Source organism: Podarcis melisellensis (genome assembly GCF_964234715.1).
Source record: "Podarcis melisellensis genome assembly, chromosome: Z".
Taxonomy (NCBI): Eukaryota; Metazoa; Chordata; class Lepidosauria; order Squamata; family Lacertidae; genus Podarcis; species Podarcis melisellensis.
Genome location: NC_138547.1, coordinates 22,236,381 through 22,375,999, shown reverse-complemented (window position 1 = coordinate 22,375,999; position 139,619 = coordinate 22,236,381). Strand labels below are relative to the sequence as shown.

The following is a 139,619-nucleotide window of genomic DNA, read 5'->3' as shown; positions in this document are numbered from 1 at the left end:
TCTGGGTTATTTGTGGGGAATAGTTCATTCATTTTTATTTTTTTTTCAAAATATAGTCTGACCCACCACATGGTCTGAGGGATAGTGGACCGGCCCACAGCTGAAAAAGGTTGCTGACCCCTGCACTAGGACTTGGCAGACCAAGGTTTAAATCCCTACTCAACCCTGAAGCTCACCTGAGTTGGTGACTTTGGGCTGCTGGCAGACAGTCTTTCTGCTTAACCTACCTCACAGGGTTGTTGTGAGGATAAAATGAGCTGGAGGAGAAAACTGCACACACTGCCTTGAGTGCCTTGGAGGAAAGGTGGGATGTAAACATACAGACAAATACATATGAATGTGTGACACATGCAGATACCTCAGAAGTCTTAAGAATGAAAGTTCAGCAGCAGGGGAGGAAATTTATCCATCCATCCATTTATTTATCTGTTTACAAGGCATGTTTCTCACCAGCTCTTATCTCCCCATCTGCAAAAATATCGGAAGCCTCATGTAAAAGCCCAAAGCCCTTTCTGTGCTCTTGAAAAATTAATCCAGGACAACCTTGCACTGCAGGCCTTTCCATTCCCAAAACTAGAACCAACCTTTACATTATTTATTGGCCTGAGGAAGTGCTAGTGCAAAACATGCTGTCACCAAGCACTCAGTGCCGCTTTCTGCCTTACTTGACTCTTCAGTCGCCACTCAGATCATCGCAGTAAAGTGGGTCACCCTCAGAGAAGCAGCTGAGATGAGAAAATACCCATGCATCCCCCCCCCCCCTTAAGAAAAGGAACCTTAGCAACGGGGACAGTTTTGTGATATTTGAGAGCTCGCCTTTGAGACGGACCTGAACCCTCCAGAATAAAGAGATACCGTACTTAGAAAAACACTGTGATGACTTCCTGCCCAGGACAGCTTCACAACACTCACTGTTTTGCCTGCAATATCAGGTGGGGCAGAGACAGATTTTGGGGATATGAGTGAGGACAAAATATAGGTTAATAATAACCAATAAATATAGGTGGTTATTGTTATTATTAGCCCCCTTGGCTCGGCATCTTGCGCAGGGGAACTGCCTGTACTGCCCTGTTGGGTGGGGGGATTCAGCCACCACCACTGGAGGGGTGATCCAATAGCATGTTGCTTTTTAAAAAAATAATTTTTATTAATTTTCCAACATACATTTGTAATATCATGTCAAAATTTATCACATATTTTCTCTTTTAGACTTCCTTCAGCCTCTCTGACAATCATCCATATCCAATTTTTTAATTACGCATTTCCTAATTTTAATATTGCATTTTATATACCCTCTCTCTCTTATTTTCTTTTATACAATATTCCTTAAACATTCACAGAACTTCTGGAAATCCCACTAGTGTTATCCGCTCATCACATATACTTTCCAGATAATCTGCAAATTTCCCCCAGTCCTCGATGAACTTGTGGTCTCGTAGATATCTAATCTTCCCGGTCAATTTATCCAGTTCTGCATAGTCCATCAGCTTCATTCTCCATTCTTCAAGCATTGGTAGTTGCTCCTGTTTCCATTTTTGGGCCAGTAGTATTCTCGCTGCTGTTACTGCATATTGGAAAAGTTTGCAATCCTTTCTGTTTATTTCATTTCCTACTATTCCTTGCTCAGATATCTGCACTGTGCTGTTGTGGCTAGACTGTGGGACTAGGACCTGGGAGACCAGGGTGTACATCCTCACTCAGTCTTGAATCTCCCTGGGTATCCTTGGACCAATCATTGCTTCTCAGCCTCACCTTGTAGGACTCTTGTAAAGATTAAATGAGATGGGGAATGTTATGTATTGAAGTGCTCACCCTGGCCACCAAGGGGATGGTATTGTGTATATAGTTTTCACTCAGGTCCACATCAGTTAATTTAGGCGGGAACCCTGGGCTGTTGTTACAATGTCGACAGCGAGTTGCCTATAAAAGCAGGCCAGCTGAGCTGTGCTCAGTTCAGTTCAGTTCCAGCTTACTTATAAAGAACTACTTGGAGAAATCTCTGTGTCGTCTTCTTTGTCAACCCACTACTAAATACTGGATTGGATGGACATCAGAGCACAGCCAGATTCGGACACTCACTGAGTGGAATCCTTGAGCTGAAACACTGAGCAAAATCACTGAACAGAACCCAATTCAGAGCTGACGGTATTGGCTAGAGCACTGTGTTCCATCCATCGCCCACCACGTCAGCATCGGAACCATGGCTTCACTTGTGCCTCTACTGCCATTCGCCCCAGCCTCTGAATCATGGGACTCATACTTTACCTCGCTCAGTTTGCCTGCTACCTCCAAGCAAACGAGCTGATGGAAGGGTCAGAGGAGCGTAAGTGGGCCTATTCCTCAGCCTCTGTGGGCCCGAGTTGTTAGAGACGGCCCCAGTTTTGGTTGCGCCACTAGCAGTCCAAGCAGCGCCATGGGACGAGCTACAGGAGAAGCTTAAAAACCACTATGCCCCAAAGCCGTTCAAAATTGCTGTCTGCCATGCGTTCTACCACCAGGACCAGGCAGAGGGGGAGTCGAGCACCATCTACATCGCCGCCCTCCGACAGACTGCACTGCACTGTGAGTTCTGAGACTTAGACGATGCCCTGATGGATCGACTGGTCTGTGGGGTTCGGAACAACCGTCTGCAACAGTGTCTCCTCGCCAAACCAGACCTCACACTGCAGAAGACCATGGAGGAAGCTGTGGTCTCAGAAGCAGCTGAACTCTCCACCCAGGAGATTCACAAGGACAGCAACCCGCATCCTGCTAAGAAGCCAATCCCAGCGCACCACAAGGAGGCCAGCAGTAACGAGGCGTCCCCCAGCGACGACGATGACATGCCCCAGACAAAGCGAGAGCACGGGAAGTTCAAACAGGTACAAGGACAAATCAGAATGTGTTGGGTGTGGAGGCAATCATTCCCATATCAAGTGTCAATTCAGAGACGCCATCTGTCAGCGATGCTCGCTAAGGTCTGCCGATCTGTTCCATCCAACCCGCCCCCTTCACTGTCTCACAAGTCCAAGTCTTCACCCTGGTCCACCAACAGAAGCTGTTTGTTTGCCCTCACCAACTGCTGCTGCTCGTCTGGATTCACAACTGGCCAAACCAACTTACCTATGCGTCACAAGCTACACGTCACCGTGCTCATTGAAGGAGCTCCGTGTGGCATGGAGATTGACACCGGGTCTGCCTTGTCTGTCATATCCTGGAGCACCATCAAAAGACTCGTGCCCAAGCTGTCCAAGAGGCAACTCGACCCACACTGCATACATATACGGTGCATACATATACGGTGCCCATCTCCTTTAGCCTTGATCAAGCTAAAGCCACACCAGGTTCCGTTCGCTCTCAAAGCTAAGGTGGATGAACAACTTGACAAGCTGATTGTGCAAGGCATTTTGGAGTCAATTGACCATGCCAAGTGGAAAACCCCCATGCCTGTGAAGCTGGACAGGTCAGTGAGAATATGCACAGACTATAAGTGCACGATCAACAAGGTGCTTCAGCAGCACGCTTATCTGGTTCCCGTCGTCTACCAACCGTTGCATTCCCTAGGTGATGGCAAGGTCTTCGTTAAACTAGACCTTGCCCAAGCCTATCAACAACTGCCTGTCGACGACGCCTCTGCTGAAGCTCAGACGATTGTCACCCACTGAGGGGTGTTCTGGTGCCGCCGACTGCAGTTGGGGGTGAGCGTGGCTCCTGGCATCTTTCAAAGCCTCATGGAGCGTCTCCTGCAGGGGCTTCCGGGTGTGGTGCCGTATTTTTATGACGTGTTGGTATCCACAGACTCAAATCAGCAGCTGTTCGAGCGCATCTGCGCTGTGCTGACCAGGTTCCAGGAGGCCAGGCTCAAAGTGAAAAAAGAAAGTGCCAGATCGCCGTTCTGCAGGTGGAGTTCCTGGGCTACCTTATTGATGCCTCCGGTCTTCACCCAACTGAATCCAAGATCTGGGCCATTCAGCAGGCCCCGATTCCAAAAAGCAAGGCAAAGTTGCAGGCGTTCCTGGGACTGCTGAACTTCCACAACATGTTCCTGCCCCACAAATCAATGCTAGCCGAGCCTCTACACCGCCTCCTCAGCATGAAGGTACCGTTGTCCTGGGGTCATCGGGAAACTACGGCCTTCAACGCAATCAAAGCCCTCCTCTCATTGGACAGTGTGCTGGTACAGTACAGTGAAGCCAGGCCGCTGGTCCTTGCCTGCGACGCCTCGCCCTTTGGCATCGGCGCCGTCCTCAGTCACTGGTTTCCAGATGGTAGGGAAGCACCACTCGCCTACTTCTCCCGGACGCTGTCTCTAGCCGAACGGAATTATAGGCAGCTTGACAAGGAGGCACTGGCACTTGTGGCTGGCACAAAGAGGTTCCTCTGTGGGAGAACCTTCGACCTCATCACTGACCACAAGCCGCTCCTGAGCCTTCTCATCAGTGATCGACCAACTCCACTGGTCCTCTCGCCATGCATGCTGCAATGGACTGTCTTTCTGGCAGCTTACAGCTACCAGCTCGTCCATTGCCCTAGAAAATTGATGGGCCACGCTGACGCTCTCAGTCGTTGCCCTCTTCCAGCGCTTGTGGAAGAGCCAGCTCCTGCTTCATCACTCCTCCTAATTGAGGACCTCCCAGCAGCACCAGTATCGGCCACCAGTGTAGCCTCCGCATCTACCCAGGACCACACCACCAACCATGTACTCAACTGGGTGTGGAGGGGTGGCCGGAAGGGTCTTTCACACCAGAGTTCCAGCCGTTTGCAACCAGACAGCACAAGCTCTCGGCTCACCTCGGCTGCCTACTGTGGGGAGACTGAGTTGTGATTCCCCAGAGACTCCGCCAACGCGTCCTCGAGGCTCTGCACATCAGCCACCCAGGGATCGTCAAAATGAAGGTGTTGGCTTGGTGTTACGTCTGGTGGCCTAACATAGACGATGCCATCACTTCTTGGGTTGACTCCTGTCAATCATGCCAAGAGTCGAGACCTGCACCGTCGGCACCTGGGAGATGCCCAAGGCACCTTGGTCGAGGGTGCACATCGATCTTGCCGGCCGCTTTTACGGCCGGACCTTTATGGTAGTGGTGGACGCCTATTCCAAATGGCTGGAGGTGGCCCTGATGCCCTCCACCACTACTGAAGCCGTCATCCGGGTGCTGTGGGGCCTGTTTGCAACTCATGGGTGTCCTGATGTCCTCATCTTGGACAATGTACCTCTTGGGGCTGGGCATCCGCCATGCCCTAATGGCACCATTTCACCCGGCCAACAACGGGCAGGCAGAGAGAATGGTGGCTCAGCAAAAGAGGCACTGGTCTCCTGGAACAGAGAGACTGGCATGAGCGGGTCACTGAATATTTGCTTGTTCAGCACATCACCCCTCATGTAGCCACAGGGCGGAGCCCAGCTGAACTGCTTATGGGCCACCTCCTTAAGTCTCCACTTGACCGGCTGCACCTGGACTTTGGTGTGGCCGAGCCCCCAGGCTGTACTAACATGCCACGGTCCTTTATTCTGGGGAATCAGGTTTTTGCCCAGAACTTTGTGGGGGACATTCCTTGGGTGCCGGCCATGGTAGTGGGAGTCATGGGGCCCTGTTCGTACCAGGTGGCACTCGAGGACGGACACTTTTGGCGCTGGCACATAGACCAGCTAAGGCACAGGGTTGGGGATTTGGACACCACCACTATGTCCCCAACTGTGGCCCCAGCTCCAGAGCGGTCACTAATGGAAGGCGAGGTTCCACTTACATCTTCCTTACAACCTGCGGGCATGGAGCCGAGCCAAGCCATTTCAGTGCGTCTGCCCAGCTTTCCAGAGACTCAGACCACTGCTGTGCCTGATGTCTGCTGAGTATGTTCGTGGCGGTTCCTTCAACAGCAGTGGAGCCAGGGACCTCGGGCTCAATGCCACATTTGGTCACACCACAGTCGCAGCCAGAATCGGTACTGGCCCTTGGCGGTCTGGCAGGGTTTCCAAGCACCCAGCTTATTTAAAAGATTATGTTCACCGGACAAACTGCACATGTAATGCTGTATGGTGAATAGGGTCAAGTAATACATGATGGTGAGTCTTATGGACAATATAGTTGATAATGAAACCGTTATGCCTGTGAATTTGTAAAATTGGAATCGGTATATTTAATAAGGTTATTGCTGTATGTAATGGAACCTCTATGATTCTAACTAATGCCTTATCTTGGTAGGGAGGTGTGTTATGTATTGAAGTTCTCACCCTGGCCACCAGGAGTATTGTGAAGATAGTTTTCACTCAGGTCCACGTCAGTTACTTTAGGCGGGAAACTCTGGGCTGTTGTTGTTACAATGTTGCCTATAAAAGCAAGCCAGCTGAGCTGTGTTCAGTTCAGTTCCAGCTTTCTTATAAAGAATTATTTGGAGAAATCTCTGTGTCGTCTGCTTTGTCTACCCACTACTAAATAGGGGAGAACCTTGTATGCTACCTCGAGCTCCTTGGAGAGAAAAAAGTTGAATTTAAAGGCAGTAAATAAATAAATTGCTGATTTGTTGAGTCTCCTTGATTTCTGCCTTACCAGTCCCCAAAGGCACCGGCCACTACTGACCACCACGCTGGCCAATTGGAGACACTGGCCACAGGTCTGAGTGAGTTAGGGAATACGAATGGGACATTACTGGATTCCAAGGCTCATCATCTTGGAGGGCCACAGGTTCCCTGCCTGGACATGAAGTCCAAAAGGAATCACCGCAGAACTCAAATACACCAAGAAACTTCTTCTTTTATTTTATACAGTACACCTAAAGGCCTTTACAATGGACGACAGAGAATGAAAGTAAAACTTTCATCTAAAATCATACAATGTAACCTGTAGCAGTTTACAACATAAAAAGAAATTTACAACATTAAAATTTCAGATTGGAGTGCATTCTTAACTACTCAGGCAATTCAAATCCGTCTGTCACCTGGGGCTTGAATCAAGATCACAGTTTATAGGGTTTTTTTTATCACACGGCATGTGTTAATGAGCTTACCAGTGCCACAGTGTTGGTGTTGTCACCTATGCTGCCTCATTAATTGGTCAATATAACTGTTTTACTTTCAGATAATTGTCACCTTCTGTTCTTTATGCATTTCATTTCCCTCTGGTGATTTCATTGCCCCACACCTCACCATGTGTGTACATGCTTTCCAAATCGGTATCGTGCTTCATGTATCTGAGGAGAGTAGGTTGTGGTTCCCAATTAGCTTACAGCATACTGTATTAAATTTGTTAGTCTTCACCTTGCAACAGGAATCTTCCTTGTTTTTGCTACAGCAAACTGACACAGCTGCAAATCTCTTCTTCCAACCCCAGCTCTTTGTGGGGTTACCTTTGAAGGTGACACGGGAGCTACAGCCAGTATGTTTCCGAGTCACAATTCAAAGTGCTGGTACTAACCTTTAAAGCCCTAAAAGGCCTCGGCTCAATATACCTGAAGGAGCATCTCCACCCCCGTTGTTCAGCCTGAACCCTAATCAAATCCCAGCCTTGCAAAGTGACTTGGAACTGGTGTTGCTCCAGCAGTGGGGGTGATGAGGGCTCGGCTGGCATGCTGCAGGCTCCGAGCCCCCCCGAGCCCCATGCCCTGCCCCCTATGGAATATGGCATGCACATGTGTGCCCTGGGTGCCATTAAAGTATCTTCTGTTGCTGAGTAGTATCTACACTCACTGGCAGTGGCTCTCCAGGGATTATTGCCAGCCCTACCCGAAGATGCCAGGGATTGAACCAGGGACCTGCCGCATTTCAAGCATGTGGTCTACTTACTCCCAGGCTGCAAATCTATGCACGCTTACCTGGCAGTAAGTCCCATTGCACTGAACCTGTTTACAAGTATTGGACCTCTTTATTCAGCTTCCAGTAATACAGGTTGAAGTTCCTTTGGGTGAACAAGCTTTCTATGTACACTGCAGTGCTAGGACTTTCTAAATGTTTAGGTTTTTAAAAATTTAAAATATAAAAATAAATAATTTAACTTTTAATATTTAAATCTATATAAGAAGATTAGTTGCTTCACAGAAAAAGATTCACCTCAGAAGTGTTACAACCAGTGGCGGAGCTTCATGCTCCGGCACCAGGGGGGTGGAGAGGAGGCGAGGGCGGGGCTGGCACATGTCCTGGGGGTGTGGCGCACGGCCCGCAGGGGTGGGGCGTGTGTTCTGGGGGTGGGGCACACTGCCTGCAGGGGTATGGTGCCCAGCGCGAGTGGGGGGGGAGCCGCAATGGCACCCCACCAGAATCATGCTGCCGGGGGTGGTGCACTCCCCCCGCACTCCTCTTCCTTCACCAGTGGTTACAACTACAGTTCCTTATGTGTCACAATGAGTTAAACAAATAATATGATTCTGGCCAGATGATGTTCTGATTGGGTGAGTGAGTTCTTTCTCCCCCCCCCCCAAAAAAACCCCACACCATTTCTAGGTGACGTGTTTTCTTAAGTCAGCAATTTCTAAACTCTAGGCCAGAGCACACTCACATGCAGCAGGAGAACTGTCAGCAATAAATTCTCCCATGAACCCAAAGTCTTTGTTATAGTCCACCTTTTCTCCATGGTCCTCACAGTAGCACACATGGCTCAGCCTTCCCTAACCTGGTGACCCCACAGACAGTTTGGCCTATGGGTCCCATCAGCAATGGCCCGTGCAGCCATTTTAGTTCAAAACATCTGGAGGGCACTAGGTTTGAGAAGTATATACAATATACGATATCTTTATTGTCATGGTCCCATGCAGGACAATGAAATTGAAAAACTACATAAAACTACATAAAAACTACATAAAAACTACATAAAAACTACATAAAACTACATAAAAACTATATAAAACTACATAAAAACTACGTAAAACATTCAAAAACCTCTAAAAACTCTGAAACCCCATTTTAAAATACACTATACTATAGAGACCCCTTATGCTGCATTTAGAACCAGAATTGCATTTGCGTAGAAACTGTTTCTCAGGCGGCTAGTCCTGGCCTTTATAACCCTATACCTTCTTCCAGAAGGCAGAAGCTGAAGGAGATCATTTCTGGGGTGCGTACTATCCTGCACTATCTATGCTGCTTTCTTATGGCACCTAGCAGCACAGATTTGATCTAAGGTGGGAAGAGTGCACCCAGTTATTCTCTCTGCAGTCTTTACAACCCTGGATAGCATTGTTTTTTCCCTGGCCGTGCAGCTCCCAAACCACACACACAGACCATAAGTTAATACGCTCTCCACAGTGCAATGGTAAAATGCCATCAACAGGTCCTTTGAGAGATTGTTTTTCCAGAGGATTCTCAGAAAATATAACCTCTGCTGTGCTCTCCTCACCAGGTCTTTGCTGTTTTCTCCCCAGGTTATGCCCTAGTTTATCTTTACAACAACCTTGTGGTGTATGGTGGAGTATGAGAGGCAAGCAGAAGGAGATGGCCCAAAGCCATCCAGTGCCCTTAATGGCTAAGTGGAGATTTCATCCAGGGTCTGCATGACTTTAGTCTGTTTCACCACATTGGCCCACCTATGCAGTCAGTGCAGAGATTGATACCCATGGCTTTGGATTGTGGGTTGGGATCTGTGGAATGCTCCGCACAATGATCAGAAGTTTCTGTGTACACACTGTACCTTTAAAGCACACTCAAAACCCAGTCTTTCAAGGGATTCTCGACACTGTTGAGAGTTGCTGGGAATTGTAACTCCAAGAGAAGGAAACTACAGTGCTCAGATTTTTTTTTGAGAAAAATAATGTGCTTCATGTCGCAGGAAGGTGGTAGCAATCCTTCCATGTGCCACTAGGTGTCAGGGCTACAGCATAATAAGAAACCGGAGATGGAAATGTAATTTTTCCCTACTGAAAGCTGACAGTGGTTTGGTCGTGATTCCCCATTGGGCTGCATAGATGCATTAAAATAACTCCCGTATACCATTTTAAAAACCCATCTGCTGCAGTGTGTGTGGCAAAATGTCAGAGCTGGTAGTATCAACTTTACCCTACACTTGTGTTGCAAGAAGAGTGGGGTTCCTTCCACGGATGGATGAAGGGGGGTGCGGTGGGGGTGGACTGACCCGGGTGTTTTTGCTGAGGGGGGTGACATTCGGCACACCAAATGTCCGCCATTGGCGGCTCGCTCCGCCCCCACTTGCAGGCTATCCCCCAAGCGGCTATCCTGTGCCTGGGAGGGCACCCTCCATGCCCCGCCCCCTTCAGGAGTGCGCCCGCCCTGGGCAGCGTGGGCATATGCTCTGCCACTGGTTCCTCCTAGTCTCCCCTCCACCTTTCCTCCTGTTCCCCACTTATCTAGCAATTCGTGAAAACTCCTATCAACTTTCAGAGCATGATTAATTTTTGACCCCTACGTCTTCTTCTACATGTCGCTGTTACCATTTTTGGATTCTCAGGGTAGCAGTTATACAGTGGTACCTCAGATTACATATGCTTCAGGTTACAGACACTTCAGGTTAGAGACTCCGCTAACCCAGAAATAGTACCTCGGGTTAAGAACTTTGCTTCAGGATGAGAACAGAAATCGTGCAGCGACGGCACGGCGGCAGCAGGAGGCCCCATTAACTAAAGTGGTGCTTCAGGTTAAGAACAGTTTCAGGTTAAGAACCGACCTCCAGAACGAATTAAGTTCTTAACCCAAGGTACCACTGTATTACAATTCCCACAGTAGCTTAACACTTTATCCCTCTTTACAGGGAACTCTAGGAACTGTAGCACTGTGAGTAAAATAGGGGTCTCCTGACAACTCTTCGCACCTTTAAGAACCTTTTTATCTTAGCCTTCAAGATCTAGCATGTCTGTGTCCTCTAACGTAATCCATTCTTTAAGCCAGCCCAGCCCTGCAGCCATATGATAAAGTTCTAAGTCGGGGAGTGAGAAGCCTCCTCTCTCCTTCTTATCTATTAACAATTGATGTTTAATTCGCGGTTTTTCCCCACCATGATAATCGATACAGGTGGCATGTCTATTTGATATATGATAAAGTGAGGGCCCATAAGGGTTTCTTGAATCATGTGATAAGAAAATCCCTGTATAAGATTTGGGAGAAATATAAAAGGTTGTTAGAGCCACAGATACACTTGTGGACCTCTCCTGCAGAAGCCATAGCAGTCAAAGAAAGGAAAATGAAAAAGGAATGGTCCACCTATCGAGTACTGCTAGAATTTGTAGAAGATAAGCTAATGCTGAAAAAATATGATGAAATTAAAAGCCACTTGACAGATTGGCTCCAATATTTTCAAATAAACCAAAGATTGAGTTTAGACAAGAGAGATGGTCTGGCAAAAGGAACATCTAAGTTTGAAAAAGAGCTAACTCATAATAAAGGAAAACATATCTCAGGAATATACAACTATTTATTAGAATGGGAAGTGAAAGAAGAGCAAGTTAAAGTTGTAATGGTGAGATGGGCACAAGAGCTTGGATATAATATCTATCTGGAACAATAGGAAAGATTATGGAGGAAGGAGATAAAATTCATGGTGAGCTATAATCTTTATAGATGGCACCACGCTCCAGCAAAACTTGCTAAAATGTATAAAGGTAGATCACCAACTTACTGGAGATGCAAAAAAGAGTCAGGGACATACTTACATATGTGGTGTAATTGCACAGTCATCCGTGTATTTTGGGATAAATTATATAATGAATTCAAAAAGCTATTTAGATTTACATTCAGAAAAAGACCAGAAGCCTTCCTCCTAGGAATAATGTCAGCAGAAATTAGAAAAGATATAAGACCATTGTTTATGTATGGAACAACAGCAGCCAGAATATTAGTGGAAAGAAAGTGGAAAAATGAAATAACACCCACGATAATAGAATGGCAGGCTCTTATGATTGAATACCTTGAACTGGCAAATATGATGGGGAAAGTAAGAGGGCTCTCAACCAGAAAGTAGTATACAAAGAATGGAAAATATTCAAAGATTACCTAAAAGCATATTGTTCAAATAACAATCTCTTCGCGGAACCAAACTGATCCTTGTAAAATAAAAGGTGTAAATGTTAATTTACTAGAGTAAAAGATAAAGGGACCCCTGACCATTAGGTCCAGTCACAGGCGACTCTGGGGTTGCCGCGCTCATCTCGCTCTGTAGGCCAAGGGAGCCAGCATTTGTCTGCAGACAGCTTCCAGGTCATGCGGCCAGCATGACTAAGCCACTTCTGGCGAACCAGAGCAGTGCACGGAAACACCGTTTACCTTCCCACCGGAGCGGTACCTATTTATCTACTTGCACTTTGACGTGCTTTTGAGCTGCTAGGTGGGCAGGAGCTGGGACCGAACAACAGACACTCACCCTGTCATGGGGATTCAAACTGCTGACCTTCTGGTCGGCAAGCCCTAGGCTCTGTGGTTTAGACCACAGTGCCACCGAAAACAAATCAGGGTAATAGAAGGATGTGTGTTAAACGTAAATAACAATACAAGTACAATGAGAATTGGAAGTCCTTTCTTTAGAAATTCACTGAATGATTGTATAATAATACAAAAAAATGTGTATGTTTTCTTTCTTTCTTCCTTTTTCTTTTTTTTGTCTTAATCTTTTCTTTTTTATCTCAGTGTATGTATATATACACAGGTGGCGCTGTGGGTTAAAGCCTCAGCGCCTAGGACTTGCCGATCGAAAGGTCGGCGGTTCGAATCCCTGCTGCGGGGTGCGCTCCCGCCGCTCGGTCCCAGCGCCTGCCAACCTAGCAGTTCGAAAGCACCTCCGGGTGCAAGTAGATAAATAGGGACCGCTTACCAGCGGGAAGGTAAACGGCGTTTCCGTGTGCAGCTCTGGCTCGCCAGAGCAGCGATGTCACACTGGCCATGTGACCCGGAAGTGTCTGCGGACAGCGCTGGCCCCTGGCCTCTTAAGTGAGATGGGCGCACAACCCCAGAGTCTGGCAAGACTGGCCCGTACGGGCAGGGGTACCTTTACCTTTACCTTTATGTATATATATATATAGGGACACGGGTGGCACTGTGGATTAAACCACAGAGCCTAGGACCTGCTGATCAGAAGGTCGGCGGTTCGAATCCCCGCCACGGGGTGAGCTCCCATTGCTCGGTCCCTGCTCCTGCCAACCTAGCAGTTTGAAAGCATGTCAAAGTGCAAGTAGATATATAGGTACCACTCCGGCAGGAAGTTAAACGGCGTTTCCGTGCGCTGCTCTGGTTTGCCAGAAGCAGCTTTGTCATGCTGGCCACATGACCCAGAAGCTGTACACTGGCTTCCTCGGCCAATAAAGTTTTGCAGTTTGCATTTTCCCTTCATATCCCAAGTATTATCTGCATGCTACTGTTCATTTATATCCACCATTCACTAACAGACTCTGGTACCCTAGAACTATGACATCCCTACCCAAAACTCAGGCTGTCGTTTCAGTACCAGCCCAGGGCTCGTCCTGGCTGCCTCCGTACAAGGCTGTGGGTGGTGCGTGTTCCTTTGTGGCTTGTTTTTAAATCAATAAATGGAATTGCCAAAGTATCAGAAGAGGCATTTCATAACTTAATAAAAACCCAGTAGTACCACACTAGAATGGGCTGCCTTTGAGGGCTGATAAAAATTTATACAATAACCTACTGTTTTTGTGGGGAGGCTTTTGGTGGATACAAACCTGGTAAACCTTGGTTTTTTATTTATTTTTAAATCTAGCATTTGGCTTGGGCCTGGGGAGGGACATTTATGGTCTGGGGCTAGAGGGCCATAGAACCATGGAACTGTAGAGTTGGAAGGGACCCAAAGGGTTACTGAGTCCAATCCCTTGCAATGGATCAGGTCCAGTGGTGAGAGCCAAAGATTGGAAACAAGGGGATTTGTTATCGTTCTGGTCAGCAACTCTACGTAGCTAGGCGTTGCAGTCTCAACTCAATGGAAAACAGCCCAAAATATTACACTGGATGCTTGGTACAGCTCACTCTGGAATATAGCTAGAGTGGATAAAATCACATATCATATGAAATTTTGACAAGGACTAGGACCTCCAGACATTTCTTTTTTATTATTATGTGTCATTCCTTTATGACATATAGAATGGAACCATCATTTTCAAGGCAACCCTCTTCACAATCTTGGCACTATGTTTGATGATCTAATAACGTTGATTGTCTTTAATTTTGCTTTGTTGTTTTAACTCATGTGTAACTACTCATCCTGCCTATTTTATAGATTTATTTTTCATCTTTTTATTTTTGTCTGTTGTTATAATTGTTCTCTGTTTTATATACATTATAAAATGAAATATTTTTTTCAAAAACCACAAAAGAGGGATCTCTTTTTTTTATGACTACCAATTACTGCAGTGCAGAAATGTCACATCTCCTTTTCATTCCCCTTTGCCTTTTCGTAATCAACAGAGTCTTCTTTGCTTGTCTTTGTCCAGCCAGCCAGAACAGCTGAATCCTCAAAGGGGGAAAGCATTTTTCAAGGACACAAAGGAAAATATGCAACCACATTCAAGCATATAAATTTCTCTGCTGGAAGCCATTTGCAAACACAATCTATTTCCAAATGCTGACAACTCATACCAATATGACCAACATCTCAATTTGTATTATTTCAAGAAAGCAGATGTGTGTGGCTGGAACAAGCTCCAGGAACAATCAGCAGAAATCAGTGCTATGTTAAAGATGAATTAACTTTTTTCTTTAAAAAAAATTCTTTTAGAATTTGTATTCCTTTAACTACGGTATGCCATGATGTTCAGCTTCCTGTGATGTTTGTATGATGATCATGACATTTTGATTTGTTTTGCCCACTTGGCTCTGCAAAATTAGATGTATTTCCAAACCAAACAAACTTTGCAGCTGACGTTACCTTTGACGAAAGCAGATGCAATGAACATAAGAGGAAGAACACCTTTCTCCAGAGGTGAAACACAAAATATTTGCATTGTGACACAATAGCCTTTGAGAGACATCAATGCATTGTTCTGAAGTCAGAGTTACACAAGGCAAGTTATAGGAATGAAGCAGGTAGTAGCAACCTGTTTATTTGGACCAAAGATCCAAATATATTTCATTTGTCACCTCACCCCACAAATCCCTATAATTTAAAAGTCAACGAGGTTATGAGTTTGGGGCTAACCTTGCTGACACTGACTAGTTCTATCACAATAGCTTTGCTTTGAAGCAGTGGCATAGCATGGGAGGGGCACAGGGGCAGTTGCCCTGGCCACAAAATCGTTAACGGGTGCAAAATTTCAACACCTGGTGCTGCCTCAATACAGCTGTGTGCTTTTGGCACTGGGCTCTGTTGAAAATCGCTTCTCAATTTGAACCAGGAAGTGACCTCTCCAGAGTGTCTCTTCTTTTCTTATCTCTGCAGCTGCAATCTCCAGGGTGATGTGGATGCCATTGGGCGGTTCAATGTGCATGCATACTCCCTCCATTTCCGTCCCTCCCACCCACCCCTCCGTGCGACCCCCCTCCCCAAGCACTGGCAACCCACGCTACACCACTGCTTTAAAGTGCTACCTAAAGGGAATCCAGGACTTGACAGAATAACTTAATCTCAGTGACTATGGGGTTGTGGGGTTTGTTTATTTGTTTGTTTTACTAAATAGGCAATCAAGTTGCAGGACTGAAAGTCTGAGTGCTGAGCTCCACAGGTGATGTATGTTTTGCACTGGATGAGATGGTGGCAGAACTGCAATCAAACCTCCCAATTTAAAATGGATTAATTAAAAGCAACCTTGGCAGGGGTGAATGAGCCTGCTGCTCCCTACTCTACCACTGCCAATGGTTGTTATGAGGATAAAATGAGGAAGGGTAGAACCCTAGAACATAATGTTATAATAAATTGATTAAGCAAACAAACAAGCATGGAACAGCTCCCAAAGGTAGTGTCAGTTCTCACAGGCAGTACTTCTATGTGAGAGTATTGCCAATAAATGCTGTGAGGGTGGGAACCAGCCCAGGCTCTTGGAAAGACAAGCAAGACAGAGCGAGTATGAGGTGGTGGTTCTGCCTATTGTACCTCTCATCACCTCTTCTTTCAATCTGGACAGCAACAGCCCACATGCTAGGAAGCACACTGAGGCAGGAGAGCTTCAGTTTTGGAACTGGCTATGGGTTAGTACAGTGACTCCTAACCTTTTTCAGGCCCCATTGGTTCCATAAGCTCATCCCCAGTGCCCCCTACCCTGCCCTATAAAAAGCATTAATCAGAATAGTGCAGCAGTTCCTCCCAGAGCAGGCTTCTTCAAGTTGGAAGATAGCTGGAGAATTCAGGACAGGTAAAAGCAGTATGTGGACCGAGAACTCCCAGAAGTGTAAGCTGGATTTAGAAGAGGCAGAGGAACCAGAGACCAAATTGCAAACATGCGCTGGATTATGGAGAAAGCTAGAGAGTTCCAGAAAGACATCTACTTCTGCTTCATTGACTATGCAAAAGCCTTTGACTGTGTCAACCACAGCAAACTATGGCAAGTTCTTAAAGAAATGGGAGTGCCTGATCACCTCATCTGTCTCCTGAGAAATATCTATGTGGGACAAGAAGCTACAGTTAGAACTGGATATAGAACAACTGATTGGTTCAAAATTGGGAAAGGAGTACGACAAGGCTGTATTTTGTCTCCCTGCTTATTTAATTTATACGCAGAATTCATCATGCGAAAGGCTGGGCTGGATGAATCCCTAGCCGGAATTAAGATTGCCGGAAGAAATATCAACAACCTCAGATATGCAGATGACACAACCTTGATGGCAGAAAGTGAGGAGGAATTAAAGAACCTTTTAATGAGGGTGAAAGAGGAGAGCGCAAAATATGGTCTGAAGCTCAACATAAAAAAAACGAAGATCATGGCCCCTGGTCCCATCACCTCCTGGCAAATAGAAGGGGAAGAAATGGAGGCAGTGAGAGATTTTACTTTCTTGGGCTCCATGATCACTGCAGATGGTGACAGCAGCCACAAAATTAAAAGACGCCTGCTTCTTGGGAGAAAAGCAATGACAAACCTAGACAACATCATAAAAAGTAGAGACATCACCTTGCCAACAAAGGTTCGTATAGTTAAAGCTATGGTTTTCCCAGTAGTGATGTATGGAAGTGAGAGCTGGACCGTAAAGAAGGCTGATCGCCGAAGAATTAAGGCTTTTGAATTTTGGTGCTGGAGGAGACTCTTGAGAGTCCCATGGACTGTAAGAAGATCAAACCTCTCCATTCTGAAGGAAATCAGCCCTGAGTGCTCACTGGAAGGACAGATCATGAAGCTGAGGCTCCAGTACTTTGAGAAGAGAAGACTCCCTGGAAAAGACCCTGATGTTGGGAAAGATGGAGGGCAGAAGGAGAAGAGGGTGACAGAGGACGAGATGGTTGGATAGTGTTTTCGAGGTTACCAGCATGAGTTTGACCAAACTGCGGGAGGCAGTGGAGGACAGAGGTGCCTGGCGTTCTCTGGTCCATGGGGTCACGAAGAGTCGGACCCGACTAAACAACTAAACAACAACAAAAAAGGAAATTACATAGTTAAATTATGTACTTTCCACAGGGGCAGTGATGGTCACCAACTTAACATAAGAACATAAGAATAACACATCTAGTCCAGCATCCTGTTCTCACAGTGGCCAGCCAAGATCCCTGTGACCTGAGCAGGACCTGAGCACAAGAGATTTTGCATTCCCGTTGTTTCCAACAACTGGCATCTGGAAGCATTTCTGCCTCCAACTGTGGAACTAGAGCATAGCCTTCATGGCTGGTAGGCATGAAGTCCTCTCCTCCATGAATTTGTTTTTTCAAGCTATTTAGGTTGGTGGTCATCATTGGCTCCTGTGGCAACGAGTACCACAGTTGTGCTGCATGAAGTGCTCTCTTTTCTCTGTCCATGTTCCCAACCTTCAGTTTCATTGGATGTCCATGAGATCTAGTGATATGAGAGAGGGTGGTGGCCCTTTTCTGAACCTTTTCCAAGTCTAAAAAAGTAAAGGTAAAGGACCCATGACAGTTAACTTGTCTGCAGACAGTTTTTTGCAGGATCATGTGGCCAGCATGACTAAGCCGCTTCTGGTGAACCAGAGCAGTGCACAGAAACACCATTTACCTTCCCACCGGAGTGGTACCTATTTATCCACTTGCACTTTGATGTGCTTTTGAACTGCTAGGTTGGCAGGAGCTGGGACCGAACAGCGGGAGCTCACCCTGTCGCAGGGATTCGAACTGCAAACCTTCTGATCGGCAAGCCCTAGGCCCAGTGGTTTAGACCACAGCACCACCCGCTGTCTACAATATCCATTTTGAGGTGAGTCAACCAGAACTGTAGACAATACTCAAAATATGGTTGCACTATATATTTGTACAACAACATTATGATACCGGTCGTTTTATTTTCAATTCCTTTCCTAATGATCCCTAAGCATGGAGTTTGCCTTTTCACAGCCACTGCACACTGGGTTGACATCTTCATCAAGCTATCTACTATGACCCCAAGAGGGTGTACATCCCATGAGGGTGTACATAAAATTATTATTATTATTATATCAATATGCATCACTTCACACTTGTTTACAGTGAATGACATTTGCCTCTTAACTGCCAATTTACCCAGTTTGGAGAGGTCATTCTGGAACTCATTGCAATCTCTTTCCATTTAACAACCCTGAACAATTCAGTGTCATCAGCAAACCTGGCCACTTCACTGCTCACTTCTGACTCAAGATCATATATGAATAAGCTTAAAAGGACCGGTCTCAATATGAATCCACTGTGTACATCAGGGTCGTCCCTGATCGATCCTGGATGATTGCATGATCCCGATAGATCGCCTCCCCAACCCCCAAAGGTCAACAACATTGGGTCTTCCTCCTCCAAAAAAGCTCAACCACCTTGGTCAATACAATGGGTTGATCACTGCCAGTTTTTATTTAGTGGGAGTAGATCGCAGTCTCTTGGAAGTTGGACATGCCTGACATATACCTATTTGCTTGTTGAGATGCTGAAAGAATTCCAATAGGTTTGTGAGACAGGCCTTTCCCTTGAAGAAGCCATACTGACTCTACCTCAGTAGGCTTGTTCTTCTATGTGCTTTATCTTTATTTTATCTTTAACAATACTTTCCAGCAGGTTTCCGGGGACAGACATTAAGATAACCAGCCTGTAATTTCCAGGATCTCTCCTAGATCCCTTTTTTTTAAAATTGGCGTTACATTGGTTACTTTCTAGTCCTCAGGTATGGAGGCTGATCTGACAGACATGGTGCATACTTTCGTTAGAAGAGTGGCAAATTCACATTTGAGTTCATTGAGAGCTTTCGGGTAGATGGCATCTGGATCCGACGGTTTGTCAGTTTTTATTTTGTCTGTTACGCCTAGAATGTCATCTCTTGTCACTGCTACCTGTCTTAGTTCTTCAGACTCAACTCCTGCAAATGTTAGTTCAGATAGATTTTTAAAGAGGATTGGACAAATTCATGAAGGGTAGAAGATTATAAATGGCTACTAACCATGATAGCTATGCTCGGCCTCCGTGGCTGGAGGCAGCAATGCTTATGAATACCAGTTGCAGGAAACTACAAGAGGGCAAAGTGCTCTTGTGCCCAGGACATGCTTGCCAGTTTCTGACGGGCATCTGGTTGACCACTGTGAGAACAGGAAGCTGGCCTAGATGGGCCACTGGACTGATCCAGCAGGCTCTTCTTATGTTCTTGTATGTTTTTAGCTTTTTGTATTTTTTTCTGTGTTGTTTTAATCTGTGTAAGCCATCTGGAGTCCTGGTCTGGGGTTAGATAGGATATAAATAAATATTACTACTATTACTATTACTGCTACTACTAGTTGCATTCCTGTTGAGATACAATAGGCACTCACTGTCGGGACTTCTTGGAAACATTTGAAGACATTTTTGTTCCTACAGTGAGGTCTAGCCCACCCATGAGAGCAGGTAAGGTGACCACTTCAGTCAAAAGGATGCAGAGGGGCAGCAGATCTGGCCTCCAAGGACAGTGTTACCTGCTGCTGCTGCACTCCCCCTCCCCCGCCGCCCTTGTTTCTGAGGTAGGTCTTCATTCACCCTTTCGTCCCTGGTGGGTGGGGAGGCCCTGTTCTGTGGTTTGCCCCAGGTGCCAACATATCTTTGACCAGCCCTGCTAACAGGCTTCCCCAGCTGGATAAATGGGTTTTTACCACAAGTGTCCATATGTTAGGTTCCTAGTTTTGCTTTGTGTGTGTTTAAACAGTTTTTAATTTTGGGGTGTGTAAATCAGATGGTAGTTAGAAGGAAATTAATAGAATGATTGTAAAAAAAACAACAACAATATACCCTCCAGCATTCCTCAGATGGAAATAGGGACATTTCTCACTCCCCCTGCAACTGACCCTCCACAACCTGCCCATTTTTTGTCCCTCCACCCAGCAGAGCATTTCCTATCAGAAAAAAGGGGGGGAGCCGCTACCACTACAGCAAAGGGACACAGCACACTTAATCCCAATTTTATTTTATTCTCTGAGAGATTTGCAAAAAGAAAAGCACACACCAATAAATAAATTTTAGAAAGGGGAAAGATTAGACACAAATGTACAAAGCATTTTAAAAACAAACAAAAAAACCACAAAACCTCGGATTCTGCTGGTCATCTCTGCCAGTCCCATATACTGTAGTCTATAACTTTCATCTGCCATTCTTCCACGGTGGGTGGAAGAGACCAGGGGAAGGAGATTGCGGAAGAGGATTGGAAGAAATTCAAAGATTATCTTAAGAAACATTATAAAATTGTTGAATGTTAAGATGATGTTGATTCTGAAATTAAGGGGTTGCTAGGTGTAATTATCACGTAATATGGAAGGAAACATTAAGAAATCTAATTAAAATTAAGGGAAGGATTTGTTGAAGATAATAAATTTGAGAATGGAGCGCAGTGTGGAAAGGTATGAGGAGGTCGGGAAAGATATTTTCACGAATATAAGGGAATGAAGTTATACATGTGATTATTGTTTGTTTTTTCGATTTTTTCTCTTTTTTCCTTTTTATATATGTATTTTTGGATTTTACTTTTTGTGTCTTTTTTGTGTGACTTCTGTGTTCTATAAAACTTGTGAAAATGCTAATAAATATTCTATAAAAAAAAACAATAAAACCACAAAACCAAGACACTTTGTGCTCCGCTCCTCCCTTTCTTCCTGCTTGGGGGGGGCTCTGCCCTCTGCCTGTGCCTCAGGGGCTGCACATCATGCAGTGCTGGGCCTAGGCACTGGCAGCCTCTCTTCCACCTTGCCCATTCTCCAGCAGCTGCTATGAGCTGCCCAAGGGAGGTCAGCATTGGTGGCCACGGAGAGGCAACAGAATGCTTTCTTGCAAGGATGGAAGACTGACGAAACCCCAACTAAAGAATCATGGCAAGAAAAATTGATGGACTATGCAGAACTGGCAAAACTGACATACAAGCTATGGGACAAGGATAACTGTGAAGATGAATGGGAACCCTTTACAAAGTATTTGAAGGCGCAACAAAGAGAACTGGACTCCTTGGCTGGTTTTGAATAAACATTCACAAACTTTTTATTGATAATATAATAATCAGCTAAATAGTTTGAGGATCTATACAAGTGTGTAACATGAAGGAAACAGCATTTTTACAGAAATTAAAGACTGGAACTGAGGGAAGTTGGGAGGTGGGGGTGGGTGGGTTCTGTGGGGAAGGGAGGGGAGGGAGAAAAAATGGGGGAAAGAAATAAGGATGATATGTTTCTGGGCAATATGTTTTGTTTTAATTTTGAATAAAAAAGCTATTTTTAAAAAAGAATGCTTTCTTGCAGCTGCAGCCGCCGCCGCCACCATCCCTCGGAACAAGCAGCGGGTCATTCTCCTCTCTGAACTCTGTAGCAGCAGCACCGACAGAGGAAATAGGGACATTCCAGCATCAAATCAGAAGCCAGGACGGCTTTTGTAATTCTGGGATTGTTCCTGGAAAATCAGGACACATAGAGGGTATGCAATAATCCATTCTCACTATATAAAGCTCCCAGATTTTTATGTAGGACTGCCTTTGAATAATGCTGAAAAGTACCATGTAGTGGCCACCAAAATATAGCTATGAGACTTTTAACCAGAGCAGGTCATTATTCACTGGCTTTCTGTTGGCTTTCAGGCCCAATTCAGTGTTGTTTGGTGTTTGATACATTAAATCCAGATGAGGAATCCTTTTCAGCCTGGGGTCCATACCTCTGAGGGAGCACATACCAGTGATGGGTGTGGCCAGAGGCAGAAGTGGCTATAGCAACAGATATGACACCTAGCCTGGGGCCATAGGTTGTATTCTAGCCATGCAAAAATCAGAGGATTCTACACATACACACAAACACTCTATAGATATCTCTCGCCATCCAGACAAGCAGGAGGCATTATCACAGTGCAGTGATGCTCAGGGGTGTGTGTATGGGGAAAGAACACAGCTTGGGGAAAGTCCTGAGGGCCAGGTAGATGTTTGTCATCCTGCCCACCAGTTCAGGGTTTGAATGGAGGGCTTTGCTCCATGTCCTGCTGATGGCAGAGGCGCCCAGGCTGTGAACCCTCTGCTATAGGAGGCATGTCCATCTTCCTGGTGGCATTTAAATGCTGGGTAAAAATGGGTATTTTTCCATTGCATTTTTTGAGGTAGATGTTTGTATTTCAGTTTGTAAACATAACCTGTGAATCCTGTGTTGGGGAAAGCGGTGGGCAAAGGGGAAAGAGTTAAGTACTTCCACTACCCCTCCACTTAAAATACCTTCCTCACCGCAATGCTTTGCATTTAATATTAGACCCCACCCCTTGCTTTTTATTACACATGCCTGTGCTTGCATGCAATGCTTTCTTCAACCCTGGGACAATGGTTCTTTGGCCAGACTGTGCAACCTTTGTATTTGCTAAATAAATGATAGGTTCATCTAGCAAACAATAGCTAAGTCCAGCCCTACAAATGTGTATAATCACAAAGCTCTGGAGGTGGAGCAATAGAAGAGCTTGCAGCTTTGGGCGTGGGGTGGGTTCCCTTTCTTGGTAGTGTTTGTGTTGTTTTAATTCCAGGCAGAGTGTTTTAGGAAAACAGAATGGATGTCAGATTTCCAAGTCAGATGAACTTAAGAGAAAGAAAGAAAGAAAGAAAGAAAGAAAGAAAGAAAGAAAGAAAGAAAGAAAGAAAGAATTCTTCTGGATCAGACAGAAGTCAAGGCCTTTCATGTCCAGCATTGTGGCCAACCAGATGGCTGTGGGGGGAACCCACAAGTCTGACTTAAGGGTAACAGATTTCCCAGCAACTGTAATTCAGAGATCTACCTGGAGGTAGCATACAGCCACCAAAATTGGTAAAGGTAAAGGTACCCCTGACCATTAGTTCAGTCGCAGACGACTCTGGGGTTGCATTGCTCATCTCTCTCTATAGGCCGAGGGAGCCAGTGTTGTCCGCAGACAGCTTCCGGGTCATGTGGCCAGCATAACTAAGCTGCTTCTGGCGAACCAGAGCAGTGCATGGAACCGCCAACCTTCTGATCAGCAAGCCCAAGGCTCTGTGGTTTAGAACACAGCGCCACCCGCATCCCTACCAACACTGGTAGTCATTGATAGACTTATCCTGCATGAATAATCCCATTTTATCTCATGATGTCTTGTGGGAGGGCATTCCATAGTTTAACTATGTGCTGCATGAAGACATCCTTCCTTTTCTTTGTACTGAATCTTCCTCCATTTCCATTCAGAGGGAGAAAAATGTCTATCCATTTCCCACATACAATGCAAAACTGGCAGGGAGAGGCAAAGAACCCAGCAGAGCCAATGATGGGTGGAGCCAACTAATTCCAGCCCACCTCCCCACCCACCTCTGTTTACTTCTAGAAGAGACAATATTAAACGGGGGATGCTGGCAGTGTCTCCCCTACCTCAACTGGACTGGTTTTAAGAAGGCAGGCAGGTGGCGAGTGACTGAGTGCAGACTCAGGTTTATTTGTAATTTATTCCATAAAATTTGTACACCGCTTGTTTTAAAAAAAGAGAGAGAAAAGCAACATCCCTTAAAGAGGCTTACAAAAAAGATAAAACAATAAAATTATCAGTAATAAAAAATAACAACAATTAAAGACTTTTGAAAAGTTAAAACAATAGTCTAAAAGCAGATTCAATCCTGCCCCTCCTGGGCAGGCTTGCCTAAGCAATGTTTTTAGCAGGTGCAGAAAAGAGCACAGTGAAGACACCTGCCTTCACTGGCAAGGAGTTCCAGGGTGTAGGTGCTGCTACACTAAAAGATTTGAGTTCTTACCAATGCAGAATGGATACTGTATTATGTGGCATCTGTAATAGTTCCAAGTCCACCGATCAAAGCAGTCAAGTGGGCATTTATGGGGTTGGCAGAGCAGCCCTTCATTTCCCTGGATGGATTCAGTCTCTACTGAATCCTCTGTGATGTCTCTCTTATTCATTTCCCTTCTAATCTATTTAAAAAAGACCAGGAGTTGTAACCTTTCCTTGGGGAGTTTGCTCCAGTCCATTGATAATTCTGGTTGCCTTTTTCTGATGTTCATCAGCTCTACCATATTCTTTTTGAGATATGTATACCAGAGCCATGTATGGTGTTTCAAGTTTGAGTGCTTTGCTGAATCAAAGAAAGGGTCGAAGAAAGGGTCATTTTAATAGTGGCATGAAGTTTAATCCTAGTTTAAATTAAGCACAGATTATTCTGACCTAAGGGTAGCTGAATCCAGCCTGTAAACTATGTGGTCTATTTCTTCTTCTTCTTCTTGATTTTTATATATTATCATATATTGTGTTTCTAACACTGTTTTGCTTGTAAGTCTCCCAGGGAATATTTATTGAAGGAAAGATATATACAGTACAGTGATACCTCAGTTTACGAACTTATGGTAATCTCTTCCGGAAGTCCGTTCTTAAACCAAAGCTGTTCTTAAACTGAGCTACAGTTTCCCTAATGAGGCCTCCCGCCACCGGTGCCCTTCCACCATTTGGATGTCATAGTGCTGGTTAGGCCTTCTTGTAAACCATAGCAGAAAGGTCAATTTTGAGTACCTCTCTCTGTGTGTGAGTGAAGAGGTCGAGAATGTTTCAGGCACACAGACACACTCACACTCAAATCTATCTCTTCTAGGTGAGGTCGGCAGTGAAATGGTTGTTGTGCTTCCATTTTATTTTACCTTTTGCTAAGCTTTCTAGGAGTGCTCTTTGCTTTTTCCTGGGGGGGGCGGGTACTACTCCCTGATCCCAAGGGGAGGGGCTGAATGGCCCCTTGGCTTCCTGGAGGGAAGTGAAAGCTGCTTCCAATGGGCTGATAGGACTTTGGGGTTTTGCAGGGGAAGCAGCAAAAAACAACAAAGGTTCACAGCAGAAATCAAGGGGAGGGGAGCTATTTTCTTCCTGGCGTGGTAAGAGGTCTTGAGGGTCTGAGTCTGGCAGACACCTGAGAGTCAAGGAGGCAGCATTCAGATCGCTCTGCCTCCTTATCCAAATGTCATCTGCTGCTGGTGGGAGAGGGGAAAAGGACTCAGGTTGCTGCCCTCACATACAGGGCAGGGAGGTCTGGAGCAGCAGCTGCTGCCCCATAGGATTTCAATCCTTATGGATCTTCTGAAGGCAGGCGTGTGTGTTGCCTGGGGGGAAATGCTGCAGCCATCTCACAAGAGCAATCAGTAACAAAATAAAAGCAGTAACAATATAACAACAATTTATTATGATGGATTAAAATGCGAGAGCTTCACATGGTCTTCTGTGGAAGTAAATGCGCGTGGGCACACTGCTTGCGAAACCCCCCCCCATCTCAAACGCATCAACCTGTTTACTGATGGGGGGAGTAGGAAGGAAAGAAGGTAGTAGGAAGGAGCCATTTTGCTGAATCTTTCTCCCCTTCCTCTTTCACTGAGCCCACCCAATAGCAGACTTTTTTTTTTTAAGAAAAGATAAAATAAGCCACCCAGCTCTTGAAAATGTCCCACCTTCTTTGAAATTCGTTTTGTTGTATGAGGAGGACCCAATATTTGCCAAGCAGATGCCTGGGCGGAGGTAGTGGGGAATCCTCGCTTGCTCCAAGCCTGCTGGCTTAATGTAGACTGGGTAAGTTTATTTGGAAGGCCCGTTGTATTCAATGGGTTTTACTCCCAGGTAAGTAAGTGCTAGTGACCAGCGGGCGGGGGGGCGCGAAGCCGAACAGCGCAATCCTCTCCATACCTGCTCAGAAGTAAGCCCTGCTGTGCTCAGTGGGGCTTACTCCCCGGTGTGTCATTGCTGAAGAGGGGCGGCGGCGTGGGGGGCGGGGAATCATGCATCCGCACAGGCAGGACAGGAATTGCTTTTCTCACCTTCACTTTTGGGGACTTACACTCTCTCCATTCCTCCAAACGTGTCTGATCACGCGCTCAAGACCAGTTTTCTACTACTACGACACTGAGTAGTGGTGGCGAAACATTTTTTTACACGCGCAAGCATTTTTCACCGTACAATAGTGACCTATATTTTAGACGCCATTTCACCCATTTAGATTAACCCACTGCTGCCATGGAGGGGGGGCGTGGATTATCCCTGATTCTCCCAATCTCGGGGTTAATCCGTCGCCTCCCGTCGTCGGCCAAGCCTCGGTGAACACACCACGCCGCAACCTTCCGGGCAGGAGGAAACGGGACACCTAGACAAGTGGGGGGGGGGCGATTCCAGAGCCCCTGAATCGCCTGCCTTCCCCCAGCCAAGACGCGGCCGCTCGAATTTTTCCTCCTAAATCCAACCATGACTTCAGAGGAGCTGCAAGTGCGCGCAGTTGTTGTTTCTCCTGGTGGGCGAGGGCTGCCATTACTCCCCCCCTCGGTTTCCTTGGGAGGAAAACAAAGGCCCCCAACACCCCCCACCCCTCGGCTGCAGGTGCTGCACTCCTATGCCCTTCGTATTCAGAGGCAAGGCCCACCAATACATTCTGGGTGATTGACAGCTGGGCTGAGCCCGGATTGCAACCGCCGGAGCGGTACCTTTGCAGAGCGGGTGGGGGGCGTCCCCATCGCTCGCATCCTCCGCGGCCTCCTTCCTTTTGCACACACAGCCTACCACCCTCCGGTAGGACGGAGACGTGAGACCCCCGAGGCAGCTTCCGGTGGAGAATCGGAGCCGTGCAAGGCGGCGGCGGCGGCAGCGGCAGCGGCAGCGGCGGGGACAGCAGTTCCGGACGCGCTGCCTCCCCGCCCGCCCGCCGTGAGCGTCTCCAAGCAGAGCCGCGCGTGTTTTGATCCAGGCGGGAGGCAGCTCGGCAAGGCGGAGGGGCGTGGCGAGGCTTGTCTGGGCTGGACGCGGAGGGGGAGGGTCCCTCTCGCTGCGGCAGCAGGAGGAGGAGGCGGCGGCGGGATGACCACGGGGGAAGCTAGAGGAGGAGACCGAGGAGGAGAGGCAGGCAGCGGAGCAGGAGGAGGCGTGAGGGACCGGCTTGCAAGCGAGCTACAGCGTTAGCAGCCAAAGCACCAGCACCAGCTCCTCCTCCTCTTGCCGATCCGAGGAGCTCGACCGGCGGGCGCGATGGCACTGCGGAGTCAGGAGCAAGCGCTGTCAGAGAAGGGGGCCCTGGAAGACGAGGGGGAGGAGGGCGAAGGAGGGGAAGCCGCGGCTGGCGGCGCTGTGGTGGCCAGAGGGGGCCCTCCGGGGGCCGCGGCGCAGGGCTTCACGCCCCCCGAAGGAGGCTTCGGCTGGGTGGTGGTCCTGGCTGCCACCTGGTGCAACGGCTCTATCTTCGGTATCCACAACTCCTTCGGGATGCTCTACGTCTTGCTGCAGGACGACGGGGCCGCCGAAGACCCCTCGCTGAAGTTTAAGACAGGTGAGCGTCGGTAAGGGGCGGCTGCAAGGGTTAGGGGAGACCACTGCGCGGCTGGAGCGAACGAACGACGCTGACACTCCGGCCTGCTGGATTTAGGGGAGCCTAGGCAGGCGGGCCAGAAGTAGATGGTAGTAAAAAGGTGTGGGGGTTTTGGAGGGGGTGGGAGGTAGGATGCTTCCTTCAAAAGTTCTGCCGGGGAGCTTGATCGGCGAGCCACCCTCTCAACACCCCTGTTTAGGGTAGCGGTGTGGAGTCCATCGCCTCAGTCATAGCTGTCAACTTTTCCCTTTTTTAAAGGGAAATTCCCTTATTCCGAATAGGATTCCTCGCAAGAAAAGGGGACAGTTGACAGCTATGGTGCCGGTTTCCTGCCACCGCTCCCCACTGCTTGAAAACTTCCCACAGTTGCAAAAGCTACTCTGAATCCCCGGAGCAATGACAACAAAAACAACAGCGAAACGTGTACAGCGCCGAGCGTGCTGCCGGCGCCTGATAGTAAATAATAGCGGCAGTGTATACATTCACCCACGAGGAGGAGATGTGCGATTTGGGTCTCTCTGAGCATCAGAGCGGCTTGGAAGTCTTAGAGCCTCGCGGTTCCTTAGCAGCAGCCTATTAAGAACAGGAACACACACACGCACACACATTTTGATCCTATTTTGAACGTTTAAAAACCTCCCTCTCCCCTCTTCTTTAGTGTGCAGGCCAATTAACCCTGTTGCATGCAAGTAGTGTATTTTTCGGAATCATAGTATTAATTCTCTAGTCCTGCTACCTAGCTGCAAATCACATTTGTATTCTCTATCTGGAGATGGTACTTTACACACCTCCTCCCCCTAGGTAAGCTTGGAAGCCAAACTATAGGGAGAAAATGTGGCGACTGTGTAATGCTAGAATGACTCTAGGAGACCTGGAAGCTCAGCCTGGCACTCACCCCATCTCAGTCTCATTGTACATCTTGTATTGAGAACATTTTAGGTACATTACGTAGACCAGCGTGTGCCAACAGGGTGGCAGGCAATAGCCTACATAGCTGCAAGGTTCCAAAACGTCATGGGAACTTAGCCATACTGGTCAGGACTGATGGGAATTGTAGTCCAACATTTCAGGGGTGAACCAGGTTGACGAAGGCTGGAATATACTGTTCCTTCCTGGAGAACCTATAATCTTTCTTGGTTGACATGTCAAATGAGAAGTGGGGTGGTGGAAGAATCTGCTGGTAACGGAAGTCCAGGTAAGATGAGGGCCTAGAGCTTGGGATAGTGGTGGAGTCAGTGAACCTGTGGCCCTCTCAGTGTTTTTGAGTATAATTCTCATCACTGCTTACTATTGGCCATGCTGTTGAGGGATAGAGTCCAGCAACATCTGGAATCCTATAGGTTTCCTACCCTGCCTTAAGAGGATCATTTTATACCAGTGATGAATTGTAGGTTCCAGTTACTGTGAATAAGGAAGTCAAGAAATTATGCACAGTGGCTTTGGATCATTGTTGTGATTTAGTTTTGTTTTGGTGGTGGCGGTGCTGTCAACAGTTTTATTGTTTAGCTCCATCAAAACAGTTCTAAACTTACAATGCTGAAGTTGTTCACCATTTAACATATCTGGTTACATTTGTGCCCTCCAGATGTTGGGGCTTGAACTTCCGTTAGCTCCAGACAGCATTTCCTGAAGAGCACCAAGTTGCCAAAGGCTACAACAGATGTATCTGAGTTTAGGAAACTTTGAAACCGTAATGTTGAAACTACCCCATAAATCCGGATGGTGAAAGACTTTGGAATGGAAGCAAACTGAGTTTGTTTAGGGTGTTCCTATACTGGCTCTTGATTCTTGGACAGGAGTTCCGATTTCTTGTAATGTTTCACTTGTAGTTTTGGTGGGTTTTGTGTGTGTAATGGAATTAGCAGCAGGGTGGTTGATAGCTCCACCGCCCCCGCCGCTTAATAGGAAAACATTTAGTTTAACACTGATGTATGTAAACAAACAACTCTTGTGAACAAGGCCGGGTCAAGCAATATTGCCGCTCCAGGAGAAACTTAATTTTGCTGCCCTAGGCCTGCACTGTGTCGTTTTGAGGCTGGGAGAATTTACCATACTTCTGGAAAGGCTTTTAAAAATGCAGGCCTTTCCCCTGTGAATGGGGAAGGGACAGGAATGACAACTTGGAAAATTTATCCTTGGGATGCATCTATTCCCTGTCCCTTATCTTAGTTGTCTCAAATTTCTCAGACATGTGAGTGTAGCCAACCATGTCCCCTCTAAAGCATTTTGAATGTGGCTCCTCCTGAATGCCAGCTCTCCATAGAAGGCTGTCTCTGCATATGAATTTTTAAATGTATACACACACAGCTCTTGCATCAAAATGGCTATTTTCAGAATTCTGTTTCTACTTGGAAGGGGAAAGTCTGCAAGGGCTGAGGGACTGTGTGGTGCCGGTTGCTCCCAGGATGAGTTCTCCCTAGTGAAATCCTGTTGGGTATCACGTGCAACTGAACCATTTCATGCAAGGTGCCTCATGCATATGTTATTAATTATGTAACTGGCAGCAATTGCTTATGCAAAAATGCAGCAGTTCCAGGGTTTTCCCATCCCTGACTGGGAATTCTCAGACATTTTTGGCTTGCTTCTTTCAGAGGTTTGGATCTTGTGAAATTCCCTCTTGCTTGATTTTCCACTAACGTACCTTGTGGTGCAGATGAGTCTCAACTTACGCTGGGGTTATGTTTGAGGGATAGCGCGTAAAGCCAACATTGTTCATAATCAAAACACATCGGGTTCAATGGCAGATGAGATTCCCAAAGTCTTTTTCTCCTGAATGTGCCCCCCTTAATTAAAAAAAAATATTTTTCCAGGCATGTAAAGCTGAATGTGCACAAGTTAAATGTGTGTAATTTTCAAGTTAACTCTGCTATTTTTGTGCAGAAGGAATTGCTACTAATTCATTTGCTGACATACACACTTAATATTAGTTACCGTACCTTATAATGGCCTTGGAAAAGAGGGAGAAAGCCAGTACGTCCAGTTTAAACAAGCTCCTTTACCTGGTCATATGGAGATGATTTCAACTCTCCACAGGTGACATAGTCTCTCCCCCCCCCCCATTACTTGAATGCATTCTGTTCAGAAACTTCCTGCTAAGTTTATGGTTATGTAGAAGGCCAGGCCCCTGCTACCCAATAGACCCCAATGAGTCTCATTGATCTTTCACTGGGTTTTGTGAACAGATACACTGGGGAATCCCAGTCCAGATGAATTTGAGTATGTTCTAGGACTCACCATTTCATCAGTGTAAATTTCATTATTTTTAGCTTTTTCTTTTTTCAAGAAAAGTGTAGTAGCAGGGTATTACCATTTACCAAGGTATACAGGAAACAAAAACAAATAATAATAATAATAACAATAAGGTTTTTAAAAAGAGTAAAGGACCCCTGGATGGTTAAGTCCAATCAAAGGTGACTATGGGGTTGTGGCACTCATCTTGCTTTTCAGGCCGAGTGAGCTGGCGTTTGTCCACAGACAGCTTTCTGGGTCATGTGGCCAGCATGACTAAGCCACTTCTGGCGCAACTGAACACTGTGACAGAAATCAGAGCGCACGGAAATACTGTTTACCTTCTTGCTGCAATTGTACCTATATATCTACTTGCGCTGGTATGCTTTTGAACTTCTAGGTTGGCAGAACCTGGGACAGAGCAATGGGAGCTCACCCCATCGTGTATATTCGAACTGCCAACCTTCTGATCAACAAGCCCAAGTGGTTCGGTGACACACCAATACAAATCAAGGCATCCATATTTCCCAAGCTGCTCTGGATGGTGAATGCTAAACATCTAAGTCCAAAGCATAGGAAATATAATCCCACCAAATGACCTAGGGGCGTTCTGGATCCTGCACCCTCCTGAAATCATGCACTTTGTGTGCAATTTTTCAGTAATAGCCAAAATCCAGAAGTTCTTACACTGCAAAGACAAATACAGGTTTTTTAAAAAAAGTTTTTCTGTTGCTGCGCTGTTGAAATCATAGCTACAGCTAACATCTATGTCAAAAGCTCTTTTTATTTTATGCATTTAAAGGAGCTGTCCACTTGTAAAAGATTGTAGGGCTGCTGGAAGTGGTAACGGTGTGGAGATATGGTTCACATTTTGATTCTGGGCTGCTTCACATGTTGAAAGGCAGCAAATGCATGTTTCTCCTGGAAGTCTTGCTCCACCCAGCCGAAACTCAAATCTTGTTTCCAGATTGTTCCATTTTTGTTTCTCTAATATGAAATGCTTTTAGGCATTGATTACTTTTTGGAGAGTGGGGCATGAGAGAACTGGTTGCAATAGGAGTATACTTGAATTTTTGCAAGAGTCGATAGTTCCTTTGGAGGATAGTTCCTCCACCCCCCCCCAAGCAACAGTCTTCTGTCTTTTGAGACATCGTTTTAGTCCAAACTTGCATTTGATTATCCACTTATGGTTGTTTATTGTATGCTGGTTGTGCTGTATTGTGACTTGATTAGCTTGGGCTGCAACCACAGATGTTGCAAGTTGCTTAATGATTCAGGGACATAGGCCCTTAGGTACAAATTTGAATATGCTGACCTGCATGTATGGAGAAGAAGTTAGAATACAAGCCAACTAATTTCCAGTCTGCAACACCCCTAATAATTTTTTCAGCTAATTTGTACCTTGAGCCAGAGCATCAGCTCCTGTTCAATTGGTTTACTCTAGTTAATTTCCCAATAGATCCTGCTCCTTATCAATTCCCTTCTCCTCAGTTATATGTATGTAAGTAAAAGTTAACAGTTCAGTTACTAAACATCATGTAAAATTCATAAATATTTAAATCAAGTTCCTGCTGTAAACATTTCAATATGTAATAGCAATAAGAAGTTCAAAGAATTACAGCTCTCTCAGGTCGGCACGCAAGGCCATTAATATGGTGATAATGCAGGGTACCAAGACTTAACCATAGCCCACCAAACCCTTCATGTCAACTCTGCCCTCTCATCATCACAGGCTAAAACAGAGGTAGGTGAAAGAGGCAGCCTTTTTCACTACCCTGACTAATATAGCCCAGCCTATAAAGTGCTTTCACAGGGTACCAATGGTGCATTTTGAGATAGTAGATGAGCTGCTCCTGGCTCCTGGGGAAACGTAGGTCTATGATCCATGTGTTTGCAAATGCATTTGACACATTTCTGCTTTACATTCTTTGATGTACAGTCCCATTGTAGTTGTACAACTAAAATGTAATGAGTAAAGTGGACCAGTGCACCAGGGTTCACCTACCCAAACTGCTTTTACTCCCCGTTCAGCAGGGTAAAGGTTATAGGGAATAACGGGAAATTCAGGTCAGACACTGTTGTTCCAAATAAACTTGAACAGAAGTTAATGAGCTTTGCCATTAACTGTCTTTTGGTTCGTTGACTTTTTTTTACAAGAAGGCTGAACTCAATGCTGAAAGATGCAACGCAGGTTCTGGCAAAAAGATGTAGTCCTGTCAGCTTGCCTCTTAATTCTCCTCAAGTGAAAATGGAATTGTTTTTGTTTCAGCCCATCAGGCACCACCAGCAGAGTAACAGTATTGTGTTGTGCTCTCCCTGACAATAAACCTTCGAAGTCAGCTGTGGTTATTCCCATTTTGCACATTGGGTATGGGAGAGACTGAGAGTAGGAACAATTAAATGCTCAAAACTGTACAGTGTATTTGTAGCAGGGCAAATGCAGGCATATTGGATCCCAGCCACTGCTGCATTTTAATAAAATGAAAATCTGAGTCCACAAACCATTGAGATACTTCTTCAGTATTCATTATCTGTGGTGCAGTATTCTTATGTGTGTGAGGCTGAATTCTAAGGATTGCTTTGGCTTGACCATGTGACTGAAAATACTGAATTTAACACAATGGGAGGCAGTGGAAGGGAGAGGGAAGGGAGATGGAGAGAAACAGGAGGAATATGTGATCATTTTAGTTATGCATACTTTGGCTTCATTGCTGCGCAGGATGGCTGTGCTGGCTGGGGCTGATGGGAGTTGTAGTCCAAAATAGCTGGAAGACACCACACTGGGGAAGGCTGCACTAAGGTTCTCAGGGCAAGACCTAAACTTTCTCCCAACAGTGGTCCTGAGTGCACCTCTGTTCAACATGGTTAACAGGCAGCAATACAAGTCATTTCTGCACTTACCTTGATCCCCAGTTCACATACTTACATACATATTATATAGCTGCCTGCCAACTGCTGCAAGTACCTGGCAGGCAGCAAAACAGAGTAGTAAATGGGAGGATCTGGGGACTGGATTATAAATCAGAAGCAAGAAAAGTTCACAAAATAGGAGGAGTAAATAGCTCTTAAGGACCCCAGGGATTGAAACTCATTTACCAATCACAGCTCTGACCTCACCCATTGGCTTAAAACACTGGCAGACGAGTTCAGTTCCCATAAAATGACCCCCCCTTGCTAGATATTCCATAGGCTCAAGGAGACGGACAGGCCTCTGTTTGAGAGCTTAGTAATGAAGTGGACAAGGTAAAGGGGAGGGGGCAGAGGCCGGCTGTCCTGTCCATGTTTATGTTGCTGGAACGTGGCAGAGCTAGGAATGCAAGTTGGACCCAGGGACTACTTGAATCAGCAGCTAGTATGCCTTCAGTGAAGAAATAGCTTCCTAGGGAGGTCATGTGGTTAGAAAGTTCCAAAATGACTACAGTTTTTTTTTGTAATTGTGTCATTGAATGAAAACATATTTCAAATGGCTTGTTTGCTTGCTTGTTAGTTTAAAGCGGACCTTTTTATTCTAACTTTTGAGGGATTTTGTACGCATTCGTTCTTTTTTTGGTTTGGGGGGGATAGAAACCTATTTTTACCTATTTGAATTTTCACTTTAGAGGTTCACTTTGATAAGAATCCTGCAATTCCTGTCTTGCAAGGCCTCTCTTGCTTAGCCAGTCTCCCACCATTCCTTCCAGCCCCAAAGCTTCATAGACTTCCGTCACTCAGGAAGGTCCTCCCCCCTCAAACCTTCTGTTCTAGTGTGGAACATAATTCACATGCCTGAGCCACCTGGGTAGATTCTTCTTCTTCTTATTTTACACATTAGTTTCAAACAAAGTTGTATTTAGTTGTGTGCATTAGTTTTCTGCTTCTGCCAGCTTGTTATTTAGCTGACCTGGTCTGAAATGGGAGTCCTGTTTGGAGGATCCTGCCTTGAGGCTAAGGACTGTTCTCCCCTTTGTCCTAAGCCTTTGTTTGAGCTGTACGTCTTTCGACCGCAGGTGGAGGCTTGCACGTTCGAATGCCTCTCTGTACAAAATAATCCTCTGCTCACCCCCCCCCCCAAGTTTTGGGGACAGGACTACACTGGTACCTCGGGTTAAGAACTTAATTTGTTCCGGAGGTCTGTTCTTAACCTGAAACTGTTCTTAACCTGACGTACCACTTTAGCTAATTGGGCCTCCCGCTGCTGCCGTGCTGCTGCTGCGCGATTTCTGTTCTCATCCTGAAGCAAAATTCTTAACTCGAAACACTGGCGTAGCGTGGGTTGTCAGCACCCGGGGCAAGGCAAGTAATTTGCGCCCCCTAAGCCGTGGATTTGCGCCCCCTAACCCTAACCCCCAGATGTTGTGCCCGGTGCGGCCGGCCCCCCCTGCACCCCCCACGCTACGCCGCTGACTCGAGGTACTATTTCTGCATTAGCAGAGTCTGTAACCTGAAATGTCTGTAACCTGAGGTACCACTGTACTCTAGATCCATACATGTAGTTTACCTTTGCAGAGTGATTTTTTAAAAAATATGACCCAGCAATCTATTGCATGGGCCTCCCCCGGCAGCCTAAAGTGGTATAGCAAAATGCATGTTGACTACCTTAGGGAAAACAAAGCCTAAATTCTGGTCTGTTCCATCCTGTGGCCACAGCATTCTGCAAACTTTTTTAAAAAATTGCTGGAAAAATTCCATTTTTGTATGCATTTTTGTATATTTTCTGAGCTGAGAACTGTGTTGCAAAATTCAGAGAAGTATAAGAAACAAAGAGATAACAGTGCTCTGTTCTATGCATGGGAAGTACAGACTGGGCCAGTTTGCTTGAGTATCCTTAACTAGTACTGGGAGGCTTGGTTCAAATCCTCACTCAGCCATGATGCTTGTTGAGCGTGTCTGTCTTTCAGGAAAGCCTGCCTTGCAGGGTTCTAGATTCGTGCTGGTCTGATGCAGTAGAAATATATGTTAAAAATTTAAAAAATTATCCAGTAGCACCTTAGTGACCGACTAAGTTTGTTCTTGGTATGTTCTTGTTCTCATACCAAGGTATCTGAAGAAGTGTGGATGCACACAAAAGCTCATATCAAGAATAAACTTAGTTGGTCTCTAAGGTGCTACTGGATAATTTTTTTAATTTTTTTTATTTATTTCTACCTTGCAGGGTGGTTCTGCTGGGTGGGAGAGAACTTTGCATGCCTCCTTAAGTGCTTTGGTTTGACATGAATGAAGCAAACCCTGTGTGGCAATATATTTCTCATTTTCCAACTGCCCATTCTTATTTGGTCAAAATAGAACCATATACCCACAAGAAGTAGGTACTAGGAGGCTTGGAGAGTCCCCACAGTTTGCAAAAGTGCAACAAAATGAAATCCCAGTCAGAATTGAGCATGCCCAGTAGCTACATAATTCTTGCTGAGGATTGGAAGGGAGTAGAAAGGGGATTGAGGGAATGGAATGGAATATCCTGGAATAAGGCATGACTGACTGAGCACTGTACTGCTGCATCTTATTGCAGCTTCCACGTCTTAATAACATATGTTCTTGAAAGCTGCTTATCTCCCCGGTCTTTACAGGAAAGACATATCCTAACATTGTATTTTTATGGGACCACCTCATTGAGATATAGAAGAGTTGAAAGGGCATATCACTGGGCATGTTAGTGCCTATACTTCCGGTAAACGTTGTATTTTACTTTGAAAATCTGCCACAGGCTAAGCATGGGTCAGAAATTTACTGCAAGTTCCTTCTCTGGCACTGACTCACTTTATGGCCTTAATCAAGACACTCTGTGTGAGCTACCCTTGAGTTTTCCTTGTTCTTTTGGTGTGTTGAGTGTTGCACCTTCAGGCTGAAGTCTGCCTATCTCAGTGGATTGAGTGGCTGGACACTTGGGCCATTCTCTCATGGTCTACGTGCGGCACAGTTTTATGGACACAGTGTATGCCTGTAAAAATAGGACTTATGCTAAAGAACATCAACAGATGCAAGGTGTGGACCCAACCCAAACAATAACAGCGCACAGGGCTTTGATTATCCGTGTTTCAGCCACCTCTTGCAATGTCACGTTCTCCAGGTTTTGATCTTATACAAGACAAGGTCCCTTTAGATCAAAATTAGGACTAGGCTATCAAAACAACACTGGCAGTTCGTTTGTTTACATATACTGAACAATATACTCCTTTTAAGTGAAGTAGTGAAGAAGACAAGCAAGTACTGCTGTGACTCCAAACACACCCTTTAGTTGGATTGCTGTCTCTTCCCATCTCTTCAGCTTAGAGAGCTGCCTTGTGTTTGAGTCAGATCACTGGTCCATCAAACCCAGTATTATCTACACTGACTGGCAGTGCCTCTCCAGAGTTTCAGACAGCCCTACCTTAAGATGCCATGTGGGATTGAGCCTCACGTAGAGCAGATGCTCCGTCACTGAACTGCAGCCCTTCCCTGCAAAACCAGCTGTGCTGTTTTGGAGTACTGTTTTTGCTCCAGAGAAGTGTTCAAAAAATAAATAAATAACTAGCAGCAAAAACTATTGGTGACATCTAGCAAATTCTGATGAGAACACACACAAAACAATCACACATTGCCAGGGAGATGTTGGCCTGAATTCTTGGGTTCTGACTCATGTTGGAACTGTAGCTCTACCTCCAAAAGTCCTTAACCTCCAAGGACTGTATGCTGCTCATGCAAGGAGGTTTTTTACTGTTTCTTCAATGCATTCCCATCAAAATGCTGACCCGTATTATTTTCCCCTTTCATAATTTTTGTGGACACACACACACACAAAACACACTGGAAATGGCAAACCTGGATTAAAGCGGATGAAACCCTGAGAAGAACAATGTTGCATGCATGCTGCAGAAACAAGCAAACAAGCAAGCAAACAAACAAACAAACAAACAAACAAACAAACAAACAAACAAGCCCTTGCATGCATGAGTGACATAGAGTCCACAACAAACTCTCCTTGTGAAGTTATCCTAAGACTCCAGGCCAGCCCATCAGTGCTAGCAAAGTCCACCCCCACCATCTGGGACTTGTAAAAGTGCCATAAGGTTATCTTCTCTTCGCTCTACCTCTCCTGTAGTTTCATGCCACTTTTTCATGTCTTGGTATCTAGATAACATTGCTCTTGGGGGGGGGAGGTGTCCAGGTGGCATTTTCTAGCTTTCTGCTAGAGCTCATCCCCCTTTTTTTCAAAAAGAGACAGCACCATGAAGATGGAGTGGGGTGCGTGCTCACCACTTGTGAAATCGGATAAACTAAAGCAACTGCTCAACATTGCCACTTGTTAATCCTGATCCTGTACGGGATTATAACTTTTTCAAGGAGCTGCAGATGTCTTATTATACTCATGCTGCCTCTATTCTCACATGCCAGGGCTGAAGTTCACAGTGGGTCTTGGAAATGATGTGCAGTTAACCTGTGCATCAGGGGCCAGAAGAAGGATTTGCAAGGAGACCTGGTGGAACAGAAAGAGGATCTTCTCAGCAGTAGCAAGTCGGAGCTGGTAATGGGAAAGTCCTTGGCTGCTGTAAAGGCTTTCCTGTCAATAAATGCACCTTAAGAGGCTGTCTTCTCTTCCTGCTCCTTGGCCAGCTTCGCCTTTCTCCCAGGTCTAAGCCAGGTCAGCAAGATGCTTTTCAGATTCTGCCTTCACTAGCTTTGTGAAAACAGGTAGCTGAATTATTCCCATTTTGCAGACCTGCACCTGGGAGGGAACACCTTATTCAAGGCCGCAGAATGAGGAAAGGTAGGGCTGAACACTTAAGTGCTCAGAGTGCTTATCCAGGGATTGTAAACTTCCCCATGTTTTTGGAGGCCAATCTGTTTTCCCAACAGTGGGCTGCAAAAGTGCTGTGCCATGCAGCAAATCTCGTGCAATTCTGATGCAGCCAGAACAAAGTTGTCATTAGGCAATTAAGCACCGTGGACTCTTTGTTAGAAGCATACTGTCTGCCTCTCATAGCAGTGTGGAAAACAACTTCCCTCTAGGATATGTTGGCAGAGATTTTTATTACAGTGTCAAGTATAGGGATGCCTCTTTGGAATCAAAGGTGCACATCCAACATTATATTAAAATTCCTATAAGCTTGGAGAAAGTATCAGGCACGGAGCAAAAGTGCACAGGATATTGGAGTTGCTAAATGTGTAGGACACTTGCCAGTGCACTTCGTTAAGTTCAACCCTGTCTTGGCTGATAGAAGATGACCTCAGAGGCCTTTTCTGGACTACATTATCCCTTTTTTAAAAGAAAGAGAGAAAGAAAGAAAGAGAAAGAAAAGAAAGCTGAATGAGAAAGCTGAATGCATGTATGGGCACCTACATTTAGATGAAAGAAATTGTACCTACAAACCTGCCTGTGCATTCCTTCTAATTTTCCTCCTGCCTAACATTAATTTGCTTGGAAAGAACCCTGGGAGAAGAGAGAACATCCCTTTGTGGAGTGGGTGCATCAGTTTTTCAAATATGTATATGCTCCCTTTTTAAAACAACATTTCCTCCCTTTCTGTGTGCAATTTATTTGCACACACAGACACTAATAATAATAAAAGAAACTTCACACACACAAAAATGGGTTGCGTGTTTCATCTACCCTCTCCTTCTTCAGTTTCCCCCAGTTACCTGAGGGAGGGAGGCAGCAGCCATATACCACTTCAGGCCATTGGCCCAGCTAGCTCACTATTGTCTACATTAGCATTCATCTGCCTTGGGTCCCCAGATGTTCTTGGACTACGACCCCCATCATCCTTTACAATTGGTCATGTTGGCTGGGGATGGTGCTCTTTGTAATCCTAGCAACAACTGGAAGACCCAAAACTGGGGAAGAATGCCTTTTGCAGGCAGCAGCTCTCCAGTTATTTCAGATGCTCTGTCACCAGGCTACAGACATCCCTGAGCACAGTATTCAGAGCACCAAGGCAGCAGCAACCTTCGCCACCAGACAATTGCGCTATAGAAGAGGCCCAGACTTCAGCTAGGCACCCTTCTCAGTAGAGTCCTTAACCTTGAATGACTTGTAAGCGTACCACTAGCCTGAAAGCTGCTGGTGGCAGATGGAGAATGGAAATTCTTGTAGAAACAGAGATATTATGAGACATTCTGCTGGGAGGGAATGGCTTTCCAGAGGCAGGCCGAAACCCAGCCCGGGGACTTTTCTGTGTGAGGTCCTGCTGGCTTAGAGAGGAAACCCTAATGACACAGTGTGCTTGGGACAGCAGCCATTTTGAAGCCCAGCTGAGTAAAGCCGGCTGTATCCCGCCACAGATTGACCACAGTTCCTCCTTCGGATGGCTTGCTGCGAAGTGCTGTGGAAATGGGTGTGCCCTAAGCTCCCCTTCATCAACTTGGTACCTCCCGGATGCTGTTGGAGTACAACTTGCATTAGCTGCTAGTCTTTTCAGGTGGGTAAAGACTGTTCCAAGCAAATGGGAGATAACTTACTAATATCTTAAATTACTTGTACTGCATTCATGCACCACCACTTCGGCCTGAATCATAATTTTCCTCTAACCCAGCCTTTTTGTCAACCCATTGGAAGCATTGCACTCATTTTTCTCTGGGAGGGTGGTGGAACAAGGTATGGCAATTGGTAGCAGTGTTATGCAGAGCATAACACGTGGCTATGGGTATGTCAACACTTCCACTTGTCCTGCCACTCCCACCCCGCACCCCGGATAAAGCACTGCTTGCCACTGAATCAGAAAAAAAACCAGTCCTCAGAAACTGATTGATGTTTGTTCTGACTGAGCAGTAAACGGGTTTTTCATGGAAACTGGCAGGACAAGTGGAAAACCTCTTGGACCTATGCTTTCTAGGCACGGGGCAAGCAGATGTGCGGATGAGCCCTTTAGGGGAATCAAATCTTAAGTCATTTGTTTCATTTACTTGGTTTCCGCTTACTGAATTTGTCATGTGTCAGCCCCTCTCCTGTCCTGATTCTCGCCGTCCCCAGTGGTCTGGTGTTATTCCCCAAAGACATCTGGCCCTCGGCTTGAGTTTGCCATTTATTTGACATCCAAGTCATTACCTGATCACTGGAGGGATATTATTTCTTTTGCTGTATAATTTTTTATTAGCATTTTCAAACATTTTCACAATAATCTTAATATCAAATAATTGCATTGTTTCATAGCTGACTTCCCACCCCATCTCCACAGTGCTTTTACTCAAATCTTTTTGACTGCATTATATCTTTATTTATTACAAGTTTCTCTGTTACAGTTATTTTATCATTTTTATTCCACTGCCTTTATCTCGAATCCTGCCCGCGATTTCATTTGACTATACCATTTTTTTAATAGTCCGTGAAAAGCCTCCAGTCTTCTATCAGCGATATTGTTTTTTACCTTGCCACTGTGTGGTACCTTTTGCTCCTTTCCCTCCCCTGATTCTCTTTCTTTTGCCAAAATGTACCAGGGTTGGGTTTGTTGATGATTTGTGGTTTATGTCCTGTGTTGCGTTAAAAATTCTCAATAAAAACTAAATTACCGACAACAACAATTGGAGATATCACGGTTTGAACCTGGGGTGTCTTGTTTCTGCTGGATCACTATGTTGCCATTCCTTCTGAAGCAGGTCTAGAAGGGCTTGATTTGTATGTGAAGGGGGGGGGAGTGCAGAAATAGGGTTCAGGGTACTTCTACCTCTTCAGTGCTGGGCTGCTAGAAACAAAAATAAAATGAAACAAAAATAAAAACTAATCCTATAAATTGCAAGCTTTCTAGTGATGCAAACATACTTGAGGACTCATTTTATGCACACTTAAGAACTGTGACCCTGGGAAGACCTGAAAGTTATGTAATCAAGGCAGCAGGGTGGGTGGGTGAAATTTGAGAAAAGCAATGCAGGAGTTGGGAGTGCTGTGCCAACTCTTCCTTTCTTTGTTCCTCTAGCTGTCTCCATTAATGTGCATTTGCCATAAATCACCCAGAGGGTGTGTTCATTGCCCGGAGAATCTTCTGCTTAAGACAGGCTTTCTAACCACGTTCTGAACTTTAAATGCCAAGGGGTGTTTGAATTCTTCAAACACCATCTACTTGGCGGCGTTTCCTGCCTTTGCTCTCCTCACCCCCCCCACTTCCCAAACCCACCCAGCCCTGCCTTCCTTTGAAACTGAAAAGAAAATAAGAGAAGTGAGAGAGAAAATGAGAGAAAATCGTATTGTAGCTCTGGGCGAAAAAGGAAGGGAGCAAACGGGGATAAACGAGCAGTTAGCAGCTATTAAACAGCTGTGTTAAAGTGGCATGGAAAAAGAGCATTTTCCATTGCAGGCTGGTCCACTAGGATGAATGGCTGTAGGAAGAGTGAATGGTCAAGGAAAAGCTGTAGCTCAGTAGGTAGAGCATCTGCCTTGCGTGTAGAAGACCCCAGGTTCAATTCCCAGTGCCATCTCCACGTAGGGCAGGGAGCAGCTCCCTGTCTAAAATGCTGGAGAGCTGCTGCCAGTCAGTGTAGACAGTACTGAGATAGATGAACCAATGGTCTGACTCAGCAGGAGGCAACTTCTTATGTTTCTAACGGGGCACAGCTCAGCCAGTCTCGGTCTGCCCCATAGCAAGCCTCCACCTGTCCTGTCTTCTTTCTTATATCCTGTCCAGGAGGTGGCATAGGCTGCCACCTTCCTCTTTAGCTTCAACATTTCCCTCAGCAAGGAGGAAGAAGATGGGAATAAAACAAGAACCTATTGGATCTGGCTTTGACTGCTCCTGGACTCCTGTCCCGCTAGTTCTAATGGGCACCAGACACCACTGGTTAGTAACCTCCCAGCTAATACCCCTTTCTGCAAGGCTAGACAGGTGGTCATTAGGGTCAGATCACATACTGATCCACATTCCTTGTCTTGGACGAGAGCTGCAGCTCTGATCCACATGGAATAGGGTCCCAGATTCAATCCTGTCTGGCATCTCCAGGTAGGACTGGGCAAGGTCCCCTTCCCCGGTCAATCTGCTGCCAATCAGAGTGGGCAGTTCTGAGCTAGATGGAGCAATGGGCTGACACAAGATTAGGCCTGTCATCGTGGTGTTGAGTTCTAGCTTAGCTGCAAATCCATTTATTCTCCGAGCCTTCAAATCCTGCCCACTTAAAAATCAATGTGGGATTGGGCACAGGTTTCTTTGATTGTAGGATTACACACCTAAGCTGCAAAAACTATGCCTGGGTGCAAGCATTGATGGGGAACTTAAGAAGCAGTGAGATCTTCTCAGAGCCAGAGACCTGCTTCTTGACCTCCCAAGTAACCCAGTTCTTTTCTCCATAGGAGTGACTGGCATCCATTGCCCTATATGGGAGACAAGGAGGTACTGAAGCAGGACGGTCCAAATTTTCATACCAAGTGGGCTGCAAGAGTATTTCAATATGGAACCCATGGGCCACACACTGCTTTGTTGCGTGGGGATGGAGGTAGGGAAGGGGAAGTGGGCCCAAAATTTGACACCTCTCCCACAGCCCTTGTACTGTGAGGCACTGGCAGGGCCGGGCCCTTAAAGCCTTCCTACCTCCTTCCTAAAGCTGGGGTAGTGCTAACTAGACTTTGGGAAGGATGTGGGAGGACTCTAGCATCCTGTCAGAGCCTTAGGTCCTCTTCCCAAAGCCCAGAGCCTCATTTACCCTCAGCTTTCAGAAGGCGGCACGAGGGCTGTGGTGGTGGGGGCATCAAATGTTGCCAAGGTCCTCCAAAGAAGGCCTTGAGGGCCACATGTGGCCCTCGGGTCACGTGTTGGACCGCCCTGTGCTGAAGATTGGAGACCAAACCTACTTCTTGCCCTAATTGTTCATGGACGTTAAGAAAATAACCTTAGATTTGGATAGCCACTTCCTGGGTTCTGTTGCTTGGTCACGCTACAGTAGCAGACTGTAAACAGCTTTAATAAAGTGAATCTTTATATTCATTAAAGATAAGTACAAGAGCCACTTTAAAACTCAACTTTAAAAGCAGTTTAAACTCCTTCAGAATTGTTCTTACTTTCTGTGTTTATACAGCAAAACTCCCTAGTGAGCAAAAGCCTGGCAAAGGATTATCTCGATCTGCCTTATTAGTTTTGGCATGAGTTTTTTTTAAAAGGGGGGGTTGTCCAGTACTTTAAAGTTCTTATAAAATGTTTTAACCATTTCCCTCAAATACTGAAAATTGCAAAGAAAATATCTATATATTAGGGGTGGTCTAAAGGAAGATCAGGATATATAAGTAGGTTTCTGGGTCATTTTTGGTGGATTGGCAAAGATTTCCATCCCTCAATTGTTAAGCAAGAGCTTAAAAAAGCAAAAAAAGGTGTGTTTCTGAAGTTAATGGACCTTGAGGAGAAACAGAAGTGTTGCAAGATTCAGGACACAGAAAAGAAAGTCCTTCATGCAGTGAATAGTTAAACTATGTGATGGCCACCAACTTGGATGGCTTTATAAAAAGATTAGATAAATATATGAAAGACAGGGCTATCCATAGCTGTTAGCCACAGTGACTGTGCTCTGCCTCCACAGTTGCAGGCAGCAATGCCTCTGAAGACCAGTTGTTGGAAACTACTGGAGAGACGAGTTCTCTTGTGGTCAAATCTTGCTTGTGGGCTTTCCATTGGGGCATTTGGTTGGCCACTGTGAGAACAGGATGCTGGACTAGATGGGCCGTTGGTGTGATCCAGCAGGCTCCTTTATGTTCTTTTGTACAAAGGGATTGTTAGTTCAGTTCCAGTGTTGAGAACAGAGTCCTGGGTCCCACCACAAAGCTACTATTTCACATCAGCCTGCCTTTCTGAGCCACCGTTTTGCAGCTGGCTCTGGACCAAGGTAGATCCCCCAAATCTGAAGTCTGTTCACCTCCACTATACCTCTTCCATAGGCTTTGTGTGCCATGTTTTAAGCATGCATTTCCATGTCACTTTCCAAACTGCAAAGAGCCAATTTTAGCTTAGTTTTCTTAGTGGATTTGTTGCACTGTAGATCTGAAGTTCTGAGATGTGCTTGAATCTCTACTGCAAAATACTGAAAGTTGGGAGGCCCCCAGAGTCTAAAGGCTGACCTCATAGCTATACCACCAGCCATTTTTTAAATAGTTCTTTTGAGTTTTTGCTTCCCCTCTCCCTCCTTTGCATAACTTGTCTGCTGAAGGATGCTAAAGCATTCCCCAGGTTTGTGGATTTTGGAGTTATTTTTTATTTACCTGGCTGCCATTGCTTTTTATGTGCCTTGAAATATAATACTTAAATAGCAAGAAAACCTGTTGGTAGAAAGCTTCAGTATTACTGAGGCATGTTCTCAGCAGGATTTAAAGACTAATGCAGGGCAGTGAGGGCACGTGGATTTGTATTAAGTACAGTGGGGGGACATGTTTGTTTGTGTGTGTGTAAGATTTGTAGGTGCTTGTATGAGAATGTTAATGTTTTATATGAATTTTTAATAACGTAATGTATCCATGTTTTTAAATGAAAGTTGGAGAACTTTGTAATAAGCAACAAAAAACCACAAAACTTTAAGAACAGCACAGTGCAGCACACAAGGAACAGCATGGTCCCAAATGGAGGCCACAACTTTGGGATTGTTATGATTATTTACTGAATTTACATACCGCCCGATACCCCGAGGCCTCTGGGCGGTTCACAGAATTTATAGAGTATGCAAAGGTTATCAGGTGCAGAGAGAGAGAGAGGGAGAGAGAGAGAGAGAAGGGTAGATAAGAGAGATCATGGGTATAGAGATGCTTGAAGGTGTTGCAAAGTGATGAAGACTTTAGCTTTGAATCAAGATGCTCCTTGTTTGAATCTTTCATTTGCCTTTCAGTCTTAGGCAAATGACTCTCACCACCTCTATAGTGTTGTTGTTATTATAAGGAAGGAGGTAATATATGTGAAGTACTTAGAAAGTTTGAAACAGAAATACAAATTTTTCATTGTTACTATCAATGTTTACATGGAATAAAAGTGAAATTGCTTAGAAGTTGGGAATGTTTGTATGAAGTCATTCTCTTCTATCACCTCCCAACCATGCAATTTCCCCCCCCCCCTCTTTATGTTGTAAATTGTTCCTTATCAATTGGCTCTTATTACACAAGCAATTAGCTTAATAGCACTCTCAGAATTCTCATTTGAGACCTGCAGCTCCTTGAACATCTTAATTTAATCAGCAAGCAGCCAAGCCTTGTTAAGATGACACATGGCCAGGAATTGTAGCAAAAGGACAAGAACGGGCTATCTGACAGAACAGGCCTTGTGGTCCTGAATAAATAATTAGAAAATAATGATCCCTGAACATGGAGAGGCCCTGGACGAAGAGGGCTACTGGTCTGGACTTAAGGGAGGAAACCCTGCCCTAGGCTGTGCCTCATAGAGGCATAAATAAAGTAAGGCCCATTAGTTGTGTAAGAACATAAAAACAATCCTGATGGGCCAGGCCCATCTAGTTCAGCTTCGTGTTCTCACAATGGCCAATAACTAGGGGGAAGTGTGCCTTAGCTATCAGAAGTTCGAGAGCAGCTAGTTCTCTTCACGGGCTCAGAGCTGACATGATGAGGGAGCAAATAGGTCTGTGCTCTCTGGATCCACCCCATCCCGCCTCACAAGAGGTGGGCAGGTCCAAAGTGGGGCTCTTGCTTTGTGCAGAAAAGCTTCTCATGTGATGAATACAGTGGTACCTTGGGTTAAGAACTTAATTCGTTCTGGAGGTCTGTTCTTAACCTGAAACTGTTCTTAACTTGAAGCACCACTTTGGCTAATGGGGCCTCCCGCTGCCACTGCCCCGCTGCTGCATGATTTCTGTTCTCAAAGTTCTTAACCCGAGGTACTATTTCTGGTTACAGATAGGTAGCCGTGTTGGTCTGCCATAGTCAAAACAAAAAAAATTCCTTCCAGTAGCACCTTAAAGACCAACTAAGTCAGTTCTTCGTGGGACGCAGGTGGCGCTGTGGGTTAAAGCCTCAGCACCTAGGACTTGCCGATCGAAAGGTCGGCGGTTCGAATCCCTGTGGCGGGGTGCGCTCCCGCTGCTCAGTCCCAGCGCCTGCCAACCTAGCAGTTCGAAAGCACCTCCGGGTGCAAGTAGATAAATAGGGACCGCTTACCAGCGGGAAGGTAAACGGCGTTTCCGTGTGCGGCTCTGGCTCGCCAGATGCAGCTTTGTCACGCTGGCCACGTGACCCGGAAGTGTCTCCGGACAGCGCTGGCCCCTGGCCTCTTGAGTGAGATGGGCGCACAACCCCAGAGTCTGTCAAGACTGGCCCGTACAGGCAGGGGTACCTTTACCTAAGTCAGTTCTTGGTATGAACTTTCGTGTGCATGCACACTGTTTTGACTATTTCTGGGTTAGTGGAGTCTGTAACCCGAAGCGTATGTAACCTGAAGCGTATGTAACCTGAGGTACCACTGTAATCCCATGTGCTCAGGGATCTGAATGACTGAAAGGTGGAGAACCCTCACACACACAGGCTGTGACTGCCTGAAGAGGGCTAATGTTGCCTTCACCAAACACAAATTGCTGCTTGTGTGGATCTCCTGATTTGCACCGTTTTCCGCCACACAGCTGGTGGGGGGAGGGGGAACCTGTTGCCGGCTGTGGTGTTTGGGGTTGCCTGGAGTTGGATCCCAGCCACCTCCGGAGGGCCATAGCACCCCCCACCCCACCCCATGCTATAGCGATGCTAGCTTTCGAAGTAATCAGACAAACTGGGGTGTGTTGCATGAGTCACACCATTATTTGCAGGGTTGTGTGTGTCTGCACACACCCAGTCTCCACTGGTCTCTGGGCAGAAGAAGCAGATATCTTGTGGATTGGGCCTCAGATTAAGCACAGAAGGCCTCCATTCATCTTTCTGTGCTGCTTGGGGTGTGTTGCAAGCAGGCTATTTGAGGGCTGGAGTCTCGCTAGGCCTGTAGAGAGAGAGGCCTCATCTGAGCTTTCTGTTGCAACTTGCAGTCTGCAGAGCGTTGAAAATGGGGCTTTATGGCCCAACTGTCAGTTAGAACCCGAGCAATATTCCGGAGCTAAGAAGGAGCTAATCCTAACAGGAAATACCTGTCGGTAGCCTGTATATCTTGCAGAAATTTGGGCACCGGGTGCAGACGCCACCGCCACTTCCCTCCCCACCCCCGGCCCCCAACTGCCTCTAAAATTAGCGACCTGGGAAGCTTTCCCACCCTCCCCTTCACTTGTACAGCGAGCCTGTTATTCGGTATTGCTTGGCAGAGAGCCAGAGGTCAATGACTAGAATAACAGGGGATTTGTTTGTATCTGGCCTCCTGGTGTCAAAGTTGCAGAACGTATAATGTTATGCTATAAATAATATCGAAACCCATGGCTAGCAAACAGTTCAATCTTGTTGTTCTGAAGAGCCTCCCAGACTTGAGAAGTCTGCTTTTAAGTTGTAAGAGGCTTTTCTCTCTCGTCTCCCTGCCACCCCCACCCCCTTTTTGGAGCAGCAGTCTTAAGAGCAAGGCAGACTCCCCCGAGGCCATTTCTTCCCCTTGCGCCTTTATTTATTTATTTATTTATTTATTTATTTATTTATTGTATTTATATCCCACCTGTTCCTCCAAAGGAACGCAAGATGATGTACGTGGTTCTACTGCACCTATTTTGAACACCACAACAGCCCTGTGAGGTAGGTTAGGCTGGGAAAGGCAGTGGCTGGCCCAATGCCACACTTGGTGAGCTTCATGGCTGAGTGGGGATTTGAACCCTGGTCTCATAGAATTAGAATTGTAGAGTTGGAAGGGACTCTGACGGTCCAATCTAGTCCAATCCTCTGAAATGTAGGTCCTGATTTGACACTCTAACCACTACACCATGCTAGCTCCTTTGTCATAGCAGTACACATAGCAGTAACTGCATGCTTTTTCCTTAAATACTTTTTGCATGAAAAGGAAAATGAACTTATGATATCTGGGTTTGAGGGCTGAAGATAATATTGGTTTAACAGGAAGCAGATTTGTTGGGTGTTATCTTGGAGTGGGCTACTAACACGAGTTTGACCAAACTGCGGGAGGCAGTGGAAGACTGGAGTGCCTGGCGTGCTCTGGCCCATGGGGTCACGAAGAGTCGGACACAACTAAACAACTAAACAACAACAACATCTTGGAGTGAATGTGTTGAATAGGTTTGGTTGGGTTTTTTTTGCATTTGGCTAACAGATGAAAAATTAGAAGTTCTCTTTTTCCCTTCTTTTTATTTTCTCTTAATCTTTTTTCTGTGTTTTTATTTATATTGTAGATTTGTGTTTTAGTCTTGATAAAGATACCTGATAGTAATATTAGTATTCTTGTCCAAATTTCATCTCTCTCTCTCTCTCTCTCTCTCTCTCACACACACACACACACACACACAAACTTGCATTTTACCCTGGTCTTTGCTCCCTATCCACAAAAAGCCCACACTAGGATTTGGCTTCTGGGTTTAGGCCCACCCACTACCAGAATGTTCTGCTCAACCATTGGTTGATATCACCCTCTTGGCTGCATCCTTGCTGGCTCATCTATCTACACATGATGGGGCTAGGTCTACACAGTGGCGTAGCGTGGGGGGTGCAGGGGGGCCGGCTGCACCGGGCGCAACATCTGGTGGTTAGGGTTAGGGGGCGCAAATCCACGGGTTAGGGGGTGCAAATTACTTGCCTTGCCCCAGGTGCTGACAACCCACGCTACGCCACTGGGTCTACAGCAGGGACTTTCAACCCCTTTCAGCCCAAGGGTTGCATTCCCTTCTGACCTACCATCTTGATGCCACAATACTGCAGTGGCCAAGACCAGAAGCAAAAACTGGCAGGAGCACTGAATGTAAATACTACCGTCGTACAGTACACTCACACACCCCATCTCTCTCCTTCACCCAGGCAAGCAAGAGGCATTTAAAGCCAGGCAGAGACATACATGGAGGTTGAGAAGTAGGGGCAGTGAGGGGTGTGGTCGGGGAAGAGTCTCAGGGGCCAGATAGGGAGGCCTGAGGTTCCCCGCCCCAGGTCTAAAGTGAAAAGTCTACATGCATATAGCATGCTTCTTACTTTTGACCTTCCCATGCAATGAGTAGGTGAGGATGGCCCAGCTGGGGTGACCTTGATCTCACATGACACCTGGCTTGAGAGCAGTACATGTGAAAAGGATCTAGGAGTCTTGGTTGACCACAAACTTGACATGAGCCAACAGTGTGACGCGGCAGCTAAAAAAGCCAATGCAATTCTGGGCTGCATCAATAGGAGTATAGCATCTAGATCAAGGGAAGTAATAGTGCCACTGTATTCTGCTCTGGTCAGACCTCACCTGGAGTACTGTGTCCAGTTCTGGGCACCACAGTTCAAGAAGGACATTGACAAACTGGAACGTGTCCAGAGGAGGGCAACCAAAATGGTCAAAGGCCTGGAAACGATGCCTTATGAGGAACGGCTAAGGGTAGCTGGGCATGTTTAGCCTGGAGAAGAGGAGGGTAAGGGGTGATATGATAGCCATGTTCAAATATATAAAAGGATGTCACATAGAGGAGGGAGAAAGGTTGTTTTCTGCTGCTCCAGAGAAGCGGACACGGAGCAATGGATCCAAACTACAAGAAATAAGATTCCACCTAAACATTAGGAAGAACTTCCTGACAGTAAGAGCTGTTCGACAGTGGAATTTGCTGCCAAGGAGTGTGGTGGAGTCTCCTTCTTTGGAGGTCTTTAAGCAGAGGCTTGACAACCATATGTCAGGAGTGCTCTGATGGTGTTTCCTGCTTGGCAGGAAGTTGGACTCGATGGCCCTTGTGGTCTCTTCCAACTCTATGATTCTATGATTCTATGATTGTTTGGGTCCAATGTATTCATTCATTATTTCTGGCCACCAAAAGCCAGTTTTCATTTAAAACAAAAAGAGAAAAACAAAACACTTTCTGTGCTTCCCAAGGATTCCTCTCTGTGCGCTTTTTGGGGAGCCCTGACTTGTTACCTGGATACTTGCATGCTTGTACTATGTTCAGCATCCGGCTGCTGTAGGCGTTTGTGAAATCTTAAATCTGATGGTTGTGTGTGGATTTTTGTAACAGATTTTAGTCTACTGTGCTGCTGCTAAGGAGCTGCGTGCCCATATTCCTGGCATTAGTCAGAGCTGTGAGCAATGGGAGTAATAATGCCTTGCTTGTGCAATTTCCAGAGAGTAGCTGTGTTAGTCTGCTACGGCAAAATCAGCTAAGAGCCTTGTGGCACCTTAAAGAGTAACACATTTTATAGTGGCGTGACCTCTCATAGTCTAGAGTCTGCTTCATCATGCATCAGATGCTGTCATTTGATTGCCATAAAACTCTTCCACTAATTCAGTTTGTGCAGTGTAACCACATGTGATGTAATCAGGATGGAAACACAAAAACTACTGACAGATTTAACAAGACCCATAAACAGGACATAAGCAATATAATTGATAGAAACAACCATACAATATATTAAAAGGACCAAAGGTAAGGTTCGTAGCTCTATGGGTACACCATCTGCTTTACCTGCAGAAGATCCCAGGCTCACTCAACCCCTGGCAGCTCCAGGTAGGGCCAGGAATGTCTCTTGCCTGAAATCCAGGAAAGTCACTGCCAGCTTCCTGTAGGGGTATGTGGTGGACAGCAGAGCCAGATCAGAGTCTGGTGATGCAACACCTCAGAATTCCACCAGAATTCTGGAGCCTCTCACGGATTGGCTACCAAGACAGACAGATGGGGTGTGGGGTGGCAGGGTGGGAGCCAGCACTTTGGGAGGGAGAATAAAAAGAGCATTTTCTGAGAAAGTTTTCAGATATAGGGTTTAGTTTGAGAGATGGGGTTTGATCTGAGATGGGAGATAGGGATTAGGATAGGGTTTGTCTGAGACTGTTGGTTCAGATCTGAGCTTGACATCTGTCCTAAGGAGAATTATCTATAGCAAGAGCAGGGGTAGGCAACCTAAGGCCCAGGGGCTGGATGTGGCCCAATTGCCTTCTCAATCCAGCCCGCAGATGATCTGGGAATCAGCGTGTTTTTACATGAGTAGAATGTGTTCTTTTATTTAAAATGCATCTCTGGGTTATTTGTGGGGCCTGCCTAGTGTTTTTACATGAGTAGAATGTGTGCTTTTATTTAAAATGCATCTCTGGGTTATTTGTGGGGCGTAGGAATTCGTTCATTTCCCCCCAAAATATAGTCTGGCCCACCACATGGTCTGAGGGACAGTAGACAAGCCCACAGTCGAAAAAGGTTGCTGACCCCTGAGCTAGAGGAAGGAGCCTTGTAGCTTAGAGAGTCAGGGCCGCTTAGATAGTAAGACCATGCTGATTGTCTTGGGAGAGTATGCAATCAGGAGTTAAGTGGAGGGCTGAGTCTGAAGCTGTTTGTAATATAGACTATCTGGGTCTCATTCCAATCAGGGGAGAATACTTCTTCTAATCTAGGTAAAGAAGACTGCCAAACCAGTAACAGGGGGTGTTACATACCCCCTCAGGGTCTGTTATACTATTTGGAAATACCCCTGGAGTAGGATTGTTAAGAGGCTGGGTAACTGACAAAAAGGGCCCCTAACACATGAACCAAAGTATTAAGCTGTGAAGGAAGTTGTGCTGTGTCAAAAGTATTTAACTGTAACACCTGTCATAACTAAGTAAAGGAACGAGAGGGAAGTAACAGAAACTGAGTTAAACATTTTACCACCTAGAAACCTGAACACCTACCTGAAGTGTAACAACTTATTTTTAGCAACTGAAGTTTAAGAGAAGCTGTGCTTTTACTACTTTGTTTTAACTCCTGCAACATCTTTAGATTTAGTGTAATTAACAACTCCTGACCCGCCTTTGTTTTATTAACTTTGTTTTGTAAATAAAACCTTCCTTATTCGTTCAACTTCTGACTCCAAATCACTTAAGTCTTCCCTTCCACAAGAACCCAAAAGGATTACCTGTGGTAATTTAAAATTTTGATTAATTGGTGCACTGTGTGGTAAGTTCGCAACAGGTTTAAGTTAGAGGTGGGATCTGCTACATTTAATTGGAGTTAGTGATAGGTTCGTTACAGGGTGTCTCTTCCCTTCCTCCTGGCTGTTTTCATTTCCTGAGTTTCAGTTAGATGGTTCAAAAGAGAGAGGAGGTAGTGGTGGTAGCTGATTTTGCATATTTGGTATTTCTACTACATGCTTTCATATTTCAAATATCTTGCAGCTGCCTGGTATAACAGGGTCTTTCTCTGTACTATCAGCAAGCAGATGCATCAGTCCTAGAAGCTCAGATTGGACTAGCATATGTGCAGGGAGGAAAGAACCCCCTGGTGGGGGTATCCATATCAGCAACTGTGTGCAGTGCATACATGTGCGTGAAATGCCCCATGGGTCTCTGTCAATGAAAGCTGGCCCATTCACGGCCAGGGGTGTGTACAGATCCTCCCACCCCTGTCCTAGATACTTTAGTTTCATATTCACTTCCACATGTTAAAAATAAACATGCACTTATTTTGGGAGAAGAGCTATTGTGCAGTGGCAGAGCTTGTGTTTTGCATGCAGAAGGTTCCAGGTTCAGTCCCCAGCATCTCCAGGTAGGGCTCATTGTCTGAAAAGCCGAGGAGTTGTTGCCTCATATGCACATTCATTTGCTGTGCTGGGTGAGGGGAGAAGTTTAAATCTCTCAGCCCAGGGGTGCAGTGGGGGCAATTCTTGCATCATGACACTGAGCGGAGGAGAGGGAGAGATTTGGAGTTGACAGTAAAGCGAGGGACCTCTGGGTGTAAGTGAGAGGGGGCCCAGCCTCAGTCAAGGTCATGTCCCAATTTCCCTTATTTCGGTGTTGGAGAGTATGGTCACCCAAAACATCTTGACAGGCACCAGGTTGAGGAAAACTGATCTAAATAATACCGATGTACCACTGGCAAGGCAGATGGCATTGTTTTGTTTTCATCTGAAGTGTGTATTTGGCCTCTGCCTGCTTTGGTACTGGAGTGAATATTCTTTAGTGAAGAAGGTAGACATATGGGAAGCTGTCTTATATAAGTCAGCTGCTTGGTTCATCTAGTTTGTTATTGTCCACACTGCTCCCCAGCAGCTCCCCAGTATTTCAGGAAGGAGTCTTTCACAGCCCTACTCAGAGGTGCCTGGATTTGAACTTGGGACCTTCAGCATACAAACAGGTGCTCTGCCACTGAGCCACAGCCAACCTTTCTCCCACCATCTCTTGGGCTGGAATGTGTGAATAGTCCCCTTGCTTCTCCTGAAGAATCCATGTCAGAAGGTGGGTTTTGCTCCAAACGAAGATGCTGGTTTTGCTTGCAGAATTTCCATGTCCTCCACTGTGGAGTAACATGCCCCATCTACATTTTTGGTTCTGTCACAACACGCTTTCTTGGTGGCAGGGGGGTTATTTGCTGTAATAGCTCAATTTTGACATTTTTTTCATCATGGGAGCCAAAGTCAGTTAATCAGCCTTGCACTCCATCCTGCTCTGCATCTCACAAACCTGCTTGTACCTCTGGGCCATTGTTAAACCTTGCTTGCTCAATGAGAGCCGGTGTCTTGGACTCCTGCCACTCTCCCCACCCCACCTCACCCAAGTAGGGAAAGCGGAAGAGAATCCTGTTCGTTACCTGCTTAACACAGACAGCTTTGCAAAAAACCATTGCAAAAGTCTGCCTGTGCTACAGGCAGTGTGTGAAAGGAGACAAATGGCTTAGCTGGGTCGTTTAATGGCCTATGTAGTTGTTGTTCTTTAGAACTCTTTCACCAGCATTGAACAATAGTTTCTGTTTGCAGGGAATGAACTCTGGTTGACTTGCCTTTTTTAGGATAAACTTGCAAAGGAAAGTGACCTATATAATACAAACAAGGGGCCTGGTGGCCTGATAGAGTTGCTATCCTATTCTGCACCTCTTTTTTTAGCAGAAGGTAGACCAGGATAGCATAGTAGAGCTCAGGGTCATTTGCAGGAGATCAGCAAGTGCCTTTGACTCAGCTGCTCTCTTTCCTAAATTAGGCTACACTACCTACCAGAAAGCTTGAGTGGGGAGGGGAGAACGACACCACACATGAGCTCATGATATGAGCCTGCTGGTTCAGGCTAGTGGCCCATCTAATTTAGCATTCTGGTGGCCCAGCAAATGTCTATGGGAAACCAGCATGCAGGATTCAAGCACAAGAGCAGTCTCTCCCTCCCACCCTTCCCTGCCCATGGATTCCAACTACTGGTATTCAGAGGCATTTCTGCCAATCTCACAGGCAGAGCATAGACTTCATTATGGCTAGCAGCTGTTGATAGCCTTATACTATCCATGTGCTTGGGGGAACACTGGTCCTTAAGTGCCCCCTGCACCACCAATGCCACTGTTTTGTATTTATTTATTTATAACCCACATTTCCCTCCAAGGAACTCAAGGTGGTGTACATGATTCTTCCCCTCCTCATTTAATCCTCACAACAGGCCTGTGAGGTAGGTTAGGCTGAGAGGCGATGGCTGGCCTTGGGGCACCCCATGAGTCTCATTGTTGATATTTACTGAGGGATCTGCCCGCTGCTGTTTTAGAGTACAGCGCAAAGATCCCACAAAAGGCGTTGCAAATGGTGTTCCACGAGAGATAAATTAACTGAGTCACTGAATCCTCCTGTGAACCCAGAGTACCTGGCATTGATAGGGCAGCAGTATGCTCTCTCACCACCCCGTCCCCCTCCACACCCTTCCAGAACTGTTTTTGGGATGCTTTCCAGAATGGCCCTGGGACTTGAGTGCTGATTCTGTGGGAAAACCCCACAGAATTGGCCCCACCTATGGGCTTACATCATTTGCATGTAGCACATCCCATAAAAGTGATTCCAGCATACCTGAGTAATGCATGTAGTTAGGAAAATTAAGCTGTCCCTTTGATATAATGTGTGAGATTTGTGATAGGGTTTTTTATTTTAAAAAGCTTTATAGCAACCACTGGATTTTGTGGTGAGGGTAATCAGCAGTGGGAGAACGCTTATTTAACTTTGGCTTCCTGTTTTCTGCCCTTATCAAACCCCCCCACCCCTCTACAACTGCCTGTTAAGTTTTTTGTTTTGTTTTTACTTTAATTTGGGGACAACTCAGATATACATCCAAATGAGTGCACCAAGGAAAGTTTAAGGCAGCTTTATTTGGTGGAACAGAGCAATGGCTGTTGGAGAGCCTTCCAACGTGGATTCCATAGGCCCAAAAATTACATAGGCTTTTATAGAGGCCTTGTCTCTGCTCAGCTATACACATGCATAGAAATGAAGTCATGTTCACAGATGGAAAGCATGCCTGCATTATCCAAGCTGATGCCTGATTCAGCAAGAAGGACAGGGTGCCTCTTTTTCTATTACACTAGTTCAAGGCTGAGTGTTTCTTACTCAAACATATTTGACACATTATTAATATAGTCTGCGTAAGCATATTTTCCTTAATGCATTCTAGGTAAGGTGACTCAGTGGATTCCTATTACAGGGACCACTCAGGTATACATCCAAAAGTTTTGTGAATGTGCTTTGAGTTTTCTCTCTAATGGTATGGTTTGCTTATAACCTAAACTGTGGTCTGGTTTGCTTATAGCCTAAACTCTTATCTTATTAAACCATGGTTTGTTTGATCACTGAAACCTTGTCCAGAAACTTAATTTTAGTTTGTTTACTGCAACCCACAACCTCAAACTATGGTTTGCTGTTGGCTTACGCACTTGGTTTGTTTTAACCATGACATGGTGCTACACGCAAATACAGCATCCTTCCTTACTTGACTTTGTCTGTTATCCCAGACACTTGCCAAACTACAAAAGTGTGAGTCAGGAGCAGCTGCAAAACAAGCCAAGATTGGAAGAAAGAAACCATGGTTCCTTTGGTGTTATGTGGTATAGCTTGTGGTTAATTCATGGCTGACTTAACCAGCCATGGTTTAGCATTACATGCAAACCAGGTCAGTTTGCCTGTGCCTATAGAACACCAGTGCTATAGCAACAGGCACTGCCCAACTGCTCTGATGCCCCCTCTGCCTTCTCCCGTTGGGGAATAAAACGACTCACTTCCAGTTCCTTAATATGGGAGGAGGTTGCACCACTTGACTGTGGGGCACTTGCACCTGCAGTGGCATTTGAGGGAGCAGGGAGGCATGTTCCCTGCATGTTAGGGGAGGCTGAAGCTTGCAAAGACTGGGTTTGCTCAGCTAACCAAGCACTACTGGTGGGAGGAACAATGCCTTTCAGCTGTTTTCTTCTTTCTCAAAGCAAGCAGTAGAAGGAAGTGGCAACCAGAGGAGCCAGCCAGTGTCTGTAGCAGGATTTATAGCATTATTGACATGACTTGGCCAACCTGGCGCCCTCTCAAAGTTTTGGAATACAACTCCCATCAGCCCCAACCGGTTTTAACAATATTCCCACATCACTTTCAGAATCTTATGGTTGTGCTGACTGGGACTGATGGGAGGTGTCGTCCAAAAAATCTGTAGGGCACCAGGTTGGTGAAGGCTGCTGTAGGCAAACACATGTGACATGCACAGCTCTTTTGGATGTACGATTGTCTTGACTCAGGTGGGAGGAATCAACTGCAATGTTTAAGTGTGTTTGTGTGCGGCATTGGGGCCAAACTGGGCTTCCAGTCTTTGGTTCCTTATTCCTGCCATGACACAGTAATTGGCAATGGATAAGGGTTGGATAACGGCGTTTCCGTGTGCTGCTCTGGTGCCAGTTCGCCAGAGCAGCTTCGTCATGCTGGCCACGTGACCCGGAAGTGTCTGCGGACAGCGCTGGCTCCTGGCCTCTTGAGTGAGATGAGCGCACAACCCTAGAGTCTGTCAAGACTGGCCCGTACAGGCAGGGGTCCCTTTACTAAGGGTTAGATCACTGCAATGTGCTCTGTGCACTGCATCTTATGCAGAACGTGGCGGCTAGGTTGCTTGTGGGGGCAAACTGTCACCGGCATATAACCCTTTATTGTGGGATTTGCACTGGCTGACAATTTGCTACTGGGCCAAGTTCGATATGTGTTGGTACCAACATATAAGTCCTTATACAGCTTGGGACCAGGTTACTTGAAAGGCAGCCTTATCCCCGTATGGTTTAAGAGAGAGTCAAAGCCCACTTGGCAGTAACTCAGAGCAGGGCTTTTAGTGAGGCTTCCCCTGTTCTGTGGAATAGCATCTATGTCAAGATATGACAGGCACCCACTATCTGAACTTTCTGGAAGACATTTTTGTTCCAACAGGTTTTCTCAGCAGGATAAATGAGTCTATACTTGTTAGGGTTTCAGTCTTGTTTTTAAATACATTTGTTGTTTTTGTGTTTTTAAAACTGTTCTTCATTATTTTACATGTAAATGGCCTTGAGAAAATTAAATTAAATTGTAATAATAATAACAATAATCTGGAGACTTTTTAATGCATTCCCTATAATGTACTGGGTGTGCAGGAATGCAAACAAGCTCTCTTTCTCAAGCGTTGTGCAACACAAGCAATCGAACTCCCACCACTTATTTATTTGGCACACGCTGGAGAAGGATCAGCAACAGTCGCAATGTTCCTGATGGCTGTTTTAGCAAAAGTACATCTTAATTTCCAAAGCCTTGTATAAACAATGGGCGCTGTTATCACCCAGTGGGAGCGAAAGGGAGTGGGAAGAGATTGATGTGGGGAGAAAACATGCCATTATAGTGGGTATGCAGGGAGCGTAATAGAGAAGGGAGGAGAGGTGGCTGCTATGTAAACAGAAGCAGGTGCTTTAAGATGGCGTGTTCTTATTCCAGAACCAGAATGTCTCAATCTTCCTCTTCAGGTTGGCCTTAAGAAAACAAGTCTGGACTTTGAAATAAAAGGAATCAGAGCATAGAAGGAAAGGAAATTTGATCTAGGCTATCAGTGCTGAATGCTGAAAAACAATAAGAACATAGGAAGAGTGTGCTGGATCAGGCCAATGGCCCTTGTTGTCTGGCATCCTGAGTGGGCAACCAGATGAGACATGCACAATTCAAGTGCAAGAGCACTGTTCCCTTGTGCCAGGGGTGCCCACTTGAATAAAATATTGGGGGGGGCGGGCAAGTAAGCCCTGCCACACATAATCACATGATGGGGTGAAAGCCACACCATTTGAATGGTGATGCCCATCAACTTTGGGGTGCCCAGCCCCCTCAAATATCGGCTGCTATGCCTGTTGCAGTTCCCAGACATTGCCTTTGGACATGGAGGTAGCACATAACCATTGTGGCTAGTAGCCATCAGTAGCCCTCTCCTCCATGGATTTTTCTAATCTGCTTGTGAAGCTATCTAGGTTAGTGGCCATCACTGCCTCCTGGGGCAGCGAGTTCCTCAGTGCAGTGATGTGCTTTATAAAGAAGTCATTCCTTTTATCCTCCCTGAATCTTCATTGGATGTCCATGGGTTCCAGTGTTATGAGAGAGGGAGAAAAACTTTTCTCTTTCTCTTTTCTTCATGGCATGCACAGTTTTATAAATTTCTGTTATTACTCACCTTTTCTGTAGACTAAAACATTGGAAGAAATCTCTCCCCCCCCCCACCCGCACCCCATACACTGAGACTGGAAGACCATCAACCTTCCCCCACCAAAAACCCCACATGTTTCCTTGCCTTCTCTTTCACTTTGAACCTGAAATGATATTTCCCATATGTTGGGGATGTGCAAATTGCCTTCCTGCTGGGTCCTCCTGGGCCTCTCAGGAAGCACCTGGCTAGTTGTTCTTGAAAAGAAGGCAGTGTGGCTAGTTGACCCTTTGGGCTGATGCAACAGGGGATGGCCTGCCTGCCTGCCGGTGCTTTCCTGTTGCTGCCTCTGAGGGTCCTCTCATCCTTTCTGTGGATATTTTAAGCAAGAGCATAATCTGGTTAGAAAGTCTTGGGTCATGCTGTGTTAGTAAGGACCCTAAAACGAGTTGCTAATTAGCCTGAACAGTGTCAGTTCCCTTTATAGCAGTAATGCCTGCCAGGAGACATCTTAGAACCTTGTGGGAGGCTGCGATAGCTTCAAGGAAGGTTATCTAATAATTCTGGAGATATGTGTTTTATTTCGAGGTGGGGTGGAGTGGCGGGGAGATGCCAGGGCTCAAGACTTGGGTTAGCTTTGCTTTGGTTCGCAGAAGGACCTCGGAAGAATAGAAAGGGGAAGCATGGGCAATAGCTTAAAAATATGTTTGCATGTACCCATATCTGTATTTACAATGGGTCCATGTGGTCTGTTGCTGCATGTACCTCAGTCTCCAAGTGGCAAGAGATTCAAAGAGTTCTAGCACTTACCCAGGGTTCAGTTTCCTTGGAATGAAGACCAGTGTATATATATATATATATATATGGTTTTACGGGCAAGAAACATCTTGTTCTCGCCCAACAGATGCGCAACTGCCGACACGCAGGTTCTTTTGGAGCCTGGAAGAAGGTATAACATGGTGGAATCGAGGTGGGATGGGGGCATAATGAGGCAGCAAAGGCTTATGCATGCTCTGCTGACTGCGTGGGGGAACCAGGAACAGAACCCCCGCAGAAAATGGCCACCACCTGCATTTACACATACAGTATATACAACTAGAGCATAAGATTGGGGCAGGGGCTTACAGCATTAACACCCCAGTATATTTTGTCTTCGCATTATGTTTCCAGGGAAACTCCAAGTCACAGCTTTGGGGTTCAGCCCAAAGTGTGGCAAGCTTCTGTGCCTGTAGAATAATAATAATGCTTTAATCTTTTAAACTGGGTGTCAGGTACAGTGTATTGATTTTGCCCATGATTTTCGGACGTTGATGGCTGCAGCATTTCAGTGTCCTGGGGCACTTCTCCCCAATGAACCCCCATTGTAACCCTGATCACCTGTGTTTTCCGTGCAGCATTTATTTTGCTCAATTACGGAATGGCGGCAGCAACCAGCAATCTCTGTAGCATTGCAGAATGTCTATTCTTCCCGATTCTGTGTGCTTTCATTCACACCTAAGCCTAGCATGGAACTGATAGCAGCAGGGGCAATGCAGGGAGCGATGGTCAACAGACCTCTCAGACAGTAAGTCACACTGGACTTTTGAAAGATAAACAGCCCACACCAGCTCTTGGTCCTCCATCGCTTTGTAGCTCAGTGGCAGAGCATCTACCTGCTTTGCATTTCAGAAGGTCTCAGGTTCAATCCCCAGCTCCTCCAATTAGGGATGAGAATAGATACCCAACCTGACACCCTACCAGTCAGTGTAGACAGTATTAAGCTAGGTAGGCTAGTGAAGTGATTCAATTTTAGGCAGCTTTCCATGTTTCTAATTAAATTAGAATCAAGAGGACTGGACTCTTACTTCCCTTTTGAAAGAAAGCTGCTTAGTAAGAGCATCTTCTTTGCATGCAGAAAGTCCTAGGCCCAATGTCCAGCAGGGTAGGGACATTGAAGAGACTCCTGCCTGAAACCCTGGAGAGCTGCTGCCAGTCAGTGTGACAGTACTGAGCTAGATGAACTGATGGTATGACTTAGAATAAGGCAACTGCCCCTTTGTGTTTGCATTCTTTTGTAGTTCTAAGTGCTGTGTTCTTAACTTTGCACGAGCGACCTTGAGAGGCTAGCAAAAATCATTTTGAAATATTTATATAGAAGAGCCCTTTAATATGCTCTCCAGAAGCTTTATTTATTTATTCTTTCATTACTCTTTTACTTCACCCTTCTCAAGGGAGCTCAGGGTGGCCTATGCAGTCTTTTTACCCTCTCGTTTATTTTTATCCTTTGCAACAACCCTGTGAGGATGTATTAGCTGAGAGTTAGTGACTAGCCCAAGGCCACCCATGCGGTTATCTGTATGGCTGAGTGGAGACTTGAACCTGGCTATCACTAATGATTGCCTGGTGCACTATAACCACTGCACAAGCACTGACTTTGCATCTGTATATCTTTCAGGAGTCACAGAAGCAAAGCAGGAAGCTTCTCCCTTGCAGCTGACCAAAGAAGTCTCATAACCTCACTTTTTGACTTTTTAGTGTAGAGAAAAGGTGAGTAATAGGCAACATGATAGAAGTTTATAAAATCATGCACAACATAGAAAAAGTGGATAGAGAAAAGTTTTCCTCCCTCTCTCATAACATTAAGACCTATACACCTGCAAAGAAGCTGAACATTGGAAGATTCAGTACAGGTAGAAGAAACTTCTTCCATGCAGCCATGGGTGTAGCCAGGATCTTTGTTAGGGGAGGGGGCCAGGCCTTTTGTTGGCAGAATCTTAGTTTGCTATGTATTTTATTGATTTGCGGAGGCAGTTGCCCCCTCTGCCTCCCCTTGCAATGCTCATTCATGCAGCCCATAGTTAAACTATGGAACTCATTCCCACAGCAGGCTGTAATGACCACGAACTGTAGATGGCTTTAAAAGAGGATTGGGCAAATTCATGGAACAAAGGCCAATGAATGGCATGGTGGCTATACAATTGGGACTTGGAATCAACATACATCGAAGACCATCCACGTCCTGAGACGGTAGTGGCAACCTCAAGTAAGGCTTCTCCACCAAAAATCCAACAATCATGTGAGGAAGACACCACAGTGCCGTGAGTCACCACAGAGTGGACTGAAGACCCAGCAGGACATATAAACCAAATGATCACAAGTGGATCGGTTAGATCCCCAAAGAGGACGGCTCCAGCGGACTTGGCAGGAGCATCTTCAGGGCCTAGTTGGGCCCGACAGCTAAAAACAGCAAATATTATCTATATTCACAATAGCTCAAGAGGCACACCTGCGCCAAAAGGAGAGAAGTCATCTACCATTAGTCAAAGGAAAATTACTGACTTCTTTAAATTTGACAACCCACCAAGATCAGCGTTCCCCCCTTCTCCATTGTGACTACCCAAACCTCAGCCAAACTCTCCCCCGTTCTCCCTTTTAAGCTGGAACATAGCAGGTTGGAAGGGGAAAAAATCTGACCCGGACTTTGTAAAACTAATAAACTCACACCAAGTAATTCTCCTGCAGGAAACATGGGAAGAGGGGAGAGTAAATATTAATGGGTTTGATGGGTTTGGAGGCAGACAGGCTTCTTAATCCCAGTTGCTGGTAAGCACAAGAGGGGAGAGTGTTCTTGTGATCGAACCCTGCTTGCAGATCTCCTGCAGGCATCTGGCTGGCCACTGTGAGAGCAGGATGCTGGACTAGGTGGCTCATTGGCCTGATCCAGCAGGCTCTTCTTATGTTCTTAAAAGAGCAGCATCTGGCTCCTCGTGCCCCCTTCAACACAGCTTATAAATTTGTTCCCTTATTTGCCCATTGCCTCTTGAGAAGTCTGCCCTTCCCTTTCTTCCCAGACAACAGTCCTGTTTTCGTACATGAGTGCACATGAATTGAGTGCTGGTGGAGTGTTCCTGGGCCTTCAGAAGGAAGTCCCAGCACCCTGTAGTTGCACCACCTGTGCAAAGGTTTCCAGTGTTTGTTCTGACCCAGACAATGTCACTCCTGGCCTGGAGGTAGCAGAGGCCTCATCAGTGCTTACTCGGTCCTTTTCATCCACTGTGTGTACAAGGAAAATGAGACCAGGCTGGCTTTTGAGTGGGGACAAGGGCAGCTAGAGCCAGGGAACTTTCAGGTAGCACGTGCCACATGCAGGGATATCCCAAGTGGCTTAGGCATGATGTCTCTAGCAATTCTGTTAACAAAATTCCTCGCACAGATGTGTGTTTTTCTGGGCAGTGCCCTGGGCTCCCATGACACTTGTTTTGTTGCTTGGCATTGGGGGGGGGGGGAGGCGATTCAGTGGTCATTGATATCACTCTAGTCCTGAAACACATGACTGAGTGCCATAATAGTTAAACACAACCACCATGTTCAGAAGTTGTATACCCCAGAGTATTGTTATTCTTAATTTCCCACCCTCAACATCTGGAGGGCCAGTGTTTTCCCATGCCTCACTTAGGCTGCCTTGTGGGGCAGATTTCCATTGGTGTAGTAAAAGATGGCCTGAAGGAATTCATTCAGTGTGAATTCCAACGCGAACTAAGCTGGTCTGCTGGATTTTTATCTTCAGAAATTTTGTGATGCAGTGCTTGGCTGAAAAAAAAACATTCCGCAGAGCATTAAAAAGAGTGTATTTTAGCATAAATGGTGTTTAGAAATAAGTACCGTAGAACAGACTATGTTAAGTATATACTTTCAGAGGAAATAATTTAATGGAGTGTTTTAAGATGACATTTAAACATGAATTTTTGTGCAGGATAATGGGGAAGCTGGGAGGAACTAGTTGAATCCAACACTAATCCAACTCAGAGCAGACCCATTGAAATTAATGGATCTAAGTTAGTCACGCTTATGTGGGTCCACTGCTGGATAATGGACCTATAAATGGACATCTGCAAAAGTGGCTTGGAGAAAAAATGGACAGATCCATCCAGATGCAACATTCCTGGCAGAGAGCTAATGCGGCATAATGTTTAGGGTGTTGAGCTAGACCTGGGAGACCAGGGCTCAAACTCCTACTTGGCCATGAAGCTCACTGGGTGCCCTTGGGGCAGTCTTTGGCTCTCAACCTAACCTACCTCACAGGGTTGTTGTGAGTGTGAAATGGGGAGAAAGAAAGCTGTGTGTGCCACTTGGAGCTCCTTGGAGGAAAGGAGTAGAATAAATGTAAATAATAATACCTATATTTAGGTATAATAATACCTATATTTCCCTATTTTTTGTTGCTGATGATGGTCTGTGATTACTCTGATGAAAATGCTCTGAACAGTTACAATAGCAGAGAAAACGAGTGATGATGTGATAAATAGATTTCGCTTTTTGAGGAGAGAAGGATCTGTATACAAAAAATAAAATAAAATAAAATAACCCCAGAACAAATTGGTAGCAATGCTTCTTCAAAATGACAAGCAAGATTTCCTCTTTCTGTAGCCAAAAGAAATGATTGCTTGCTGCATGGGTGGTAGAGACAGAGAAGGCTATAGCAATGCATGGTTCTTTGCAAACACTGCTTTCCTTTTGTCTGAGATCCACAGTATACTTATTGAGTTAAAGAAAAGAAATTTGGCTGGTGACAAGAAACCACAGCGGGAGGAGAGATGCCCCCTCTTCACTGACTTCCCCCTAATAATTTATCTTGCTCAGTGGTGCTGACTGAGGTTGGTTGCTTTCCTTCTTTCCTGTGTTTTTGATTATGTACAACATAAGCTGGACACATATTTTATATACAAAGCACACTGTACATCCACCTGCCATTGTGTTCTTTTCATAAGCAGCATTTCAGAAAAGCTATTTGCTCATTCACGGCATGGAACCACTGGGCCTGTGTTGGTTCCTTGAATTTCCTGTTTCCGTCAGCTTCGTGGCTGTGGCCAGTGCCAGCCAGGAGCTCTCTCTCCTACGCTCTGCTACACATTCAGCCTTCTTTTTTAAAAGGCTGCAAACATTTTTTAAAAAATAGTCACAATGCTGCTCTAGGGTCTGGGAAGGGGAGGAGACAACACAGGGCCTAGCCAAGTGGCGCTGCCCCAGATGAGGTTGCTCCACTTTTTGCTGAACCACACTGCAAACTTGTGGAACCATGTTTGAGAGCTTGCCCTGAGAAAAGCATATGCTTAAAAACATAAGAAGAGACCTGCTGTAATAGGCCAGTGACCCCATCTAGCCCAACATCCTGTGGCCCACCTGTGGGAAGCCTGCAGGTTGCATTCCAGCACAAAAGCACTCTCACCTCCTGTGGTTTCCAGCAACTGGTATTCAGAAACACAACTGTGGAGGCAGAGCATAGCCGCTAGTAGCCCTCAATAGCCCTATCCTCCATTAATTTGTCCAATCCTCTTTTAAATACATTCCGGTTGGTGGCCATCGCTGCCTCCTATGGGAGTGAGTTCCATAGTTTAACTATGTGCTTTGGGAAGAAGTCCTGTCTTTTACGTGTCTTGGATCTTCTATCAGTTGTCAAACCAGCATTTCAGTACCAGAAGGCGCTTTCTTCTCAGGACAAAGAACTCCGCCGATTGCATCAATCAAGGCCGAGTCAGCATATTTGCCTGTGCTATGAGTGTTGTCTTTGGAAGATGATAGCTCAGTGATGATGCTGACCCAATGTGCAGCAGCTGTGAAAAATGCAGGCGCTGGGCTGGTCCTTTTTGTCCAAGGAACTGATGTTCCCAAGGTCAAAAACAAGCAAGGGTAAAGTGATGCAAATTGGGGCAAAAAGAAAGAAGTGTATTCCTAGCTTTTGTTGTAGAACTGGGAAAGGTTCAGAAAAGGACGACAAAAATGATCAGGGGGTTGGAGCAACTCCCATTAAGAAGAAAGCATGCATTTGGGGCTTTTTAGTTTGGGGGACGTCAATGTGAATAAGGGAGGGCAGGAACAATAGTGGTGTGTAAAGTTTTGCGTGGTGAGGAGAAGTCCCCACCCTCCAATAATACTGGGACCACCAAATGCAGCTGAATGTTGGAACAGCAGACGTAATTAGATAGTTCACACACTACAAACTCTATGGAATTTCCTACCTCAGGAGGTCATGATGACCACCCGCTTGGATAGCTTTAAAAGAGGGGTTAGACAAATTCAAGGAGGATGAGGCTGTCAGTGACTGCTAGTCATGATGGCCATGTTCTAACTCCTCAGTCGGAAGCAGGATGCCTCTAAACGCCAGTTGCTGGGATTCACAAGTGGGGAGAGTGCCCTTGTGCTTTTGGGCTCCCCACAGATCATTGTGTTGGGCCATTGTGAGATAAGGATGCTGGACTATATCTCCTAGTTGTGCGGCAATAAAACTGCTAGCAAATTTGCAAAGCTAAGGAGGTCCCAGTATGGTTTCAAATTGGATGGGGGACCACGAGTTGAGATTCCTGCACTGCAGGGGGGTTAGAGTAGATGACCCTAAGGGTCCCTTCCAACTCTACAGTTCTATGATTCTATGACTAGATAGGTCACAGACCTGATCCAACACAGTTCTTCTGATGTTATTACATTCTGATCTCTTTGCTCTTTCTATTTATCTTTTCCTTACCCAGGGAAATGGGGGAAGCAAATTCCTGTTAACATTTGCTGCACAAAGTACAGCTATTTTTGAGGGGAAAATAGCCTTAAAACTGCTTATGCATGGAATCTGATGACTGGGCAAGGTTCCTTAAAGTTGCTTGAGTAGTATAAAAAGACATTTGTCTAATATGTGGAGACCACCTTTATTTCCCGTCTTTTGAAGCTAAGACCTGACAGCAGCACAAATTTTCATCTGAGTTCGTGGGGAAATACAGTATTGCCCTCATCTACAAAGTTTGTTACGTTTTGTTGTATGTAAGTAATAAAGATAAAGGTAAAGGAACCCCTGACCATTAGGTCCAGTCGTGGCCGACTCTGGGGTTGCGGTGCTCATCTTGCTTTACTGGCTGAGGGAACCGGCATAAAGTTTCCGGGTCATGTGGCCAGCATGACTAAACCGCTTCTGGCAAACCAGAGCAGTGCACGGAAACGCCATTTACCTTCCCGTTGGAGCGGTACCTATTTATCTACTTGCACTTTGATGTGCTTTCGAACTGCTAGGTTGGCAGGAGCAGGGACTGAGCAATGGGAGCTCACCCCGTCGCGGGGATTCGGACTGCCGACCTTCTGATTGGCAAGTCCTAGGCTCTGTGGTTTAACCCATAGCGCCACCCACGTCCCTACGTAAGTAATAATATGGGTTAAAAATGTACATTTCTATTTTCTTTTATCACTGAATCTGTGAAAATAAGTTAGTGGGGAAAAGAAAGTTTTTTAGATTCATTTGTGAAAAAGAAGCAAGCTGTTGAAACATTTGGCGTGGCCAGAAAAGTTGCTGAATTTGCACACCACATTGATTTTTATGGGTGAAAGTGTCAGATCTTCTGAAGTTGTGAATGCTAACAATCTTGCTTTACTTTTATCAGGAACAAATAAGTCTCTGGGTCTCTCCAACCTTTCTTGCCTATATTTACTACTTTAAAATCTGCATCTCTCTCTCTCTCTTAATCATTAGCATCATACCCAATCAGCTTTAGCACACCAAGCAGATTAGACACAGTACATTCTCTTCTCTACCCTCCCCTCCATTAATATTCAGGAATTTTTGGCTGCAGCCAACGATTATGAGGGGCCTATGGTTGTTTGTGTTGGGTGACTTTCTCTGTCCTACTATTGGGTCCTCCATTGGAGTGCATGGGAGGGGGGAGCTGGCAAGTGTGAGACTGTGAGGAAATTCGCTTACTGTTAAATCATTCTTTCTAAACCTTCTCTAAGCAAATGTTTCCACCAGGGACAAAAGGGGTCATTCTCCCTAAACGAAGGCTGGTGTTTGCTAAAACGGGTGAGTGAGCAGATGCATTCTCTAAACTGGCCATCCATATTCTCACTGTCCACAAACCTGGCAGAGCTCCCGGGTTCTGTTTCATGTCCTTGCACACCCTGTTTCTCTCAGAAGTGAAATTCCTCCTGTCAAGCACCTGGAATGAAATGAGGCTGAAAGGAAAGGTGAAGTCTGCATGGAGCTGAGCCAAAACGAAAGTACAAATCCTTAAAGCAGGGGACACCCCGTTTTTATGTCAAGTAATGATGGAGGGACGTTGGTAACTTCCCTTTCCCCATTTTGCATCGTTTCCTCTGATCACAATGCTGGGATTGGGCAAAGGGCAGAAAACGCTAAAAAGGACCAATAGTTTTTCTTCTTGGCCAACAGAGGCCATGCCCAAAGCAATTTTCAGTTTTATGAGACCCAAGTCTGCCAAAACATTTTCAGCCTAGTGTCTAAGACAGCCATACATACAAAATAAGAGCTAGTGAACCTGCTAAATAACAAAAGTAAGTATGTCAGGCCCAGCCCCTTTGCAGGCAAGGGAGGGATGAAGGCAAAGGTGGCTCTTCATGTTTAACAAGAGCAGGTCTCCAGGCTGGCATAGACTACCAAATCACGCTGACCGAGAAGTTTTTATAATACGTGTTAAGGTCCATTGCTGGACCCACTCTGACCTGAAAGAAAATTCCTTCCACCTCTAAGCGATTCTTATTTGGCTGAGCTGGATTGTGTGGGCTAGATTCATCTAGCCCAGTGGTTCCCAAACTTTTTTGGGCCACTGCTGTCTTGGTTCCATAAACTCATCCACAGTGGCCCTACCCTATAAAAAACCATTATTCAGAACAGTGGTTTGCACAACCAATTAAATAAGATAACAACACAAAAAAGTCTTACCAGTAACAGTTACTTGCACATTTATTCAAAACCCAATTAAAACTATTTAGTTTAATTAATTCAGTGAAATTGATGAACTTGATCTAGCGTTGCCAGATTTTCAAAGCCTGATGATTATTTTGCAAGAGTCTTAGATATGGCATTTAGTAGTGACTTCACTTTTCTGTAAATTCTTAGTCCTAGTGATACCAGTTTCTCAAAGTTTGGTTTAAAGTCCCTTAGCAGGTGCCTTAAATCACTACATCCAACAACCCCCTGCTGACCCATGCCTCTTAGCACCCACACCTAGGGTAATCCTACCATGCCCTTTGGGAACCACTATGGGACGCGGGTGGCGCTGTGGGTTAAGCCACAGAGCCTAGGACTTGCCGATCAGAAGGTCAGCGGTTCGAATCCCCATGACAGGGTGAGCTCCCGTTGCTCGGTCCCTGCTCCTTCCAACCTAGTAGTTCGAAAGCTTGTCAAAGTGCAAGTAGATAAATAGGTACTGCTCTGGCAGGAAGGTAAATGGCGTTTCCGTGCACTGCTCTGGTTCGCCAGAAGCGGCTTAGTCATGCTGGCCACATAACCCGGAAGCTGTACCCCAGCTCCCTCGGCTAATAAAGTGAGATGAGCGCCACAACCCCAGAGTTGTCCGCGACTGGACCTAATGGTCAGGGGTCCCTTTAACTTTAATGCTAGCAGAAGCCTGTGCATGAACTTCCATAGTGCAATGGGGCTTTCCCCCTTCTCTGCCCACTTTGTGGCCCTGACCCCTCAAAGTAGTTGGGCGAGGGGGCTGGAGAACCTCCAGAACAGTGCACAGGAGGAGAGAGGGGAAATATTTCCATTAGGCAAGCAGAAAGACTTGTACTGGTGGAGCCGTCTCCATAGCACTACTCTTAATTGCTCTCTGACACATAAGCTGAATCCCCACTTTGAGATCACCAGTTCATGCCCAGCTGCTGGCTCATGTCCTTATGGTAATAAGAATCAGATCCAATTCATACACACAGACCAGCAGCATGGGAAGCCGCTTGAAATGCAACAAACCAGAGCACCAGATGTTCCACGCACCAGACTGTGACGCCATTGTGGGAACTCTTCCTCATCTCATCAGATTTGCAGTGCTATAGTGAAAGTCACTCTAGGACCATAGAAGATAGACTCCATCCAGCTGAGTTTCAAGGAACAACCGCTGCTAGCAGCTGTGTGTGTTTGGTCTCAACTCCACTAGGAGATTGTTTATTTAAGACAATATATATCAGTTTCCCCATGGTGCACCAGGAGCCATTCATGCATGGGAAGCGACTGTCCCTTGGGAGTGTGGCTCAGATGAGCTTGCTTTGGGCTGCATTCACATGGCAGCTTATTCAGTTTCACCAGCATTTCCCTGTCAATTTGTGCTTGTTTCCATGTTTTGTGATCCTAGGAAAAAAATCCATTTGCAGCCCCCATAACCTGGAAAATCATTGGGTTAAAGTGACACAGAGGATTAAAACTCTTGACACAGAGTTTTAAAGGGCAGACCTGTGCCTACAAAGCGCAGGGCAAAGGAAAATGTGGATGAGCCTTGACTGACAGAGGCTCTCCAGGGTTTTATGCAAGGAATCTCTCCCAGCCTTACTGAAGAGGCCACTGTGGATTGAACTTGAGACCTGCATGCAAAGCAGATGATCCACCAGTGAGTTGCAGCCCTTCTCTTAAATGGGCAGAAAGGGTAGGGGAGTAACAACATTGTCCAGTGGTGTCTATTCTAAATCTTAGTTGAATACCATCCAATATTGTTATAGTACCTTGGTTCTTGAACACCTTGTGACTCAAACGTTTTGGCTCCTGAACGCTGCAAACCCAGAAGTAAGTGTTCTGGTTTGCGAACTTTTTTTGGAAGCTGAACATCCGACTTGGCTTCCGATTGAATGCAGGAAGCTCCTGCAACCAATCAGAAGCAGTGCCTTGGTTTTCGAACATTTTTGGAAGTTGAATGGACTTCTGGGAACAGATTATGTTCGAGAACCAAGGTACGACTGTACTTGAGAATGGGGAAGAGTTACTAGGAAGCAGCAAATGTATTTGTACACCTCCCTCCCCCCTTCTCTCCCCCCCCCCCCCGCCAGCTGGTCCTCTGCTACTGAGTTGTTGGGCCACACCGACTCTCAAAACAATTTCACAATTTGGGCTTCTAGAAGCAAAGGAGTGTCCCTTAGTTCCCAGATACATTTGCACATCTTATAGGGTTGGCAATTTCTGCAATGGAGAAGAATACTCTGTGGTGATTGGGAATAGAGAAATCCTCACCTCTATGATGTTACGCAACAGTCAGTCTGCTGAAATATTGATGTGACTGATTAGCAGCCAAGCTGGCCTCAGATACCAAGCCAGTCACTGGTATGTGTGCCTAGCTTGCTATTAAGGCTCCTGGTGATTGTTTACGTTCATTTCCGTAAGGTAATGGGAGGTAAAAAGAGTTCAGATACAAAATTCCAGGTATGATGCTGCAATATGATCTTGAAAGATTCTGACCCTGTAGCCACAGTGTCCCTGAACCACCCTGCAGTGGTCAAATCAACCAACGTGATTTCACTTGCCGGTTGCCTGGTGAGCCATTGTTGTGAATGAGCCTCTTATTTTGTGTGTGTGAATATTTAGCCAGTAGCTATTTTTCCTGAAGGGGAAATACTGTGAAAAGGGAACTACGGATTAGGGATGGAGAATGAATTCTGTTCGGTTTTCATTTAAAGGTGAACCTAATTCACCTTTTCCAAAACAATGCATGAATCAAAAATTAAGTTTCATGAGAACCTTTATTTTTAAAATGCAAACTGATCAGGGAGTTTGGAGAAACAAATTTAAGATGGAAAAACTGAGAGGAAATGAAATAGGCAGATTTGTCCCCCCCCCTACTATGGATGGATGAGCAACGTAAGCTCCCCTGTCCCCAACATCTCTGGAACACACTTGCCTGGTAGTAAGCCCCATTGAACACTGGAACTTACTTTTGAGTAAACATGCCTAGGATTACACAGTACATTGGCAACATTTTGAGACCGTGAGGATTTTGCCCAACATCTGATCTCTCTTTGTGTGCTGTCACATTGATAAACCCAATTGCACAAGTGTCTTCACTGATAAGCAATCTCTGGCAATTGAAACCTATTAGGTAAGGCATTTCTCATTAACAGGGAGTGTTCTCTATTGTTATAAGGAGATGCAAACTTTCAGTAGACTCCAGGTACATTTCCCAAGTAGGAAGCAAGCCAGCAAAGAGCTAGATGATGTTGGAGGCTTATAGGCTGCTGCTGAAGACAGCTTTTGTGGCTTTATTATGGGCAACAGCAGAACCAGACCAGAGGGCTCAGTGGATATGCTACCAGTAACTTCCATTGGAAGGGTTGAAACAAGGAATGGAGACTAAACACATAGGCCTCCACCCCTTGAAATGCCCATAACATTTGTGTTTTAGCAGCCATAAGTAGGCATACATCCATGCCAGGGAGAAATCTGTCCATGCCAGGGAGGTTGCATCCTCAATAACTTGCCCGGTGGAGAACGTCTATGGTGTGAAGAAGAAGTGACCTTACCAGTGAGTCCCATGAAGGCAGACGCTTCAGGCATTAGACATAGAGGATCACTAGGGATGAAGAAATCCGTGAATTTCAGTTTCTCTGAACTTTTCCTTTTTCTGGTCTTAGGTTCTGTTCTCCACATTTCCACATTTGTATGTGGAACATCTTTTTAAGTCCTTTCAAAAAATGGTCAGCATTTTTAGTATATGTTCACCATGTTTCTGCGTGCAATTTTATCCAATGTAGCAATTTTTGCAAGAAAGTTTGCCTACCGAAATGAATTTTTTGGCATCCTGCTTTTTTTCTGGGGAAGGGGCAGAGGTTTACACATTTCCAATGGGAGCACTGCACCATGAAATTCTGAGAAGGACAAATTTCAAAGGGTGGCTGCAGGTGATGGTTTATGCATTGTTTCAGGAAATGCGAATTAAGTTTGCATTAAGATGCAAATCAAACTGAACTTTCCCCTTACCCCTTTGGGCATCATTCAGGCAGCACTGTGGGAGGCTGAAAAAACTGATCCATCACAGATATGGGGAATACTTTTCCTCAATTCCCTTTTCCTCAATTCCAACACCTCTGGACAACCTCCCAGCAGTGGCGTGCCTGTAGAGAGCATGGCATCATGTGCAATGCACTTCCATTTGTCCTACTGCTTTCCCCTGGGAAAACCTGCCGTTTAGCACTGAATGGCAATCAGGCGTTCCATGGATTTCCATTTGTTCCAATTTGTCACTAAAGAGTGGCTTTTCCTGGAGAAAGCAGCAGGGCAAAGGCAATTTGTCACTAAAGCGTGGCTTTTCCAGGAGAAAGCGGCAGGGCAAAGACAAAACCACTTGAACCGTAGGACAAGCAGAAAACTATTCGGATTTATGCTTGCTAGGCACAGGACGAGTGGAACACAGGGGACACATGTCAAGGGTTTTTCCACACACAAACAGCAGTTATATCTCTATCCTGGCATGCAAGAGGCATTTTCAAAAAGTGAAAGACACATCCTAGCCAGGCAAGAGGCCCTGATCTGCACCTGAGCAGTTCCTAAGCATTTCAATCACTGTTATGAAGGAGAAATTCACAGTGGATTGTGCTCCATGTTAACCAACAGGTAGGGATTTTGTTTGATTCTACTTCTGGGACACCAAAATATACGAGGCCGGGATTGTAATTGCCAGAATGCTACAACTGCAATGTCCTTTTAATATTGTAGATTATATTGGGTTCTCCTGTATTTTCCAAGTGAGTTGTTGCACTCCCACCCCACCCCCCTTATCAGAACCAGTCTTTCAAGGAGGAGCCCAGTGTCTCCACATTTTCACTGATGCATTTAAATTTTACGAGGCTGCCTTCTGAAGCTGTGTGCAATGCAGAAGTCTAAAAACTATTTATTAATTAAAACCCTGGGTTAAAATATGGAGCTGCTCCTTTCAAATAAACAAGTGCCCAAGCTGATGTTAGAGCAGTGGCTCCCTCGGTGGACAGTGCCTCCCCCTGGGGGGCAGTGGCGTTACTGAGGGGCATGCAAAGAGGCAAGGGGGGCAGGAGGAGGAGGAATGCTAGAGGTATAAATGACTATCAGACCTTGAAAAGCTGGTATCTCTGGATCAGGTTCACCAGTTGTTGTTGTTAAATTAGTTAATTAAACTAAGCAGATTTAATTGGATTTTGAGTAGATGTGTCGTTAACTATTACTGCTTTGAATTTTATTGTGTTATTATCTTCCTTAGTGTGTGGTGCAAACCACTATTCTGAATAATGCTTTTTATAGGCTAGGCTAGAGAGACACTGGAGGTGTCTTCATGGAACCAAGTAGGCAACAGCTGAAAAAAGTTTAGGAACCACTGGCGTAGAGTAATATTGCATTAATATAAAAATGTTTGTTGTTTTGTTTTAAATTTGCTCTGCATATTTTTCAAATCCATAGCTTGGAGTTTTAAAGAGGTTGATTCTTATCTATCCCGGCATGCTGCTTAATTTATTTTTTCAGGCACTGATTCTGCCCCCTGTGTGGGGGGAGGAATTGTCTCTCTGATGCGTCTCCTCTCTTCCTCAGGGCTTGACATGCAGAATCTCCCTAATTTATCAGGCAACCCAGGAAGACTTATAGTAGCATTATTCTCTCTTTTACAGACTGAGACTCAGGTTAATTCTTTTGGATCCATTTTTTCCACAGATCCCTTGGAAGTGTGTGTGTGTGTGTGTGTGTGTGTGTGTGTGTGCACGCACACTTTCTACCTCTTGGGAGAAGTGGGGTATTTTATCTAGGGGGGAAAGGGGAGAGAAGTGAGCAGAGGGGGTGGTGCCCACAACACACTCCCATAAATGCGGCAAGCTAGCTAGAATCTCAACTACCTAACAATGGGAATGTCTAAGAGACTTACAGATTTCTTTGTGGTGCAAAAACATATGGGGCTTGATTTCAGCAGAGAAGATCATGTGCAAGCTGTGAGTCTTGAAAGGTGGAAAACCCAGAATGTTTCCATGTGGTCTGGTGGAACTTCTTTTTAATATACCCTCTGACTCAGATATACGAAACACTTTGTCGTTTCTCCTCCCCCCCCTCCCCTATGTTGGGAAATGTGGCTGTCTCGAAAAACTTGATATACTGTAATGAATGCTTTGCAATCTGGTGATGCTGTGGACCAGCTCTGCTCTTTTTCTCCTACTTTTGATGTTCTTTTTCACAGATTTCTTGGTTTTCCCCTACTTTTTGATAAACTAGACGTTGCAATAAAACAAAAACCAGAACGTGGCCACAGGCTGTAAAACATTTGCAACCCCGAGTCTTGTCCAATGGTCTCTTTTCCTCCTAGCACTGGGCCCTAACGAGCTCAAGTTCATCCAAGAGCTCCGGCAGTGACGATGTAAACCATGCTGTTGGTTGGGATGCCAAGTAGAGTCAATTGATACCCCTGGCAGTTTAGGTAGGGCTGCCATATGTCAGGGGGAATTTCTGAAAAGGCGGCGCTTCTTTGTCATGGATCTTAGGCAAAAGAAGCTCAACAACTTTTGGATTTTCCTTTAAAAAACCTCAACAACTTTCAGGGTGTTCTGGCAACCATTGTTAAGGGACATTGTGGCGTAGTGGTTAGCATGTCGGACTAGGACCTGGGAGACCAGAGTTCAAATTCCCTCTTGGCCATGAAGCCCACTAAGTGAGCTTGGGGGCTAGTCACTCACTCTTAGCCTAACCTACTTCACAGGGTTGTTGTAAGGATAAAATGCAGAAAGGGAGAACCTTGAGCACCTTGGAGGAAAGGTGGGATATGAAACAAACAAACAAAAAACAAAGTTAAGAAGTAGGTCATGCCTAGAAACAGGAAGTCACTTTCTCACATTCTTTTTGGCATTTTAAATGTACTGATTTTGTGTCTGAGGACCGTGATGTGTTGCTGCAGCATCTGCTCTTTACCAAATACATTTTCACCTATTGGAAGACAAGCTCCGAAATGCTATTTTCAAGGTTGCTGCTTCTGTCTGTTTGTGCGTGCGTGCGTGCGTGCGTGCGTGTGTGGTCTGGCTCAAGACATTTTGGCATCTGATATGAATGACAAAATGATGCCCTTCTCCACACCAGGAACAATGGATAGATGAAGATCTATATAAGAAACAAGGAGGGAATAAAGATCCACATTGCAATCTGCTGCTCCTGTGGATCCTGCCACCTGAGGCGGTTGCCTCACCTTGCCTCATGGGTGGGCCGCCCTGGTTTGGGGTTTTTTTTGTTTCTTTTAAAGTGTTTTTGTTACTCTCTCTTTGAATTTCTTTTGTGTGTGTGTGCACACACACACGTCATCCCTGCAGCTGCACAAACCGACTCTCTGGCAGACACGGCACAGCTGGGAGGCATTTGGTGACATTGGTGGTGATGACTCAGGATTCAGCTCCGGCCCACTCCCCACTGTGGCACCTCACACATGTCTCTGTCTCTCGCCCCCACTCTCCTCATCATTGCCTTTGTGTTTTCTTTGCTCTCCATCCCACATTGCTCAGCTCCCAAGAATGCAGTCATTAAACACTCTTAACCTGTGGGTTCATTCTCCCTGTCACCCCCGCTCCAACCCCCTAGTGTGTCAGACTAGGACCCAGTGACCTTGGGCCAGTCACTGCCTAACACACTTGACAGGGTGGTTGTGGGGATTAATTGAGGAGGGGGAGAACCATGTATATTCTACCTTGAGCTGCTTGGAGGAAAAGGTGGGTTATAAATGCAAAGAATAAATAATATGGGGAGGGTAATTCTTCTTTGTATACAAGAGTCCTATATTTGATAAGGCTACCTGTTAGGTCACTGCAGGAACCGTTGTTCTGCACTTGCCACCTTCTTACCAGGTACTCTTTCAGAGCCATGGATCTCATAGCAGAGGGAATAGGCTCCTCTGATCATTCCATCTACTTTTCTAGTTTATTGTCAGTCTTAACAGAATAAATATGAGTGTTTCACACTGTTAAAAGCACAACTCAAAGAGCCATTTGGCTGAACTCAAGAGCCTCCAATGAGAGTCACTCTTTTGTGGTCATTTTTCCCCCATGTGACTTCCATGTTGCCTGGCTCCTTGTATTGCACATCTGTTTATGCTATAAGGCCAACTATGTTAGTAGCAGCCTTGCTTTCCTAGGAAGTCAGCATCTTAGTAAGTCGCTGGATGTCCTTGGATGTCCTTGGGTGAATGGCCGACTTGCTGTTTCTACAGGGAGAAGGTCATGACTTAAGTCATTGCTCCCCAGAAAATCCCACTTTACAAGTTTTCTCTACTCCTCACATGTACAGGTGTTTGTTTGAAAGAGTGTATGCTTGTTGATTCGTATAGTTCAACTATTGTTTACGCAAACTACCCATGTTTTACAGTATTTGTAATAAAATTTTATTAAAACCTTTTCATAATAAAATAATATAAAATAAACTAATCTAAATAAAAACAAGAACTTTAAAAAATAATATTTTATTAAAGCTTTTTCATGATACAATAAGATAGAAGAAACTAATATAAATAAAAACTAAAATACACATGTTGAACATTACATGTGGGTAACTACAAATTGTTGCATACACACATTGTACAGTGGTTGAATGTAATGTGTGAACATGCCTATTCAGACTAAAGGATTGCTTTTAGATTCTCAAAAGACCATGCTGCCCTCAAGAATAGCCATAGAGCTCCCCAGATGTTGTCAGACTACAATTCCCATTGTCTCTGACCACAAGCCACAACTCTGTGGCAAACAGGAGTTGTCCAAAATACCTGAAGGGCACCGTGGTGGCTACCTTTGGTCATTGTCTGGGGTCTGGAAATGTACCTTAGTGGTCAAAGGTCTCTGGAGGCTGGACTACATAGTCCAGTCAGCCTCTTCTGGCAAATTGTGATGTCCCCAGATCTGGAGCAAATGGTCTTGGATATAGCCTTACTTAACGAATATATAATATGTTACATCTATGAGATGTCACGTTCAAATGTAGAGTATCTCTGTTTCTTAAAACTTGTATGCATAATTTTCATAATTAACTATATTAATCAATTAAATCTGCATCTTTTTGAATACAGCTAAGCAACGTATCTTGCATATGATACAGTGGGCCCCATCTAAGGAATGCAGGAATCTCTCAGTCTACACTGCTGGCAGAAACTCTGCAGGGTTTCAGACATGAGCCTTTCCCTCTCCCACCTGGATATGCCATTGGGGATTGAACCTGGGACCTTCTGCATGCAAAACAGATGCACTACCAATGCCCTTCTGCATTTCAGAATAGATGCCCTAGATTGAATTCGTCCTTTTTTGGTTTTGAAAAGTTAATTAATCTAACTGATTAAACTTTGTGGTTGTTGCTGCTGCTACTGTAATAGTAGTATCTGTAGTAGTATTACCAGCCTAACTGGTAAATACTGAAGCATAAACCATGAAAGTCTTTGTATTGAACTGTTTGCCCAGGTCACTCACTCAGCGTCCGGTGGAACACATCAGAAATGCGTGTCATGTCTGCCGTCCTTCTGGAATTGAGTGCTTTGAAAAATCAATCGGCTGGCACTCTGGGAGGGGTGTGTGTGTATACACACATGCTTGTATGAGAAGCAACTGCACACCAACAGCTTCGGTGACTTAGCAGTGCAGAATGTGCATGCAAAGCATTAGTGGAGCGCCCAGCCTGTCGCTCAGCTTGCTCTACTGCTCCACAAGCAGTGCTAGGCAACCAAAACCAGTGACCCACTTTTGTCTGAGGCCTGCTTCTGATGCTGCAGTGCACTGTTGTTTTTCTGCTCCTCAGCTGAGAGAGAAGAGCAGCATTTGATCTGCTATGTAAACATGGCGTAGATGGCAGTTGCTTCCAACGCAAGGTGTGTGTGTGGTGTTGTTGTTGTCGTTTGCTGAGCTAGATAACAGCTCTCTGATCTGCAACATCTAGGATTTCCCCTCTCAATCCCAACCCCACAAGCAATCGTACAACTGTACAAAGTTCCAGTTTCCCCCCATCTCTAGCTTTTTTAAAAAATATATACAATTTTTGTAGAAAACAGAAAGTGGCACAGGAGGAGGTCCATCACTTCCAGACCATGACAATAAAGTAGGGGGAGCACAGTTCTGTACCCATGCATAGCAAAGAGCATAGCGTTCTGGATTCAGGACTGCAGACTCTCCGCACCACCATGTGCAAACTGGAGGAAGTTTACCTGAGCCTGCTGGCCATATTTTCTTAGAATCATAGAGTTTGAAGGAACCCCTGAGTATCACCAACCCCCTGCAATGCAGGAATATGCAGCTGTCCCATATGGGGATCGAACCTGCAAGTTTAGCATTCTCAGCACCACACTCTAACCAACTAAGCTATCCACCCTGGAGGACCACAGGTCCTTGTCAATCTGTTTTTCTTTTAATTTACACAGTGTGTGTGTTGCTGCCTACCTGCCATTCCCCTTATGTCATGTGACATCAGGTGATTTAACTTTGAATGAAGAGCGGTTGGAAGCGATGGAGTTCAAGCCACAGCTGTAAAGAACCCTTGCCAGAAGCAGGGATTGCAGTGACCCTGTTTTAGGAAGGGACAGTTTCAGAAACATTTGAGAGACAATGCTTTTTAAGATTCTAATAGACTTCTCCTAGCCTGCTTGGACAGTGTTCTCGAAGCTACCAGCATGAGTTTGACCAAACTGTGGGAGGCAGTGGAAGACAGGAGTGCCTGGCATGCTCTGGTCCACGGGGTCACGAAGAGTCGAACACGACTAAATGGCTAAACAACAGCAAAAGCCTGCTTGAGCTGATTTTATTTCATTTTTCTATCATAGAGTTTGGAGGGACTTCAGAGGTCATCTTCGCCATTGCACCACCTCCACTCTCAGAGGCAGTAAATGCCTGTCAGTATCATTTTCTGAGAATCACAAGTGGGGAGAATGCTGTTGTGCCCAGACCCTGTGTGCAGGCTTCCTTTAGGCACCTGGTAGGTGAGAACAGCATGCTGGACTACATGGGCCACAGGCCTGATTCAGCAGGGTCTTCTTGTGTTCACAACTGCCCCTAGGTTGAGTACCACCTCCAAACTGCAAACCTGGTCCTTCGGGGTGAGGGTTGTTCCACCCAGAACAGGTTGCATGATTAAAAGATTAATAATGCTGTACTGGCACAACAGATTAATAATACTCCAGTCAAACGCCTGCTTCAATAAAGAAAATGAAGTCTAAGGGCAGATCCACTCCACACATTTAAAGCACATCCAACACACATTTGAAATATATGACCTCCTCCAAAGAATCCTGGGAACCTTAGTTTCTTAAGTGTGTTGGGAATTGTAGTTCTGTGAGGGGAGACTACAGTTCCCAGGATTCTCTGGAGGAAGCTTTGTGCTTTAATTGTGTGTTGAATGTGCTTTAAATGTACACCTGCATTTAACCAGGCAACAAACAGTCAAAAGAGCGAGAATCAATCTCTGGGATACCACAGTTTGGGAAACACCAAACTTCCTATGCAGCCACAGAAAAGGCTCTGTCTCACATCCTAAACAGTCATGCCTGGTACATATATAAAGCCCTCCCCTGCCTTGTTTTATACGCCAACAATGAGTACTGTGCAAAAGGTAATAGAAAAGTCGTGATCTCTTCCAAAGCCATGTCAATGCAGTCCAAGATGAAAATGCAACCCCTCTGCCCCTCTGTCTCTGGGCAGATATTGCAGCCAACACAGTTAATGCTGAGGTCTTTCTTTCTCAGTTGCTCCTTCCCTGCCCTGCAAACTCAGATCCTTATGAGGTAAGTTAAGGACAGAGTCAGTCATCAGTTTTGCAAATGACTCTTGCCTTGTCTTGCTCTGGTGTAATGTCACCACGTTTCCCCCAAAGAAAACAAATATTTAACTCTAATCCATGAGCAGCAATGGGATAAAATGAAGCTTAGTCATTAAGGGTCAAGCTGCCCTGCATGCATATACAATTTCAGCACAGCTGTGTTGACTCAGAGATTTTCATTAACGCTTTTGTCATTAACGTACCTCTTCACTTATTGATGATCCTGGTGGAGTTGGAAGGCCCTTGCTAATGCCAACAGGGGACGTGCCCTCAGTTCATAGCCAGTAGTTCTCCAGGATCTTGGGCAAAAGATTTTCCGAAACCTGTTACATGAAATCCTCTCAACTGGAGATACCTGGGATTGAACCTGTCACCTGCATTCTTAAAAAAAAAAAATTGTAGCATTTATATCCCACTTTTCCTCCAAGGACCTTGAGGTGGTATGCATTGTCCTTTCTTCCTCCCTCTATATAATCCTCACAGCAACCCTGTGAGGTAGGTAAGGCTGAGAGGTGGTGACTTGCCCAAGATTACTCAGTGAGTCTCATGGCCAAATGGGGATTTGAACTCTGGTCTCCTAGGTACTAGCATGACACATGAACAATTACACAACACTGGCTGTCTCAAGTACTTGATGTCCATGGCACAGAGCTATGGTCCCTCTCCGGTGTCTCCCAAATGCAGAGGGAAAGGGTGGTGCATGCAGAAGCTCCCAGGTTCAATCACAGCATCTCCAGGTAGGGCTTGGAGAGAAGCCAGCTGGAAACCCTGGAAAGCAGCTTCCAGTCCATGTAGACAACATTGAGCTGGCTGGACGAATGGTGTGACTCTACATAATTCTGCATCCTAAGGAGCTGCCAAGCATCCCCCTTGCCTCTTCAAAAAGCTGCTCCTGAAGGTCAAGAGACCCTCTGCTGTGGCTTTCAAAGCATGAAGGGCATGGAAAACTGTTGTCACCATGGCATGGCACAGCACTGCACTGTACCTCATCTTTAACTAGGGATGGGGAAGAAAATCAAATCAGACTTCACCATGTAAAGGCAAACCTACCTAATTCGCACCTTCTGAAACTCCTGCTGTACAGGACCTTCCTAATTGCTTGAATTGAGAGCTGAAAAGGCACAAGTACCAGAGCGAAAACCAAACTGCTTCAACCTTAACTCTGTTTATGCCTTCAAAGTCCACAAGCAGGGACTTTGCTGACCCAAATCAGCCAGCCTCTCCAATTGCAAATTGGACTGAAATTTTCCTTAGTGTTTACAAAGAGGTCCTTGTAGGAGGACCAACCGTGTCTGCTCAGCCTGTGTTCATCAGAGTCTAATGTTTATCCAGGCTGGCATGTTTTATTTAAAACAAAATATATTTGAGCAAAGCTCAGAACGGAAACAACTTTTAAGAGGGTGGTATATATATATATATATAAAGTGCACACACAAAGGTCTCCTGGACACCACATTTTGTTGTTATGGGAATGCTCTCTCCCCCACTGTCACTGGGCAGACTGTACAGACCCTTTGTGAAGGCTATGAATGTGGGGCTCATTTAGTATTCCCCCCCCCAGTAAATAGTTTCCACAACAGTTATTTCCATGCACACTGCATCTTAGTGTGCCTTGTTAAACCTTCTGAACTTCTAATCCTAGCTCTAGCAACTGAGCTTTCTTCCTTGGCCTTCCCTACGCTTAACCTATTTCTCTTTGAAATTCCTTTCTGCGGTGATGTTCAGCCATCTGCTCTGCATTAGCACCTTGTGTCTTTGCCCTCTGAGTAGGAAATATTTGCTAGGCGCTCATTAGGCTCTGTGGGGAGCGGAAGCTACAGAATGGGTAAACAGCTCAAGACTTAACCAGATGGCCCTCTCTGTGGGCTGCAACAGGGCTCCTCGACCCTTTTGTCCAAGTGATTCGACAATGTGGCAATATGTCACCCAGGAGACATTGACATCCGATGACTGACAATAGCTGCTGCGCAGCTAGTTTTCCATGCCTTACAATGGGGCTGCCTCTCCATAGAGGTGGGGCCAGCCAAATGTTCACAATATCCCACTTGTGCCAGGGAGTGAAAATGCACCCTAAATTTCTTGACTGAGAGTTTCCCAGCCTTAAGCGTTTTGCTTTTACATTGCAAGCTACTTTACATTTGTGAAGAAAGCAGCAAATATAATCAATAATAGCTGGATATAACATGGATTGAACCCAGAACCTTCTGTTTGTGCTCTACTGCCAACCTTTTCTCCTCTCTCCATTCTTTAGCCAAGTTAGGTAAAGGTAAAGGGACCCCTGACAATTAAGTCCAGTTGCAAACGACTCTGGGGTTGAGGCGCTCATCTCGCTTTAAAGGCTGTGGGAGCTGGCATTGGTCCGCTTCCGCAGACATTTTTTCCAGGTCATGTGGCCAGCATGACTAAGCTGCTTCTGGCAAAACTAGAGCAGTGCACAGAAATGCCATTTACCTTCCTGTCAGTGTGGTACCTATTTATCTACTTGCACTTTGTGCTTTCGAACTGCTAGGTGGGCAGGAGCTGGGACCAAACAACAGGAGCTCACCCCATCGTGGGGATTCGAACCGCGGACCATTCAATCGGCAAGCCCAAGCGGCACAGTGGTTTAACCCACAGTGCCAAGTTAGCTGCCTCTAAATACATAAAGGGTCTTGTAATCGTCATTCTCTCTATTTAAAATAAAGACCTCAGGCTGTCTCAGGATTGGGAGAGGTGGCTTTATTTTTGATATCTAGCTTTTCCTCCAAAAATGGAACCCAGTATTACTTAAATAATTATTGTTATTATGCTTTCTAAGAGCATAAGCTTCACATCTTGCATATTGTAGAGCCAGTTATTTCTGGGATCCTTAATCACAGCCGATATTACAAATATAGATGTTTGTTTTGTTATCTCCAATATGTTTTGGCCTTTCGTCTCCTTTAGTAGCTTACTTTTTAAAAGAAGGTATGTTATAACAAGAATAAGTTTTCAATGATACTTTGAGAATCTTGGTTATGTTAGTTGAAAAAAACATTAGGATCAATTTTTGAGTTTACGTTAAAATAGTGGTGTAAGTAACCTTATTGGACTCTATGGTTCACAGACTTCCTTAAATCTGAATTGTTATAACAAGTTGACTCCTGAACTGGCAGAGCCCAACACAATGTGTGAACTACAAAAATCAGAAGCCAATGTATTAAGTTGTCCCTGAAGAGACGGCACATTTCAATTCCTCCAAAGTTCTGAAGGCATTAGACATGGTTCTCCATCCCCTTGAATTTTAATCCTCATAACAACCCTTTGAAATAGCTTAGGCTGAGAGATGGTAAGTGACCCAAGATCACCCTTGCCACCTGTGCTACAATATTGAACACCTGCATATCTGAGCTCCCTCAGAAAAGAAGACGCCTGCTTGCAAAGCTGCCTTCATCCTCTTGTGTAGGTTGTAGAGCTGAAGGCTCTTCTTTGCTTGCTCTGCACATTTTATCCTGAACATATAGGGTAACTCTTCCTATGGACTCTGGGTAGAAACCTTTGCAGACAGGAAGCTGTCTTATAACCAGAGCTGGCCCAATACATTTTTGCTTTTGAGGTGAAGGACAATATGGTGCCTCCAGCCCATGCTGTGTGCAGAAACCAACTGGACTTATAGTTGAATCTTACTTATTCCAACACTGGTGATGGGATGGCATGCCCCATGGCAGCACGCTCATTAAGGTTGGCCAGGAGAGATCATGAAGGATACACAGCTCTGTCCTCCAGCAGGCCAGGGCAGCAGCAAGGAGACTGGCCAGGGCAGCAGCAAGGAGACTGGCCAGGGCAGCAGCAAGGAGGTTGCCACCACTGCCTTCAGTATCCAGTGGAAGTGGTTGCCTCACTGTGTCTAATGATGGGGCCAGTCCTGCATATAAGACCATTGGCACATCCATCTCATTGTTGTCTACACAGTGACTCACCAAGATATCAAAGATGGGGTCTTTCAAAACCACATCTGGTGGTGCAGTAGGTTGAACCCAGTATCTTTTGCATTAAAAACCCAGGCTTGACCATTATGGTAAATTACCCAAGTCAGCATGGCTTCTCCTTATACTCATTCCCTACCTAATCCTATTACTCACCACCCTCCATGCACGCACGCACACACACACGTGCACAGTTATGAGATTTGTATGCCATAGCAGTGATATAACAGGACTGGGCAACAGGTCAAGGGAAGGAAGAGTTGGGAGAAACTGGCTTGTCTCACAGTACCTTAGGAGATTTACAGTTCCAGTTGTGGGGAAGGGCTTTGGCTCTGTGGCAGAGCACCCCAGTTCAATCCCCAGCATCTCCAGGCAGGGCTGGGAGAGCTCCTTCACTTTGAAGTCCTGGAGAGTCACTGCCAAGAAGTGTACACAATTGTGAGCTGGTTGGACCAACGGTCTGACTTTGTTTAAGGCAGCTTCCTAGGTTCCTAAGTCGTGTGCACCCTAGAAGCAAGAATTACTACACATTACTAAGTATTCTCTGATCCTCTATGAAGCGCAAAACTGGGGCAGTGATTTCCCAGGTGAGGACCATGCATTCTGGTGCTGTGCCTGAGAAAGAGGAAGCACTGGAGCACATTAGAGGTAGAGCTGTGTAAGTCCAGCTTCAGATCTAACAATTAGGGTGAAGTGGCCAGATACTTTGCTGCAAGTTTCTGTGCTTTGCAAGTTGATCTTTTCAGATAGTGCAGAGCCAGGATTTTTGTTAGGGGGGCAGGGCTTTTGTTGGGCGGGGGGGGGGGCGGAGGGCAAGACCATCGTGATTGGTAAGTTAGTTAAGTATTTCTATTGTTTTACTTGATCTGTGGAAGGGGCAGCTGCCCCTCCCTGCCCCTCCTTGGCTATGCCCAAGGCCTGGCAGATGCTCAGCGGCAGAGCTTTGCGGGCAGAAAAGCCCTCATTCAGTCATTGACACCTTCGGTTAAAAATATTTCAGGGAGCTTGGCTAGGAAAGACCTATCTCCTGAGGAGCGATTACCAATTAGATAGAATGGGCCCAGCAGAACCAATGGCCTAACAACATAAGCCATGTGCTTATGTTAAAAGTGTGAGCAGTTGGTCCATGGAGTGCACATTGCACAGCCCCTTGTTGATAAGAAAGTGCCTCAGGTTTACTGTTAGGTCCCTCCCCATTCAAGAGCAGAGAGAAGATCTTAGCCAGTCAGTTAGCCTAGTACAGTCTGCCCTGACTGCCAGTGGCTCACAAAGGCAGACTTCCCCAAGCTAGCTGGTGTTCTGAACTCCCAACTGCCTTTAGCTGGTGCTGATGGGAGCTGGGAGTCCATAGCACCTGGAGGGCACCAGGTTGTGGAAAGCTGCCCCAGGGTCTTAAGTGGGGGGTCTTTTCCAGCCAGCTGAATCCTGGAGGTGAGCCAAAGTTTCTTTCTCTCCCACAGCCTCTTCAAGCCTGCCCTCCCCATCAGCCTTTTGTGGCTGGCGCTCCCAGACTCTTCTCAATGCTCTCCTTAATGGACATTTTCCTGTTGGTGTTCTTATCTGGTGTCGGCAGCCCATCCCCTCTTGCCTCTCAGCCCTGGCCCTGCATGGTTCTCAGGGCCTTCCCAGCCTTGTACCCCTGAACGGCTCCAGCTTTTGGCCAGCTTTTCATCCAAGCTCTTGATATTTAACGTCCTGCCTTAATGAGGGGAAGGTGTCCTGTGGGCTTCTATCCTGCTGAAGACAATATGTAAGTGGAATCCCCTGAGAGGTGCAAGCCCGGAGAGAGTTTTGGAAGTCCAAAACAGGAAGAGTTCTGTTTGGGATTCAAAGTTGACGCTTTGCAGCAGCGGATGTTTGGAGAGAGGCGGATGTCGGCCCCTTGGGGCGGCCCCTGCTGGCCTCAGCAAAGAGTTCCAGAGCAATTCCAAAAGGAATAATAAACCCTTGAGGTTGTTGCCTGTGGGCCCCAGTGTCTTCAGAGAGCCAGCCAGCTGTCAGGGCTGCAGAAGGAACCAAGAAAAAGCAAACAGGTTTTGGAAAAGCAAGTCCCGCTTTGAAAATTTGGTTGCCAAAGAAATGTGGTGGCATCCGGTGCAAGAGGTGGAGGGATCTGCAAGCGGAACACCATGCAAAAATAATGTGTGGGCCTGGTCGGGTGCAAGGCAACGGAAATTGCATTCAGGAAGGTCCTTCTCAAACTGTTGTGCACCTCTCTCCCCACTGCTTTTGCAGGCTTGACCAGGCAGCAGAACTAGGTGCACCCAGATTATGACTTGGGGCACTTAGGACGCACCCTTATACCGAGTCACATTTAACTCAGTACTGTTTGCACCCACTTATAGCAGCTCTCCAGGGTTTAGGCACTAGACCAGGTGTCCCTAAACTACAGCCCCTGGGCCGGATCTGGCCCACCAGGCTTGTAAATCCGGCCCGCCAGCCGAAACGCCTTGCTGGGTTTATCTCAGCATGCAGGGACTGACTGAGCCAATCCCCGCACACAGTGGCGTAAGCAGGGGCAGGGGGCAGCGCACCCTGGGTGCCATCCCTGAAGAGGGCACCGCAGGAGGCGCGCCCAGCCACCGCGCCCAGTGGATTGCGCTGCCACTGTGGCGCATGGTGTGCCCTGCCCCCTGGATGCAGGCATGGCCGCTGCACTGGCCATGCAGCTAACTCCGCGACTGGTGGGAGGAGCCATGAGAAGGCAGCCAGATGCGCCCCCTCAGCTCTGAAGCACGCGAGGTGGAGCGAGGCATGTGGGAATTCTCCTCAGTTTAGCCAGTCGAAGAAGGCGGGAAGGCAAGTGGCTGACGAAAGATGGTGCCACTGGGACGAAAGGCTGAGGCAGGAGGAGGTGACGGGAGCGGTGGGAAAGCAAATGCTGAGTGCCCTCCGGCAACGGAGAAGGCGCTTCTGTCCCTCGCAGTCCTTCAGCATTCTAGGCTCACTTCTCAGTCTTCATTATATGTCCTCCCCTTGGGACTTCTCGTACCTGCTAGAGTATTTTTGTAGTTTTGCAAACTTTGGGGGCAAATAACCTTCCCCTTGGGCGTGAATGGTGTCACTCAGGCTACATGAGGACCCACCTTCGGAGAAGGGGGCACACTCTGTTGGCACAGGTCTCTCTCTTCCGTGGTCACCCTGCAGCCCCTTGAATGCACTGCTTATAAAGACAGCAAGTTCCGGGGAAGCGTTTGCATTATCCCAGTCTTCTCCAACTGGATGTCCTTCATAGAGTTCAGGATTACAATGCCCTGGGGGCCAATGGGGGCTGTAGTCCAAAACTTATACAGGGGCACCAGGTGGGTGAAAACTGCTGATCATTCTGCCAGACAAGGGCTCCTTAATATTCTCTCCCATTGCCCCACCACCACGCACCTGCTGCCACTCGAGGCAGGAGTCTCGCTGATTCTGCTTCTCAACTTCCCAGTGAAATGTACATCATCCCCTTGACCTGCCTGCCTTCCCTCCTCTTGAACCCTCAAAAGGTTGTTTTAACTATCCTATGCTGGTTACACAACTAGTAGTTTTATGTGGCTTGGGATTTTCTGAGGGGCATTTGTGGGGTGTGCTGCTGGGGTTTTTTGGACTTTCTTGTTTCTGGATATAGGAGTTGTCCTAACAATTGGCGAAGGGTCACACCTCTTACTTGGCAAGCAGAGAGTTCCAGGTTTGATTTGGTTTGGGGTTGGAGGACAGGTGTGCAAGCTGGGGTGGTGGTGGTGGTTAGGGGTTAGGGAGACACACAGGCAAGTTGGGTCATACGGATGGGACTTAAGGAGACATGGGTGTGGACTAGGTCATGGGGATCTGGGTTAGGGAAGCATTCATAGGCTGGGTCGTGGGGAAGGGTGTTAGGGAGATGTGTATAGGCTAAGGTTACCAGACTATTTTGAAGGAATCTGGGGTCACTTTTTTTTTTAAAAGAGGAAAATAATTATTTTTAAAAATATATTTTTAAAAAAGAAAGAAGTAATATCTTCTCTTCTGTGGTCTCCTCTGTCGCTTTGCCTTCCTCTGGGCCTCAGCCTGCTCTTGGAGTGCTAGCTGCCATGGAGTAGGCTTGGGTCGGGCCTGGGCTCGGCCACGTGTCCATGCCCTCCTGGTGCTCTCATACCTCTCGTCCTCAGCGGCAGCAGCAGCAGGGGCATGGCAAGGTCAGGGCTCCCCTTTTTTCTTCTTCCTCTTCCTCTTTCTCCCTTCTTCTCATCTCCCCCTTCTCACTGCCTCAGCTCTGGAGGTTTTACTGGCCCTGAAGCACCACTGGGCAGTTGGCCAGGTGGCTGGATGCTCTCGTTCCCAGCTAGATTTTGGTTGCACAGGAGGGGGGTGTCAGCGGTTCCCCCAGTTGACGTGCCATGCGTCCCTGGTTCCCCCTTGGCAGCGGCGGCAGTCTCAGCAGCCCGGAGCCAGCCTGGTAGTGCAGTTGGCTCTGGCTGGCTTCAGGGGCTGCTCGCTGCCGTGATGCCCATTTTGCCTCACCAGAATTCCCCATATGATGTGTCTTGTGCCATTGAACCAACCACACATTCCCTACTAATAAATCTACACTTAAAATATAAATCCAGGGACATTAAATGAAATCCAGGGACATTCCGAGGATGGATTTTGTCCGCGGACAGATTTGTAAATGTGGGGACTGTACCCGGGAAACAGGGACGTCTGGTAACCATAGTATAAGCTGGGTTGTGGGGACGGGTATGTGCAGGCAGACATGTTTATAGGCTGGGTTGTAGGGACAAGCATTAGCCATATTGATCATCTCATTAGCCAAAAGCAGGTCCATACTTCCCATTGAAATACTTATAAGTTTATGTTGATTAAAATCGTTCTTCGTTTTAAATATTGTATTGTTTTTCCTGTTTTTTTGTGCGCTACAAATAAAATATGTGCAGTGTGCATAGGAATTCATTCATATTTTTTTAAAAAAAATATAGTCCGGCCCCCAACAGTGTCTGAGGGACAGTGAACCAGCCCCCTGTTTAAAAAGTTTGGGGACCCCTGCACTAGACTTGGTGATTCCAGTGACTGAGCCCTGTCCCCAACATACAAGGCTCCACAGCAGTTTCTTGTAGACTCAGTGCTGCTGAAGCCCTGCAATTTTTTGTGCACTGTCCACATGACGAAATTCCTCATCAAAATGTACCCCACATTAATTTCTCCTTTAATACCGATTTACCATTTCTGTGGGGAATCTAGATAACTGAAAACTAAAAAGCACCATGGAAATCTGAATTAATTTGGGAGCAATAAGGATGGTGTTTTGATGAGGATGAAATCATGTGTGGACGCTGCAAAAAACTTAAACATGTGCATGCATGACTGTAATGATTCTGGGTCCACAGGCTGACTATAGTTATGTGGAATAGTTCCTCATTACCCGCAAATGCCTGATGACTGCTCCCAGTGGCTTCATGTAGATATTAAATGACACTGGGGACGAAATAGTGTCAGGAAGCCAAATAGTACTCTGCCAGTCCTTCTCTCTGGACTCCATCCTATAAGTAGGACTGGAGCCACTGTAATACCTGCAGTTCCCATTCCACTGAGTTGATCCAGGAAGATACTATGGTTAATGGTATCAGAAAGCTCAGAGTGATCAAGAAGCAGGGGCAAGGTCACACTCCCCATGTCCTGCTCCCCAAAAAGCTCATCCATCAGGCAGACCAAGGCAGACTCAGTCCTGTGGCCAGGTCTGACCCCAGATTGGAATGGATGTAAATATACTCATGTCTCCCAAGAATCCTTGCAGCTGCCCCGCCACAACTCTCTCCACCATCTTCCCCAAGAGGCAGGTATTTGTGACTGGTCAATAGTTGTTCCAATAGGTGTTCCATTTAGGGGTGGTGACGCCACCTCCTCTTTCAAGGCAGCCTGGACCAGACCCTCATGCTGTGAAGCATTAACCATGCTCTGAACCCAAACAGGCAACCTCTTCTGCTAGATTGAATATGCCAAGAGGGCACATCGGCTGGCTGTGTAAGCTGAGACTGATCCTACAACATACTGCCAACTCTGGCATTGTAATGATAAGCTTGTAATGCAGCTAAGCATGTTTACCAAGAAGTAGCAGTGTGATGTAGTGGAGTCAACGCTAGGGAGATCTGTGTTCAAATCCCATATCAGTTGTGAAGGTCGCTGGGATCCTTGGATTAGTTACTATCTCCAATCCTCTTTTAATAAATAATACCTTGTGTTGAAATCAACGGGAGGTGTTGTTAGATAAATATTCCAATAAATTTCACCTTCTTTCTATCACTGCATGGGCTCAGATGGTTCTGAAAGTCTGTCATTTGTTTATTTTGAAAAGTTACAGACAGTTTTCCCTTGAACAAGAGGAGCTGGTTAATTAACACTTCAGAACCCTATTTTTTAAGTTTAAAAGACTGAAAAATCTGGTTTGACTACTGATGGGTAAGTGTGAGGCTGCAAAGTGCCAGTCCAGAGCCACCTTTTAGAGACCCGTTATGGAGTAGGTTCAGACCATCAGACCAGCTGTTGGTGCCAGTCTGCTCCATGTTGAACTCCTACTTCAGTAGTGAACCCCTCTGTTAAGGTCCTAGGATCAGAGAGCAGAAACCTTGAACTTTAGTGAATGGTAACTGTTGACTGTACCCATGTCCAATAGACCCACGTCCAGCTCAGCAAAGTTTGTACAGTGATAGCCAGTTAATCATATCCTAAAGACAAGGAAGTCCATTCAGATCACTGCTTTTTCAAGTCTAGAACTTGGAAGAAGCTGGAGTCCTCAGAGCATGTTGCTGACTCAAGCTGTTTTGCAATAGTAGGGCAATCTGTAAAGTTAATTATTAGGTGCCCATTTGACTTGGAGCCCTGTCCAATTTTGGCAAGGACTGCTGTTCTAAGAAGAGTATGTGCTGTGGATCCAGCTTGATGGACCTTGAATGTAGAAATATTCTTTTAAAGACATTGTTATCAACTGTGTGATGGGCACAAACAGATCTGGCTATGTTTCTGCTCTGTTATCAGTTTTGCAGGCATTCATTTATAACTCTGTTCTGTCCTTTTCCCATATTAATCAGGGGATGGGGATTTATTCAGCTGAAAATTGTATTTAAATACATATTTTATCACAATATATGTGTTTTATCTCAAGGTATGCATCTCTAGATGGATTTTATACTGAAATACACATTTTAAAACATATTGTGGTTTTTATTTTGAGCAAAGAATCGTATCACAACACCCAGAGGTGTGAAACCCAGAGGATAATTGTGTTCCAAACCACACCTTAGTTCAGGAGGTGAGTTAGCATAGGAATTCACAGAAATTGAGTTCCTCAAACATCCTTAGATCTGTCAAATTTTTCCTTAAAGAATTAATTCCATTGATTTAACAGGACTGGTCTCATCGGTGGCTCAGGAGGCAGGGGTTTAGCACATGAGGGGCACCATTTCAGGAAGAAGTGTTATCTTTCTCATATGCATATGCACACTTATGTAGCATTGTATGAACCACACATAGAACATGTCAAACCATCACAGGATTATTTTCCAATTGGTTTCTGCTGATTCTAGGATATATTCAGCTGAGGTATATTTGGTGTTAATTTATTATCCCCTTTTATTTGTTGTATTTATTATTGCATTTCTATCCCACCTTTCCGCCAAGGACCTCTCAGTGACATCATGGTTCTCCCCCTTGGCATTTTATCTTCTCATTCACCTTGTGGTGTAGATTAGGTTGAGAGACAGTGGGTGTCCCAAGGTCATCTACCCAGTGAGTTTCATGGCTAAGTGGGAGGATTTTATCTCTGATCTTCCGAGCCCTAATCTGGCACTCTAAGCACTACACAACACTGGCTTGTTTAATGATACATCATTTTATGGATTTGTAGTGATTATTAACTGAACTGCCAGTTAATATTTCATGTTGTTGCTGTTGTTTTTGATTTTGGATGGTGTGGGCTCTTTTGCACTTCCTTTCGGAGGGAAAAGTGGGGTAGAAATAAAATGAATGGATGATCCTTGAGGAGCACGTATAGTTCTGTCCAGGTCACTTGTTCTCAGGTTCCTGTTGCAAACAATCAAATAGGCCTATATATTAATAATAATAATAATAATAATAATAATAATAATAATAATAATAAATAGGCCTATATATTAGAGGTACGCGGGTGGCGCTGTGGTCTAAACCACTGAGCCTCTTGGGCTTGCTGATTGGAAGGTTGGTGGTTCGAATTTGCATGATGGTGGTGAACTCCCATTGCTCTGTCCCATCTCCTGCCAATCTAGCAATTCGAAAGCATACCAGTGCAAGTAGATAAATAGGTATTGCTGCAGCAGGAAGGTAACAGCATTTTCATGCGCTCTAGCTTCTGTCACGGTTTTCCATTGTGCCAGAAGCAGTTTAATCATGCTGGCCACATGACCCGGAAAGCTGTCTGTGGGAAAACAACGGCTCCCTCAGCCTGAAGTGAGATGAGTACCACAACCCCATAGTCGCCTTTGATTGGATTTAACCATCCAGGGGGCCTTTACCTTTACCTTTACTTTATGCCATAGGTGCAAATAAGAACATAAGAAGTGCCTCTTGGATGAAGCCCATCTGGTTCAGCATCCTGTTCTGACAATGACCAATCAGATGCCTGCGGGAAATCTGCAAACAGAACTCAGGCATAACAGCCCTCTCCTCTCTTTTGGTTACTTCACTACCAATCACATGTGTTTTGTTCCGCTACACTGGGGGAGGGAGCAAATTCCATAGTCCAGGGGTCAGCAAACTTTTTCAGCAGGAGGCCGGTCCACTGTCCCTCACACCTTGTGGGAGGCCAGACTATATTTTGGGGGGGAAAGAAAGAAAAAAGAATGAATTCCTATGCCCCACAGATGCATTTTAAAATTCAGTGATGCATTTAAAATAAAAGGACACATTCTACTCTGTAAAAACATGCTGATTCCCGGACCATCCGCAGGCCGGATTTAGAAGGCGATTGAGCCAGATCTGGCCCCTGGGCCTTAGTTTGCTTACCCATGCCATAGTCTAACCACATCTTCTGTGAAATACATACTTTCTTTCTCTGTCCTGAATCTTCAAGATGGTGTGAACATTCCCCCCCACCCCAGCTTCAGGGAAGCGCTGGTGCCTTTGTGACATTAGCCAAGTTTACTTTACTCAACTAACTTTTTATCATTGGCTGGATCTGTTTGAAGCCATTAAGCAAACTCATCTAACAGAATTTCTAACATGCTGTTCAAAGCTTGTTGCTAATACGGTCTTCCTGTTACTTCCTTGTCCTGGGAGATGTTGGAAGCATCCCTTAAGATCTTGCCAAAGAACCAAAACAACTACGTAGTCCTCCCAGTTTCCTACCATGTAGTATTTCATTCATTTCCCTCTCTTTTGGTATTTTCTAAAAGAGTTACAGAGCAATTACGGGCAGCAAGATAATTACTGTAAATGCAGGATTTGATTATTTAGTCGGGTATGTACGTAATTAGTAAAGTGAGACCACTCTGGAAATTCACTTGCCCCAGGTTGTGCAGATGTATCATGTTCTTCCCTGGATTGAACTCAGGGGCCACCAGTTCTGTGCTGGGCAAAGCACTGGTTGGCTGGAACTCAGCGATGTCAAAACTCACCTCCCCAAATAGTTATTCCACATAACTGTTGGGGATAGGGGCAAGACAGATCAATCAGTCTCAGTGGGCCCAGTGGTTCAGTGGGTAGGGGTTCTTTCCTATTAACACCAAGGCTGTGGCTTCAGTGCCCATGGGAGGACCTTCCTTAAGGATGGACCATTGGCCAAAAGCAAAGCGCAAGTCATCTGAAATTAAAAAACCAGGTAATTTCAATGGTTTCAAATCAATTGGAATTCAAGTGGGCCATGCCCTAGGCTTCAAACAATCCATAGACCAGTGTTCCCCAACCTAATGCCTATCAACCCTGACCGTTGACCATGCTTGCTGATCAACTGTGTCCCAAAACTTCTCAAGGGACCGGACTGGGGAAGGCTGCCATAGACTGTACCTACCCCATGTTCAAAAGCAAAGTTCTGTTCCTCAGATGAGTTATGGTCATGGGAATGGTGAGTCGGCCAACTAATAATTGGCTATCCATGGAAGGAACATAGCAATCCTTCCTCAATTAAAGGAAAGATGTTGCAGTTCTGTGCTAGGTAGAACCAACCACCAGCAAAGTGTTTGGAAATTTCTTTCCCCTTTTTTTTAAGAGCAGGGACAGGAGATGATCCATTGAAATCTTACTTACGCAACTGCAGAGTCTCCAGGGATATTGGCAGAGACATCTGTCAGGAAGACATAGTTCAAAGGGATGAGCATAGAACAGGCAGCTCTTTCTATATACATAGTAAGAACAAAGACTACCTAGGTGTGCAAAGCAAAATATTTAATCAACTGAAGGTCTGACTACAAGGGAGATGCAAAACTGATATCCAGAAGGACAGTTGCATTAGTCCACCGCAGCAAAAGTCAACATAGAGTCTTACAACACCTCAAAGACTAACAAATTTATTACATCATAAGCTTTTTGTGGAGTGGGATCCTCTTCATCAGATGCTGGGTTCTAATTTGGAAAGTTTGTGCCACAATAAATGTAGTAGGCTGCAATCTGGACCATGTTGACTCAGAAGTAAGTCCTACTGAAAGCACTGGGTTTATTCCCAGGTAAATGGAATTGGATTACAGCCTTAGAATATATATTTGATTTGAATTAATTTTATAATGAAATGATTTTAGAATGTTGTATTATATTATTGTTGTTAGCTGCCCTGAGCCCGGCTTCGGCTGGAGAGGGTGGGATATAAATAAAATTTATTATTATTATTATTATTATTAATTTATTATAGCTTATAAAGTGCAACTGAACTCCTCGGTTGTTGCTTTTTGCTGCATTTAAATACAAAAAAACCTCTGAAAAACAAAGTCTGAGAAATGCAACTGTATTGTTCACCCTAAGCTATTGTATCCAGGTGATGTTGTTCCATACACAGTAATCTGCATTGACATATTCCCTGTGCTGAGAATGAAAGTCATGTTAGCCAAACCCTCGATGTGTGTGGCAGCTTTGATCTGTCGCTCTGCAATTCCAGTGGCTCAAAAGCTCGTACCCTGTGTGGGCCTGCCATGTCTCTCCAAGCCTCAAACTTATCTCCACAACGACCAGATTTTAACTTGGTCAGCCAGAAACCATAATTCAGGTCAGCTTCATACCTAATTTGAGCTCTCTTAGGAAAACATGGTTTCAGACAGATTTGTCTCTTGGGATGGTGGAAATGAAATTCAGGGATTGTTGACCTCACACATTTGCAACTCGCCAGAAAACTCTCGCCAAGAAAACTGCCTGACTTGGCAGGCTGCAGTGAAGGAGGAAAGGGCAATTCTTTCTTCCAGAAGCAACCTATCAAAATGCTTGGCATTTGCAGGAGCAACCTCTGGGACATAGGAAAAGATGCTTTTTGCACACCCCTGGTGACGGGATGTTGAATTTATGTGTGGGCGACTGAACTGAGCGTCCTCAAGATATGCTTTGGAAATGTGAATTCCCAATGTACCAAGGGACATAGCCACAGGATGGAGGACAGCTTGGAGTCCACCATCACTAATGCTAAAGAGCCCGAGTGATGCGGTGCTTAGAGTTCTAGAATGGTGGACGTTGTCTTCCATGGAGGGCCATAGCTTACTAGTGTTGAACTAGGACCGGGGAGACCTTGAGGAGGGGTTCAGACTTGGGACTTTCTGCATGCAAAGCATCTGATCTGCCATGGAGCTGTGGCCTTTCCCTATTCAAAGAAAGCAGCCTTATACTGAATCAGGCCACTGGTCCACCTAGCTTTGTATTTACACTGATGGGCAGTGGCTCTCCAGGGTCCTAGGCAGAGGAGTGCCCAAGCCCTATCTGGAGATCCCAGTAACTGAGCCTGGGACCCTCTGCATTCAAAGCATATGTTCAATCAATGAGCTCTGGACTTCCCCTGGATCCCTAAGGTATAGGGCCAGTCCTCCCTGACCACACGCATCACCCTTGCCAGTCTAGTCTGACATCCTTCAAACCACAGTGCCTTACCCAACACAGTGCAACCCTTATATAGGCACAGTGCCTTATATAGGCACACACAACAGTGCAGTGAAAACCTTAGTTATGCCTGCCAATCTCTGCAACTGGAAGGAGCATCTCTGTGCTCCTGTTGCTCGCACATAGGGCAAAAAAGGTGGGCACAATATTTTAAAGCAGCAGCGCCGGTTTGGATGAACTCACAATTTTGGGTGCAAGCACACAATCCTCCTTTACATGGAGAATAGGGCTATGCTCTGCCTCCACAGTTTGGCAGTCATGCTTCTGAGTACTAGTTGCTGGAAACCACAGGAGGGGAGGATGCTCTTGTTCCTGAGTCCTGCTTGCAGGTTTCTCACATGCATCTGGTTGGTCACTGTTTGAACAGGATGCTGGACTAGATGGACCACTGGCCTGTTCTAGCTGGGCTTTTCTTAAGTTAGCCTTTTCTCAGGGCAAGCTCTCAAACACAGTTCCACAAGTTTGCAGTGTGGTTCAGCTCAAATTGTGGGGCAGCCTTGTCTGTGGCAAAGCCTCTTGGCTAGGTCCTGTGCTGTCTCCCCCCCCTCCCATTCCCTGGAGTAGCATTGTGACTATTTTTTTAAAAAAATATGTTTTCAGCCTTTTTAAAAATAAGACTGAGTGTATAGGCAGACATGTGCCCCAAGTCAGACTTGCACCACAGGTGAAGAATCTGCTGAACTTCCAGAAAACACCCAGTCACTGTTCTCTAAGCAGATCCCTGCCTAGATAAGATAAGATGACTGGGATGAAAGCTTAGCATAAGGTTATTTTGCCTGGCAAATCCCCAAGTGAGAGATAGAAAGGGGGGGGCGGGTGTTGCATCCTCTGAGGATCAAAATTCAGCACATCATGTTTCCCTCTCTTTGCATTTGAAGTCCATGGGCCAGAGAGGCAGTCAGGATGCTTGATAAGCAAAAGTGCTGTTGAGATGCTGTGAAATAGTTTGGCTATTCTTGGTTCCTGCCCCCTCCCAGTGGACAGCCTGATGATGGTAATAAAAGTCTTTAGTGAATAACAACAACCCTCTTTTATTGGTCTTTACATTCCTTCTTAATCTGCTGTAATACGCCTAAGAATGGAACATTGAGCGTGGTTTGCTTGGACCTGCTTGGACTCTGGTTGGCTTGTGACAGGGGTGCCCCCTCCCTCCCTCCTACAAAGTTATATATGAAAATTGAAATCAAAAGCCCAGTGAATGCTCTGTAGCCAGTTTTCTAAACAAATTAGAATTAGTTTCTAGAAACCAGTAATTCCCCCTATAAAATGTGGGACCCACAACAAAACAATGGCTGTGTCCTCACCTTCCAACAATGAATGTTTCTGTTCAGAGCTGTATGTATACAGTACAGGGTTTTATGGGGTGTTAGGAGAGGATTAATACCTCTGTCGGAGGACACATCATGTTCCTTCAGGGGTAGTAGTTTGTCCATCTTGGGTCCCCACCCTGCACTCAGCTCTCACCTGTGGCTGCTAGAAGCTGTCAGCAGGCGACAGCGGCCACACCCAGAAACAGCTTCAACTGGCCAGCTAAACCAGGTGAGGGTAGCCAATGGATCTCAAACCCTCAGTGATTTAGGGACTTCCCCTGCATGTGAAGACAGGTTCCTGCAGATTGAGCAGACAAGACCAATAGTGGGTCCACTGTTGAAGAAGTTGGTTTCTGCACGTACTATAGAGGGAAGTGATGGGCAAATGAAACTCATCAACCTGGGGAGGTAGCTCATCTAGGAAAAGGGAAACTGGTCCTAAACCTCTTCTGCCTTGCAGGATATTTTTGGGATAAGAAGAGGCTAAGGAGTAAACCCTATGCAAATCCAGAGTGGAGGCCTTGTACGCCTCCTTGTGGCAACTCCTGCAGGCACATTGGTGCCTAACGTATTGCTCTGCTTTTCTTTGGGCCACATCAGTGAGGCCGAGAGGGGGTTCTTGTTGCCTTGGCAGCCCAGGACCTCCACACACTGCCCAGGCTTGCGCCGCAGGGAGATCACTGGTGCTGCTAATGCAGTGGTTTGACTTCACTTCCAGAGGTGCACTCTGATGTCTCTCGAGATAGATGGATGCAAATAAATGTTCAGGATTCCAGCTAGCTAGTTACCCCTGCTTAGGGCATTCCATCTCCAGTCTCCCAATTTTCTTTCCCAAACAAACACAAAACATTCCACGGCTCTGGGAAAAGCTGTTTTCACTGGGCTACTCCTGAAACATCTGGAGAACACCATATTGGCTACCCTGTCTCACTCAAAGCCTTACTTGGTAATGCTGATGATTGAACGCATGTGCCAAACATGTGCTCTACTCATCTTCTCAAATTACTTGCAGAATTACACGTACTCAGAGGAGGCTTCCCCTTGCAACCCTGCTTGAATCACTGTTCTGGTTTTGTCTCCTTCTAATCAGGAGACATCCTTAGTACAGTTACACGGGTCCTGAAATGTAAGAATGAAGTAAGGCTTTCAATGTAAACCTTTCGCAGGTGTTAAAGAGAAGGCTGCCTCCGGTTCAGAAGAAAAGCTTCCAGAAGCTTGGTGATGGCACAGGGGAACTGTTCTAGTCAGTGGTTCCCAAACTTTCTTGGGAATGTTTCCCCCCTTAGTTCCATAAACTCATCCCCAGTGGCCCCTACCTTGTATTATTCAGAACATTTGCTTGACTCCCTAAAGAAGATAATAGCCCAATGAAATTCAAAACAATAACAATTAATTGCACATTTATTTAAAATCTGATTAAAACTATTTAGTTTAATTAATTTATCCACCTCTCCCTTGCCTCTTAGTGCCCCTCTAGGTAATCCTGCTGAAGGTGGAACCTCTCCCATTGGGAACCACTTCTCTAGTTCTTCCCCCCTGACATCAGTTGTACTACCCTAAGCAGCTCACAGTTGTTTCATCCTATTTCTGTATCCATCTGATGGAATTGCAAGATGGGAAGTGGTTGGGGAAATTTGTACAATGGATGAGGCCTGCAACAGGATGTCGTGCACTTGCCTGCTGATCCTCCAGTGAGCATGCTCCCTTCCCTGTCCTTAGGGGGAAACCACTAATCCAAGAAACAGATGCCTTCCCATTATTTCTCTAGAGGTCAATTTATGATGAATGAAAAGGCTTGTTGCAATAAACACAGAGGGCAATTTTTAATAGTGGTGTTTTTGTAGCAGTGTTGAGCAAAAATGCCCAAGGAGATTTGAGGTTTTGCCTTAAAACAATTCCTTCCTTTTCCTTTTTTGTTCCTGTTCCTGGAAAAACAAGTCAGTAAAAAATTAATTATCCATTGTATAGATGGTTTGTCTCACTTAACAGGGCTGCATTTGCAAATATCCAGCCTTAATATCTATAGCTGCTGGATACAGTTATCTCAGCAAGCAACTAGACTGGCTTGTGCCTTCATCTAGGGCAGCAGGTTTGAGGAAACTTTGGGCCCTTGCATGCTGCTGAATGACATCTCCCATCTTCCTTGGCCATTGACCTTGTTTGGTGGGGTTGATGGGAATTGTAGTTCCGTAACCTCTGGACAGTCAAAGGTTCCTCCCACTTTATCCAGGGGCATGGTCTGAAGACATCTGCTGCAGGAATCTTGCAGAATATAAGGAGGTTTGGGTCTGGTCAATGCCCAGATAAAAGACCTCCTAGAAACTATGCATACCACCCTGAATACTTTTCTGAAAGAAAAGTATGATGATGCTACTACTAATAATAATCAATTTACAATGCTATATATAATTATGAAAGAGTGGGAATAATTTGTTAATGAAAAGGTAGGTGTTTCATGTATAAACATGAGATGGTGAAATTCTATAGGTAAGGACTTCCTTTTATGTATCCTGGATCTCAGTAATAAAGGACTTAAGAGAAGCCTCCTGGATCAGGCCATTGGCCCACCCATCTAGTCCATCATCCTGTTCTCACAGTGACCATCCAGATGCCCGTGAGAAGCCTGCAAACTGGACCCGGGCACAAGAGCCCTCTCCCCTCACATGGTTTTCAGCAACTACTATTCAGAAGCATTTCTGCCTCCAAACTGAGGCATCCCCTTCACACTAAGGAAGAAGGGGTGAGGGAAGATCTACTTCAGGAACAAGGAGGGAAGAAAGATTGACGGGAACTGCTGCCCATGTGGACACTGCTGCCTGAGGTGGTTGCCTCACCTTGCTTCGTGGATGGGCCAGCTAGCCCTGGCAAGTAGCCCTCAATAGTTCATGAATGCACCCAGTCCTCTTTTAAAGGTTGGTGGCCATCATTGCCTCCTGTCGGAGTGAGTTCCGTAGTTTGGCTATGCACTGCCTGAAGGAGGACTTCCTTTTATGTAGCCTGGATCTTCCAACATTCAGCTTCATTGACTGTCCATGAGCTCTAGCATTATGAGAGAGAGAAACTCTTCTATATCTGCTTACTCCGTGCCATGCATAATTTTATAATCTTCCATCATGCCACCTCTGACTCGTCTTTTCCCTAAATTAGAAAGTACCTCATTCTTCAGCCAAAAAGTCTCTCAAAGTGACATATGTGCAATCAAGTAAAACAAGACAGTTCTGCCTGCAGGCTTATAGTCTAAAAGCATGACATGCAAGGGGGAAGGGGGCAGAGAGGGAAGGGAAGGGAAAGGAAATTCAGGTACCAGTTCTTAGATAGTATTATTATACTGACCAGCTGGCACAGAAGCTCACCAAATGCCAACTGTGCCATGTTAAAAGGACCAAACACTTAATCTTGTCATGCTTTGTTCAAAGCATCACAGTTTGCAAAGCAACAAATGACTTCTTCTGTGATGGCTGATCATATGGAAAAACTTCAGTCCCTGTGTGACACGGATTTAACATGGTTATCAGTAAGCATCATTTCTTCTCTGCATTATTCTGAGTATCCTTGCCAAAGTACACATTCCTCACTGAACAACAAATCTGGGCAGAAGACATGGCCTGGTAAAAACTGCTATCAGTATTGTAAAGTTGAATGGAATTTCCCTCCCAATTTTCATCAGTTTCAGCCAGCAAATACAACTTCTACAAATTGGAGGCCATAGACCAGTGGTCTTCAGCAGGTGGGTTGGGATCCATTACCCGGTCACAGACTGATTTTAACAGCAACACTACCACCATACAAATACACAGTAAAAAATTAAGCAATAGGTTCTGAAATGCTTGTTTGGGTTAAAAGTTAAAGGTCTGAAGAAGCTGAAGACTACTGTTCCAGAACAGCCACCCCATTCTGGTGCCCTTCAGTTGTTTTATACTATAACTTCCATCAGCCCCAGCCTGAAACATCTGGAGATCACCAGATTAGGAACAGCTCTTCTACAGCCTTTTCCCCCCTTTAAGGGAAGGGGGAGAAAGCAAAACTTTCTGAACTCCAGGTCAATGGGTTTTGTGTGCATGCTTTTTTGGATCTTCTCCCATGTGACCAAATTTCAGTCCAACTCTTCATGTGTAAATCCTTCTTAATTGCATTCTGAATCTGGTCCATTAAACTTAATATCTCAAGAAGCTTTTGTGTCAGTGTTTCTTGGACTAAATTCCCCCTTAACAACCACATCACAGGATGAATTTCAAACCATACAGAGACCATATAACATTTTACTGCTGCAGTTTCAATAGGCAGGAACATTTTTTTGGAAGTATCCAATTTAATAAGTCGGCTCCAGCTTGCTTTTTCCAGCCTCACCCCCCACCTACCCCACAACTGCACCTTTTCATATATATCTATTATTTGCAGTATTTTGGAAGTGAGCCACGTAATCCTATTAGAAGTACTTGATTACACTGTGTGCCCTGTTTGTATCCAAAAGAGCCACTTGCAGTAAAGGTTGCCTCCCGTCTGCTCTTTCTCCGGTTGTATTTTACCAAGCCCAAACAGGAGCCCAGTTGGAGTGAAGTCGGTCCCAGGGACCCCCTGCTGTGTCTCAATTATTGTCCTTTTTTTAAAGCTTTCAATTTATTACAGGAAAGCCTTTGGCTAAATTGGTTTGGGGAGGGAAAATATAATTAATTTGAAAGATAATCTGCTCTCACAATGGAAGGTTTCTTTGTACTGAGTGTCTGGGAAAAGGTTGGGTTGAAGAAAGCACTCTGGACATCTTAGCTTCCTTCTTAATTGGGCACTTGCTGTTCTCTGAATATCTTGAGGCGTGTTGAGGACTGGCTGTACTGGGAGACCAAGGCATTTGCTGAATTTATGCAGTACAAACGGAAACTCATAACTACAGAACAACAAGACCATCCAGAGGCTGCATGGACAGACCCCTTTTTCAATTGATTTAATAGTACTTTTTTGTTTCAGATGTTAGGTGTGTTGATCTAGTTCAGCCTCTGCCAACCTGTGACCTTCCAGATGTTTTTGGATTCCTCCTCCTGTTAGTCCCAGCCCCAGCCTGGGAGTTGTAGTGCAGCAGCACCTAGAGGGCACCATGATGGGGAGGGTGAGCTACTAGGCAAGGCAGCATATCCAAAGGTAGCACCCCATCAGCCAAGTGATGAAAGTAGAAACCTGTTTCTTTGGACACCTGGAGAAAATATCTCACACAGGAGGCATAATATAGGTTTTAAGGGGAACAAGAAATGCAACATGCAGGCTTTAAAACTGAATTTTGCAAGTAGTTCTGGTAGAAAGAAACAGCAACAGAGAGGTGGAGAAGGAAAATTTCATAGAATCATAGAAGGATCCTGAGGGTCATCTGTTGGCATTGTGTAGCAGCTATTGCATGAACAGCTAAAAGAGATCAGAGCTGAGATGGATAAGATAGTGAATGAAAATAGACCAGAGAAAGATGAGATGGAAAATGAGGTTAAAGAAAACATAGAACTTTTGGAGAATATTATTGATAAAGGACTGCCAGAACAGGGAGAGCAAAATGTTAAATTTGGTGGCAATTGATGATAAAATTGTGAGGATCTTCACACAGGTGCTCTTGTGTGAATAAAGGTGAAGGGTTTATTGTTTCTCAACATGGAGGAATGGTTGTTGAAGTTATTGGAGCTAAAGTTCTTGTGCTGGACTGGAGGGTAATTCTTGTTGATGTAAATTGATAATAACAATTGAGGAACCCATATTTTTTTGTGGAAAGGAAAATGAATGGACTTGAGATGTTTGGGTCTGAAGGTTGGAATACTCTGAATAATCTTTTTATATGTATCTGACAAACAGAGAATCAGAAGCCCTTTTTCTTTTTGCTTTTTTCTGTCCCCCCCCCCCCGTTTTCATTCTTTTATTACCTTTATCTTTCTTCTCTTTCTTTTGTTCCCCTTGCTGTGTGTGTGTGTGTGTGTCCTCTACTCTGGGTCATTGAAAGGATTGTATGCACATGAAGGTGATGGTTGGTTGGTGAAGGACCCTGTGGGAGAGGCAGGGAAGGGAACATCTCCCAGAGTGGGAGGCTGGGAGGAGAAAGGGGAGCTCCCAGGTGAGAGCTAGGAGGGTCATAGGATTATAGAATCATAGAATTGTAGAGCTGGAAGGGCTTCCTTGGCGTTATCAGCATCACACTCTAACCAGTTGGGTCCACCCCCTTCTGTGTGAGACAAGGATTAAGATCTACCTTTCAGAGAGGGCTTTGAATTTTCTTCACTCTTTTTCTTCTCCTTTTTTTAGATTAATGTGTTTTTTATTGCATTGTATGATGGAAAAGTTTTCCCCAAAAATTATTTGGAAAAAAAGAATTTTGTTTCTTGTCATTTGAATCTATTGGCCTTTGGAACTCTCCTGACATCACACCTGTCACTGGTCCTTCTTCACACCTTGCTTGTTTTTGCATGGCTGAAATGTGTTCTTTAACTCTGTTAATATTGATTTATTTCATAAAATTTATTTGCAGTTTGATTGTAAAAAAAATAAACAGCTCAAAAAACTCAAAGTGATTTATGAAAAGAACAAAACAATATTTTTTCCCATAAAAGCAGTCAAAAACAGCTATTTAAGACATAAAAAATGATAATTAAAATCAATGATGAGCTAAAACATGAGTGCTGCCACATTAAAATATTGAGTTCTTACAAATACGGAATGGTTAATATGTGGCACTTAGACCAGGGCCAGTTTTATGAGTCAAAGTGGTCAACTGGGCATATATGGGATAAGGCATCTCAGGGAAGCTGGTCCCAAGTTGTGAAGGGCTTTGTATACTTTTAGTTAACGTTTTGAACTTGGCCAGGCAGAAAATTGGCAACCAGCACAAGTCTCTGAGCACAGGTGTTATATGCTGGCAAGGTTTCAATCCTGTCAGCAATCATGCTGCAGCATTCCGCACTAGCCGCAGCTTCTAGGTCCAAGTGCAAGGGAAGCTCATTGAGGATCTCATTGCAATAATCCAGTCTTGAAGTCCTCAGAACATGAACTACCGCCTGATACTAATGCCTCTTGCTTGTCTGGATGAAGGATAGAGAGGAGTTTGTGTGTAGAAAGCCTCCTGCAGAAAGGTAGCATTTACTGCTTTTTCCTGCTTTTCCCACTTCTGGGAAGGCTGCCCACAAGGGAAAGTGACCCATGGGTGGAAAAAAATGTTACCCATCACTGGTCTGGAATCTAAAAAGACCTAACTGCACCTTGGCCTCTTTACTGCCATTGATGCCCAACTGGATCTTGCTTTTCCCAGGTGCCATTCTCACCTTCCTCTCCTCCCATCTCTCTTTTCCCATCTGCAGCCTGGGTTGGATCCTTGGGCATGGGGATGATATTCTTCTGCTCTCCTATCGTGAGCATCTTCACCGACCGGATCGGCTGCAGGACGACGGCTGCCTCGGGAGCGGCCATTGCCTTCATAGGGCTCTTCTCCAGCTCCTTCACCAAGTAAGTCTTCAGAACTTTGATCCTGCATCACTGTCCAGCATTAATGTCTGGTGTGAATTGTGCTTTAGGGCTCTTCTTATACTCTGTTACCAAACCAAGGCAATTGGTGTTTTAGCGAAGAAGGAGAAGGAGGAGGAGGAGGAGGAGGAGGACCCAGATCCTGCACTGTGTTTTTCTCTTCCTGATTGTCACTTCAGATCAACTGCAGAGGTCCACTTGCAATGCAGAGGTCCATTTTCATGGAGAATAATGGCAACTAGCCACGAGGGCTATAATAATAAGAATTTATTATTTCTACCTCACCCATCTGGCTTGGTTTTCCCCTCCACTCTGGACAGCTTTCAACAGAACATTAAAAACAGAATAAAACTTCAGATATTAAAAACTTCCCCAAACAGGGCTATGCTCTGCCTTCCATGATTGGAGGCAGTATCCTTCTGAATACCAGTTTCTGGGAACCACAGGACAGGAAAGTGCCCTTGTGCTTGGGTCCTGCTTGCGGGTTTCCCACAAGAATCTGGTTAGCCACTGTGAGTACAGTGTTGGGGCTAGATGAGCCATTGGCCCAATCCAGCAGCTGTTTCTTATGGGATAATGCTAGACAAAGCCAGTTTGCGGCATGCATCTTAGGTGGTCCATCCCATGCATGCAAGCAACCATCTGAAATGCCTGATTCTGTTGACACCCTTCAGAGGGGCATGCATTTGCAGAACGTTGCACATTCAGGAAACTCAGCCTAAGAAGGGGTCAAATTGAGGGCCCAGGAGAAGATATTGTCCTGTGTACCTTGCTCTAGCCAGCCTGAAACATGGAGCCTTCTAGTTATTTTAGAGACTTGCAAAGGGCACCTTTCCCCTCTTCTCCACCTCATCCAACCTCCTCCTGCGCCCCATCCACCCTTGGTGCTGTGCGGTATAGTGCAAATGGCTCAGGATCCAAGCTGTCTGCCTGATATTTGGGTTTATTGTTGCTACTAAGATGCAAGAGGAAAGGATATATTTCAACCTCATCACGTACACATTCCCTTCACAACCCTACTGCTCAACCCCAGGGTATTATTAGGCTCAGCCAGCCTAGTTCTCTCTTCCCCTTCTCCTCATTTACCCGACCCCAGCTGACTCTCAGTGTCCTTCAGCCATAAACGCAATTCTTAGGCTTGCACAGCCCGCCTAACTGTAAACCCTTTGGTTGTTTCAATGAAGTCCTATTCAGAGCAAACCCACTGAAATGGATAAACCTAGTCAGTCATGTCCATTAACTTTAATTTTATTGGTTTTTCACATAATGCAATAGAAGATTCAAAATGTAGAACAAATAGGAAAAAAGGATAAAATCCTGGAAGTAAATAAAATAGTATATCTAATAGGAGATAAGGTAACAAGAAAGCAGAGGCAATGCACATCAAATAAAGTGGCCCCATTATTTTCAATATAAGTATTATGTGTCCCAACAAAGAAGGTAGCAAAGTTTGTTGCAATTGTTTGCATTGATGTAGGAGATGATTACTTCTACAGGGTCTGGTTCTGCTATTCCATTCTTAGCTCATACGTGAGCCTAGGATTTTAATGAAGCGGTTGGGCAAGTCATATGAATCCCATTTCCCCCAAATCAAAGGCAGCAGCAAGAACAGAACTTCCTGTCATTGACATTCAGTCTGAACCCAGAAGTTCCCTCTTCATGCAGTGAAGTAACCTTTCTTACTTTTATGTTGTGCTGCAGCGTTCTGCACTAACTGCAGCTTCTAGATGAAGCACAAGGGAAGCCCCACTTAAAACACATTGCAGTAATCTTGTCCCCAAGTAATATTAAAAGGTAAAGGTACCCCTGCCCGTACGGGCCAGTCTTGCCAGACTCTGGGGTTGTGCGCCCATCTCACTCAAGAGGCCAGGGGCCAGCGCTGTCCGAAGACACTTCCGGGTCACGTGGCCAGCGTGACATCGCTGCTCTGGCAAGCCAGAGCTGCACACGGAAACACCGTTTACCTTCCCGCTAGAAAGCGGTCCCTATTTATCTACTTGCACCCGAGGGTGCTTTTGAACTGCTAGGTTGGCAGGCGCTGGGACCGAACAACGGGAGCGCACCCCGCCGTGGGAATTCGAACCGCCGACCTTTCGATCGGCAAGCCCTAGGCGCTGAGGCTTTAACCCACAGCGCCACCCGCGTCCCCAAGTAATATTCTCTTACTATATAAAATTTAATCTGCATGCCTAGGGTGTACTCTGAGTGTGCAGAAACTTTCAGTCAGCCTTGTTTTGTTTCAGTCAGCCTTGTTTTGCTTTGAAATTTACAAGCATTCAGCCACCTATGTTCAAATGTTTAGAGACATAAAACTTTTCCCATGCCTTTTAGAGCATTTTAACCACTGTGGTGCTGCTCTTAAGATGTCGTGGCCTATAACTCTCATTGTCCTTGGCCATTGACCATGCTGGTTGAAGATGTTGACTGTGGTAGTCCATTTAGAGAGGACCATCACGGTGGTTACCCTGGTTTAAGCTTTTAGTGCCGGTTGAATGCTAGAGGGACTTGGGCCTTGGCTGAAGCAGGATCAACATCTTCTGAAAGCCTCTTGGGTCCTTGGGTCCTTTCAGGGATTGTCCACACTTGACTTATCCTCTGCCCAGAAAGCAGGGGTCCAAGTGGTTTCCACCTTCCCCGCTCCTTTCCTAGGGAAAACCTGCTCTTCAGTGCTCAATCAGAGCAAATGTCAATCTGGAGAAAACCTGAATTGCCAATAATAGCCATCTGCCTACTTGGAAATAGACCATCTTCTCTGAACTATAGCCCAGATGGCCACATCCTTCAGCTTTCAAAAGAAGATTTTTTTTTCTGCCACACTAAAGTCATTAATAACTGCTAAACGCAACATTAACATTAAAAAACAGAGGAGGTTCATGTTTTTATGTAAGCCAGAACACAATGACAAATGGCCCTTGCAAGCTTTGCTTGGCTATGCATACTAAAAGGAAACATCAGGATATTAAATGGGTTTTTAGCGAAGAATGCATTCTTGCCATAAAATACTTATTTTCCCCTCAGCAATGTGCTGTTTCGACCAAAACACAGAGTTCTTTTTCTGTTTATTTTTAGGGTTTCAGAATGTCTGAGGCTTTCATGCTTGCTGCAAGTTGCAGGTTAGATTTTCAACAGATTTACAGGCCAGCACAATTGAAACCATTCAGTCTTCCTCTATCTTTGAAGCATCGTTGGGCGGCCAAGAATTCCATTCCATTTGTCCTTTATAACCTGTAACTCCTCCAGCCAAGCTTCAAATTATAGGCTATGACCAGAATCCTCAAGTTTAAAAAACACAACGCCATAAACTGCTGGAAAATAATGGAAATAAATCATGTTGTTATGACTTGAGGTTGGGGGTGGGAATACCACTTTTATGTAACATTGTAAAGTATCTTAAAATCTCTGGATACAATCCAGCCATAATTAGGCACTGTTAAGAGATTATGTAAATGTTGACTTCATTGTATTGGCTTGTATTAAATTCAGATTTCATTTTCAACTCCACTCACTTCAAGCAAGAGAGCTAAGCACTTATTGTAAACAAGTGGTATCTTTTTTAAAAAAGGAGAATAAAAAACTAAAGACATGTTTAAAGTGTCCCACTGAAATCATTAAGATTGAAATGCCACAGCTTTGGCTGGATCCCACCCAGTATTCAGCTCCAGAAGAGAAACCAGGCAAGATATTGTCCAACTAAAGCCTTAAAAGTACAGTCGTACCTTGGTTTTCGAACAGCCTAGTTCTCAAATGTTTTGGCTCCCGAACGATTGAAGCCCGGAAGTGACTGTTCTGGTTTTCAAGCGTTCTTTCAGAAGCCAAACATCCGACGGGACTTCCACAGCTTCCGATTGACTGCAGGAGCTTACTGCAGCCAATCAGAAGCCATGCTTTGGAAGTCGAATGGATTTACAGATCAGATTCCATTCGACTTCCAAGGTACGACTGTATAGTGACCTTGGAGAGATAATCTAAACCTGAGGGCAAGGCAGAGGACTCCTCCACACTGCTGTCGTTACTGCAGCTGCCTTCTGCAACATGTTCTTGACACAGTAGTGCATTAATGGTGGATTTGTTCTGCTTTATTACTTGTTCTGCAATGCTTCCCCAATGCTACCGCATTATTCCTATCAAGAGGGACTGCAGCATGACAAAAGTGGGCCAAAAAAAACACCCTCAGAATTTTTTGTTTATTTATTGAGAAGTTTTAGAATGTATACTGTTTGGCTATGAGGCAGTATGACTGGACCAAAACAATTGCAGGCCAAACATCCTTGGAAGAGGGGGTTAATTTTTAACACAGAAAGTTGACTTATACCAATTCAGTTCATGTAGTCAAGTATTGTCTGTTCCTGATGGACAGCAGTTCTCCAGTGCCTCTAGAAGAGTCTGTTTCAGCCCTGTCACATGAGTGGTGGTCTTTTTGTAACTAAAGGTGCTAAGAATTGGACCTATTATTTATGTGTATTGCAACTCAGCTATAATACCTGTTACTTGATACTCTTTGAGATAGCATGGAGTTATAAATGGATGACATGGAGTAAGATGACACCTCAGCGTGCAGTACCACTTTCTGTACAATACTCCCCCAATTCTTGGTAGTTCCTCCACTCTCAGAAGCTTGAATGTGTTTGCATATCCTCCAACATTTCTCCAATGAAAATAGGGACGTGATATTGTTCTTGTTACTATTATTATACCCCGCCCATCTGACTGGGTTGCCCCAGCCACTCTGGGCGACTTCCAACATATATAAAAACATGATAAAAAATTAAACATAAACAAACTGCCCTATGCAGGGTTGCATTCAGATATCTTCTAAAGATTGTATAAGTTACTTATTTCCTTGGATCAGGGGTTGCATAACTCCAAACCCTCTAACATTTTTCCAATGAAAATAGGGATGTCCTAAGGGAAAACGGGACATTCCGGGATCAAATCAGAAGCATCTTCTGTAAATCTGGGACTGTCCCTGGAAAATAGGGACACTTTGAGGCTCTGTGTTTTGTGACACAGGAGAATGCATTTTCCATGGCAGCTCTTCAGCTGTGGAACTCCTTTCTCATGAAGGTGCATCTAGCCCCCTCGTTATACAGCTTCCGGACAATGCTGAAGACACATCTCTTTACTCAGACTTTTGACACTTGAAATACATCTTTTTAGAGACCAACTTATATATGTAATTTTAAGTTGTTTTAAACTGTTTTTAATAATACATAATTTTGTTTTTTAATAGTAGCATTGTACCTTAATTACTGCCACTCAGCCTGGGAAGGGCAGGTAATAAGAAAGAGAAAAAGAACACACATACCCCAGGGTCAACAGACTTGTGCTGCTTTGTCAGAGGTTTCAGATCATGTTCTGAGATGGCAAATTAGGCTTAGCTACCATGGGCTGTGGCTTTGTCATCTCAAGAAAACTAAGCAAAATCATTTACTTGAAGACACTTTCCAAAAGGGCCGATAGATCATGGACTGCACCAAATTTTGCCGAGGGTTGCACAGAATATTTGAGAATCTGCCAAGTACCTGCAACCCAGCAGGAGGTCTGCTAAGAACCTGCTGCAATGAGGAGGTAGATTCACTGAAGGAGGAGAGGCATGGAGGGCATCTTTCCCAAGGAGCCTAAAATCTGTGCTTTGCTTTATTCTGATGTGGGGCGTTGACTTCATTTCAGCTAACCTTGAAAACTTTCATTTTTGAAAGCTGAGCTGTGAGGGAAGAAGTGAGTGGAGATCTTAATCTGTTCTGGGATCTGTTCTCCATCTCTGCACATTGGCACAGTACAGTTTGCATTTTTATAGTCCAGAGAAGAGTTTCGCCTTTGAAGTAGCTGAGCGCTGAAGCTGTTAGTGGCTGTGATGTTGTGCTTCTCCCAAGGTGTCTCTGATGTGGTTCTGGAAGAACTGAAAATTGGCTTTCAGGACAGCCTTTGAATAGCTTCAGGTAGAAATTGTGTGTCTCTTTGTGCTTGAGTAGCCAAGGAGAAAGGCATGTCATGGAATAAATGATACCCTCATAAATGTTTTCTTAATTTCCTCTTGCCTCATTTCTTGTGGGCAGGACAACCTATACCTGCCTTATTAGGAGCAATTTATGAATGTTCTGTTTTTAGAAAAGAATAAGATGTTGTTTTAAGCCAATTTCCTTCCACAGTACATTACAAGGCTCAACAGGCAAGGCTTTGTTGAGCTTTCTGCTGAAATGCAGAGTGGATGAAGCTGTATGATTATCCTTCTGAAATGAATGGCATCGCCTTCTGGCAGCCATCTTGTTATTACTTTTTTTAAAAGAAAGAAAGAAAAAGTCTTAGTAGTTGGAAAGTATTGGAGTGGTGCTGGTAGAGATTACTCCCAGAGTGGCTAACCAAAAGCGTCTGAGATGCCTGCAAGTAAAGCTGCTGTTGCCCTGCTCCATTCCTGCACTGCAAGCTGATTGAATAGCCATTCCTTCTCCACAGGTAATCTTGGTATCTGTACAGTGGTACCTCGGGTTAAGAACTTAATTCGTTGTGGAGGTCCGTTCTTAACCAGCAACTGTTCTTAACCTGAAGAACCACTTCAGCTAATGGGGCCTCCCGCTGCTGTTGTGCTGCCGGAGCACAATTTCTGTTCTCATCCTGAAGCAAAGTTCTTAACCCGAGGTACTATTTCTGGGTTAGCGGAGTCTGTAACCTGAAGCGTCTGTAACCTGAAGCGTCTGTAACCTGAGGTACCACTGTAGTTCTGCATCAAGAACTGGGGTGTGGGGCGATGATTAGAGATTAGGTATCCTCAACACAGCAGTTTACCAGACTATAACTCCCAGTGTTGTAGTGCAGATATGTCTACATAAAAGAGGAAGGCTCTGTGGACCAGAGCAGGATGTGTCTGATGTCAGAGATAAACTCAGCAGCAGTAGTAGTAGTAGTAGTAGTAATTTCTGTAGTAGCACCACCACAGCTACCCCAGTCTATAGAATCTTCTCCTAATGGATCCCTGCCTGGTGCCAACTTCCTCATCTTTTCAGCACCAGGCAAATAGATTTTTGCTCCCCTGGGCATTTGAGTAACATCATTGCCTGGATGAGTTGCTCTTCTTTCCTTTAGGGTGTGTGTTCAGCTTAGGTTGGAATAGTATGTTTGAGAAGAGCCCTTTTATGATACTGTATCCTTGAATCTGGTTTTAATGTGCTTATCTGATTTTCACTATGTTACTTTTACTTTGATTTAGTTTACTAAACCTAAGTTGTTAAACTCCCCACATACCTGAGGTGCATCTGAAACCCTCATTGTAGAGCTTTCGACGAATGCCGAAGACACATGTTGTTGTTGTTGTTGTTGTTGTTGTTGTTGTTGTTGTTGTTGTTGTTGTTAATATCAATATCCCTCTTTTCCCCCAAACTCAAGGCAGCTGACACAAATTCAGACAACACAGATAAATTACAAAAAAGCTGAAAACATATAAAGGATAATCATTGAAAGATAATTGAGCCCTAACAGGATTAAAACAATATAAAAATCAAACATATTAGAATACCGATAATAAAAAAAGCATAGCACCTTTGAAAGCCCTTTCTTTAAAAAATAACAGTCAGTTCCCAAAGGCCTGTTGGAATAAAATAGGCTTCATCAGATGGTGTAAGAACAAAGACATGACGATGACGATGGTGATGATGGAAAGTAACTGGTGTTTATTTGTTTCCAACAGGTCTCTTGAAGTCCGTTATTTCACTTATGGAGTCCTCTTCGGCTGTGGCAGCTCCTTTGCCTTCCAGCCCTCTCTGGTCATCCTTGGTCACTACTTCAAGCAGCGCCTAGGCTTGGCTAATGGCCTGGTGACGGCTGGCAGCTGTGTCTTCTCCATGGGCCTGCCTTTCCTCTTGAAGATTGTTGGCAGGGCCATTGGGCTGGCCCACACTTTCCAGGTTCTCAGCGCCTTTATGCTCGTCCAGATCTTCTTGTCCCTAACTTTCCGTCCCATGTTCCCTTCGACCTCTGACCCCCACGATGTGGAGCACGTGAAGCTAGACAGCCGGAGCTGGCGGCAGCAATGTGCATCGCAGATGCGGAAGTATTTCAGCCTGAGGGTCTTCAGGAAAAAAACCTACCGGATCTGGGCTTTTGGGATTGCAACTGCCGTTCTGGGGTACTTTGTACCTTACATGCATCTGGTGAGAGGAGGAGAAGACAGTTGGGGGTTGGGAAAGGTTGATATAAGGGAGTGAGGGATGGTGAAGGTGGTTCAGAAACCAGTGTGATTAGTTTTTGATGAAGAAGCTCCACAGGAACACAGCCAATCTGAGCAGGATGGAATATTATGAGACTAATTCTGATTGGCTGACTTTCCCCCTACCTGGTGAGACTGTAAAACTGGCACATTGCCACTGAGGGAAATTTCATAATAACGATTGCGGGTTACACAGATTCCTTATTGCATGCCAGTGCTTGAGAGACTTCGCTGTTATTACAAGCCACCAAAAATAGTTCATTGAAAGTCAGCCAAGCTGGAAACATAAGAGCTATCCTGAAACTCAGCATCTTGAGAGCATTCTGCTGCCTCATCAATAGATCCAGCACTGTAGTTAAAGTGAAGGAAAACAGTTCTCTTTGCCTAGTGCTGAGTGACATGAGATGCTGTTAAGTCACAAAGCAGATATCATCTTACCCATTTGTTTGCTTGCTAAACTTATACAACGTATTAGGAAAAGAAGAACAAGCAACAACAGCACCAGCGTCCCCCATAACAGTGATAGAATACTTTGGCAGCATGCTAACAGTAAACAAAACAAGACTCCAACCTACTGACTAGCAGATAAAAATAAAAACTCAACACCAAGAACGTTGGGCTAGGACCTGGGAGACCAGGGTTTGAATCCCCACACAGCCATGAATCTCACTGGGTGACCTTGGACCAGTCACTGTACCTCAGCCTAACCTACCTCACAGGGTTGTTGTTGAAATGAGGGGGAGAACTATGTAAGCTGCTTTGAACTCCTTGGAAGGAAAGGTGGATATAAATGCAATAAATAGTAACAGCAACAATATCCTCCCTAGCCCCCAAATCACTCACATTAACCCAATTTTTCTTCTTTTAAATCTCCCCACCCCACCCAGAAGTCTGACATTAAGGCCAGCTGCTGTAAAGTTGTGGTGGGTGAGTCCAGGGTCCTCCAAGTATGGTCCAGCACCTCTCCTCTAATTTCATTGGGAGCAGCAGCAAAAGCAGAGTAGGAAAATGATAAAAGTTTCACCTGCTCTGCACTTGTTTTGGGTGTTGCTGTTCTCCTGCTGCTGGAGGTTAATTTATTCAGTGATATGAGATTTCAGGGCAACTGAAAATACTTCTTCAGTAGGCTTGAGCACTATATCCTAGGCATTGTTATCCATTTTTAAAGTGCCTTTTTTTGCCGTTACAGTGGTTGGTTAGAAACAAGCTTGTCTTTTAAGACAGCCTTTCCAGAGCAGATGCCTTCCAGATGTTTTGGGCTGCAACTCCCATCAGCCCCAACCAGATAGCCATGCAAGGACTTTGCTGCCCTTCCTATCACTCTGTGGTGTGGAATACCAGGATTGTGTACTGGGCAACTGAGTAGGGCATCAAAAGTCTTTCAGAATCCTTTCAAGATCCCCTTCAGTGTGTAATTGATATATACAGTACTTCATTTTCTCTCTGCAGAAACCCAAGGAGATGTTGTGCCTGCATAGTGCACCATGTGGGAACCTTCTAGAACAGGGTAGGGCATTGCACATTCTTCAGAGCCTGTTAGAGATTATGGATTATGGCCGGAGAGTGTGCAAAACTGATATATGCATATTGCCCAAGTCCTGTTGGGATTATGCATAATGACTGGTGATTGTACAATTTTTTGATTATGTATATATATATAGACGTTCTCCAAGACATGTTGGCGCTTACATATGTTGACCAGGAAATTACACCCTTCCCTCTTCATGGCTGGATTATGTGCACATACTCCATGAGGCCTGGTTGTTATGCACATTAACCACCCAACTTACCTCTCCCTTAACATGTGATGCTTCTTGTGAAGTGGAGGAACAATATGATGATATCAACATCACATTATGACTGTGAGGTAGGTGAGTCACCATGTGGAGCTGCTTTAAGGGTCTCTGGTTCTAAAGGTCCCCTTAGGTTAGACTTCAGCTTCCAGTTCCTGAAGGCCCAGAACAAGACAATGGATTGTATGCAAGGCTGTCCCAGACATGGTGCCAAACTAAATCTCTCTGGAGAGTCAAAATGTGAGTGGCATGTGCTTTTGTTTCATGGAGCCATTCTCATGATTGACAACTTTCTGGTCCCCAGGGCCCAGACAGTGCTGTGAAGGAGAGGAAGAAAATAAACACCAGGCATTATGAATGAAATAAAAAGATAAGATCCGCGTCAAAACTTGATCATTGAAGGTGCTATTGTTACAATTCTTAGCAGGGGTGACTGTGGGAAAAAATGAATTCAGAGCAGCAGACAACCTTGCTAGTGAGGCAGATCGTTGGAGCTTCTCAACCCATAATTCATTGCTAACCCAAACATTGTCTGTGCTGCTGTGGTCCATTCACACTGCAGGTCTCAGGGGTTGCTTTTGCTTCAAGCTCCTGCAGGTGAAGCCCACTGTAACAAATGCACACCTGATATCCTTGTTCCCTCTATCTCTTCACTTTCCCAGGTGAAGTATGTGGAAGAGGAGTTTAAGGAAACAGAAAGGGCATGGATTCTGCTGCTTTGCATTGGAGCTACATCAGGGGTTGGGCGTTTGGCTTCAGGGCCAATAAGTGACCTCATCCATGGGCCGAAGAAGATTTACCTACAGGTAGGCAGCGAATCTCTGAGTTGTTACAGCATTTGTAGTATTGAAGGACCATTTCCAGCCTGCCTCTTCAAATAAACTTTTGGGAAGGCCATCCATTTCTTCACGGCGCAGTCAGTGACCTCCTGCCTTCAGAGTGCAGGTGCTCTGTGCATTTAAGTCCTTCCTACTGGTGATACTTACTTTTAATATTTAACTGGAGCATCTGTGAGAGGCATGAATTGTCTCGCCCCCAGACCACTGATGAGGATAGAGTCACTGGGCCCTGAGAATACACAAATCAGCCATCCTTCCTCTTAGGTGCTGTTCCTAGTTTACAGTCCTTTCAGTTTCTTAACCCCCTTGGGTGTGGTGGAATTGCTCCAAGTTTGTTGCCAGAATGACATCGGTATTTTGTCTCCTCAGGTTGCCTCCTTTATACTCTTGGGTATAATGTGCATGATGATCCCACAGTGCCAAGAGTTTTGGGGGGTCATTATTGTCTGCCTTTTCCTTGGACTTTGTGATGGACTCTTCATAACCATCATGGCTCCCATTGCTTTCGAGCTGGTTGGGCCCATGCAGGCATCTCAAGCCATTGGTTATCTCCTGGGACTTATGGCCATTCCAATGACAGCAGGTCCCCCAATTGCAGGTAAGTGAATTGTCAGGTTGGGTTACCTTGATCAAAGTAAATGGTTTTTGGAACGTCCAACAGGACTTCTCCCTGCAGAGGCATAAGCAATTGATAATGGGTGTGCAGACTGATACTGGGCTCTTGCCTTAAAGCCCAGAAATCTCCATGTAGTCGCAATTGGACCTGCACCAGTAGCAAAATGTGCCTGGCACCTGGGGAATTTGGAACACTGTCCAAGTGGCACAGCCACGAGTGCATTCCAAAACAGGTGGAAGGCACCAGGTTGGCAAAAGCTGGTTATAAAACCATTCTCTCCTGTTTTGTAGGGTTTCTCGGTGAACATTTTGGGAATTACCACCTCGCCTTCTATTTTGCTGGTGTTCCTCCCATTGTTGGAGGTCTGGTTCTGTCTCTTGTTCCTCTGATCCATCAAAGACAGCTCAGGAAGAAGCGGCTGGATTCTGGGAAAGACAAGATGCTGGTTTCAGAGACCATTATGAACGGAGAGCTTCTCCCTGGTTCTCCAGCCATGGAGGCCCACATGTAAAGCCATCCTTCAAATCTCCCAGTGCCCTGGTGCACACACTGTCACCACCAGCATTCTCTGGCACTGTACCTGAGCCCAGCCCTTCCCGAAGAGGAATCGAGCTTCTTCAATTGTAGGCAAGGACTGGTCATGTAAGGACAATCCTGATTGGACAGTTTCACCTTTCAAGTTGATTCTGTTTGGCTCTCTCCTACAGAGAGAATTCTTGTAGCGCTATAACTTGTTTGCCCTGCTATGATTGTTGGCACAGCAATGGATTACACATAGGAAGGTGTTAAAAGTTTTAAAAATTGATTCCTCAGTCCAGCCCCCTCCTCTCCACCACCAAAATTCTAAAGCCATGCTTGGATACCTTGCCTTGAAAGTGGAGTTTAATCTCACTGTGAGATCCTTTGGGAGTTAATTTTGTATCAGCCAAATTCTCAAAAGTCTGAAACACTCAAGGAGGCTAAAAAAGGTAAATTCTGAATCATGTTGTTTCTTTTGAATCTGACTCTGAAATTGTAGGAAAGCGTACTTGGTTTTCTTAGCGGCCTTTTTCAGATAACTTTTTTTGCCACCTACTTTTACTAAATGCATCCCTCTGTCAAAAGGATCCCTCTCTGCTTCCTCCAATTCAACTGTCCCTGTGGCAGATATTGCTTCTCTCAAGGTATGCAGTCCAGAGTTTTCAGAATAGTGTTCTCTAACCATTGCCTGAGTGGGTCCATTGCATAGGAAAACAGATTTAACTCTTGAAAGTGTGGGTGGTGATGTCCAACTCATTAATACTTTCAGTTCGGCAAAATGTAGTTTATCTCTCTCCATTAATAACTCATTATCGTCCAAGCTGCCACCCTTCTGACTTGCAGATTTCATACAGGACCAGATTTAGAATAATTCTTTTACTAGAAAGAATTTACAGAGCAGCGTTTCCGTGCGCTGCTCTGGTTCACCAGAAGCGGCTTAGTCATGCTGGCCACATGACTCGGAAGCTGTAGGCCGGCTCCCTCCGCCAGTAAAGCGAGATGAGCGCCGCAACCCCAGAGTCGGTCATGACTGGACCTAATAGTCAGGGGTCCCGTTACCTTTACCTTTACTAGAAATAGTGCTTTTGGGCCGCAAGGAAGACTGCTCCATAGGAATTGGTATGTTCATAGGAATTGGTATGTGCAATCTCCAGGATTGTTTCGACTAGATTAGTTGAGGTTGATAAAACCTCCCTCCTATTTGCACAAGGACTTGAGACATTCATTCCAATGCAGAATCTGCAACCCATGTGTGGAAACAGATTTTCTGCATGCAGAATTGTGTTGAGTGCCCAAGAACCCTCTGCGAGTGGGTCCGGGTGGGGTGGGGTGGGGAGGACCAGCAACTTGTTACCACATGTGGGTCTTCACAGGAATCTCCATTTGGAAGCATGAAGATTGGTCTCCTAGGAGCATACTCTTCTTCCTGTGAGCAGCAGCCGACATGTGCACAGGCTTCTGTTATACTTGGGAGTTCCCTGGATCAGGGTAATCTTTGCGTGGGAAAAGTTGTTCCTTAATCTCCTTGCAAAGGTAGCTAATCATCATATTTCTTCTGGTTTTGGTCTGGGGTCAGTGTTGTAGAAGCTCCCGAAAGCAGCCAGGCATTTGCCAAAATAAAAACTTTGCTTTAACCCCAGCTGAGATTTTGTGTTGGGTCATGTGCTGATGTCTTTCTGCTTACTCACCTTTGACTTCTCCATCCAGTGTCACCTACCTCTTGGGAAAGGCCTGTTCAGGTGTTCGTATGTGGGGGTTCAGTTCCAAGGGTTCTGTGTATACATGAAAATCAGTATACTCAAACCCTTGGAGGTGCAAGTGAGTGGTAGAGAGAGGAAGAACCCCCCCCCAATACTCCCAGAGCCCACATGCCAAGTGGGCCTTGCCTGGGAAACAAGGTGGAGAGCTTAGAAGCTGCCAGGTAAGGCCCTCTCAGCAGGCAAGCTCTGGAAGGCTAAGGATGCTTGCACGATATCTTGCAGGAACTCAGATGGCACTGCGAAATCTTATGCAAGCATCCCTGAGCCAGCGCACTGAGCAGGCCTTAGACCTCAAGCAAAGCAGAGCTTTAAAGTTCTTTATACGCCAGGTAACCCCAAGCAGACCTGGCACAAAGAGTGCCTTTAAACTCTCTGCCTTGCTTGGATTTAACTTGCACGATTTCAACGCACCTCCCTTCCACTGCATATGGTTGAAATCACGCCTTTTCACGTTTGCATCTTTATTTCGAGAGTATGGAATAAGATAGAGGGATATTAAGTGGACTAGAATCTGGGAAACCAGTGTTAACATCAGCCATGAAAACTCATTGTATGTGACCTTGAGCCAGCCACTGTCTCCGAGCCTTACCCATCTCACAGGGTTGCTGTGAAGTGGCTCCTTGAGCTCCTTGGAGAAAAGGTAGAATAGATATAATGCAATACTGATAAATAAGGAGTGAACAAAACAAAAAAGTTTCTCTCCAACCTGCTTTTCCCCAATTTTGAACTGGGGAAGGTGAACTGGGGAAAAAGCCTATCATAAAAATCAAAGGAAAAATCAGATCTGGGACACAATCAGGATATTTAGGGCTACAAACATTGGACTTAATGGGCAGGTCATTCAGTATGTGGCTGTCTGCTAGGACAAGCTTGCTTGGCTGGGCTGTGCAGGCAAGGTGCAATCCATGATCCTATAGTGCATATAGACTCTGCAAGCTGAGCTCCCAACCAAATCATGTTCTGCACCACCTGCTTTTTGGCCCGACATCCTTCTTCGAAGGATTGCCCCAGTAGTGTTTGTGAACTGACCTCCACGGTCGGCTACAAACAAGGTAGTCAGCCTGTGTGGGGACTGTACCACACTCCAGACCTCAGCAGGTGATCCCATAATTGAATGCCTTTTGACACCAGGGATGGGAAAAATAGAAAAGACAGATAAGTAGTTGCTAAAGGAAGACAAGGCTGGAACTGTATTCCTTGACACTTCTTCTGTTTTTGTCTCAAAGGAATTATTTGCTATCCATGGGCATTCAGCCCAAATGAACCTCCTTCCCACCCCACCCCACCCCACCTTCTGAAATGGTGCAGTCTACAAAAAATTCCCCCACCACAATGAGAGCTGGGACCCAACCATTATACCTTTTATGAGACCTTGTGCTCTGCACACCCACTGTGATAACAGTCATATTTCAGAGAGGTGGGCTATACTGAGGGCAGGAAGAGCCTCGATTCCAGGCACCTGGGAAGCCACCTTTCATCCACAGCGCAGAATGGGAACAAGCCCCCAGAAACTCCCAGTGGGCTGGTTGTTATGCCCAGAATGTATGTTGCAGAGACAGTGCAGTAGAATCAACCCTTTCTGAATCTACCAGAACTTGGCAGTGCCTCAGAAGCCTTATCTCCTGGTCAAGGGACATTTGTTTAATGTAGCCACTGAGTGCTGGTGGATTCAGAAAGCTACTGACATATAAAAAGAAAGTCCTTCTTCATGCAGTGCATTGTTAAACTATGGAGTTTTCTCCAACAGGAGGCAGTGATGGCCGCCAACCCAAACGGCTTCAAAAGAGGATAGGATAAGGCTATCCATGGCTACTAGCCATGAGGGCTGTGCTCTGCCTTCACGGTTGGAGGCAGCTCTGCTTCTGAATACCAGAAACCCTAGGAGAGGAGGGTGCTCTTGTGCTTGGGTGCTGCTTGAAGATTTCCCATCGGAGCATCTGGTCAGCCACTGTGAGAACAGGATGCTGGACTAGATTGGCCCCTGGCCTCATCCAACAGGGCTCTCATTATGTTCTACCGTATTGCCTCTCTTCTTAAGGTAATTTACTCAGAGTATTAACCATCTGTAAGTTGCTTGAGCCTCATCCACTCAACTAACCCATGGAGGTATCAAAATCAATTGGGTCCTTCCCTATAAAGACCATTTAGAGAGTGAGAGAGGAGGGGGAATCGTGTATGCTTCTCCCATCCACCTAGCTGCTTTTTTGTGTTCCTTTTCCCCCCAATAAATTTTTATTGTTCTCTTTACATATTCTTTCTTACAATACTTTAATCAACACAAAACCATTTTAGCTCTGCCAAGCTTGTGACCTCCCTCTCTCCCTTCAGTTGGTATCCCATATCACATCCATTCACGTATTTTATCTTTTCACTTTTTTCATATACATTGTAGGAGTTACTTCAGTCCTGCTAGTGTCCTTAAATTTGTACATCTGTCTTTTAAATATACAGTGGTACCTCTAGATGCGAACGGGATCCATTCCGAAGCCCCGTTCACATCTAGAAGCAAACTTAACCAGCGATGGCACGTCTGCGCACGCACGTGCCGCTTTTTGCCACTTCTGTGCATGCGCGTGATGTCATTTTGAGCGTCTGCGCATGCGCAAGCGGCAAAACCCAGAAGTAACGCGCTCCGTTACTACCGGGTTGCCGCGGAGCGCAACTCAAACACACTCATCCCAAAGCACATTCAACCCGAGGTATGACTGTACAATAAATTTACTCCCCCCTCTTGTGTTCTAAGCTGATTGTTATTTAAGAATAGCCATATTCCTGGATATATTATGTATTCGCGAGATATACAGGGCTTTTAAAAGAGAGAAAATCTAGTTGTAGTGTATTGGTTAGGAGACAGAGTTCAGGACTGAGAAGCCCTCCTTCAGATCTCACCTCAGCCACAAACTCAATAGCTAGATATTAGTCTAAAGCTTACCCCTGCCCCCAGTCAATTTGCAATATCAGGTCTACTGCCCTGCCTTCAGGATTGTTGTATGATTTACAAGAAGATAATGCATGTAGGGCACTATATAAATGCTTACAATTACGCTTTCAATTTTTATCATATATTTCCACGAACAGTCTTTGTACTTTGCTATGAATTTTAGCCTCCACTTGCCGAAATAATGCCCATACATACAATATAATAATTTTATTATAATAATAATAATTTATTATTTATACCCCGCCCATCTGGCTGAGTTTCCCCAGCCACTCTGGGCGGCTCCCAATCAGTATTAAAAACAATACAGCATTACATATTAAAAACATCCCTAAACAGGGCTGCCTTAAGATGTCTTCTGAACGTCAGGTAATTCTTTATCTCTTTGACATCTGATGGGAGGGCGTTCCACAGGGCGGGCGCCACTACCGAGAAGGCCCTCTGTCTGGTTCCCTGTAACCTCACTTCTCGCAATGAGGGAACCGCCAGAAGGCCCTCGGCGCTGGATCTCAGTGTCTAGTCTGAGATCCAAAACAGTAGCTTTATCCTTGAAGCCAAGCCTTCAGTTCCCTGTGTTAGGGCCGTTTTGATGTTGCAAATCTTCAGAGAAAATGCCCCCATTTTCCTGCCTAGATCTTGAAGGCCAGAGTCTCTAAGTGGACTGTTTCACTCCTGTTCCTCACCTCTTTTTGCCTGTTTTCTGTGCTTTCTGTTTAATGACTCTCCCTCGTTGGATGGAAACAGCTACTGTCTCTGGTCTTCTGCCAAAGGTAGATCATCACTGTCCATGATATATGAGTACCTGTTAGGATCTGCCATCATTGCCACATCATAACCACATGACAGAGGCAGCATTGTATAATGTTCTCTGCAATCTGTGACTTATGAAATCTTCACCTGTCTCGGAGATAAACTGCTGAAATCAAAGTGAGAGCACAATGATGTGTCATGGGGCAGCTAAGCTGTGAGTGGGTGGTGGGGGCCTGCTGGTGAATGTGGTGATCACATTCAGATAAGGCATGTTGGAGCCACACTTTCTTGGTAGTTTTCACTCTTGAGTCTATAGCTCTAACATGTTAAACAGTCATGAAAATGAAAGAGGCGTTTGACTGCCACTGCAGCACTCTGAGATATTTAAATGCCATTCCCTGAGGAAGAAAAGGAAGAGAAGGTGAAGAAGATAAATGGTATACTTTCAGTTTTTGGTTGCAAAATCTTTTGCTATATCGCTGAGATATGGGGACGGTTGATGGGGTAGAGGGAATAGAAAATTCTAGTTCCAAATGCTGTGGTGGTTTGCCAAATGCCAAAACTGGCGTTAGCAGGCAGTTTTTCCTTCTTTGTGATGCAATTTGTCCTTGCAAGATAATACTGTTTCTGCAAAACACTAGACTGTTGGAGCTGGAGGTGCAGTTTGCATAATCCTCTGATCAACATCAGTTTGGAAGTCCAATGATCACTTCCATTAGAGTCCCTGGAAGCCTTTTCAGAAGGACCCATTTTTATTAGGATGAAATTTCCACGTGCCTGAGGGGGCAGAGGCTCAGGCAGGGCACAGAGTCATCCAATATGGGGAGGAAACAGCCCCACGTGGTGCCTTCCCCCCTGGGTTGATCATGCCATCACAAGTTGTCCCCTCCCTTTCCCCTTGCAGAAGAAAAAGCATCAAGGCTGAATGTGAAATTTCGGTTTTTTCACACAGTGTGATGCTTCCATAAGAGGGCCTGTGGTGGAAACAAATGAAATTTGTCACCTCAGAGAAAACCGTTCAAAACAAAACATCTGTGTTTGATGGGGGCAGGGAGTGGCTGTTGCCTTCACCCCACCCCACCCCCGCTCATGGGTTTCAAGGTGGAATTTGGCAGACCAAATTGTTGGAGGGGAAATGAGCCCTCAGTCTGATCCTGCTCTTGTGGTCATACCTTCTTATCATACAACATAGTTTTCCACACTACAGAATTAGTAAGAAGAATGAGCTGCACTAGCAAAGAGTCTCTTCCTAGAGCTAAAAGGCAACCATCAGAAAGAAGTAGTGGGGCCAAGTGGATATGTACGCCAAGGATTATCTACAAAACCAGGCACACTGCCTCCAATTTTTTATTACATCGTGTGTGTGTGTGTGTGTGTTTTCTGATTACCCCCATCAGGTGGGGTCTTTATATGTACATCATGGTTTGGGGACCAAATTCTACCTTGCCCCTTAATGGCATAGTCCTTACTTAGTGAAGAAAAGTTTTATTAAGTGCCTCAGAGTAGTAATCACAGAGGTAAGGAGAGAGTTGATGGGGAAAGACTCTTAACTTTGGTGAGATGGCGTCCACCTGGATCCAAATGGCTCTCACACACCATCTCTACAATGGACCAAATTGCAGTCCTGGCTTTAGCAAATTCAAACTCATTTTTTTGCTTTTGCTTCCTGTTTCATCGCTTTCTTAACTGTTTCTGTTGTGGGTGGATTTAATTTTTTTCCAGTCCCAGGCTTTAATTCTCCACTGCAGTGCATCTACAGAATTACCGGTGTGCAGATTTGTTGGGAGTTTTGAAAAGCAATGGGAAGGCCTCCCAAGGCTAGCCCTAGACATGTTTCTGCTGGAGGGGAAAAGCAAGATGGCAAGATGGAGCTGAATGTTACTTCAACGCTGGTACTCCACTGCATCTGAAGCAGCATGGTAGTTTGGTGCAGCTAGGACAAACTGTGTAGCTTACACCAACCAATGGGGAATGCCCAGCATGCTTAGGAGGAATAGCCAGGAGCTGTCCCAACATTTGCCATTTGGGGCTTCCATCTCACTTCCTAACAATAGAGCTGGCCATGCTAAGGGATAGGAGGTCGAAGGAGCCTTGATCTTCTCACTGTTGAATCTGCTTGCCTCCCCGGAAACACTTAATTTCATGTCTCAGTGAAGCCCTAATACAACACATGAGCTTGCCTTCCCCCTAGTCAGTGGGAGTCTCTGAATATACAGTGTTATATCAAAACCAGCCTTAAGGACTGTGCAATATCAGAAAGAAAATAGTTGCACAGGTTGTTTCTTTATCCCCAACTTGTGTCACTACACAAAAAATTTTTTTAGAGGAGTGGGGAATCTTATATGCAAATGCAAACAATCAAAAACACCCAGTATATACCCTGTTTTAATTGAAATTGTTGGCATTATTCATTACAAGTGGTTTTATTCTTTGTTGAGGCTCAGCACTTTAGGGCTCCCCATAAGGGTGGGAATGCTGAGTGTGCATGTTTATATAAAATATTCTGATATTATAATAGGATAAAAATAATATCCTCTGAAAATTAGGTATTTGGAAAGCGCTTGAAAAACATATTAAAAAGTTTGCTTCTTTTTTAAAAAAAATAGAAGAAAATCTTTATATTTTGCTTCTGAAAGACTTGACTCCAACAGGAGGAAAGTCACCACTTACTGCCTTTGCAGTCCCTTCTTTTGGGATGTTCAGCCTTTGCCACCAGTCCACAAAGATATTGGCCTTTCCCCTTGGCCCCTTCACCTTCCAGAGTTGAAGCTTAAGGCACAAGTAAGCTCCAAAATCTTTCATTTCCCATAAGCTGTTCTCAGAGAGAATCAAGGGAGCAGGCAGGATGTGGCACTGAACTTGCAATCACATCAACTGGTGGGGGCAGGGAGGCATTTTTGTTAGTGCTCTAAAACACAAGGTGGGGAAGATTTACCCTCCACAGTTCCAAAACTCTAGGGGCTGCCACAAGTTGAAGTTTTGCTTTTGATGTTAACGGCATTTTTAGGGTGGGGGTGGGGGTCTCATTGTGACTGCAGCAGGGAAGGGAAGGGCTCCCCAACGAAAATCCCTCCAGTACACACACATGCACACACACCTGCCAGTGATGTGTTTAAAATCATGGTCTGTTTTGGCACTGAGACAAACTCGAAATCAGCAAATTTCTTCGATGGCGACTTCGCTCCAAACTATGTTATGGCCTTGTTTCTCTGGGTACCATATTGCTTTTGCAAGTGTTTTTCTGGGTACCATGCTGAGTTCTTATAGAGTAAGTCAGTGGAGAATTAGCACCCCCTGCCACTCATTCGGAGACTGCAACTGCAGCTCTCTTGCTGTCTTGTGCCTTTTATGTCATTTGTGTCGAAGCAAGAGAACCACAGTGTCCTACTGTTTCTATATTGCACCCTGGTTATTTAATTTAGATCCTCATACTCTTGCATTAAATAAAACGTTGGCCAAGGAAAAGGCTGCTACCATCTGTTGCTCCATAGCTTGCCAGCAGTCTGCTTAGCCACGCTTTTGCTCTCCTTATGTTTTTTTTAAAAATCCATATCAGCATTTCCACATTATTATTACTATTATTATTAGTCTCCTGCTCAACATTCTAGATGAGAGCCTTGCACAATGGAATGAAATGCCAACTCTCAAAGCCATCTGCAGGAAATGTGGGGACCAGCCACTTGCAGATTTAATCTTAGCTTATTTGTCTGCCTTTGATGGTGGTTAGGACTGGTATGAACTAAGAGTGTCCTGTATTCTCATTCAACCTGTGTGACATGCATATTATTGTTGTTGTTGTTATTATTAATTATTATTATTATTATTATTATTATTAAAAATACCAATAAGATTTCCTAGCTTTGTTTTCTATGTAGATGTCTAAACTGTATGTATAAAGATTTTAAATTTTTGCTGCTGTTGCGTTTTTTCCAAAGTTACCCTCCATTTGTCTCCAAATTCTCTGCCTGCCAAGACAATCGTATAAATCAAATTTTAAGTGTATTGTTATTTGCTCTACTGCATTATGCTAAAGGAATGAAATGTTTTTGTACAGGGTTCCCCCTCCCCTTATGTACAGTAGTTGTTGTGTTGATGGGAAAGAGAGTCGTACTAGTCTGAGATCTTTGTTTCTGATCATCACGATTCACAACTGGATTGAAATTGTGTTTCTTTGGTAAGAGTTTGTCCTTTTGTCTGAGTCCATCCACATTCTTCTGACTTTGAAATAACCAACTTTGCCTCAACCCCGGACTTTTGCCTGATGTGCACAGTAAATCAAGTTACTTAAGAAGAAATGCAATGTTTCACCACCTCGCAACTGATCTTCCCAGTGTATCCAAAGTCAGCAAACTTGTTTTTCCTGTAGCGGAATTTGTTAAAGGAGTAAATAGAGGGGATTCTTGGGAAACATCTCGCTCTGTGTGTGTGTGTGCATTCCTCTACACAGATGGATGAAGGACAGTTGCATCATAACAAATTCCTCCTGAAAGATTAATTTTTGTTTAAATGGATATGCAGGGTGGCAGAACCTAAGCATGCTCCTTAAAGACTGCCTCAGGTCTCCCCCTACAGTGACTGTGTTGTTTCTTTTAGCTTCAGATAATGAAAGAGAGCCTGTGGTCACATCCACACCACACATTTAAAGCACTCGTATACCACTTTAAGAACCACAGCTTCCCCCAAAGAATTCTGGGAAGTACAAATCATTAAGGGTCTCCCAACAACTCTCAGCGTCCTTTAACAAACTTTGGTCCCCAGGAATCTTTGGGGAAACTTTGTCTCTTAAATTGGTAGGGGGGGACGCATTTAAGTGGATGGTGAGGATGTTACTTTAGTAAGAATTGTGTTATATGTATTTAAGAGACAGGATGCTGCTTTTGTGATCCATGAAGCACTATTCGCTTCATGAAGATGGAATAACACAGGTTTGCACATTGATTTCTTCTCTCTGAGCAAGTTTCTACTACATCTCATGGCTGTGAAGATACTCTCCAGACACTGAAGCAACGATCAACTGAAATCTCAGAAGCCAGAGGGTTATCTGAAGAAGACCTCCATGGGATGCAGGAGAGCCTCCAGTGCCTTGCAAGTTCCTCACCTTTCCCTGTAACCAGCAAAATTGGGTTGAATACTCACAATAGTAAAATGATGCAGGATACACAATGCAACATATTTTTATTAGGCAACTCATAAATGGAAATAAATAAATATATAAATGAGAGAAAATATGCAAATCCATTTGTTTGCATCATTTAGGTGGGGGCCACAGAGTGAAGCTTTCCTTAGTGGAGGAGGCACATGAAGAATGATGATTACAGGGTCTAAGTCAGTTAATATGGAGAGAGGCAGTACTTGAGGAATCGCAGTCCTGAGCCATTTAAGACTTTATAGGTCGAAACCAGCACTTTGAATTGGGCCTGGAAACTAATTGGCAGCCAATGCAGTTGAGCCAGAATCAATGTACTATGTTCAAACCATCTTCAGAGCCAGCTCCACATATAATGTGTTGCAGTAATCTAACCTAGAAGTTACCAGAGCATACATGACAGAAAATAGGCTATCCCTGTCCAGATAGGGGTGCAGCTGGGCCACCAGCTGAAGCTGATGGAAGTCACTCCATGCCACCAAGGCCACCTGAGCCTCACGCAATAACTATGAATCCACTGGTACCCCCAAGCTATGTACCTGTTCCTTCAGCGGAAGTGTAACTCCATCCAAAGCAGACATTACTGCATCCATCCAGTCTAGGGATGGATTGTCCACTAACAATGCCTCCGTCCTATCTGGATTGAGCTTCAGTTTGTTGGCTCTCATCCATTCCACTACCAAGGCAAGACAGCTGTCCAGCATATCCACTGCCATACCTAATTAATTTGCTAGTAAGTTTATCGTGTAAGAAATAAGTAGCTTCACATGCTGGAAAATGTGCGTTTCCAGGAAAATGCACACTGTGAAGGGATTTGGCAACTGGTCTGCCCTCCAGGCACATTAAATCAAATGCCAATACTAGGCATCCCATGTCAGACATTCCCAAAAACTGAAATGAGTTGCTTTCATTACAGATACGCTGGCAAAGGTGGTGATTTTCGCAATTGCTTTGAATAATGTAGGCTCGCACTTCGCACCCAGCAGGAATAAGAGAAAGTTGCACCGTAACCACTACAGTATTACATTGCTTTGCTATAGACTCCTAAAACCAGGAGGGAACAGCTTCCTGCACCAACTTTTATTGCCCTGCTTGATGGTCATATAGGTACTCAGATTACAGTTTATGTTCAGCGTCCACAGATGTAAGTAACAATGTGTATTGCATTTTTTTTTTTGAAGGGTAGATATTTGCAGCAGTGCTATTACTTACTCCAGGGACAGCTAACCATGTCCCCGTCAATGCTGTTGAACTCCAGCTAGCTTAGTCAATGGATAAGGATGATTGGACTTCTAGTTAGCTGCCTCCACCATACTCAGTCACAGAATGGCATGACATGGAACAGCTGCAGTTCTCTTCCTCTCATACCAATAAGCTTGCTTATGGCAGCAAGCAGCTCTTGAGCCAGACTGTAGGGAGAGGTGGGAAGCGCCAGCAAATAATAATACAGATAAACCCGAGCATGCAACAGAAGACTGTAGCTGCCATGACACTAAATGCAATATATTTGTTGACACTCTTAACAGCAGACAAATAACATGTCAAAATACCTTGGGGAAGTGGGTGGAGAATGCAAGTGACTTACTGTGATTGTAGAGGTGGGGAACATGCAACCCTTGTTGGACTTAAGCTCTCAGCAGCTAGCTTGGGCAATGGTCAGAGGTGATGGTAGTTGCACCCCAGTAACATCTGAAGGGCCTCCATGGGTTCCACATCCCTGCGATAGAGCTTGTGGATGCCCAAGACCAATCACATTCAGTTATGCTCTGGTCAATATAGACTATTGCCAGGCAACTGCTCAAGGTGATAAGCCATTAAGGCTCATGGAGGCTACACACTGATAATCAAATAAAAGGGAGAGATTCTGCCAGTACTTCTCAAGATCTCCTAATCCGTCCTTTCCCCATGTGGTGACCTCCAGATGTTTTGTCCTGTGTCTCTCATCAGCCCCAGCAGGTATGGCTAATTGTCAGGGATAAGGCAAATTTGTATTCCAAGATATCTGGAAGGAACAAGGTTGTGGAAGGCTGACCTAATATTCATGGTATTTTGAACAATGTTGCACCCGGATTCAGAATCTAAATACTTGGTTGAAGAAGATGGTATTTAAACATTTATGCCAGCAGCGAGGAACCAAAACTCTTTCATGTGTTGGAGTCCCACTCCCATGAGCCTAGCTGGGGTGATGGGACATATAGTCTAGTGATATCTAGAGAGGGACAGTTTCCCTACTCTTGGCTTACAAACACACATATCCTGAAACTGAGGCTGCGGGCAGTCTTGAAGAGCTGGAAGCAATTTGAGCGAGGCTTTGACTCACACAGATTCCTGTTGTGTATATTCTGCTTTAAAAAAAAAAAAATTGAAAGAACACAAAATGTTACTTTCCAGGGGCAAATGTTAGATGAGTTTACCCAACACATGCAAATCCAGCCAGCTCTTTGAAGGAGGGGAATCTCCCGCTAAAACCACATGAAAAGCATAAACTTACAAATGTAATTACAGAACCAGTCAGGTTAGTAAGTGGTTCCTCACTTGACAGAAGGTTTCGGTTTGCTCAGAATTATTTCCTCCTTTTGGGTCTGTGCCTCATCAGAACTTTCTATATTCCCCAGAGGAGGGATGTTGTGTTATGCTTTTTCTTTGCTTTTAAACTTGCTTTTGTATTTATAAGAGATTACCTCTGTGTTTTTGAAATTAGGACCATTCTCTTCAAATTCAAATGTTGATTGTTGACATTAAGCCTGTTTTGTGGGATTGTTCTGAAAACTTTTTTGAAAGGTTTATTCTATTTTTGTAGAGAATAAAATGATGGCTTTTGTTTTTTAAAAAAACAAACAAAAAGCAAACCCACAAAACCCTGGGATTTGTACAGCTTTGTGCTTGTTTTTCTCTTTCCAAACTTGGCACAGTAGACAGAGCATTTTTTTTAAAAAAAAAAAAAGTATATGGCTGGGGTTGCCAACTAATCAGAAAAACTGAAATAAAATTGGCCTGGCCTTCTCCTGTGTCATTAAGGACAACTTGATATGCAGGTGAATCCACCCTTATCAATGGCTAATATCTGCACATCAGGCTGCTCTTAAAAGTGGCAGAGAGCAGGTTGTTGAGGAAGAAAGAACATGATGCTTTTAGAAAGCGGACCATGAAGGGAACAGCTGTCCAGTGCTGTTTGACTGCTGCTACTGGCATTCAGAAGCCATGAAACAACCCAGGCTACAGCCATATTTGGTAAGGCACTCAGTGGAGCCCATATCTTCTAAGATGAAGAACCCTGTGCATATTTCGCAGGGCTCGTCCTCAGATGCCCAGATGCAAAAAGCCTTCCTGCACTTGTAACAGTACACAGAGGGTTGTCACCATCTCCATTTTATCCTCACAACAAGGAACAGTGCCAGCATGGTGGGGCAATGCCACACCACTACCTTCCCAACAGCATTGTCACTGCAGTAGGGATGAACCAGCAAAGCAGCCATGGAGGCCTACAAATCCTGCCTCACAAGAAGCCTGCAGGATAGGTTAGGCTAAAAGCCCATGTCTGGCACGATGTTAATACAGAGAGCTTCATGGCTGAGTGGGGATGGTTTTATAGCAGAGGAGACTTCAGCAGGTCTATCTTGTCAAGATGCAGCTATTCAAGTTTCAGAAGCCCTTTCTCCTCTTTCGGATGTGGCCACTTTGCCTATGACCTTCTCTAACAAGGAATGTTCCCACCAAGCCTTTCCCACCCGTCCTGCTCACTCCCAGGTCATGCAAACCATAAGAAAAGCCAAAAATGTCTCCAACACTCCCCTTTTATCAAGGTAAAGACACATTTTAAAAGTGCAGATCTTTTCCGTTTTGTATTGCAGCACTTCTTTATTGGTATTGATTTATTAAAATGTTTAGGTCCTGTCTTTCCATTTTTAAAAGAAAGGAAACAGCCAAGGCAGCTCACAACAAATTTTAAAACTGGTGGATTAAATGAATGAATGTAAAAGATTTAAGAAACAGCATATTTTAATAAAATGCAGTGCCACAAAACTTTCTCAAGTCTCTCAAAATAATCAGCTCAACCAGTGAACTTCCAGACTGAAGATAACAGCATTCAGAAGACAGCCCAAAGACATCAGAGAGACACACACACAGAGAGAGAGAGAGGTTGTGGAGAAGCAAGGCAGAGAGTGGCAGAGCTAAGAGGCAGCCACAGAGAAGATCTTCCTGCAATTCAGCTAAGCACAGCGCAGATGTTGAAGGGATATGGAGAAAAGCCTCTCTGGGAAATCTTCATGAGCTGACAGGATCATATGGGGCTGGTGGGGGGGGAGGCAGTCTTAAGCTGCTTGGGACTTTAAAGATAATGACCAGGCCTTTGAATTAGAGTGGCCACTTACACATTGCCAAAAAAAAGGAGAGAGAATACAGTACAGCCACACATACACACAGGTGGAGTGGTTAGAGTGCTGAACTAGGGCCTGGGAGACGAGGCTTCAAATCCCTACTCAGCCATGAAGCTCACTGGGTGACCTTGGGGGCCACTCACTGCCTCTCAGCAGATTGTTGTGGGGATTAAGGAGAGGGAGAACCTTGAGCTCCCTGGAGGAAAAGGTGGGAGATGAATGCAATAAATAAATAAAATAAAAGGATGCTGATTTGCACATGCTGATTTGTATGTGCATATGTACACAAAGGAAGACTCACTGTAATAGAAATACAATTCCCCTTGAGGGAGGAAGCCGTGGCCAAGTGATCCATGTGCCTGACCTGCTTAGTTTGGCACAAGCAAGAAAATAAGCAACTTCAAGGCCCCTTCTGCTATCCCTGCTGAGGTTTCTTCATGTGAAGGGTGCCTTCAGATAAGAGAGCTGTCCTCTGCAAAGTAGGATATATGACACCCTACTATTAATTGGGCCGGGATTAATTGGGCTTCCTGGGTTCAGTTGCCGTTTTAAACTGGCTCCAGTCAACACATTGTGGTAGCCTGAGCCTGCATTTCCAGAAGCTTTTCAAAGGCAGTCATGATGTTTCAATAACAAGCACATATGTCACCCTGAGCAGATGCATCTCTGGGCATGGGTTTGGCAGGCTATAATGGGCAAAAGCAGCCCTGACCATTCCACAAGAATAGCCAAGTCCAGAAACACCCCAAAGATTGGAAAAACTGAGCTTTTAAAGGGAGAGTGGCTGTTCCACTGACCAGGAACATCTCTGTGTTACTTGAATGAAGCTTCAACTTGATTTGCCCCAATCCGGACCCTCTCTGGCCTTAGGTACCAATTCAGTATCTCAGTCAAATGGTGTGGGGAAGTCTGATGTTCTTCAATAGACAATGATGGAAGACAAGTGCCCTTGAAAGACACACACACAATATGATCAGTGTGCAGCCACCACAAGGGAGGAAAGGTGAAAATGAAAAACAATAGCTGGAAGTTGTGCTACGCAAAACACTGGCTTACTTTACTTTGTGTGAATGTACCCTTTTCCTTTGTCCTATTGTCTCTTGCCAAAGAGGTATTTCAGGTTCTTAAAAATAAAATGCCTGTTTCTCAGGTGAATTTAGGTTGGATGAGTAACAATTTTTTCTTTAAAACAGCTTTCCACACTGACCCTGAGCATGGTCTCATCAGCTTTTGAAGGGAGGGGTGGTAAGGAGGCCTTAACAGGCCAGTGACCATCTCATAAGAACTAACAGTCTCCCCAGAATCCTTTGCTCCTTGCAGTGGTTCCTCATCGGTCAATCTCTGCGAAAATAAAAAATAAAATTACTAATCTAGAAACTGATGATAAATCAATATTTAAAAGAAATACTGGAGGGCTACACAGGAAACAACTGAAATGAAGTTTTGTGTCATTGGTACTACCTTTAAAGTCAGAAGTCACCAGTGTGGTTTTGGATATTAGTTCCCATCCTCCCCAGCCACAGACTGATAGAAGTGGTAGTCCAGGACCTCTGGAAGCTACCACAGTTAAAACAGTGCTTTGCACTTGTTTGCATGCCTAGCATCACATACAACTCAGCCTTTCATAGAGTGACCATTTAATAATGGGAAGTAACAGAAATAATGCTATTCTATGAAGACACGTAAGGGAGTTCAGCATTCTCTGCATAAAGTAAGTGGTGCGGGTTTCATGTTTTAAAAGGTACTTTTCTCACTCTCATAGTGGTGTTCGTTCATTGCACACCACATGCAGAATAGGAAGGAAGAAGAGAATTTGAAGTCACACATGTCTGGCAGAGGAACACATTTTGATTGTCTGGCAAAAGAATCGTGCCTTTGTGATTGCATCCTTCCAAGTGGCCAGTGCTTCCTGGGTTGCACTCATTATCATCTCCTCTATGCATCTCTCAGCTTCTAGAGTACACAAGATCACCTCAGAACCTGCCAAGATTATAAAAAAGCAATCATTCTTATACAGAGAGAGACAAACCCGTTCATTTCTGTTTCTCTCACTTCATGGTTTTTCCAACCGTAAGTTCGGTTTGCCACATTTCCACATCAGTTTGGACTATTTCTTTTCTTTTCAAAATCCACACAAGGATGACACACAAATTTCATAGGATCATAGAGTTGGAAGAGACCACAAGGGCCATCGAGTCCAAGCCCCTGCCAAGCAGGAAACACCATCAGAGCACTCCTGTCATATGGTTGCCAAGCCTCTGCTTAAAGACCTCCAAAGAAGGAGACTCCACCACACTCCTTGGCAGCAAATTCCACTGTCGAACAGCTCTTACTGTCAGGAAGTTCTTCCTAATGTTTAGGTGGAATCTTCTTTCTTGTAGTTTGGAACCATTGCTCCGTGTCCACTTCTCTGGAGCAGCAGGAAACAACCTGTCTCCCTCCTCTATGTGACATCCGTTTATATATTTGAACATGGCTATCATTTATGAAGCGTTCCATTAAATATATATAAAAAAGCCCACACAAACATTCATTTTCATATGTAAAGCACTTTTGCCTAATCATTTGTAATGCACTTTTCAATCCATTCCATCCTCAGTAATACAGTAGGTCCAATTTTTGCACACTTTTAGACTGGAGAACTGTGCCACAAAATTTGGAGAAGTGTGACTTTTAAAGGATATACCTTTAAAGGTATGTGTTTTACCTCACTTGCTGACTTGAGAAGTGTGGACTGTGTTTACATTAAAATATGAACAAATTTCTTCCCCACCTCTACTCTTAAAAGAGCATTGAAGTTGCACCCTTCCTCTGTCACCTCCTATCTGGATGTGAATCATTGCTGCACACGTGTCCAGAACCAAATCCAGATCTATGGCAAACAGCTACAATTGCTGATGGCAATTTCTATAGTGGGGAAACAACTTGGGAGGGTGTACCAGCCCTGCATGCAACCCTTAATTCAGGTGTGGAGAAGCTTTGGCCCTCCAGATGTTGCAGAACTACAACTCCCATCAGCCCCAGCATGCAAGGCCAATAGGCGTGAGATGATAAGCATCGTAGTCAGGTCGGGGAAAAGGTTGCTGCACTCTATGTGTCAGATGCCCTTGAACATTGTTAATTTTCTTCTTAAAATGAGTTAAAGCAGTGGTTTCCAAAGTGGGTGGTAGTACCCCCCCCCGGGGGGGCTGTGGGATTACCTAGGGGGTCACTGGAGGTGTAAATGACTATCAGACTTTGAATAGCTGGTGTCACTGGATCAAGCTACCGTAATCAGTTTTGTTGAACTTATCAAACCAAATAGTTTAAACTGGATTTTGAATGAATGCTTAATTAATTGCTACCATTTTGAATTTTATTGGATTATCTTCCTTAGCGGGTCATGCAAACCGCTGTTCTGTATCATGCATTTTTAAGGGTAGAGTAGGGGCACTGGGGATGAGTTTGTGGAACCAAGGGGAACCACTGGGTTAAATGGTTAATTTGAAAACAAGCAACTATTGGGATATCACACTGCATTTCTAGTTTCTTCCCACCGATATCAGAGAGCTGCCAAAGGGCACACTAGACAGGAGACTGGCTGCAAAAGAGAGAGGGAAGATGACTTTATTTGTCAGAAAACAGTTCCAACAAGCAAGTAGCCCTAAGGGAGAGCTGAGCAATTCAGCTCTCGTCTGGGGATGATGAAGTTGAATCAGAAACCCTATCAAGGCAATATACACCACTAACTTAGTCTTTGGCATTGCCATTGTGTGAAGTGCCCTTGATGTACCAACAGTCATCAAAATTTTCACTATTTAAATATCAGGGGGTAGCTGACATTTATTTTGGCATTTGAGATAGCTCAGTTGGTTAGAGCGTGGTGCTGATAATGCCAAGGTTGCATGTTCATTACACATATGGGACAGTGGCATATTCCTGCATTGCAGGGGGTTGGACTAGATGATCCTTAGGATCCCTGCCAAACCTATGATTCTATGATTCCATGATTAACAACATCCTCTGGATCATTCACACAAAATTCAAACAGTATGATATGAGCATATTTAAAATAGTAAAACCACTACAGTAAGATTGACATAAGCACCAGCAATAAGTGCATAAAATCTTTTTGGAAACAACATATATAACTCAAGCAGAAACAATTTGTTTCGTGGATCAAAAGATAGTTTTAAAAGAGGATTAGACAAAATAATGGAGGAAAGCTATGTTCTGCTTCCATTGTTGAACACAGTGTGCCTCTGAAAATTGCAGGCCCCTGCTAAGCTTAGGTCCTGCTAGCAGGATTCCTAGGGTATCTGGCTGGCCACTATGAGAACAAGATGCTGGGCCAAATAGGTCCCTTAGGCCTGATCCAGCTGCAGGGCAGCTTTTATATGGAAGTTGTTGTTGTTTATTTTCCCCAGACATAGAACTCAAGGCAGCTTACAGATGGTAAAGAATAAGAGTTTATAGTATTTGTAGACTGCTTTGGGGGAAGATCTCACAAAGCGGTTTACACAGTGCTTTCCCCCCAAGAAAAATAGGTGCCAGAACTCACATTAAAGTAGCTCACTTGGTTAGAGTATGGTGCCAAGGTTGTGGGTTTGATCCCCTTATGGGACAATCACATATTCCTGCATTGTAGGGAGTTGAGTTGTTACTGCTTCTTCTCGCCCCTGCTCAGACGACCCTGTGGTGGTGGTTAAGAGGGAGGGAGGGGCCCCCATAGAATTTGGAGGGTGATATGTAAGAAAGTGAAGGGATTTTGGGAGATGATATACAATGAAATGAAAAAGATGTTAAAATGTACATTTGCAAAGAAACCAGATATTTTTCTTTTAGGGATTACAGGAAAGGAAATAAGAAGAAAGGACTATAAACTCTTCCAATATTCAGTTACAGCAGCAAGAATCCTACTGGCCCAGAAATGGAAACAAGAGGAAATACTGACAGTAGAAGAATGGAGACTGAAGCCTCACAGACTATGCAGAACTGGACAGACGAACTGGGAATATCAGATATCTTCGAGACCAAAAGTTCATCGAGGACTGGGGGAAATTTGTTGAATATCTGAAAAGAACGTGTGATGTGCAAACAACACTAGTGAGGTTTCAAGAAGCACTGTGAAAGTTGAGATATATTGTTAGAAAGAAATAGAAGTGGGAGGGAAGGTTAATGGCAATATAAACAGAAGAAATGCGTAACTGAGAGGTAAATATGGATGATTGTCAGAGAAGCTGAAGGAAGTGCATATAGAGCTAAATTTGTGGAAATTTTGATATGATTGTTTATTTGTGTTGGAAAATTAATAAAAATTATTATATATAAAAAAAGGAATCTGGAGGGTGATAGTCCCTCAAGCTTCTTCCTTCTCCATTCCGCTCAGGGCAAGATGGTTCTTCATTTCTCCCTGGTGCCACTTTCATTCTTCCTTCAAGATCAGAAAGGAAGGCAAAGAGTAAAGGTAAAGGACCCCTGGACGGTAAAGTCCAGTCAAATTCGACTATGGGGTGTAGTTCTCATCTCCATTTTCAGGCCGAGGGAACTGGTGTTTGTCCACAGACAGCTTTCCAGGTCATGTGGCCAGCATGACTAAGCCACTTCTGGTGCACAGAACATACTGAAAAGTGCCAGAGCACACAGAAACACTGTTTACTCTCCCACCACAGCAGTACCTATTTATCTACTTGCACTGGTATGCTTTTGAACTGCTAGGTTGGCAGGAGCTGGGACAGAGCAATAGGAGCTCACCCCACCATGCGGATTCGAACTGCCAACCTTACAATCAGTAAGCCCAAGAGGTTTGATGGTTTAGACCACAGCGCCACAGCATCCAGCAGGGTACCAGACTTGATGCAAAAGCCTCTGTTGTTCTCCTCTGTTCTGCAGATGGAATTATGGCTCACCCTGAGTTTGCTCTCAGAGACTGCCATGGAGAAAGTGCTGCCTTTCTCCACCCTTCAATCTGCTGCCACCAAGTTCTTGTTGGGCTTTTGACTGATACAATCAAACACAACAACTCTTTATCATGACTCCATCTTAACCACAAGGCAAGTTCAAACCCCAGTTTCACATCAGTTCTGCACGATTGCTGCTCTCACAGCAGGAAAGTTCAAATGCAACACTTTTAAACACCTAGCAGTGGAAAACTACAACTTTGTATTTTCCCAGAACATGTTTGGCTGGAGCAGTCTTTGGCTGGAGCAGTCTTAAGCTCATCTTGGCCAAATATGTGTGTGGTGGGGGGTTCGTTACTGTAATCAACCTCACCCAGGAGACCGATAAACAGAGGTTATACTAGGAAGCCTAATTTTCTTTTTCTTTTTTTAAAGTCACATTCCAACCCCCAACCCCACGTTTCAGCTGGGTTAAGCTATTTTTTAAATTCAATCTGGGCTTCAGCTAAGCTCTTGGAGAATGTGAATTAAGTATGCCAATTGGAATTGGGTTGGAGGAAGAGAGAGATTCAACTGCCGGCTTGGAATCCAGTGTGAGAACTTGCTCCATATGGACAGCTCTGGTTCTCATTCATGGGATGCTAAGGCTGAAATCTTAGAACCACTTACCAGGAAGGGAGCACCATTGAACTCAGCAGGATTTACTTCTGAGTGAACACGACAGCACTGTAAGTCTATAGGCAAATTGGATGATAAGTCAACAGGACTCACAATTCAGCAACAGGCTGAGACTCTGCCTGTTTACTCAGAGGGAAATCTTACTGTGTTCAGTGAAGCTGGCTCCTAAGTATGCATGCACAGGATTTCAGCTCAAAAAAAATTCCTTCCAGTAGCACCTTAAAGACCAACTAAGTTAGTTCTTGGTATGAGCTTTTGTGTGCATGCACACTTCTTCAGATACACTGAAACAGAAGTCACCAGACCCTTCTATATAGTGAGAAGGTGGGGAAGGGTATTACTCAGAAGGGTGGTGGGAATGGGTGATTGGCAGATAGCTGTGATGAGCCTGTTGACGACTCTTAACGACTGCAATAGGTCTTACAGGAAAAAGCAAGGGGTGAGAAGGTGAAAAATGGCTTTGTCGTGTATAATGAGATAAGAATCCAAGGTCTTTGTTCAGACCAGTTCTTTCCATGGTT

The 139,619-nt window shown here is 45.0% G+C and overlaps 1 protein-coding gene across 1 annotated transcript; it reads left to right on the top strand.

The window, feature by feature from the left end:
• Positions 1–27,236: 27,236 nt before the first annotated feature.
• SLC16A2 (solute carrier family 16 member 2) lies at positions 27,237–121,575 on the top strand. The gene is made up of 6 exons (XM_081897879.1): positions 27,237–27,723; positions 105,439–105,583; positions 113,283–113,745; positions 116,257–116,400; positions 116,803–117,031; positions 117,340–121,575. The coding sequence occupies exons 1-6, from the start codon at positions 27,426–27,428 to the stop codon at positions 117,558–117,560; spliced, it is 1,500 nt and encodes a 499-aa protein (XP_081754005.1). The 5' UTR covers positions 27,237–27,425; the 3' UTR covers positions 117,561–121,575.
• The last annotated feature ends 18,044 nt before the right edge of the window (positions 121,576–139,619 follow it).

Coding starts and splice junctions, on each gene's coding strand:
- SLC16A2 (XM_081897879.1), top strand. CDS start 27,426: ATGGCACTGCGGAGTCAGGAGCAAGCGCTGTCAGAGAAGGGGGCCCTG. Junction 113,746..116,256: donor TTGTACCTTACATGCATCTG/GTGAGAGGAGGA, acceptor TCACTTTCCCAG/GTGAAGTATGTGGAAGAGGA. Junction 116,401..116,802: donor CGAAGAAGATTTACCTACAG/GTAGGCAGCGAA, acceptor TTGTCTCCTCAG/GTTGCCTCCTTTATACTCTT.